The sequence below is a fragment of the Aphidius gifuensis genome, linkage group LG2 (genome assembly GCF_014905175.1).
Source record: "Aphidius gifuensis isolate YNYX2018 linkage group LG2, ASM1490517v1, whole genome shotgun sequence".
Classification (NCBI taxonomy): domain Eukaryota; kingdom Metazoa; phylum Arthropoda; class Insecta; order Hymenoptera; family Braconidae; genus Aphidius; species Aphidius gifuensis.
In genome coordinates this window covers 6,013,154-6,157,332 of record NC_057789.1, presented here as the reverse complement: position 1 = coordinate 6,157,332, position 144,179 = coordinate 6,013,154, and the positions used below count along the sequence as shown (strand labels likewise).

Below are 144,179 nucleotides of genomic sequence, written 5' to 3'. Positions count from 1 at the left end.
AAAAATATATTATATATATATGTGTGTGCCTTGCAATGTATCCTTCATATATACGTGTGTGTATAATGTTTGGGCGCCAGCAGATGCGACTAATCTCTTCAAGCTGACGATACTCGTGTCTCGTCCTCATCGATCCTGTCGTTATACACTATTTTTTCATTTCTCTACCTTCATTTCCATTTCACCATTCAAACCTCGAATTGGTAAAAAATCTACGCAAAAAAAAAAAAAACAAAAAATCAAGCCAAAAATAAAAAATATATTCTCATTTTTTCTGCAGCTCGCTATAAATATATCTATATTTTATTTTTAAAATAAAAGTATATATATATTTACAAATGATATGCTAACAATAAAGCAAAAATCCGCTTTTATCGTTTTATGTTCAAAACGATGGATCCTTGATGTGTCATATCCTGTCGACTTAACATTTTATGTCACGAAATAAAAGTCAAGTCGTTTAAAGATTTTTGCTCTGTATTATAGATATTTTACAGATTTATGAAAAAAAAAAAAAAATAAAAGCAACAAATAATAGAAAAAAACGACATTTATACCATTGATCTTTCAAGCGTGCCTACACAAATTTGTGACTATGGGGCTTTTTTTTTTTTTTTAATTTTATTTTTTCACATCTATTGTTAAATGGGCCCCGACGTCAAATTAGGCGGCACAGGTCAACTGTATAGGTGTCGCCCTTCGATTCACATATACTTATATCCATTGATATTATATACAACGGATGATTTTTTGATGCTTGGCCATGCAGTTATAATAACCTATGAGAATAATAGCAAGGGTATTGTACAAATACACATACTGTCAACTATTCAGTCACTCACTTTCTCCCACTTTATTTTTTTTTTATATATATCCTTAAAATTCATCATTGTGTTTATAACAAAATACTAGGCTACCATCGTTACACTCAAAAATAAATATTAGGTATCTCTTTATATACATACATTTATATTTATTATCATTTTTTTTTTTTTTTTATTATAATTTTTTAAATAATTGTATTCTACATATAGACCTTTTATTTATTTTTTATTTTGCTTTTTATTTTGCCACTCACTCACACCTGTAAATATATTAAATTTATTTGACATTGTGTTTACTATTTAATGAGTTGAAAATTCAAGGCAAGTAGTTAATCATTCTGCAGCAAGTTTTGCATTTATAGAATATTAAAAAAAATAAATTATAACGAAATAAATAAGACGAGAAATTTTAGAAGAAAAAAAAAAAAAAAAACAATGAGTAAGGGGTTGGATGGGGAGAAATAGGGAAAAAAAAAAGTAACCGGGTGGCTGTAATACTGAGATGAGCTTTTTGGCTTTCGGGTGACCCCTCTTGTGACACCGCAACAGTAATCCGTTCATAAGCCACATATGCAGTTGTATTATTTATATTATATTCAAGTGCGTGTATGATGAAAAAAAAAAAAAAAAGGATCACAATCATGGCTCATACCGTGGAGCATATGTGTCAAAACCGATATGGATTTTTATTTGCATTGATATCCATGACCGTATGGTCAATTTATTAATATTACCAAGAAAATATTATTTTTCATTATTTTATTATATTGAAATTAAATTATATTAATTTAAAAACAAAAAAAAAAAAATTTAGTTGATTTATAAATTTTTTTTTCATGATATATTATCTTTTACAATATTAAAAATTTTTAATCCAATGACGATGATCGTAACAGACTGTATAGTGTATATATAAAACTACTGTTAAATTAAGCGAGGAAATTTTTTAAATGAGAAAAAAATATCAAGTAAAAAAAAATTAATAATCATAATGATTGAATGAGATAAAAATGGCAAAGTAAAAGAAAAAAAAAAAAAACTGGGGATGAGCATTTAGCATTAGGTAACTGAGTACTAATTTAATAAGCGTCCCTTTGGACCAACCCTCAAATGTCTCCCTACAATTTTTGTTGGTCTTTTTCTCGCTTCCATTCTGCACAGTGTTGTGTGTGTCACAAACTGCAAATGTGCTTGTGTATATAATATATACATACTGACTTGTATAAATACGCGAATGATATATATTTTAGTCAGTATTATCATCTAGGCAATTTTTTTTTTTTTTTTCATATTATGATTTTATATAAAATATATATACAGATAATTTTTTTTTTTTTTTTTTTCATCGCGCCCTTTTACGACCTGTCGACTGAGCATTAATAATCCGTGCTTTTCTCTGGCAATAATATTTAAGCATTCTCGATAACCCTGCTAAAAAAATAAAAAATAAATATACCAAGTCCTCCCCCTTTTTTTTCCTTTTTTTGATAGGGTAGAGGGGGTTGTCCTTAACAATTTCAAAGAAGGATCAAATATGTTGGATATACACATAAACGAACCACCCATGTTTGTATCCTTCTGTTAATACTACAAACGATCATATTTATCATGTTCGAATCGTAAAAAAAAAAAAATAAATATAAAAAGACATTATCATATATTTTCACTTAATTATTTATTTTATTTTTTTAATTTATTTTTATCAATTTTTCATAACAAGTTGATCTTCGTAAAGCCACGTATAATCATTGTTGAAATTTTTAGATTTAAAAAAACATATATATTGGATAATAAAAAAAGATAATAATGCGGAATAAACAGAGGCAATAAATTTGTGTTATATTGTCATAGCATCAATATGGATCAATGCTTGATACGACAATGGTGTGTTTACTGTTTTGCAAACATTTGCGTCGAGTAAACTGTGCATTTGACTCTCAGCTCGAATACACATTAAATGTATTGGTCTTTTGATAATTAATTAATTTTAATATATCGATTATTTGATTGACATAATTATGGAAAAATAAAAAAAATAAATAATCTGAGTATTATTAAACACAAAATTATTGTTTGATAAATTATATATGATGATCAATTTAAACAATATTTGGTAAATTGAAATTTCATTTAATAATTATTTAATTAAAATTACTGATTAAAATTTTTATTTAAAAATTTATATACAATTTAATTTGAATGAAAATTTTATTTTGATTTAAATTCATGACTTGTTATTTTTTTTATTATATTTTATTTTGTATGAAAAATAAATTTACAAATAAATAAGAAAAATAAAATTTATTCCATTGTTACGAATATATCCATTCTTCGAGTTTTCAAATATTGTTGGAAATATATAATATAAAAATAAAGGGAAAAAAGAGAATTTCACTTGACTTGAATTGCTCATGACGAGAAAAGACTTGTGGTCATGGGGTGAGTGGTATATAAGAGATGGAATAAGATTGAGGACAAATAAAAACATGGTTGTTGTTTTACCAGGGGGGTTGAAGAGACAACTGGTAGCAACGAAGAAGAGACACTGATGTTTGTGTACATACACATAGAAGACTTGTCTTTTACACTTTACCGTGCTTACAGTCTTTCTCTCTCTTGTTTTGTCTAGTAAATCTGATGGCTATAATTGTAGGATTACCAAGATAATTGAATGTTCCGTCATCTCGCATCCGTTATCTCTGTGAGAATGTCGTTGAAATATCGCGAATGTTTTTTAATAAAAATGTAAATATGTATATGTATGTTGTCGCATTGAAATGGCCGCCACAAAGTCCACCGCATGCAAATATATATACAAACTCCATGTTAAATTTTCATTTGTTGTTTTCTAGTTTCAGCTTATTGTTGTTGAAAATATACAAAAAACAAAAAACATAAAAATATATACGTACTATTTTTTTTATGACATTCTATTTATAAGATAAAAAAAAAATCAAAGTATAAATATATATATTTTTTATTTTTATCATTTACTTAAATTTTACCATTCAAAATCATACAAAATGTCATAATAAAAATAGTTGAAAAATATATATACATATTTAGACTAGATAGTAATGCAAAAATAAAGTGAGACAACGTGAAAACGAACAGACTGATTTATGTTTCACTTACAAATTGAGCAAGGAAGAAGTTGCTGCTATATATAGTAGGATTGCCGTGATATTATTCAAGAGTGTCTGTCTCTCATTCTTCCACCACCACCGACCCTCTTATACTAACCCTCATTCTCAAAAGCCATATATATACATTGAGAAATGAGATATTTTAGAGACCAAGAGTTGCAAGAAATGAGCAAGAACATTGTTCGCGAGGTAGTAAAATGCGATGGAAATTTACAGTCACTATTGTTTCTGTTTCTCGCGTGCATGTATACACGTTTGATATTATATAAATGGCAACTCGACAGCATAGAAAAAAATAACGTAGACGGTGTGATGGTGCAGTATCACAACCATATTTATATATATAAAATATATAGTTGTAGAAATTTCATTGTATAAAATAAGTACATACTAATACAAGTACCTTTGTATCAGTATCCAAACCAATTCTCTGTTTCACTCTGCTAGGATGTAATCCAGGATTCAGCACTCAATTTTGTACGTTACACAGCGGTTTGTACGTAGATTATATATGTATGTATATATTGCGAATATATATAGAGTCAAAAAAAAAGGAGGATGGTTGGTTGCTTGGTTGGTTGGTTGGTTGCTGAAGAAAAAAGGAGAAATGAGGGGCAAAGGGGGTCAAGAGAAGAAAAAAAAAAAAAAAAAGAGAAAGAGAGAAATAGAATTATATGAGTAAGTGAGTAAAGTATAGTTGAGTGGGGTAAATGACTTGCTTTACACTCTACACTTGCACACAATACTGTTCCATACACTTTGTTTCCCCTCAATTCGCGTTAAACTTTACCCCGCCCATTCATGAGATCGTGTTCTTCCTATTATACCCTCCTAGCCATCCTCCTCATCTCAAAATGTAGCTCCTCTTTTCGTTTACTCTTTCCACCATATTACCGCACAACCAGAAGACTTCAAAAGCTTCCACTTTTTCTCTTTCTAAACGTCGTTGTAGAGCTTTTTACCCACCATCGTTCTCTCACTCTCCTGTCATTTTCTCTTGTTCTCTATTTCTTCATTTTATCCCATTGGATACCTCATTTTACCCTCTTTCATCCATTTTGTTATCATTTCTCTCTCTTGTACCATCTTTTTATATACCCTTATATACAGCAGCCCGCAAACTAACCCTCTTTCCTCCTCTTTCTCCTACTGCCCCTTATTTTCTGGTATATACTTTTTCTCTACACTTGCTCATTTTAACCTTGTGTTATACTGAATAAATGTATGCATGTATGAGAGTGTACTTGAGTTGGGTGTTACTGAGAATACACATGAAGACCATTTATGCTCGTGCGCGCTTTCTCAGCCCTCTTCGCATTTAAATTAGATTAGATAAGTTAGTCAATGTGGTCGGTATTTGAAATAAAACCTGGGATTTTCTTCCCTATATATAGGTAACTGAACAAATTATTGCTTGAGCCTATATTTTTCATATCAAAAAAATAAAATAAAAAAACACTATTACACATATGCCGCCGAGCGACTCCTTTGATGACATAAATTTATAAAAAAACATATATGATATGACTATACTTGGTATAATCATATGTAAACAGAAACAGTATTTTTATGAATATTATATGATATCATATCTATTTTTTTATTTTAATTTATTTTTCATAATATTGTAGTACAACTATAAAATCCTTGTATAAATACTTGAATTTAATTATAGATAAACGCATTATATGATATAAAAATATTTTATTTTTTTTTTAATTGTTTTTTTATCATTAAAAGGATGATGACGACAATAATGATGATTGAAAAAAAAAATAGTTATAATAGTGTTAAATATTGCTATGATTATTATAATTTTTTATTTTGTTTTTTTTATTTTTTAGGTTGACTGATGATTATGTGCTGCCGTCAGATGGGTTGATGAAAATGTGTCCAGTCAGAAATCGAGTCAGAGTATAAAGCGCATTTGTAGAGTAACGCTATGAAGGGATAATGGAAAGGGTGAGTTTATACAACATATATATATACATGTATAGGTAGATAGAAACTCCAGTTGGATGCCATAAACAAGTGCTTACCGCAATCTAATGCGTCTGTAATGGCTTGAAGCGGCAGTATCTCCCCCAGTAGGTTCCACTTGCTCCCGCGATTTAATTACTATGTAAATGTCGCATTCCCCAACCTGTCCGCCATGCCGAGCATGCTCGAGAGGCCAACATTGTTTTACTCTATCTCTTACTTCTTCATTGTGTCCTTTATTTTCACAATTTTGTATAACAAACCAAACCGCGCGCACACCGCCACCACTATCACCACCGTCTCACGCTGTCGCCTGATGTCCTTAATTACTTTATACATTATTATAACCCTCATCTTGTATTTTATACCCAAAGCAAAAGCAATTGAAAATGACAACAAAGTTATCTTGTTATATCAACAAGAATATAGATATTAAAAAACTCAATCAAATTCGCTATATAATATATGTATATTAAACTGATTTTATATTTCAATTTTATCTCTTGGACATTCAACATTCATCATACATATACATATATACTATTTGCAATTTTATCTCAACTATATATACATTTACCATACTTTACCTATCTCTATACCTATATTAATGTACTACGTATATATACCACTTTGGCATATCTCCAAAATACCAAGACAAAGAATAACCATTCAACTTCCATATGTCAAAAAATTTCTAGTAAAAGACATACTTGAAAAAGAGAAAAAAAAAAAAAATGTAAAATCATTCTTCAAGTATTTTTCACCAAAGTAAATTGAAAACAATTGGCGGGAAATGTGACATTTGTTTTTTTTTTTTTTTTTCACGAGTGTGTCTGGTGTACAAATGGCCAGTAGTCTGTCCACAGTTGTCCGATAATGTCTTTTATTCTGGCTCCAGAACAGTTTCTACTACTACTATATTTTTTTTGTTTTTTCTATTTATTTTATTTATTTTGACTCGCCCTCCTCTTTAACTTGTTTTTTATTGTACTTTATTTTCTTCCTTTTGGACAAGTTAAAGAGAATCGGCGCCACGCGCTGGTCAGTTTGTCAGGCGGCCAATGTGTCCGAGAATGGGAAATAGAAACCGCAAAAACACCGCGTCCCAAGGCGATTTGTCTCGTACAAACATTGTTAGAGTGAGACAATTACTATAGTATATAGAACATTGAAGATAATAGAGAGGATAAACTTATATATAGAAGACTTGACCACATTGGTTTCTAATCGTTGACATTATTTGATGACACACTGGACTCTAATATATTTAAAATATATATATGAAATTGCAAATGCCAATATTTAAAGGAATTTATTGAAAATAAAAACATTTGTTTTTTATTTATTTAAACGAAAAAAATATTTGACTTTAATCTGGTTCAATGATCGTATTGATATAAACATGCGCGCAGAGAGTTTACTGTAAAACGAGACTGTACCACATGAAATTGGTACGAGAGGGCGTGTTACGAATGACAGAGGGAGGTTGATGCTACAGGGGGGGAAATGGAAAATAGCATGGGGATGGAAAACAGCAAGTCCGTAAAGAGGGTGGTATAGTGGGCGATAGAACGAGGGCGTTGTGAGTTATGAGTGCTCTGTGATATCAATGCATCAATTTGGCTAAACGAAGGATTAATTTAATAACAAGTCAGCGGAGAGGGACCAAGGGAGAGAGAGAAGGGAATTTTACTGTGTGTATATATGCACAAAAATATTGAGGAAAAAGGGGAAATTGTCGGGTGATCTATGGAGAAGGGAAGAACTGTAAACGATATGTGTATTGCCAACTAAATTATGCGTGTACAATCATCCACTAGAGTTTCATCATTCAGTGTCAAAAATCATAAAACTATATATAAATACTATATTTAATAAATATTTCATTATATTATAACGTTTTAATTTTTATAACGTTTTTTTTTTTTTCGTTTTATAATTACGAGACTGACAAGCGCGAATAAATAATGCATGGCCCACAATGAAATTTTTTTTTTTGAAAGTAGTTGAAGCTTGACAAATTTAAAAAAAATAAAATCTTGAAAATACAGTTTATTCTATATTGCAAAAAATAATGCTTGTCCCACCACCGGAATTTTTTTGAGAGTAGCCAAAATCAGCCTCTATAATTGTCTGACAATTTTAAAAATTATCTACTGCGATGCATTTACTCATAAAAATTTAAAAAAGTCAATCTAAAAATTAATTTTTACAAAGATAAATATTTAAAATAAAATAACTAATTAAAGTTAATTTTTTAATAATAAATCTAAGTTAAAAAAAAAAAAAAAAGCTAATTTTTTAAACATGCGTTTTACTTGATTAAAACTTATATTTGATAAATCAGTTTATATATACTTAAAAATGTTTGAACAAATGTGGCAACATGAGGCGTGATGCCTAAGAGATGAGTATATACATATATAAAAGGGGAGAACAAATCTCATATCAGTTTCATCGTTGGCGTAATGTAACTAAGCGACAACTTCTCTCGCACCCTCTATCTGTCATGCCAATTAACCGTTCTGATCCCCAAGCTTGAGCCAGCATCAACCTTCCAGTGACACACTATACACCTCTGTTTTTCTCATCCCCATATTATACCATTTAAATTATATACACATATCTAAAAAACCAATATCTATATACACATGTATGCAGTACATATGTATAGTCAAAGTATATATAGTATTGAGGGGGGTAAATGTAGTCCAGATTGCCTTTTCGCTTAAAACATTTTCAACCAAGCGCGCAACTAAGTCACAAATATATATACAGTTGGCCTTATCATGCGCTGCTTTAATACAACTTACTATTTTGTTAAAAATCCTCCCCTTATAAACCCAACACAAGATATCGACGACACTCCGATTTAGTAATGTGATAGAGTACACAATTTAAAAAATAAAAAAAAAAACCTATACTCAAAAGTTTAAAGTATAAAAAAAGAAATGAAAAGAAAAAAAAAAATGTTTTAAAAAAATTGCCAAGGGAGAGATAAATATCAATGCGTATAATATTATTGTTTGGGGTTTTATCTTTTCAGTACGACTTTATATGATCCTTTAAATTTCTATCTGATCTTCACCTCAACGTGTCGAGTCCTTCACGCGAAAACCGGCTAAACCATTGTACATATATATTTTTTATTTATTTCTCATTCGTATATATAAAATATAAATTCATATATAACACACAAACAAATAGTTTATTACATTTGAGGTTTTGTTTGTTGGATGTTTGTATATTCAGAGGGTTTTGTGACTCTCGCATCAGAGTAAACGAATTGATATTGCCTCGCATTGGTATAAACATGACGGGTTTTATTGTTTGACATTTTGTTATCTAATTGGTCGTTACTTGGCCGCCACTACTGCTGCGTTACTGGGCAAAATTCATTTTACTTTTATTTTCCTGATGAGCTCATGCTAAAATTTTCTATCTGTGAAAATACCTACAGCACAAAAACCCATCATTATGATCGTATCATTTTTCAATTTGTGACCATAACGTTATTGTTTTTAAAAAAATTATAATAATAATTCACTTGGAGATATAATTTACTATATTTCACAATCACTATAGATAAACATAATTAAACATAAAATTAAACAATATATCTTATCTACTTTCATAAATTGTTAATTTTTTAAAATGTCAATTTTTTTTTTTTCTATGATATATACACATAAACTATAAAAATGAACGTACAATAAATTATTTAATTCATTTGCCACGAAAAAAAACAAATTGATAAATCAATATACCATTAAAACAAGACAGATTGTTTTTTGTTATTGTAATTAATGTAACGAGATATTTAGGTATTGATATTCATATCTACCCAGGATACACAAATATATGTATAGATGTGAATAAATGGTTTTTGTTTCAATAATTTTTACTCGCGAAAAAAAATGAAACACAAAAAAAAAAAAAAATAATAAATAAATGATGATAAAATACAATACAAATGGATAATTCGATTTCAGGCAATTCACTAATGACCTTTTGGCGTCTGTGTGCCGTTATACAATATGTAACTCTTTCCACGTGACAAATTTAACTTTGTGTGTACCAATCAACATTTCCATTATAGTCTTGGCAATATATCCAAGCCAATTTTCCAATAGTTTTATTTGATATTGTCTCGGTAATTTGTGTGTGTCAACTAGATAAAATAATTGCTTGTTTTTATATACTAAATAATCCACTTGACTGTTAATCTAAATTATTATTATTTTTTTTTTACAAATAATATTATTATTGTTAATATAAATAGAATGAATATGAATAACTTGAATTTTGAGTAAATCTAAATTTTTTTGTAGACGCTTGTATGCTTGTAAGAGAAGGCGCCGTTTCTTTTCTCGTTGTTTTTTTTATTTTATTATTTTTTTTGTACTGACTGTACTCTTGAGGTAGAAAAGCAGTAATATCATAAAGTAAGTTTGTGGTGTGGATGAGTGCCGTGCGCTCCTAATGGACAATAACCACGATATACTGCCTCATCCAGACACAACCCCGTTGAAATAGAAGACTCCCTCTGTTTTCATATACATATGTATAACACACACTCAGCTGACAATCGGGACTTCTTGGCGTTTTGTTATCTCTCATTCTGATTTTTTACTCTCTTATAATAAAATTAAATTGACGCTTTGAATAATATTTCAATTTCATTCAAGATTTATCTCTCATGATATATATATTTGCACAATTTTTTTATAATTATTTTTATGTACTTTATACAGTATACTTGTTATGAATTTATTTTCATTTATTAAAGTGACTAGATAGGATTTTAAAATTTATGCTGAATATTATATATGTACTTATAATTTTTTATTAATTTCTTCTTAGTGATATATTCATCTTGTTTTTGTTTTTTCACGTCTTTCGTTATAACGTTTTATTGAATAACTTTTAAAGTATAGTTGTGCTATTACATAATTGTTGACCTTCTTAACTATCGTATATTATTTTTTAATTAAAAAGCAAGAAAAAACTTGTTATTTATTTTATTATTGCAACTGAATAATATACCCATTGATAATAAGCGAGTTATCACTGATTATAACTTTAGCATTTTTTTTTTTATCATACCACAAAGATTTTGTTTGCGATAAAAAAAATATAATTATTTTTTAAAATTATCTTTGCGAAAATATATTTATGATATTACCTGATCAATCACTTTTTGTAGATTGAAAATACTATTTATATACGTTGAATGAAAAAAATATCAATAGCAAGTTATTTCAACTGCTGCAGATGGGATTATGATAATAGCTAACAAATAAAATATATAGTTGATTTGACTTGATCTTTGAAAAATAAAAACTCGAATCAACTTGGACTGTATAAATTAAAATAGTAATGTTGCAAGTGTTTCTACATTGAAATAGTAATTAAATCGAATTAAAAGAAAAACAAAATAATGCAATCGCACTAATGTTTATGTAAATAATTTATAAATAAAAATAGAAATATTTAGAATCAAACCAGGATGTCACCATAAAAAGATAGAGTAAAGAAGAAAAAAAATGGGTGTAGGGATGAATCGCGTATATAGCAATATTTTACATAGGATTGGGGTTGAACCCGGCGCACATCGACGTTTGATATTTTTATGCGGTGGCGCCACTGGTGCTGGTGATACTACTGCTTTTGCAAGCTCTAGGTATCCTTTGAGATTTACGAGGCAGATATGTGATCACAAAATGGCTGATACTAAATCAAATATGGTGCATCGGAAAACATATCCAGGCATTATTATTGGGACTTTTATTGGATACCATCGATGGCAATAAAGCAAAACGCATGACATAATTTTACCGGCAATGTCATGTATCCATCTTTCTTCTTTTTCTTTTTTTTTTTACATATATCGGAGCAGCTTTCACACTGCGATCATATATACAACCACTATCTAAAAATGTTTTTTTCTTTTAATTTTTTATTTTTGTAGATATACGCATATAAAAAATTTAAAAAAAAAAATGAGGCTTTTTATTCTTTGCAACAGTGATGACCATCAATCAAATGTCAAATAACTTTTTCCAAAATTTTAGTTTATATCTCGTTTTTATACTACTAGTAGACATTAATTTGAATTTTATTATTTTTAAACTCGAGACTTTTTTATTGATTCTTTAAATGATCACTCAAATAATATATTTTATTTTTTTTCATTGCATTATAAATTCAAAAGAAAGAATATATAAATATACAACAATAATATTTAAAAAATAAAATAACACAAATGTTCCTAACGGATTTCTTTTTTTTTTCTTTTTTCTTTACTGTCACATATGCAAGCCAATCGCAATCAATGCCCTACGGAACATATATATCCATATTCTCTGTTTGTACAGTAAACAGAAGTAGATCGTAAAAAATAAAGGGATATAAAAAAATGAAACATACAGAATTTTTTGAAGACAGCAAACGGTATCGGTGTCACCACCAAGAGCGATGCCTACGGGCCCTGTTGTTTAAAACAACACAGTGTATTGCCCCAAAAATATATCATAAGAGTTTCTCAATGAATCTTTGTCTATATGCATCTAAAAATTTTACAGGTGTCTGAGTTCAGAGTTATAACCCCTAAAACTATCTCCAACGAAAAAAAAAAAAAGAAAATAATTTTTTTTTTTTTTCCTCCAACTTTTCTTATTTTCTTTTCTCAACAATAATAGCAGGGAAATACATCCGTATATCCATATGCACACAAAATACAGGATGTACATAAAAAAGTAAAAAAAAATATATCTTTCTAACATCAAGTCTCTTTTTTTAATTTTTTATTTTCATTTATATATAAATATTGGATACAATAATAAAACACAAATATATTTATCATAGCATCATTACAATTTATTGGGCTTTAAAGTTACCGCACCTGACATCTTATATATATTTTTTTGTTATTATCATTTTTTATTTCCATCAGCATCATATTAATCGTCTTCAATAATAAATAAACTTTATATTTTTATTTTTTTTTCCCATGTATATATATTTTTGATACCATTGACTCTTTAGAAGCTTTTATGAATGAAAAAAAAAAAAAAAAAAAAAATTGTCACGGTATAAGGCATCAAATAGGCCTTTCTTAAATGGTCAAAACCATCTACTTAATCCCTCTTTTGTCAAACAAGGTGATTTTATACGTGTGTCTCCACCCCCACTGCAGTAGTACCATTACACGACCGGAAATACTTTCGTCTTTCACAATAATTTACACTCAGCATCATCAGGTATAGACTATTCCCTCTCTTGATTTCTTTCTCTTTTTTTTTTTTTTACTCTTCATACTCAGCTTTTTTTTTTCTTTTTTTATTCTCTTCTTCATATAACGACTCTCACTTTGAAGAGAAAAAAAAACCTCAGACTATGAAAAGAAGTCAAAAATGAGTCTCAGTTGTCGGATGCTACTCACTGGTGAATGAAACACGCACAGTGAAAATAAGTAGGGGAAACGAAGATATATATTCTAAACCGGTCTATAGACGCAATAGAGGGTGCATTATAACAATTTATGGTCCACAAATAAACCCTTGCATTGAGATACTTGCTAATGGTATACAACAACTAATTCTTTTTCATCTTAAAGTCATTGTAAATTAAAGAATGATTCATTGAATATGTATTTTTTTTTTTCTTTTTCTCATCAATGGAAATAAAAATATCATTTTTACACATTGAAAAATAGTTATACAGTGAATAAAGGGGTCCAAGATAAAAGTACCAAATGAATAAAATAGTGAATGAAATTTAAATATAAAAAAAAAAAAAAAAATATCTATATATAAATTAAAAGACAAATGAGAAGATAATTGTTGATGCTTCTGGCAAACGGGTGCCGCTTTTAATAACAATAATAAATGAATGAATAAATGAAAAAAAAAAAAAGTTTTGATAAAATGACATACAGTATCTTGGATCTTTTTTGTTTTTTTTTCTTCTTCGTTTGGTTGTCATTATTCAGGGTCTTTTATCTTTAATAAATATTAAGACGAAAAAATAAAAAGAAGTGAAAAAAAAAAATATATATATATTATAAGATGATGGTATATAACTTGCAATACTTTTAGATTGAAGCACATGCAGTCGTAATGATTAATATCTAGCTGACAGTTTTTGAAGCGAACGGCCAATAAACGGCATAAAAATACTCGTGAAAAATAGCGTGCTCATTAGGGGTACAGTCACATCTGTGACTGCGCACGAGAGTTGACGCGTTAAGGCATTTATATATATATTTATGAAAAAAAAAAAAGAAAATAAAACAAAAAAAAATTGTGATCTTATAGCAGGATTCAAATGATGAAGGTTTATATATTCTACAGTGAAAAGACACAGAGAGAATCATATAATATATATAAGTATATACGCTAGTCAAAAGAATGAGAAAAAAGTAAAACGTTGGAAAGGGGATGAACCAGATTTATGAAAGTAATCACAGATTATTTTAATATTCCGATGGGTGTGCCTGCCATTCGTTCGTTGTCTTGCAAACGTGGCCCCCGTGTGCTCGTTTTCCTCTTTTTTTTTTTCATCCCTTTGTTTTTTATTTTTTATTATCATCATTTTCCATTTCTTTTCATTTCATTTCATTTTTTTTTTTTTTGCATATATAACTATCCGATGAAATTTGTATCCTAGACGACTTGAACGAGATCAGAAATTCAAAGATCTTGCAATTATCAAAAAGTATATTCTTCTTTTACTCCTTTTTCTTTTTTTTTTTTTTAATTCAAAGAAATATGAGGGTGTAATTTCATTATTAACACAAAATGAAAGTTGAATATAAATTATCCTTTTGAAGATTGCTGAGTAATTATTAATTATTATTGTAGAGTGTTAGTGTTGAAACTTGAAATATTGATCATGTTGCGGATGTATTGATATTGCATGCAAGCCCATGGGATGTATGTTGTTAACATTATACAAAGCAATTGTAAATCCTAATCATTTGTAAATTATGCGTGTATTGTAGTAAACATCTCAGTAATACATTTAATAGTTATATATATCACTTATCATGTTATGAAAATTGATAGACAAATTATTCCTGCAGACATTTCATCTAAATGTATTCAGATTTATAGAATGATATTTTTTAAATTTTCTACACATATTAAAATACATTATACACGGATCATTGAAATAGTTAAATGGGATTATTATAGTGTAAACCTCAAGCCAATAGTAGTCAAAAAAAGACTAGCAATCTTCTTCTTCTTTCACTATACTTCTTCTCATGTTATGAATGAACGTAGTAAATGGCAATTTATGAATGAAATGCATATACACTACAGGCGGTTTAACATGCTGGGTTTATTTTTAAATTCTCATACCGACAAAGAAATTGTCACACATAATAATACCAATAGAAATAATAATAATAATAATATATCAATGATGATGATGACAATAATAGTCTTGACTATGGAAAAATTCTTCGGGGGTGGTACACCTGTTTTGAATTCAGCTACCGTTTTTATTATTTATTTATTTATTTATTCAATTTTTTTTTTTTTCATTTTTATTCATTGTAAATATGTGTGTGTGTGCATATGCATTTATACATTCAAAAAACTTGCAAAAGTAAAAAAACGTGTCACACAACACGTCATAGTCACGTCCGGTCATCGTTTGTCCAACAATAGAATTTTCAAATACATCGTAAACGAAAATGAAGAATGACCAAAAATAAAAAAAATCGAAATAAAAATAAAATAAATAAATCGGCTTTCTTTTCTATAACACGTATTATTTATCATAGATTATATTTACATTTAAAATGTCTACGCTTCATTGATACAACTTGAATCATTTGTCTTTACAATTTATTAAAAAAAAAAAAAAAAGAAGAAGCCAAATAAAAGAATGAAATGATAAAAAAAAAAAAAAAGTTTCCCCGGAAGATAAATTGTGTGAATCGCATAAGAACGATGCTGAATAACAAAAGTATCATCCCAAATGATGGCATAAAAGGGTGGGACAGGCAGGATAAGACATGTTTACCAAAAGAATACTGATACTGTTAGCGAGGATCTGGATATCACCACCTGAGACAGACACACATATATACATACAAGTATACAACTATCGTGGCATTGATAATCATGGTTAACATTTTTCATTCCACACTCTTTATGGCTTTTATTATTTTTTCAAAAACACCCCCGTATATAATTTTTGCTTGTTCAACATCATATACAAGTATTAGATTTTTTTTTTTTTTTTTTGCTACTCATTCTTTGTCAATTTTGTTTGAGCTTGTGGTAAATATATCGAGGGTCTATTTACTAGGCTACATTGGCTTGCGAAAAATTGTTGAATGATTCCTTCGACTGAAATCGAGAAAAGTCATTCAAATTATTGTAGAAAAATATAAATAATATTTATATATTAATGTAGTTGATGTGAGGGTTTTTTTTGGATATGGCATATAGGCTGAGGTATATATAAACCGTAAAGTAATAATGTAATATATATATTGGATGATCGATGGGGAGTGATTGAGTCGTAATATTGGTGCCCGCGCATTTACTTCCATATATATAAATATATTGCCACAAAATATATGGTGTGACCATCTGGCTCCACATGTTATTGCATGTATCAAAGTGTATATCATATCAATTCATTATAACCAAGAAAACTGCCTGAGATTTTTACCTCAATTGATTTAACAATTTGTCCAAATTTGTCTATCGAAAACCCTCATCTCCCTTTTCTATTTATTAATTCAACAATACATTATATACATAAATACACAATTTCATAATCTTCTTTTCGAAAAATTCAAACATACTGTGGGTATCTTTTTTTTTTTTCTTTTATTTCTTCTCTATATACACACATATAGTATTATTGGTTGACACGAATAAAATACATTCAGTCATGCTCCATATACCCGTTATTTGCTCATTCACATTTTTTTTTTTTATTCTGAAGTCAATAGAAAAAGCAAACAGCATCGTTGGAGCTTATACATATATATATAAGAATAGTCAAATGTCAAAAGGTCTCTCTACTGTATATACAGTAGCCAAAAAATTGAGCAAAAAAATAAAATAATAATAAAATAGTAGCGGAGAGAGAGAAAGAGAAAAAGAGGATGATGGTTAATGCCCAAGTTTACACTGGTCCATAAGTTTTATACTATGCCAAAGTAAGCAAGAGATAAAAATATAAGTGTAATAGAGTGAGATAAAAATAAAAATGAAAAAATATATATATGGTGAAGCTAATACGTGACCCTCACAATAGTCCTGACTACAGCTGCTTTAACTCGACTGATGTTAAGACCAGTCTGTTATAACTACTTTTGCTTTATATATACATATACACACATCCCTTTTATTTATTTCTTTATATAGGTACAAATTCGTTTGACACTATAAATCGTAATGCGACAATCAGTTGTGCTTTTTCATTTTTATTATCCTCTATGAGGTATAATTAAATTAACGAGTCATCTAAACTATTGTGTATGTGTAGCCATATGAAGTTTGTGAACGATTTTTACTTATTCAATTTACTTGTGTACATAGTAGTAATATAGTATAGACAGATTAATTTATTGATAATATAATGGCTTATTTATTTTGAGATAATAATACTTAAAATTATAATTAATAAGAAAATTTTTATACAAAAAATGATTTATAAATTATTCAAAGAAAATTCGAGGGGTAAATAAGGATTTAATGGATTTTTCAAAAAAGAATTTATATATGCAACATATAATACAAGCCGTTAGATAGGCTTTCATGTTTTGTGGGTATTGCTTTACGAAGGTACGTGGCTTTGCAAAATGTTAATAAATTATAGAGGTAACGGGTAATAATAATGTGGCAAACGACGTTAAATATAGTTGGTTTTGACAGAATTAATAGGGAAGGAGGGACAACTTGTTACTTTTCATTTTATATATAGTATAAAAGGTATATAAAATTATTTACCACTATGGTGTCAATTTTTTTTATTTATTTATTGAAAATATTTTTTTATATATAAGCTTCTTAAAAAAAACTGGCGTGAAAATAAATTTTTTTGATGATGGGAATGAGATGAATTAGGTGTGTCAATCATACCAAGTTTTATTATATTGTCAATGACCTTGTGAATTTAATTTACCAATTAGTTGAAGCTATAATCCATCCATGTTGCTTCCACCAACTGGCATAGTCATAAAATTTCGAATAGTAATTTTCAACTTGTCTGTATTCATATATATTTATGCTGAGGTAAAAAAGACACCCTTCTTTGAAAACCGGCTTCCAATTTCTAAATATCAATGCACATTTTATTATTTTTATTGGCTATTTAAAATCTTGTTTTTTATGTACAATTAAACATATACCATGTAAATTTTTGTGTGTGGTAATAATTATTTGACGATGCAGTATAATATCTTACCCATATACTTGATATTTTTTTTTTTTTTATATTTTAATAATCATGTTTTTAATTTGCATTTGATAAATTCTGTAGTTTATTGTTAAAAAAATATATATGGGTTTTTTATTTTTATCTGTGATTTATTACAAGTTTTTTTATTTTTAAATTCATTATGTTTATTTTGAAAAAAAAAAAAAAGTAGGCTTTGCTTGTTAGAAAATCCATCTACCAGTTGAATTTGAAAGCTTTAGAGTGTAAATATACCAGAAATCTGCTCAACACAAAATTGATAAAATAGATTTCTATTTTGTCGAGATAATAGCCAAATTATAAACAAAACACCCTAACCTATAAATAAGTAAATAAAAACAATTAAACAAATAGTAATTTTACAATAAATAAATATTGTCAAAATGGATAGTATTCAACCTGCTCGACTTATTGATGTTTCTTGTCATATCAATGAAAATATAACGTCATCACATTTAGACTCCAAAACTCCTACTTGTTTCCTTCGAATGACTGTGAGTAAATAAATAATTATATAAACAAAACAAATTAATAAATTAATAAACACGACACAGAGTAATTCAATTTCTATTGTTATTTATTTTTTCATAGTGACTAATTTATGTTGGCAAAATGTTATTATGGACATGATTTACAAAACACTAATGAGTAAAAAAAAAAAAAACTAATTTAAAAAGTGTATATATAAAATGACAATACAGTGGATTATTTGTCGTTAATTGTATTTACAATATAGCTTTAAATTAAATAGTATCTTCAACAAAAATACCATTTGATTTTTTGAAGTCTTTTAACCAACTTGCTGATGCCTCAAATGTAGAATCTTTAATTTTCAATGCAGCACTTTTTGCCCAATCACATATTAATTCATTGGTCAATCTTCTGTCATCACCAATTTGTTTTCGACACTTAACAATAACAATACCATTTATTTCAGATAGCTGGTCTTGTTTGGCAATATCTTCTGGTGACTTTAGTTGACGTTTTTTTGATACTTTTGTTGTTGTCGTCAGAGGTTCATTATTTTCACAGTTTAATTGGTCAAATGATTCTCTTAATTTTGTTGGACGTTTAGATGATCGAGTAGAATGACGTGTGCTTTCAGTTGTTTCATTTATAACATTATTGGTTTTTGAATTGTTGGTCACATTGATATCCATTGGTTCTTCTTTGACAATGACACTATTATCATCAATATCAATACTCATTGAATCATCATCAACAATTGTGATATCATCCTCATGCTCATCTTCATCATCTTCAATAATTTCAATATCATCATCATCATCATTCTCGTTATCACCATCATCATCGTTATTATCATCATCATCATCATCATCACTTACGTGGTCAGCTTCATGTGCCATTTTGCCTTTCATTTTCATCATTTTTTCGTACATATGTACACCAAGTCTTGCTGCTTCACGTGATATATTTTTATTTTTTGTTTGTGAAATATAACCATTTTCTAACAATAAATCAATACAATAATTCATGGCACTATAAAAATCTGTGTTAATTTTATCAATTTCGTTCTCATTTTTTTTATTCACTTGTTTATTTTTATTGCTTTCTTTTAGTATACCTCGTGTTTTTGGCATTTTTAATATTTGCGTCTTTTTCAACGTGAATTCAAGCAGCAACTAAAATTTATCTAAAGCAAATGACAACCAAGTGTATAACCTCACTTTTTCAAGACCTTCTATGGTAAACCTAACTTTATTTATCGGAACATGAGGTATCCGTCAACACGTGTTTATCATCTAATCGAAATTTAGGAGCTTCTGTTTGATGGCAGCACAGTGTTCGAAATCCAGTTTTTACTTTCGTGCTGTTGTTATTATTAATTCATGTTTGAATAGAAATTTTCAGCATTGTCGTCTATTCAATAAAGCAAAATTATTTTTATAATTAGTTATTATTTTTATTTATCATTATTTCAAGTTATTTTATTTTAAAATTATTATTTTCATTTTTATCACCTCTCAATATCACCCATCACGTTATAAATTGAATAAGACAATTGTGCAACCTGGGGAAATGAAAAAAAAAAAAAAAAAAAACACAAATTACTTTTATAATAAAAATGCTGCATTAACTTACATATTTTAATGATTGTCTAGATGGTCGAATAATTTTTCCAGTTTGAAAAACAAATGGCTTAAGTATTTTTATCATCAATATTGCTAAATTTTTTTTTGTTTCATCACGTAATATTATCCAGTTTGATTGTAAAATAAAATACTGTAAACTTTCAAACTACAACAATATAAAAAATTATTTTTTTATCAATAAGAAAAAAAAAATGATTTTTTAATTCAATCAATTTACCTGAATAGTTAAATTGTGTGATACCAAACATGCCATTGTAATTTGTGCTATTGAAATGAAACAAACAGAGGCTAGTATAAAAAATTCAGTTGAAAATAATGGTACACTTGATGTTGTATAGGCAGATGTACAAATTAAAATTGTCGACATTGAATATTGACAAAATATAGTTATTGAAAAAATGTCATTAATAATTTTAGCTAACTTTAAAATATCACAATGATAATCAACAAAATCAGTAATTAATTTTTTTTCAATTTCCTTTAATTCATTGTCATTAATTTCCTCTGCTGAATTATATTTTTCTTCAATTATTTTCATTGTACAATTAAATCTGTGTTTTAACATTTCAATTTGTGCATGAAGTATCATCATTGAAGATGAAAAACATGATGTATATGATAGACCAATAAGATCACCGATAAGAGCAGAAAACACTTGTGTTCCCAGTGTTAGCCAGTAGTATATTGAATTTGATAAATCATAAGGTACCCAAATAATAAATGGAGATACTGGTGGATATGCTGATCTCACCTTTTCAATAAAATAACCAACTACTCCAAAAAAAAGTGGTATCAAATAGATAAATATCTTCATTCTACAAATTAAATTAACATAATTATTTTTTATTTTTTAATTTTCATTTTATCAATAATTCAAATACTACCTGTTGATGCTTTCATACTTGATGATAATATTTTTTTCTTCAACTGTTTCTGGAGCATACGGCTTTTCATTGATAATTCTCGTTACTTGTATAATTCGTTTTCGATATAATTTTAAATTTATAATTTTAATTGTAACCAAAAGTAAATTTATAATTAATGAAAAATTATCAGCAAATATTAATATTCCACCAGTTGATTTTTCAAAGCCCAAAATTAACCATACAATTGATGAACAATAAGATGATATTATCATTAGCGTAAATAAATTATATAAACTAGTTTTCCAAATATTATTATCAAATGATAATGGCTTCCAGACACCTGTTATTTTAAAAATAAAAAAATGAAAATTTAAAAATGACATTCTTGTTTCTTATGCGAAATATTATTTTTATAAAAAAATCCTTCAAGTTTAAGTGTCACGATGGAAAAAGTTGAAGATACTAAATCATTTTATTCAATCAATTCAAGTAGAAAAATTTCTTCCTTGAATAGACAATTGTTTATTTAATAATCTACTGAAAAATAAATCATATTCTACTAGTATGCTATTTCTTAACTTGTTTTTGTCACGGCATCATTATAATCATAATTTATTCATGACATATTTCAATTTTTGGCTTATTTTATAAATAATTATTACTCACGAAAATTTCATAAAACATACTGAAAATAAATTTAGGTCATTTGTAAATTTTAATTCTACTTATAATACTAATTCATTTTTAAAAATATACTATTATTTTTAAATTATATTAAGTTATTGAATATATATTGAATACTCGGTGTCGTGTTTATAGTCATATTATTGAATTTTTATTGACAATTTTATATTATTTTATTTCCGGCTATATTATAGATCGAGGACAATAAAACTATCAGCAACTGTAATATGGAATTACCACTGGCAACTCTAAAAACACTTGTCACAGATTTATCAAAAATACGAGATCAATTATCAAATGTTGCTCGAAAATAATGATAAATAAAATTAATATTTAAAAATTGATTCTTTTTTTTTTTTTTTAACTCTTATGGGATTATAATAGATATTTTTATATACCAATAATTATTTTCAGCAATAACAATTTTATTGTACGTAATTTGCAAAATTAAATAAATAATGACAATGGTGGTACATGGCGATTTGGACGGAAGGGCCCAAAACACTTTTAAATTAGGATTAGATTCATCAAAGTGCGATTGTTTATTAAATATTATTCATGTTTTTTTTTTTTTTTTTAATTATTTTTCAAGTAAAATTCGTTGCAAATAAATAAATAAATTTTTTTTTGTTTCGTTTTATTTTTCTTTGTCAGAATTTCGAGAAATAAATTTTTTTGAATCGAATCTTTGTTTATAAAAAATTTTTCAAAGCATGTCCAGTAATGTTTGATACGCTCCTACATTATAATTTTTTTTTTTTTATATTACAATAATTAACATCGTCACATACAGACTTATTCACTAACGATATGAGCTCCAAACCAGCAGGGCTTTGACAATGACAATTCGTTATATTTATTCCATTCATTTGTTTGAATTTTTAATTTAAAAATTGATAGACATTGATGTTGATTTAATTTTAATTCAGTGGTCATTTTAAAAGTCAATAAGCTTTGTATTGTTATTTATTAATTATTATTTATTCATTTTTCTTTTGATATTTTATTTTTGACGTTCGGTTCTGATGATGACTCGTTGACTCATTGCACATATAGGTGAATACTTTTTTTTTCATTTGATTTTTATGGTTATTTTATTTTTAAATATTATTATTTAATTGAATATAAATTTTTTTTTTTAAATTAAAAAGATAAATAAACAATTTTATGAATCAAAGGGCCAGATTTAGTGACACCATGCTACGAAATGTAAGAGATTCTGTATTTATTTATTTATTAACAAACGTTTCGGTTGAAAATTTAAAATATAGATGGTTGAGGGGATTTCGCTTTATATATTCTCAAATTTTTAGAATTTTCTAGCTTTGCGTTTGCTACATACCTAAATTAAAAAATTGAAAAATAGGCGTCTGTTCCAATGGCTGAATTATTAGAGACTGCATTTATTGTGTGTGGTGTTATTTGGTATAGAATAGTCGCTCAGCTATTTTAATTTTATATTTTTTTTTTCAAATTACTTTCCACTTGTCATATAATAACAAAACATTTTTTTTTAATAATAATTATTGATAAGCGTAATAACGGTGTGTTCATGACAAAATTTTATTTTTATATCCATAAAATGTGTGGATTTGAATATATAATTTTAATTTTTTTGCATCTTCTATAAATAAAATTGATCAATTGATATTTGGTAGCTGTTATTTAATTCATCTGTTTAGAGAAAAGTGAGTGTTAGAAATACAAAATAAAAATAAAAAATATCGCCATACATTTTAACTTTTAATAAAATATCCAAAATATTAACAAATCAATTTTATAATTACAATAATTCTTCTTGATTTTTGAGTATTGCTAAATAGTTCATTGAGTAATTTATTAGTTATTTTTTCAACCGAATTAATTGTTACATTCAATGCGTCTTTAAATAATAATTTTTCTTGCCAATAATTTATTTGAATTTTTTCTACTTTTTTGGAATATCAAGTCGCAATATTTTTGTTTCATTCTTTGTTATTATTATTTTGTTTAAAGAGTATTACTTGGTGTTGGTATTATTGGAAATGCTTGTTTCATATATATTTTTTTTTATTTTTTTTAATATCAAATGAACTCTCAATAACTATACGATTTTTATTTCCTTGAATTTGAATTGTTTTAGCCATTCTATTGCGCATTATACATAAACTACTATATCCCAACAGCATTTATATAGTTTTTTTTTTCTTTTATTTATTTAATTATTCTACTTTTTATTAAATTTAAATAAAGCGGAATGAATTTTTATATTCTTTGTATACTAAAAAACATTTGGAAATATTTTCTATATGTTTCTTCATTTATTATTTTCTATTTTATTTTTTTCGTTAATAATTGCAATGTTATTAATTTTTTTTTTCTATCTAATTGCACATTGTAATATATGAATTCTAAATTTTACAAAGACTGCCATATTTAGTTTTCATACTACGGAAAAATTATTATTAAAAAAAAAATAAAAAAAAAAAAAAATAAACAATTGCTTTTATAACAATAGCTTCGTTTGATTTTTTTTTGTTTATCAATTTATTTAAAAAAAAATTTTTTTTTCCAACAAAGCTGTTTTGTGACATTACAATAAATATTTTTTTTATTGGTATTATGTAAAATTGTAACAGACAATGCTTATACACATCAATTTTATTAATTATTTATTTATTTTTTGCATAACTAATTTATCAAGTAATTGAGTATTTTTTAACTCAAACGATAAATCAGATGAATTTTTAATTATTTACTATATTTTTCATAAATAAGATTTAATTTAATTCATTATAAATATTTTTCTATTATTTTAATTTTTTTATTTTAATAATTATATAAAACAAATTAATTTAAGCAATTTGATAAAATTATTTTTATTCATTATTTATTATCATTATTATTAAAAAAAAATATATTTTATGAAAAATTCTTATTGATTAATTATTTGTGGAAATAGCCAGTTGTTATTTTATCATTTTATTCTTCATTACCCGGGCCAATTTTATTCTTTAACTTTAAAAAATGTCATCATAATATTTTTCAAAATTTAATTTCAAATTTATGTCAATTGTTGTTTGTTGTTGTTGTTGATGTTGTATTTGTATTGTGAAATCGGAAGCGTACACCTTGGCAATAAATAAATAATTAAAAATAAATTTAAAAAAAAAAACAGCATATGACATTGACATGACAGACAAGTGAATGGAAGACCAAGTAATACTAATTATTGATAAAAAATATAAAAGCCAAAAAAATTCCAACGAAAGATATTTTTACAAATATTTATGCGTTAATAAATTAATATTAATAAAAACTAATCATTATCAAATTAAAAATAAATATTTTCTCAAGTCCGATTAAATTGTCCACATCTTCTTGATTGTTGTTTTCTTGATTGATCACATCAACATGTAGATAGTATATGTAAACTCAAAATAATTCATTCAAATAAAGCCAATTCAATGGATATTAATTTCATTTTATTTTTTATTATTATTTCTTTTTTTTTTTAAGCCTCACACAGCCAAAAAATGATAAGCACTTAAAACAGTGCTCAACACTATATAAACAAGTTTTCGATGAATTAATTAAAAATTAATAAAACAGATTCCGATTGGCTAAAATTAGTGTTGGGGGGTTAAGGGGAGGAAAGGGGTATAACCCTCATACAAATTGTTTTTTTTTAAATTAATATTTTTTAAATTTATTTATTTATTATAATAATTAATATTATTATTATTATTATATTATTATTTATTTTGGTAAAGCTTACTAAGTAGCTTATATAGTCGTAATCAAAATTATTCATTTAGATAAGTAACAGTATTTATTTTTACTCTCATAATAATGAATAATTATATATCATTTTCGTTTTTTTTTTTTTCTGTTTTATTTATTCAAAATTTATTATTCAAATTAAGTTATTAATTTTTTTTTTTTTTATTCAGTGTGAGCGATATCTAACATCATTATCATCATCATCATCATCATTATTATACTATATACATATATATATGTACATACCACAATATAGACATATATATTTGATTTATGTATATATCTATATGTGTATAATAAATATACTTATTATTTATAAGTAATACTTATCATTCAATGTGGCTCAAATTATTGAAAAAATTTCAATAATAACAAATTGGTTTTTTTTTTCTTTTTTATGTTGGTTTTTTTATTTTTTTAAATTTTGTTTTGTAATTATTGGATATTTTATTGTATCACTAAATATTATATATATCACTTAAAAAAGCGGTTAGCTCGAGTCACGAGTGGTTGGAGAAATTGTGAAATAACCAATCTCGTTTCTCGTGTGATGCACTATTCCAACATCCCCTATTGCCTCATATTTCATACACAAACAATTTATTATTTTTCGTTTTTACTTCAAAAATTAGTTTTTATTAATTTTTTTTTTTTTTTAAAACACCCTGTATTACCTCACACTTGAGTTTAATCTCAATTTAATAATGATATTTTAATTTTTCGAATAATTTTTAATTTATTATTATTTATTTATTTAATTATTGATTTTATTATTATTATTATTATTATATTATATACGTATTATTGATTTTTTGATATGCCTGTTGATGATTAACAAAACTTTGAATTTAATATGTTGACTTTCTTTTTTTTTTTTTTCATTCTTTTTGCTCCCTTTTATTTAAAACCATTCCAATTTGTTATTATAAATTTTTTGAACAGTTAATATCAGCATTCTTTCATTGCAATAAGGGATGTGCAATGGCACCGGCACTATTTTTTATTTATTTTCCTATATCAGCCTGATTAAAATCTACACTCTGGTTCATTTATCTCATGCGAGTACATATGAATTTTATTTATTTTTTTATTTTTTATTTTTAAGCTAAATTTTATTAATATTTTCCACTATTGTTTAACAGCAGATTTTTATAACGTAACAAAATTATTTTAATTTTTTTTTTTTTTTTTTTTCGGAATGCATTTACTGGTTTCATTACTTCTCGTCGTCATTGTTTGTTTTTTATTTTTGTTTTTCAATATGATAAATCATGAGCGTAATCACTGAGCTGTGTATCGACTGTTATTTTATTAATATTATTATTTATAAACTAATTAAATAATTGCATCAAATTGGCATTTAATTAACATTGAAAAATAAAAAAATAATATATACATATTTTTTTTGTATTATATTGAATATTGATTTAAATTTATATTTATCAGCACTTGGTGCAGCAAAAAAAAATTACAAATAAATAATTATAATTTATATTTAATTCTTTGACTTTTTGATGGTTAAATTATTTTTTCATTTTATCTTGTCCATGTTTGTTGAAATTATTTTTAAAAGTTTTAAAATATCGTGTAAGAGTATTTTTATGTTTTACAATCGGCCCAATAAATTATGGAAGTCCAATGGATTTTCATAGGAGTTTTATCGAAATATTAAATATTCTTGGCGTTGTATTTATTTGTTTATATTGAGAATCAATTTTTTAACTGTAACATATTTTCCTGATTGTTGTTATATCCATTAAAAATCAAATGAAAAAAAAATTATACAATTATACAAGTGCATAATAAAAGTTTTCTTTTTTTTTAAAATAATATTATCTATTGTCACATTGAGGCTAATGATTACTTTTTTTTTTTTCTCTCATTACAATTTTATTTTCCAATTTTTAATTTTTTGATCGTATTTTACTGCTATTTGAACAAAGATAATTCAAAGCTACTCAGCTAAATTTATTTTTTCACTATTTTTTAAAATTTATTTGTTTTTTTTTGGTTAGTAGTTTTAATAATAATAATAACTTGCAGTAATAGTTAAAGTAGTAGTTATAGTTGTAGTAAATTTTATCATCTTTATAGAATTATTATAATTTTATTTTTTTTTTTTCAAGTTAACTAATTCCTTTCGCAATGAAATCATACAATTTCTATTGAACCAGGGAAGCAAAAAAAAACTTTAAATTTATTAATAAAAGCATAAAGATTTCTGTATTTATTATTAATTTTTTTTTCAGCTATTTTTTTCATCTAGATTTATTTTTATTTATTATTCAAGTAATTTTGTTCTCGAATTATTAAAATTATTAATTTTTAAAATTTTTTTTCCTATTAATATTTGAATTTTTTATGGATAAAATTTTATATATTTATCAGTTGTGTTTAAATTCTTCTTCATTTTTTTTTCTTGAGGAGAAAAATCATTCGTGGTCAGTTCTCGTCAAATGTCAGATCTTTTTATTTATTTATAATTTTAATATTGGTGAATCTATTTTATTTAGAACATGATGTAATAATTTTTAAAATTAATAATTTGTATTGGAAATAATTGTAATATTTTTTAAAATAACTGTTGACATCTTGATAAATGTTTATTTTGTGCTATAAAAAATTTCAAATGCATAAGAGTATTTGTGTTTGTGTGTCAATCAACGTGTGACTTGTTGTATATTTTCATGAAATAATTAACAAGTCATTCGGATCTTAGTCTTATTCACAATCTTTCATTTTTACATTTAAATTTTTTTAAATTTATTTGTCTACTATTTAATTATTTAAGCCTGATTATTCAAAATTTATTCCCATTTAGATCAATTAAATTCTAATAAAAAGTATTTTTAATTTTTTTTATTTCATTAAACATAATGGCATTTTCTGATTTTATATTTAATACTTAATTTGAGACAATTTTTTCTTAATTTAATTTATGCCCAAAGAATGTTTAAATAAGAAAAAAAATAAAAAATTTTTTTAGCCTCATTATTTGTGGCTATAATGAAAATTTACATCTAGGGCATTTGCTAACGTTTTATAATAATAATAATAAGATTTCGACTGGAATATATTTTTTTTAAATTGAATAAAAAAAATTTATTTATATTTTTTTTTTATTTCTTTGTCTCAAGCTGAGCTGATTATTATTATTATTATTATTTTAATTTTTTTTTATTATGCTGGGATGGTCAATGGGACGGTAGGAGGTCTCTTGCTTGATTAAAAATTTTCTTATCTCATTTATATTTGAGATAAATTAATTTTATTATTTGGTTGAAGACCTCACCTTTATGTATTTTCAAACTCAACAAAATTACAATTTAAATTGGATTTAACAGGACAAAAGATCCTTTTTTTTTTTATTTTAAAAATTTTAAATCTAAATTATTGTAAAAAAATTAATTTACATATATTGAATAAATTTAATTTGACTCAATAGACCACCTCTCGACCACTGTGTGACGGTAAAATGGATGGAAAATATTTCACAATTTTTCTCGTTTTTAATTCTTTTTTTTTTTTTAAATTTTTATTTTATTAATTATTTTTTTTTCTAACATGGTTGTATTGAAGTATCATTGAATAGGCAGCCATCACCAGAGTTTGCTGGAAGAAAAAAAAAAAAAAAAAAAAAGCGTAATACTTCCAAAAAATTGTTGATTTCAGAAATCGTATATTTGCTTTTTTTTCATTTTTGAATTTTATCTTTTCGTTTACAACTAATAGAATAATTACAATTAAGAGTAGACGTATATGGAATCGGCAGGAAGGATTGGCTACGCAACGCGTTTCAATTCCAAACATCCTTCTGACCATATTTTAACACTTTTACAAAATAAATAAATAAAAACTTTAAATAAAATAACAAAAATTAAAAAAATAAATAACATTTTATTGCCTGTTTTTTTTTTTTAACATTATTTTTGACTAGTCAATTTAATACTTGTGTGCATTTGCTTATTTGAAATAATTATTGTGACAATTATTATATTATAATCTCATTGAACACTAGAGATTAGAAAAAACAAAAAAAAAAAAAATACTTTTTATCATCACAAAACTTTTAAATTAATTTCACGATGTTTTTTTTATTATTCTTTGTTTTTTCCATTTTTTAATTTTTATATTTTACAATAAATTATATCTCACACTAAAATGGAACTGGAACGCGTGCGAGGTAACACTGAGACATGCAGGATGTAGGATGGGATATTGCACAATTACGTACGATTTAATGCAACCTTCGATAGCGTGTGAATTGTATTTATTTTTAAAAATTTTTTTCCTAAATTTTTGTTTACGTTTTTTATTTTTTTTTTTTTTAAATTTATTTTGTGTGTGTTTGGTATTATTAATTATTTATTTCGTCCGTCTCAATTAATACTTAAGTCTTAAAGATATATTATATCCTGCTTAGCTAATTTAATTATTTAATTTTTCACGTTTATTTTTTTAAAATTGAATTTCAAGTTAAAGCTTCGATGCAACGTACGGCGACGCCCGCAGAAATTAAGTCGGTTTATAATATATGTCACTGATTAATTTAGCCAGTTACTATTATTATTTATTATTTTTTTTTTTTTGATAAATTTTTTACATTATTCACCGCGGTATATATCAATCTCGAGCCGCGGTCCCATTGTCTCAGTTGTGCACGCATGTATTCATATACATTAATTTTATCATTGTTTAAAAAAAAATTTTTTTTATTATAATAAAAGCAATAATACACACGTGCACATCCCATTATTATGCATATGAAGAATAATACCTTTTTCATTTATTTGCATACACATAATGATGCAACACTTGTTTTAAAATTCGAAACGCAACAAAGCGTTATTATTTTTATTTATTTATTTATTATTATTTTTTTTTATTTCGTAAAAACAACTGTTAAAAAAATTTTTTTTTTTTTTTGTTTTTTTTTATATTTTTTTTAAGCTTTTTATATTTAAAAATTTTTTACCATCGCAAGGCGCCGCTATGGTCTTTTTATTTAAACTTTTCTTTATTTATTACAATTCGTAAAATGTTTGTTAATTATTTAATTAATTGTTTTTTTTTTTTTTTTATGAATTTAAATGATTAATATTATCTGGCATAATCCCCGCGGCCCGCCGGGGCTCCAATTTTTTGCTCCCACTTTCTTTAGCTTTTTTTACCACAAATTTTTATTATTATTTATTTATTTTTTTTTTTCTATTAACCTTAACATTAATAAATTTGCTAAATTCGCTCCAACTCATCACGATTCTTTACTATAATTATTTATTATTATTATTATAATTATTAATTTATTAATATTATTTTTTTTTTATTATTATTATTAATATTATTATTTTATTTTTTTGCTCTTTTATTTTTAAAAATTTTTATCATTCACGATTTTTATTTTTCTCAGGCTATACATATTTATTTATTTTGTCTTCATGACTGTTTTTTTTTGTCAGTCCTGAAGTTATCTTACTTAGCTTCACTCGTTGGGAAAACGACGCTACGGAAATTCAATTTGAACACTGGAGTCGGTGGTGTGGGGCGCAAAATTAGTCAAGCATATACAAAATGTATATACTGCAGTAGTCCCTATATAAATGATTGCTTTGGTACCAAGTGTCTCTTTTTTTTTTTTTTTATTATTATTATTTTATTAATTTCTTTTTTATTTTGAGCGCACAACTTAAATCTGTTTAAAAAAAAAAAAAAATTCATTTGTTATTATCATGCTTCAGCAATAATCCCAAGAAAAAACAACTATTTTCTTTTTTCTTTTAACTTGTGATTTTGCTTTTTTCAAAGTCATGAAATAATATATGTATATATGAACAAGGTGTTGGGACAAACATGACAATGATACTGGACAGTTGTCGATTGTTGTCATTTGTCGAAGAGAGACTTTTATGTTAGGTACCGCAAGGAACTCGAGCTTTTTAATAATTGATTCAGCAATGGCCGCCACGCTGTCACCGTCTCCTTTACTAAAATATAAAAAAACAATAATAAAATTAAAATTAATATATAAATTTATTAATTTAATTATTTAATTAATAATTACCTAGTAGTCAGACGTCAGTCTCTATGCTCATACATGTTGGATTGATGTTGTTATTGTGACCAGATATACAATTTGGTTTTTTAATAACTTCTTGAGTTAATATAATATGATCCTCCAGTTCAATTATGTCTGACGATGATTCTGACATAGAGTTCTTTTTCATGTGTTGACCTGCATTTAAAATGTTTTTTTTTTTTTTTTTTTTCTCAATTTAATTTATAAAAAAACATACAACATGAAAGAAATAATAAAAATGTTTGAAAAAAAAAAACAAAAAGTATTTATAAGTATTTAAAAATGTCAAGTAGATTTGTTAAAGTACAAATACGTAAATGAAAAAAAGAAAAAAAAAACAGGTGTAATAGAGTTGACAAATCGACTAAAGTCATTTTGTCTTGTGGCTTCGTATAATAAAAGGGATTACTTTTGACCAGAGGCCTTGACCTATACATAACTACCCCTAACTCAAGTCACAATCTTCAAACAATCTTCCTATCAGGCCTATATATTATATGAATAAAAAAACAAAAAAAAAGAGAAATTCTATTTATTATAATATACACATAATGGATATATTTTATTACTTTTATTTATTTTTTATTATTATTACTTTTTACCCTGATGAAAATATATTTTATTTTTTAAGCCACGATATTCTCTCCCCTATGTCAACAATTTCATTTCGTGTATTTAAGTGGTAAACGTGATTGCCTAGAGATTTTTTACTAACGATAAATTTCAAAAGATAAGTACGACAGGGTGAAAAATCCACGATAAAATATAATAATAATATATAAAATATTAACAAGCCTAAATTACATTATAAATCATGCATTTTATTATTAAAATTATCATTGACATTATAAATCTATATTTAATATTTTTTAATTTTTCATTAATTCTATATTTATTGTAAATAAAAATTTTAAAAACGATAAACTAAATTAGAATGAAAAAAAATAGAAAAAAAAAAATTACCTAATGTGCCAGGGAGATACGGACAGCTTGTAACATGATTAAAGTTTTGTGACTGCATCTCTTCCTGGTCAGTCTCACGGTGATAGAAGTAATTGAAATTGGAAACTATAACAGGCACTGGTAAAGCAATTGTCAGGACACCAGCAATCGCGCATAATGAACCAACAATTTTTCCCCAAACGCCAACCGGTCTGTAACAAATCAAAAAGCTTTATTAGTAATCATTTATTATAATGACTTTTTTTTTTTTTTTTTGATATTATTAAATTTATATTAATATATTTTTGTTGTTTTTTTTTTTTTTGTTTAAATATATATTTATTTATTAATATTTATCAAAGACACATTGTTATCGAGCTATGTGCGAGGTGTGGTGTCTATTTCGTGTGCCGTGTCAAGTGTGGCTCTACATTCGGGAGGCTCATCTGCGACAAATATAATAACAAAATAATCAAGTGTAATCATAATTTCAGCTAATTATTTTTAGGCATTTTTTTTTTTTTTTTTATCAATAGTTACTATTAACAATATATATATTTCTTATCATAAATTTATAGCCACAATAATATCAAATTTATTTATTTATTACATTTATAAAAATATGAAGCTTTTTTTTTTTTTTTTCACTTAAATATGGGAAATTTTGGTGAGGATTTTTTTTATTTTCAATTAAATCTACTCTTATAATATATACAATTTTTATTTAGTTATTTTAAAATTGAAGCTAACTAGTTACCTCAAGAAGAATATATTTAAAGGCCAAATTTTATTTTAATATAAATTTAAAGCAATATTTTCAATTAAATACGCATTACTTAAGCCAAAAAATTACCTCTCTTATTTTGATATGATTGATTTTTTGAATTTCTTTTTTTTTAATAATGCCTTGATGATGTTATTATAATATAATTATTATGAATGATTTTATATGATATCAGGTTAATTGTTAATTGTCCGTCAGAGAAAAAAAAAACAAACAAACAAACAAATTGTGTTGATGAAAAAGAAAAAAAAAAAATTACAAAAATAGTTATAGTTTATTAAAAAATCATGTTGTTTTTCCATCCCTCGTAGTAGATCGTACATCATTATTATCGTGTGTAACATGAAAACAGTGAATAATAATAGTCAACAGCATGCCTCTCTCAGCATTCCTGGGTATTGAAATTCGAGGCGCATGCATTAAGTGGTGAGCTCTATGTCCACTCTGGCACTCAAAAGCGGTTTTTCTCGACGGAAAATTCTTTGTTGATACAAGACATGAGTGGACGAGCGTGACAGTCCCTTTATAAATAAATTTCATATACTGTTTGTTAGATGAAAAAAAAAAAAAAATGCCTCAATTAAATTTCACTATTATAGTCAATTTTTTTTTTTTTTTTTTTTCAATTCTTTCATGATAATTTTAAAAAATTTATTCTCTCTACTTGGTAGGCCGAAGCTCGAAATAGACAAAAATAATATAATATCAGAAATATTAATTTTCTGATATATTTATTTTTTTGAATTGCTCAATATTGTAACAATGACGTTGGACGTACTCGAGTATAAATTTTATATTTATTCATTAATTTTTTTAATATAAATATATTTGTTAATTAAAGGTCACAGGATACGAAAAATAATGAGACTATTAAAAATGAATTGTATTTATATATTGCTTCAATCACATACGAGAGAACAAAACCGAGATTATTCCCATGGCGAATTGAATCAATGACGTTCATACATCGTCCACTTTTTTTTAAATTTAAATTTATATATATATTTTTTTCGTTTCAAATATATCATTTCAATATTATGAATAATATATTAAACATAATTTTTGATATAGATGAAATTAAAATGCCAATTGAATTGTTCTCTTGTTACAAATGGTCAGGAACAAAGAATTTTCCCGAATAAAAATCACGACATAATATAAATTAAAAACACAAAAGTGAAGAATAAAATTAAATTATAATTAAAAAACAATAAAACAATATTTTTTTCAACAAAACAACGATAATAAAATAAATGATTAAGAAGCGCCATGATTAAATCATGAATTTTTTGAAATACTTTTCAAGAGAAATGTTGTCAATGATTGTCTTATTGAAATGCGTGTTTGTGTTAGTTTTTTTTTTTTTTTTTTGATATATTTTTATTATTATTAGCAAGATGAAGTTAATTGAAATATTAAAATATCGTGTAAATGCAAAGAGATAATTGACATACGACATAAAATTTTGCCGTGATTGAGAAAGTGTAATTGACATTATATAGATTTAAAAGTATATTTAAAATCAAATATATAACAGAGACAGAAAACAGATAAATATATATAGAAATAGATAAAAATATAAATAAAAAAAAAAAAAAAACATGATTGGGGCTGAAAATAATAGAAGAAGGGGTCAGGTTGGTAGTATGAGAAGATGAAAAAATGAAAATAAAAAGTGTCAGCTGATAGGCAGGATATAATGATAAAAATAAATAAATAATAAAAAAAAAATAAAATTAATGTCACGAAGGTGTTGGATGATACGAGAATATAACAAGTTAATTATATTTAACCAACCATTTAGTGGATATAAAAAATACAAACGACAACTCAAGAGGAGCATACTGTGGCAATAACTAAAATGTTAATGAAAGTGAGTACATCATACGTCATGTCACCATAGCCCACGGTAGTCATCGTGACAACGGCCCACCAGAACGCGTCCGGAATGGACTTGAAGAAAGAATTCTCTGAGCCAGCCTCCGCGAAGTAAACTGCCGAGGAGAATAGCACCACACCTGCAAGACAACGAAGAAAATACGTTCAGATAAATCAAAATTTTAATTATACCTCATGTCTCCATAGCCAACGGTTGTCATCGTGACGACCGCCCACCAGAACGCGGCTGGTATCGATTTGAAGAAGCTGTCCGGTGTTCCAACCTCAGCAAAGTACACCACCGAGCTGAACAGGATGACGCCTGAAACATGACCTCGCAACGCTACTATCTCGATACATATATTTACACAAAGATGCAGCAGCTATACATGCTGATCCTTCCATTCTTTTTTTTTTTTTTTTTTTTAATTTAATTAATTAATTAATTAATTTATTCACATTAATCACATCACATCACTGATAACTTAAATTATTAAATTTAAATAAATATCTTGTTGACTTACCAATAAAGAGGAAAAAGATGAGCAGACCAAGCTCACGCATAGAGGCCTTTAATGTACGTCCAAGTATTTGAAGACCTTTACTATGCCTTGATAATTTAAATATTCGAAATACCCTGACAAGTCGTATGACCCTCAATATTGCAAGGGACATTGCTTGATTAGTGCTTTTATCTTGTGGACTGACCGGTGCTTTTGGCAAATTCATTTCATTTTCTTTGCCGGCAATAACCGTGCCTAATGTTATGAAATACGGAATGATCGCGATGATATCGATGAAATTCATAAGGTCACGGAAGAAATTAAGTTTATTTGGGCAGGCAAGGAAGCGCACCGATAATTCAAACGTAAACCAGATGATACATATTGTTTCAATAAGGAAGAATGGATCAGTTATATCTGGCACTTCATCCTCTTCAATTTTTGTGCCATTTGTTGTTGTATTGAACACTTTGTAATGTTTAAATTCGGGTAATGTTTCCAAACAAAATATTACAATTGATAATAAAATCACGAATACAGATATAATTGCAACGACTCTAGCACCTTGTGAACTTTCTGGATATTCAAATAATAGCCATACTTTTCTTTGTAATTCATGAGTTGGTAATGGCTTTTCTTCCTCCTTGATAAATCCTTCGTCCTCCCTATTATATATAATAAATATTATTATAAATATAAATAAATAAATAATTTATATTTTAGATATATACCTAAATTTATTTGTTGCCAATTCACCCAATTCATAAAATTTAATTTCTTCGGAGAAGACATCGAGGGGTACATTAACAGGTCGTCGTAACCGACCACCACTTTGATAGTAATATAAAATTGCATCGAATGAAGGTCGATTTCTATCAAAGAAATATTCGTTGCGTAATGGATCAAAATAACGTATCCGTCTTGCCGGATCGCCAAGCAATGTGTCCGGAAATTGGTTCAGCGTACGTAGTTGTGTCTCAAACCGTAACCCGCTCACCTAAAAAAAAAAAAACAAACAAAAAAAAAAAAAGAAAATTAACAATAAAAAAAAAAAAACACAAATAAAAAACATGCATCAATTAAAATTTAATTATCTACTTGATATCTTATGTTTATAAATTATTTACTCTAATTAATATTTATATACCAACTATAAAAATTTTAATTATTCATAATTTAAAAAAAAAAAAAAAATTCTAAATTCAACTGTATATAAAGCATTATTTTTATATACAAATTAATAAATAAAAAATACAATTTAATTAATTGTTAATTATAAAAATAATTAATTAAAAATATTTTTTTTTTTAATTTTTGAATATTAAATTCAAGTAGTTGTGTATCTAGCATAATTTGCGCAATGCGGTCATGTCACAATTGAGGATATTTTTACTATTATTTTTTCGATCTCTCTTTTGTCTTGTTATAATTAAATTGCCTTATTCTTTTTACCAAAATATTTAACCTTGATAATATATAGTAAAAAAAAAAAAAACAATTATTAAAGAATGATGACAAAACATATTACGAGTAATATCTAAAATTATTTAAAAAATTGATATAAATCGTGTGCGTGATTTGAAGAAATACATATAACTTATTCTGGTCTTTTACTGAATTATATTGAACCACTTTCGATCTAGTTGATATGTGTCTTTATTTAAGACTGAATTAAGGACAATTTTGTTGATATTATTGTTTTCGTTGGTTGAATAGATTTTGCGTGAGCTTTTGCGATTAAACTTCATGTAAATTCACAATAGAGTTTATGAAAATCGTGGCACAAATTGAAGCAAAGGGCTAAAGAAATGGTTTATATTGTATAGAAGTTTACTGGGGCTTTGTCGGAAGTCAAGAAAGAAAAAGTGCTTTCAAGTGCACTATATATATTCTTTTTTTTTTCTCATTTAATTTTTTTTTTTTGTCAATGTATATAGTAAAAGTACTTTATGCTAACGCCTATTTTTTTTTTGTGTTGTTTTTTTTTTTTTTCTGCTGACAAAGCGTTGGTGGTATACATGGTTCAAGTTTTTCTCCAGAAGCTTGTCACGCGATGTCCAATTGGCGACCGTGCCAAAACGCATTGGCACCTTGGTAAAAAATACTGAATGAAAATAAAGAAAAAGAAAAAAAAAAAACACAAACGAGTGCTTGAGAAAATGATATGTATATACACTGTTCCACTTTGAACTTCATTCATGTGGTTGATACTTTTTTTTTTTACTCAAAGTGTAACTTTTCACTCGGGTTTTTTTATGCGGAATAATATTTTTTTTTTGACACTAATATTATTATAACTTACGTTGATGACGACCCGTTCACAGAAGTCATGATCGTGTGGTATTGGTTCGAAGTGTGTGACGCCTGTGTATTGGCTGTGAGGATTTGGCCCATCCTCGTCCTGGCTGCTGAGTTTCGGCAGCGATCTGTATAATTAATTTTGAAAATTAAATTCCATAATTCAATTTTTTCTTTCACATGATCAATTGGTATATGCAATAATGTATCATTTCAAATATATTTTACTATTGTTTCATGACAATGCAGATATAATGATACATTTAATATTTAAATAAATAAAAAAAATTCTTTTTTTTTTTTTTTTTCAAATTTTGATTTAAATGGTTACTCAAAAAAAAAAGTTGACTTGTTTGATGACGTTGAACTATGACATTTGCTAGATACGTTAAACTTTTACACGATGCAGTCACAGTGACCCACTTCTGAAAATAGTCTATCATGCTTATCAAAACCACGAAGCTACTTCAATGATGAAAACTCGTTCATCTTGCTACCTACACATATGATACTTTATTTATTTTTATTTTATCAAAAGGCTTTTATTTTTATACCTTTATAAAATTTTTTTATAAAAGTTCAAAGTTTTTTAAATATACCGTGCATAAACAATTGAATTTTTGTAAAAAAAAAAAATAGAAAAGTTGCTATTTCCTTTTTTAAAAATAAATTATTATCAGTATTTAAATTTTTTTTTCTTTTAGTTGAAAAATTATTAAAACTATCAATTATATTAATAAATAAATATTTCATTTACAAATGGTAAATGAAAAATTCATAGTTTTTCATCAAAGAAAATCCTTTTAGCTTGTCATGTCATTTTTCACAAAAAAAAAAAAAAACTTTTTCGTCGAGAATGTTAAAATCTCATCGGAACAGAAATGGCTTAGCAAAGAAGCAGAATTGATTTAGCCTGACTGACATAATATTTTTCTACTATTATTATTTTTCAAAAGAAAAAGTATTCATGTATAGCAACTGCTGTTATTTTTTTTTTTATAGAAGAATGACGGTGAAAAAAATCCAAGAGGAAATTGAAACCGTCATTAACTGTCAATCTTTCGAATCGAACGGTTAAAAAAAAAAAATCTTAAAATACTTGTTGAGTTGGAAAAAAAAAGACTCATTTGCAAATGTGAAAAGTAAAAAAATGTAAATGATTTTCAAAAGCATACCAAGTAGTTAATTTTTCATTTTATTTATTATAAATTTATAAAATATATTTAGCTTATTTTATGTCAGTAATTTCATGATAAAATAAATAAAATAATATTTTTTAGTTTTTCCAGAATTTAGGTTACGTGTCTCATGATATTCGTTGAGTTGGTAGACTTTAGAGTGACGTTTACCGAAAAATGAAAAAAAAAAAAAAAATAATAACTTTTTAAAGATCAATAATTTTATATAACTTAAATTTTATACAGAAAAAATGTGAAAAAACAAGATACAAATATAGCTTCATTATAAACCAACAGAGAATACATTCATTCGCGTATTTCAAAACAAAATTTAAATACACTAATGCCAATCTAAATTTCTGCGTAATTAACCACAAAGATTTTCCATTAAATAAATTCATAAACATGTCTATTAATATCCCTGAATTTCAAAATCAATAAGACACAAAAAAAAAAAAAATTAATTTCACAAGTCATTAGGAATTTTATATAAAGACCTTGAAAAGATATATAGACATTTGTATTATTTTTATAACTTTTTTTTTCTCTCTAAATGAAGTCAAGATGTCTTGAAAATTAAACAAAATATTAGTGACCTTGAAATTGAGTGTTAATATAACTGAAACGTCTGTTATGATCATAATGCTTTTAGTATATATCACTAAAAATCAACGGCGCTAAATACACTTATTTACGAATAAAAAAGATAAAATAAATAACACACTATATACTGTATTGTGCGTAAATTTTGATAGCCAATTTAATAATTTCAACAAAACACCAGCTGGCAAAATACGTTGTAATTAATATACCTATATATTTCAAGTGTTTGGGTTGTACGACGTGAGTCACTCGTAAAATCATTCATCAGACCAATAAATTCGTCCGTTCCCATGACTCTTGCCAAAACGTATTACCACAAATAATAATTTCACATAATGTCTAAGTAACTTTAAAGAAAACATAACGACACAAACAGCTTTTTTATTTATTTATTTTTTTTTTACTTATATATAGGTATATATCAAAAGTATAGAAAATATAAAGATAAATTAATTTAACGAAGTCACATGTAAATGGAGAATAAAAAAAGAAGAAGAAAAAAATGATGATAAATAATTTTGATACAAGATAGTTAAACTAGTCACAAGAGAGTTGTAGAAGAGAGTAAAGTTTCAAACGTTAAGGGTGAGCTTGGAACCTAGTTAGCAGTCGTTGAAGCGACTAAGAGTTATCGGAGTTACGCTTCAACGTATGGCCTGATTTGAAATTAAAAAAAAAAAAAAAAATCGAATCGAAGCAAGAGCAATCATTTTATAAGCAATATCCTTTGACTGTCAACGAGCATTAGTGTCTAGAATGTAGAACGAGGGATCATCTGATGTCATGATAAAAAAAAAAAAAAAAATGAAAAAATTTAAAATTTAAAAAAGAAGTAAAGCACTTGTTCAACTTATATTAAAGGGTAAAGTGTATAGGTGAATATTTCTTGTTGAATCTTTGAGGTCGTGATAAAAACTAAAGAAAAAAAAAAAAAAAATGTATAGACGTGATGTTACATATAATTATTAATTCAAAAAACTCGTCAAAAAAAATCTCAGTTATAATCATCTTGCTTGTCAATTTTTTTTCAACTTGTTTTGCGACCTTCATAGCCACCCACTAGAAGCAATTATATACTGACCTGCCATATATATTTTTTTTTCTATAAATTTATCTAGTTCCTTTTTTTATTTTTATTTTTTTTTTCCCCACCTGTCTGTACACAAGACGATAGATTTCATTCAACCAAGATAGCAGCGTGATAGGTCTTGGCATTTACAATTCAAGTGGGTGCTGCCATCTCTGCTGCCCACACCCATATAATTTATTTCTTTTTCGATTTTCCAAAGTCAAATATTAATAGCTTTATTCTGAGATTGAAGAAAAAAAAAATATATATAAAAAATTGAGTGGTAAAGATCACCTGAGGTTGAAACACTTGAACTAGACGTTTAATCCAAGTACCACTCACATCAATGTATCGAGTGGTGAGTCAGTTCATTAGCATTTTGCTCCTCTTGATTTCTCTCGACCTCTTATCAAAGTACGTGCATTATGTTGATAGATTTTTGAGGGGAATACTGGTGACTTTGATGACAATAGCAAAGTGTATATACGCAGTGGGAGACCCACAGAGCTTTCGTTCGATTTAATGGTTATATAGTCAAGATCTCCTCTCACAGCAGCTTATCTTTTTTTTTTTTTTTCTTTTAGTATACCCTTCAAGTCTTAATTTAACAAGCTAAAAACCTTCTTGCATTAATGAAATGTACTTGAAATATTTTTTATATTATTAAATTTAAAATTTTTTTATTATTCAAATTTATTTAAGATCAATATATCAAATTTAATTTTAATCATTATGACATACTTGAAAATTTCTGCTTGCTGTATTTTAAATTTTGACAGTATGTCAAATTGACAGACATTTGAAATACCTTGACCATTATATGGATTTTGATTTAATTTTTTTGTGAAATAAATTAACTTGATATAATCTATATAATTTATTGACATGTTAATAATTATTTTCCCAGCTAATATATTTCATTATTATCAATTTATAATGATTGATTTAATTTAGTTTTATAAAAAAAAAAATACCGTTTAATTTTAATTGTGTGTAGAGAATGTTTTGCTTTGAAATAATTAATTTACTTTAAATAATTTAATAATTGATTGATATATTGTGTTGTTTTGAGTATGTAAACGTTGTTTGCATTCATGATAACTGTACAAATTTAAATGGTAAATTGTTTTGTCATTTATTTGTACAGTTAGTGTCTGACTATTTGAGTATTGTATCACTTGAATTATATTTTTCAATGTTGTCAGAATTCACTGATGAAATAGTTAAATATTTTTAAATTTTATACTTAATTAATTGAACGTTTCTATTAAATTTAGTATGAACTATTAGTAATATTATTGGAAATTGGTTTTAATGATTTTACTAAAAGAGAGCGCCATTGTACAAAAGATAAATAATAAGTGAAGATTAAATTAAATTAAAAGTTGATAAATGTTTAATGTATATAAAAAGAAAAAACTGCAAAGTGTTCAATAATGAACGACAGCATGAAAAATAAATATAGAAAAGATAATCAAAAACTGGAGTAATGATACAGCAAGTTTTATTATAAAAAAAAAAAAATTGAAAAAGAAAAAAAAAGACACATACAAACTATGAAACGTTTTATAAGTTATAACTCTCTGGAGAATGAGCAAATCATCAAAGTGAGAAACAGTAAATGGTAGCCAATCAAAAATTGCCAAACAAGTTTGGATGAAAAAGTTTTTATCGATTTATTTTTTTTACCCAGTAATCTAGGTTACATGTTAAAAGAATAAAATAAAAATAAAATAAAATAAAAAATTCTTTGGTTTTAAAATTCAAAATATTATATTGAATTACCATATATACGGATAGTTGAATACAATTGAAAAATAAAGAAAATAAATATGAAGATAGAGGTAATAGAAATGAAAAAAAAATAAAACAGTGTGGTCGAGAAAATTGCGGCACTACGGCATTGGCTACATGCCATGACCGTTTATACCACCCTCTACTCTCATACTACTTTTGTCCTACTGCCCTTCTATTCTCTGCATGTACATCCTCATAGAATGATATGTCTTGAACAAGACCTACTGGCCCCATGCCTATTTTTGATACAAATCGCTTTATCCATGTTTTTTCTTTGAGTCATTATATGCCTTAATTATACAATGATCAATTTGTTTTTTTTTTCCTATTCATTTATCAGAAATTCATTTTAATATATTATTGTATTTCTTTTTTTTTTTGTCTACCTGTTATTGTCTCCTGGATTCTTGTCCATGATCTTCTAGCCATCGAAAGAAACCCCACACGTGTTTACCCGGTTACAATAAAGTGCTACATGAACTTGGCACCAATGCACTCATGCGCATATGTAAGGTCACTCGATTAATTCTTTCATTATTTTTTTTGCGTGTTTCATGACATTGCTTATTTTTTAAAATTTTTTCATGATATTTTATAGACTTGATTATTATTATTTTAATCAACATATTGATATTTATTTATTTTTTTAGGTGTGTTATTTTTATTCTCAAATGCATCAATAATTTTTAGTATTTTTAAAGATATTTTCAATATAATAAAAGACTGGTATTATTGAATAAAAAAAAAAATAATTTATCACGATTAGCAAGAATATAAATAAAAGAAAAAATTTTTATTCTTGAGATAATAGTTTAAGTAGATTATCTGAATTAAGAAAAATAAAATAAAATAAAATAAATGGTTACTTATTAAGACTGTAGTAAATTAAGTTCGGTTTTATTATAAATTATTCAAGCTGACAGTGCCAAAGAATAAATTGAAAATTGAAATTAGTATATATGTATATTTTTTGTTTTTTCTCAAATATTGAGTCATGGTATTATTTGTAACGAGCCATATTATTTTGCCGCAGTGCGCCGAGCATTCAATTGAAATATCTTCAATGTATGCTTGTTTTTTAAGCTCATCCTCAAGCTTTTTGTTTTTGTTTAGTTTAAAATTTGAAATACAAATATGAATAAAAATAACATATTTTTTTATTAACTATCATTGCAGGTGATGAATAAATATCAATGAAACAAGCCAACAACATCAGTCTGGAATTTTCATCATCAACTGCAGCAAGGGTGAGTTTAAAATTTTTTTTATGTATTTTATATTGGTTTTTAAAAGACCACACTTTTTGTATATCGTTTGGGAACGTTTAAAATCGAGAAAGTCGTAAATCGTCATTAATTTTCACTTGGTTTGACCTCATTAAAAATTTATATATATATTTGATAAGTACACATCCCATAAAATAACAACAATCTAGTTTTCTTTGGGTTAAATTAAAATTCCTTATACTAATGACAATTTATTTTATATAAATTTTATAATGCAAAATTTGACATAAAATTTTTATACATATTATAATGCAGATGTGATTAATTAATTTTTGATATAAATTAAGAATAAAGCAAACAGTAAATATTTGAGAATTTTGATCTGCAATGCGCTATGAACTTTGCGCAAGTCAACAATATATTTGTTGGTCAATTTTTATTTTTTTTTTTGTTCATTATTTATTTTATTTATGATAATGAAAATTAAATTTATGAATGCGGTAAGATGACACCAATGGTACCAGTCACTTACGTGCTGCAGAATAATTTTTTTTTTCCATTTTAAATAGTACTTGTTTTTTTTTTGTTATTAAATTTAAATGAAAAAAAAAAACGACAAAGGTTATATTTAATTTTTGAAAAAATATCAGAGACTTTGTTTATTTAATTAAATTATCAAAATCATCAATTTTATGATCATGAAATTTGTACTTCTGAGAATAAACATAAAAACAAAAGTACAGAAGAAATAATAATAATAAAAAATATATATTTAACATATTAAATTGGTTTGAATTGTATCATGTTCTAAATTTAAAAATTTCTACGAATGAATCGCAGTTAAATAGCTCTTACATTTTAGTAGGTTTTTGTAGAGCATTATAAATACTTAAAAAAATATATAATACAACCACTGATTACACCGATGTAAATATTGATTTTTTCATAAATTAAAATTCAACAATAAATATCAAAGTGCATTTGTACATGTTGATAATTAATTGCTTAAAACAATAAATTTGTATTGATTGTTTAGTCAATTTTTAACGATATATAAAATGAAAAAAATTACAAAAGTTTTATATCAACTCGGAAATAAAACATTTTAACAATATAAAAAATAATTTCCCCGAAAGTTGACATGGTTTTTTTTATATCCAAGTAAAATCAATTTTCTTCACTAAATTATAGAGTATACGTTATTGTTGACTCATTATATTTGAGTAGAAAAGTATAAAAAAAATAGGGGAAAACTGACATACTGACGTGCTTGTGATATTTATTATTTATTTCTTCGAAAAATAATATTTTTTCATATAAGTATATAAAATTCATTTTTATATTAACATAAAAATTCTGTTGTTAATGTCTACTATAGTGTTTTTTTTTTTTTTTTGTGCGTCAAGATGCTATGCGTGCAGTTATTTATATTAATCATATATATTTGTGAATGAGCTTTTTTTTTTGTGCAATTATTTCTTTATATAATTATTTGTGCAGTCATGCTCAACATATTTTAAAGAATGAAACGCGTCAATTGAGATGATACTTGCCATTTAATTTAAGAAAAAAAAATATGCAAATGATTCAACGACATTTCAAGTATGGTTACTATCTACAAAGTCAACTATACTTCTTCATTTTATAATTACATATTATTTAATTATGATCATCATTATTATCATCAACAATGTATGTAATCAATTTTTTTTTTTTCTACATGAAGATCACTCTTTGGCAAAGTGAATAAATTAAAAAAAAAAAATTAGGCGGCAAAGTATACAAACAGGTAAATAAAAAAAAAAAAAAAATTGACATTTCAAAGTACCTCGAGTCGCCTTGTTCCTCCCCACCAATCCGGAGGGGGCATAGGTCCTGCCTCGGTCTGAGGACAGGGGTCAGCCCCCATTTCTCGATGAACTCGATGCGGGAAATCTTGGCGTTTCGCGGCGGTTACGAGAGGGGGCGACTCCCCCTCTCGAGCCCCATGCCCCCGAGCGCCGCACCCCCGCAACCCCCTGCAATCGGTTGATCGCCCCCGCAGCAGCCCGAAGCCACCAAAATGGCTGCTTCTTCTTCCAGGCCTACGATGGTGAATGTTTCTTCACATCAACTTGACACACTGCTGGCACACAATATTAAGTGGTTTAACCACCCCAATCTAATCTTGCATAATCTTTTTCCACTTTTGTAAAAAAACAAAAAAAAAAAAAAAAAGAATTTCTATCTTGGCATTACTGCATTATTAATTTTTTCAAATTTCAATCATTCTCATTTATAAGCATCCCTTTGTTTTATTTTCAATTCTTATCTCACTTTAATTTGCCTATCGCACCTCGTTGCACATTGCCTATATAGCCAAGATGCAAAGTTATTATTAATATGATTTTTATTATCGAGATGAGAAAGGCGGCAGAAGGGGGTGATGGTTAAGCAAAGGGTGCAAACGACGACTACCACCAGGGGCGTGCAATGACAATGATTTCTATCGTTGTCGTCTCGACGTTTTGTCTTCTCGCGCCAACTTGCATCTTTCAAGACACCAATGTGATGCACCAAAATTATAGATCGACACTGATCGGACGGATGATATTAGATACTTTTTTTTTCTTTTAGTATATCAGTCAATTTTTTTTAAATATTTATATTTTCTCAAAAGAAATGTATGAGATGTCTTTTATTGAAGACTTTTTTTTTTTATTTTATTCTTTCTTGAATTTTAGTAATAGTATTATTAAAGTATAAAATTTTTTTCTTTAATTTATCAATGTACCATTCCATTTTAAAAAAACACCTCGTATGCCCCTTTTTTATATAAAATATTTAATTTATATAAACACATTTTCACTGTTATTTAATGATATGCTAACACTTAATATGAAATAATAATATTATTTTTATTTCATACAACATTGTTTCACAATTGTTTCATAATAACGCCAAATATTGACGTATTATAATTCATAATAATCAACGTAGCTGTTAATCTTTCGATGCTCACCATTGTGTCACGTCAAGCACTGGCAATAAAACGAGTATCTATCTTGAGATAACTTGTACAGGTCACGATAAAAATAAGAGGAAAAAGAAAATAATTTAAGATCTATTAGAAGAGATAAAGAGAGAAAGAGAAAGATGGGGATATAGAGAAAATAAAGAGACAGATATATAGGGAGAGAAAAAAAAATATATGTGATAGAATTGTGTGAGTGTTAGACAACACCAGGAGCGTCGCAACTGCAGCCACTGTACCGCAGCAGCAGCGGCATCAGCGTTAGACTCAGGGACCTCCAAAAATTTTCTGTCTGATGCTTACTGACTTTTTCTACTATTTTTTTTTTCTTTTATTTATTTTCTTCGTTGTAGGTATATTGTGAAAAAAGTTTTTCACGACTGAAATTTTTCTCACGCCTCACCCAAAGCCTTGTCTTTTATTCTTTTTCTTTTGTAATTACCCCACCCCGTTTGGCAAGCAAATAAAACCAAAAAAAATTAAATACCGAGTGATATTTTTAAACACTTATCAATCCTTTAGTTTATTAATTTATTCGTCAATATATTTTACACCCTCTAATTCACCTATTCACAGCTTCACGAGTTACAATTTACACATACACAATTTTTATTGATTCGTGCTTTTTTTTTTTTTTTCTCAACTATCTGAACACGTATGAGTATATATATTTAAATATTTTCTTTTGAATAATATTTACTTAAATGTAACTTAAATTTTTTGATAATTTATAAATATGTACATTGACGAATTGTGCGATGTGAACGAACCGATATACACACAATGCTTATTTCAAGTGAGCATAAAGCTCTAAGCTTGATGGTGTTTGCAAGGCCGCGGTAGTGCGGTGCGGTGTGATATCTGCCTGCTTGCCTGTCAGCCTGAGCTGTGCGCAATCCCCCTCCCTCTACAGTGATCCCCTCAATAACCACCCTACCACTCACCTGACATACTATATCATGTTCTCTCTTTATCTCATCTATACTTCTATTTCTATCTCTTTTTTTTTTTTTAATAAAACCCCCTTTACCTCATCCAACTACCTCTCATTTCTATTCTATCGTTCTTTAATTTTTCTTCTCTTTCTAGCTTATTGTTAAATGAACAGACAGTTATTATATGTACTTTAGTATCTCTTATTATTTATTTATTTATTTTTTGATTTTTTTATAAACCTCGTGGTTATGTTTTTTCTTTTATATATACTTTTTATTATCAATCTCTTAATGTTTTATTGCCAACTGACTGACTAACTAACTGATTGACTATTTTTTCCATGTCGATTAAACGCCATCCGATGGCAACACTCGAAAGCTCAATGTGTATGTATGTGTGTGTTGTAACAACAAACTGATTACATCAAAGGGCTATTTTTTTTATGATACTCTGAATTTTTTTAGTTTATTTATTTTATTTTTGTAAGTCATTTTCAAAGGCAAGAAACGATAGGAGAGCTTTTTTTTAGAGCTTTTTTTTTCTGATGTTTTAATTTAGTGTGTTTATGGATTTTAATGAAAAAAAAAATGGGAAATTTTATACATGAGGGTAAAAATGACAAGTAGAAAAAAAAAAATTTATAGATTTGATAGAAACATGATAGACGAAATTGGATAGGAGGTTGTGATAGTTGATGCGGCGTGTGGCAAGTTGCTTGGAGCACTTTGTATCGTGCTGTGTATATTGGTGATTGAGGGGTAAAGAAAGATAGCTAGATGAAATAGAAATAAGAGAAAGAAAGAGAGAGAAAGTCAATGGCAGCATTGATGCTATTACGTAAGTCACGGTTACACAGCATGCGTGAGGAGATATATATGATTGAACCAGAAAAAGCAAGTCGTAAAGATAGAAAAAATTTTTAATTGGCACTTGTCATTTGAGTATAGAGCGCCGAAGCGACCCAAGGGTGGAGTCATTTTGGCAGATGGATTAGTGCTCAATGAGATAAAAAAATAAAATGAATAAAAATTTTTTATAAAAAGTATGTTATATGATAAATTGCAGCAGCAAAACTATGAATTTTATTACATGATGAATACACACACATACACAGATGAACACTCAAATGTTAACCCGAGAATTTCGCCCGAGTAAAATTTTGCCAAATCGATGAACGATAAAATTTTTGTAGTAACGATTTCCCTTAGCCATGACACACCCGCTCAACCATCAATTACTGTACAACCCACGTGATTAAACTCAAGATTCACACCTTTGTTATTATTTAAAAATAAAAAACAAATAATAATAACAAACATACATTTTTTTCTCTACTATAAATAGTAAAAGAATATCATTATTATCATTTGCACATTTTAGTTATAATTAAAAAAAAAAAAATAAAAAAATATATTAATAAAAATATAATAAACACTAAATACCTTTGTAGTAAAACTTAACAAATATATCACGAATTTAATAAAAAAAAAAATAAAATTGAAAATAGGATAAAACTAATTTTTTTGTCTATCGTTGTGATAACGCCGGGCCTTTTGATATTACGATACAACATTGCCATAGAGCGGTACAAGATCGTGAATGTTCGTTGGCATTCGGTCATGCGCTACTCATGACTCGCACACGACTCAAAACTTGTATCTCTCAGCTACGAGTATGAAAAGCAGAAGATAGTAGCGCGCGCGCAACTGCATTGTATGTGCATTAAATAAATATATATTTATGAAAAAAAATACTCACACACATGTACATAGTAAAATACATACATACTTGGAAATACGAAGGGAGAAAAAAACGAAATAAAAATAAAAGAAATAGAAAAACACTGAGGGGATGAAATGGAAAAAAAAAAAATTGTAAGATCTAAGGGAGCGGCAAAAACGGATGTAGATGTATCATGCATATAATATAGCAAGTACGCACGCCTGCCAACAACATGCGACGTAATCAAACCAGGGAACCACCCCTTATAATATTCAAGTTTATATATATTACATATAAATAGAATAGAAAACATTCTTTTAATTTTTTTTTCATTTGAATAATTCAAAGGTAAAATATTTTTCAAATGCAGATGAATAAAAGCTATTTGTAAATTTAAAATTATATAAAGAATTTTTATTTGATAAAATTAAATCAAGATTAAAGAAAATGAGAAAAGAAAAAAAGTTTGGATAGGGATAATCAACATAGTAGTAATATAATAAAAATAAAATAAACAACATTGACATGCTCGTATTGAGAGTGCCGCGGCATTGATTCCAGGGAGGGTCGGCAACACGCGGCGCTTTGTGCGCCAAAAAGGGGTGAGACGAAGGCTAAAAACACAAGGCCGTATGTGGCGCTGATGTTCATCTACCTTGTATTCTCCTTCTCTAAAATGTTACCTGGTTCAATCCCCTCCACTACTTTGAACTCATATATATAACACCGACCACGCGCAATCAATACACCCCTCTTTAAATGTGCCCCTTTCCATTGCTGATACCCTTTTTTCATCCCTCTACAGTACTTTTTTAGCCCTGCGTATAGTCGAGCAATTTTACCGCACCCCACCGAATTCCAGGCCCAATCTCGGTGAAGAAAGACCAGTGCCACGCGCACACTACTTGTCGTTTTTTTTTTTTTTTTTTTTAATTTCTTTTTTTTCCTTCTGTATATCTTTTTGTCAATCCATTCTTATACTGCTATATACTTGATAAAATTTCATCACAAAGCACTATAGTCTCTTTGAATTTTCATCCCCTATTTAATGTTTTTTAAATTTTTTTTTTCTACTCTCAGATTATTTTTGAATAAATTTTTACAATTCTGCATACATGTCGATAATATTCATCATAATGTTCAATACAAAATAATTTTAAAAATTTGATTGAAATTAATGTTTTGCATTCATTAATGCATGTGGAATTTGAAGGGAATACGATGGAATTTATATTTGAAAATTTTAAGATTAATCAAATATTCATTAGCCCATTAATTAATTATTTCAAATATGTAATAAAAATTTAATTTAACCATTTATTGGAATTTGATTTTCATTTTTTAAAACCAAAAAATTAATATTAATATTTATTTATTTTAATATTTATGAATTTTTATTATCGAAAAATATACATAGTTCATTTGTACAGATTAAAAAAAAAAATCATAAAACTATTTCAGTTGTTAAATATAAAAATGACTGAAAAATTTATTATTGATCAGTTTGATATAAAAAAAAAGGAATTAATTAATTCTAAATGTAAATTTGCAATAAGTTTAAATTATTTTTTATAAGATTAAGGAGTTGAAAATAAATAATTGAAATGAATACTGGTTGGTGTCTTGGCAAACATTGACAGAGTGCTTTTGAATTAATAATATCATATTCACTTTAATATCCGTGGCACACAAAATATTATAAAATCTTTTATAATGTTTGCTTTTGTAATCCGAGAATTTTCGTAACGTTTACATGAAGTTGTCAAGTGTTTTAAAGTCAGAATTTTGTTACAAATCCAAGCATGTTTGACTTTGATAATATACCAAGGATAAAATGTTTTTTGGCTCGAATTTCATTTCTCCTTAGACATGTATATGTATGATGCATTGCAGTATAATTCGTCTGAATTTCAAAAAAAAAAATAATTCCTTCTTATACTACATCAATTAATCTAAGCAATCAATAATTTCAAATGAAAAAAAAAAAAAAATAAATAAATTCAACAACAAGAAAAAGTTTAGCTGATAAAATTGAATGGATAATAATAATAATAATGATTGATGATAAAAAAAAAAAAAAAAAAAAATTACGACTTATATCTAAAGTGATCACAAAGATAAAAATTCCTCAAAGATTTTCAGCATGAGATAGTATGAAAGAGGAAAAATAAAATGAAATAAAAGTCATTTCTCCATGATTTGATATGAGAGAAATAGAGAATAGTTTTTCGTCTCGTAGTTACTCAATAAAAATGAAAGAAAAAAAAAAAAATAATATATATATCTCATCAAATAAATAACCAATACTTTTTATTTAAAGCTACAATATAATAATATTTTATTGCTGTAGTAGACAAACGATTGACAATATTTGCTTGGCTAAGACTTTGTTTTCTATATGTAATTTATATGCTACAACAAATTCGGTAATATTAACAAATAAAATAAATTAATAATAGTAAATTTATTATACTATTATTATTAGTATTTGAGGATTTTTAAAATTATAATTTTTTAAAAATTATTAAGTAGTTGAAATATCAATTAAAACCTCAAGCATATTTACCATCAATGTAAAAACAAAAACGTGCTTAAATGGCTTTTGATAAAGTCAAAATAAAAAAGTCATTCATGAAAAAGTTACACAGTGACAAAGAAGCTTTTCGTTTTTCATATAGGCTATACAAAATGATTGATCTTATGAAGAGTTTGCTTGTTTAACGCTTGAACGAGTAACTCTTGTGCCAACATATGAAGAGCAATGAAAGATCAGAGACTAGCTTTAAGTAATATTTGGGTACAATGCCAAAATATACTTTATATATTCATAGATTTTCATCGAGTATGAATTATTGTAACAGTGTTATAATAAAAAAAAAATTACCATCATTTTGTTTATGATATTAATAAATTTAGTCTTAGTATAATTTAATTCTTAGTGAATTATCAGATTAATTCTCAGTCAAATAATTCAGGGCATCAGAAATATTCAAACCATTAATTTGATAAGAAAACGATAAAAAAATATATAAATAAAACAGCAAAAGCTAAAGAAAAGCTCAAATGTCGTAGATAAATAGAAAAAAGTTCAAATGAAAATCAAGTTTTACTGTATACCACTGTAAATCAACATTGCAATCAATAAAATTAAATTGTGCCATCAAATTGCTTCCTCTTGATCGGTAATTTTCAATTAAAAAAAAAATAAATAAAAACAATACTGTTCATTTACAATTATCTATTCTTGAATAATAATAAAAATAATAATAAAAAAAAAAAAAAAAACTTGATATTATTTGTGACACAGTTTTCTATATGACAAATACGATAAAAATAAAAATAAAATTTCATGTGAAGAGAAAAAAAGCGACAATTTTCATGAAATGAGATAAATAATTTTTAAAAATGAAAAAAAGGAAAAATGTAAAGTTATAACAAATGAAAAACAAATAACAAGTCAGTGTGCTATGGTGCTTGCGTCATCGTGTTGAAGGTGGGGTCCATTCACCGGTAAAACACGACTAGAAGGATACGACTATGAATCTAGGTCAGAGCTTCCATATTTCCCCTCTCGCCTCCCTTTGAAAATGCAATGGGTAAAAAAAAAAAAATCTGGTAAATGTTCACTATTTAGTATTTGCACAACTGAATGCACTCTATGGCATCAATGAAATATCAAAAAAAAAAAAATAAGTAAACAAACAAATATAAAATAAATAGAAAAAATAAAAATTTCTTTTATCTTTATGGTTAAATTTTTATGTCACGAAAATATATATGAACAAATTTATCTGGGCCAATGATCAGTTAGCAGGGAACTTTTTCCACGTGGTCATACTAGTAGTATATACGTGTTTTCTAATTTTTTTTTTTTTTTTCCCTTGTCTATTTACCCCATAATATTTAAACCCCTATTATAATGACTTGAGGATTTTTAGAATCGTTAATAATATTAATCCAGATGAACATTTAAATTTTCATATATGATACAACTAACTTTTATTTTATTCGACGTAATATGATGGATAGTTTAACTAAATAAAAAAACATTTGAAAATATACATATATTTCCAGAATAATAAAGCTCCATGTATTTCTTTTTTTTTTTTTTATTTATTTTTTAGAATCGTTAAATTTAAGTTTATGATTCAACTATTATTATACCTATTTGACATAGCACATTGGTTTTTTTTTTTTGCTTTTAGTTTAAGAGGTAATTTTCATAAAAGAAAATACGAATAATAAACAATAAGACATTTAGCTTGAATAAACAAGTCAATGGTTCTGTTATTTGATGTTATATTGTGCACTTTTTATGATAGTAAAATATCAAATATGCAGTTGTGCATATAATCTACTTGATGCAATATTATTGGCGGTTTTTTTTCTTACAACTTTAGAGTCGGTTTTTTTATTTTTGAATATAAAAAAATATATATTCTACATTTTTATTTAATATATTAATTAATTATCTTTTTTTATTTTTATTTTGCAAGGAAATGATCATTTATTAATCAAAGTCAACAAATTAATTGGCATGTTATTTTATTTAAAAAAAAAATACATTTGTCGATGAATGTTCAGTGATAGTATGAAACACATGAGAATAATAAGAGAGTAATTGATCTTTGTCGATTGTTGTTTAACACACATGCTGTCTGCAGATAATCATTATAATAGATTTAATTTAATAATAGATTCACTTGTGGTACGTTGCTTACATTATTGACTTGATTAAACAAATCCAGCATTGTTTATACCTATATTTATTCATGCATCATTGGATGCATATTTTTCTTTTTTCATTTTTCCAAATATACACATTATATGGATGTTTTCACACTTTCCAAAAATTTATTTTTCTTCTGTCATTGTATAATTTAAAATAATAACAATATAAATTTAACGCAAAACCACATTGTAAATAAGTTTGTTTAAATTAAATGTTTATTTTTAATGCATTTTATCACGCATCTATATACGTATAGTATATTTTCGAAATAATAAATATTCAATGTTACAAAATAACCACTGCAGCGTAATTAATAAATTTAAAAAATCAATAATACGTGGTTATGCTTAATATTTAAATTTTAAAACGTGTTAATTATTATGACTGTGAAAAAAAAAAAAACCTATTTTCAAAGTGTAATTAGGAAATTGATTTAAAAAAATTATGCTTGCAGAAAAGTAGACTTTGTTTCATTATGTGCAGGTGGTAAATATTATTCTTAATTTTTTTTTTTTGTCGTTGTTAAATAAATAAAATAAGAAATCTTACTGATCAACAGAAGTAGATGTAAAAAAGCTCTTTATTTTATGAAAATATATTGATTTTAAGCTTTTTGTCCATTTGAGCTTTTTCGGGGATAAAAGCCAAAATGTATGTCGAGAGATGGCGCAGTGTTTAAATACCAACTGTGATATCGACGTTACTGCACCAAATAAATTTTTATGTCTGACTGCATTTCCCCTTTACTACTTGTTTTGTCATATATATATATAACTTGTCCAAGTACCGTCATCATTTTATTATTTCACTCAAAAACAAACTTTTATGAATAATTAAAAAAATTTTTTTTTTCTATTTTCTTTCATCTTGTAGTTTATGACTTTATGACATGATAACTTTTGAAAATCAATTTCATTTATTTACTTAAAAAATATAAGAAAATAATTTATTCATTTTTTTTTTTTTATTGCAGTTATTATAAAGTAATAAGATATTTTTGAAAATTATATGTTATGCATGTGTGATATAATTCATTTGGATTGTGCAATATGAATTTAATTGAACTATAAAATTACAAATTTAATTGATATTTTAAAATTTAATTAGAATCACTACAAATTTGTGATGATTAATTTTCAATAAATATACATATATATTTGTTAATTTTCATTTTTAGAACAGTGTAGTAATTAACTTATTGAAAAAAAAAAAAATTGTATAATTAAATTAAATACTCTCAATGATTTTAAAATCACAGTCATGATAATTCATGTTTTTAGTATTTTAATATTTTAACTTTAAAAAAAATATATAAATCACGAAGAAAATCAATTTTGTTATTCAATTTTATCAATTTTATCATACAGATTAACTAAATTATTTTATTTTCATTATTATCTATGACGTAGTACAACAGAGTATGATGAAATTTCAATTATTTGTAATACCACTGTTTCAATAAAGATTTAATAGGAAAATAATTATTTTGGTAATGAGCTCAAGCCAATCTACTCGAGGTCAGCTCAACAAAATTCACTATGCGTATGTCTAACGAATAAATTAATATGGATATTCTAAAATAAATTCTGCTAAATGATTTTCTCATTTATAAATTAAATTTAATGTTTAATAAAATTTTTTGTTGTTTCATAAATTGTATAACTTTCAAGTTGTTGAAAAAAAAAAAAAAAAAATTTAATCATTAGTTAATAGATCAGATGAGCATTGTCAGGAAAATTTTGTTCGAGTCTTTTCAACATAGAGTTCTAATAATAAATTGAAATATTTTGTTACTCAAGAGTCTCGAGACAATACAATTTTTTTTTTTATTTGTATTATATATTAGAATCTTATTCTACACTTGGGATGACGTACTTAAACTTTATTAATATTGGAAAACCTTCTTCGAAGAATACGCGTTGACACATTGCTCTAGAGATATAACAATCATTCCACACAGGGAGATATATACACACCTGTAACTATTACAATGACCTTTTTATATACTGCACAAAATTTTTATATACATATATACACTATCTTACATAAACCATCGATCGAAAAACTTTCATTGAAACTTTTTTTTATCATTTATTTATTTTTATTTCCTTCTTTATCTCAAATAATGTTATAATATATCACATCGAGTTTACAAATACTTCCCAACAACATTTATTGCAATGATTATTTTTAAATATTTTTCACTCTATAAATATCTTACTAAATATTATTTTTATATATTTTAAAGTCTGCTCAATCTCTACATTCTATTTTTATATTTTTTCATAGTTTCGTCAATTGAATATTTAACTATCAATTAACTTTATTATTCAATCATTGATTTTTTAAAATAATTATATTAAATTAAAGTTTTTTTTTTTTAAATATAAATAAATGAATATGTAATGATTATGTTGACGGTGGGTTTAATGGGTTTGATAATGGTCCAATGTGTTTCATCTATTACTAAGAGCACATTATGAATGCGTTTTCAAAATAGCACCATGAATATTTGCTGATGACAACTGAGAGTAATTCAGCAAAAGATGACAATAGAAAACCTCCAGGCATACTACACTGGTAAATTGCAATGGAATATATATACGTATATTTTTTTTTTTTATTATTCTGCACTGGAATTGTTTATCTTTGTTCATATTGTGTAAGCATTCCTTTTTCTCATGCATGTATATAGTTAAATTCATCATGAATATATGAGTGTAAATTGTTTAACTGATGGTTATACCATCAGATAATTATGCAAAGTATTCAGCCAATAATTCTGATAATTTCTCAACAGTCCATTAAATTAATTAAATACGTTGACAGATGATTTATGATCTAATTAGATAGAGATTTTTTAATTTAATTATATCAACATGTAAAGCTAATTTTCATATATAATAAACTGTGATAAATTATCACAGCACATTGTTATTTTTTTGATAATTAAAAAATTATACTTTTGATTACTTTTGGATATAATAATTATCATGAAAATGGTAATTATTATTTTTGAAAAATAGATTAAAAAAATAACGAGATAAATATCGAAATGAAATACATTTTCAAAAATAATTAATGGGTATATACGAATTAAAGTATTTAATGAAAATTAAAAATATCGATTGCTAAATTTACTCTGTGAAGAATTATTTTTGTATTCAATTATTGTATTCAATTTTATAATTACAATACAAAGTTATTATCAAGGTGACTTTGATTTGAATTGAGAGAGAATCAGATATCAATCATGACATTTGGTATACATGATGATAATAATGAAATTGAGACGATGAGAAATCAATACTACTTTTGTTATCAAACAGTCAATAGTATGTATTCCAGTGACAATTACTATCAATCAGTAAGCATGATAATGATGAGTAAATTTACTATTGTCATTTGATATTCAGTTTGTTAAACCGATAGTCCATTGTTAGAAAATTCATATGATTTTTATACGTATTTTTTCGAAAGATATTGCTTAGTTTATAATTTAAAAAACAATTAAAAGTTACATGCTCATTCCAATCATTTTGATGTTTAGATAATCTCACAAATATTTATCTGATACTCAATTAAAAATTAATTTTAAAATTTTAATAAAAACTACACTCAACTATTAAAGATATATATTTAATATTTTTTTTTTTCAATAAATAATAGTGTAGATTTTTATTAGGTAATAGTTTTTAGTTATTATCAATTTTATAGAGGTATTATAAATCTAAAGATGGTCTTGTGAGAAATATTAAAAGTGATATAATAATACATGTATTTATTGGCCCTGCGCTATGGCATATCATCGATTTTCTCCAATACTATAAGTAATATAAAATTTCAGTAACACTAAATATTATTTTTATCAAGTTAGCCAAGATTTTTTTTAGTCAACCAATAACTCTATATATTATATAATGCGACGTTTCTGTTGAAAATTAAAAATATGGATAATAATGAGGGGGTTTTTCTTCATATATATTCTCAAATTTTCATAATTTTCTAGCTCTACGTTTGTCGTTAAATAAATAAATTAAAAAATGAAAAAATTCGTGTCCGTAAAAAATTTAAGTCATTGATAAAAATATTTCAATATTTTTTTTTCATCATAATACGTGAATCAACCTCGAATTTCCATCGATATTTTTTCAATATATATGAAAATAATAATCACAAAAAAATATATAAACATAATCAAAACCAATGCATATGTGGAGCAGATATGTATATAGACACTGGTTATTGATTACCCCATTGGTCTTGACGAAAAAATTTTCTAGTATATATATTTAGCTTATTATTTGTCTATACACTTGCTATTATTATTTTTATAAGTATTATCATAAAAAAAAAAAAAAATGAATAAACTGACGAAAAATTTTTTTAATTTATTTATTTACACATAAATCACACATAATTCACACGTAATTTTTAGTCTGATAACATCAAGATTGAATGTTTACTGAAAAAGTTGTGCTACCTCAATATGTCAATTTTTAAAAAAAATATAAAAAATATTTAAAAAAATTTTGTTTTTATATTATTTCTTCACACATAAAAAACACATAATTCGCACAAAATTTTGAGCCCAATTGCATTTAGATCCGATGATTATTGAAAAAGTTGTGCTAGCTTAATATGTCAATTTTTTAAAAAAATATAAAAAATATTTAAAAAAATTTTCTTTCAAATTTATTTCTTCACACATAAAAAACACATAATTCGCACAAAATTTTAAGCCTAATTGCATCAAGATCCGATGATTATTGAAAAAGTTGTGCTAGCTTAATATGTCAATTTTTTAAAAAAATATAAAAAATATTTAAAAAAATTTTCTTTCAAATTTATTTCTTCACACATAAAAAACACATAATTCGCACAAAATTTCAAGCCCAATTGCATCGACATTCGATGATTATTGAGAAAGTTGTGCTAGCTTAATATTTGAATTTTTTAAAAAAATGTAAAAAATAAAAAAAAAATTTTCTTTCAAATTTATTTCTTCACACATAAAAAACACATAATTCGCACAAAATTTTAAGCCCAATTGCATCGAGATCCGATAATTATTAAAAAAGTTGTGCTAGCTTAATATGTCAATTTTAAAAAAAAATATAAAAGATATTTAAAAAAATTTTCTTTCAAATTTATTTCTTCACACATAAAAAACACATAATTCGCACAAAATTTCAAGCCCAATTGCATCGACATTCGATGATTATTGAGAAAGTTGTGCTAGCTTAATATTTGAATTTTTTAAAAAAATGTAAAAAATAAAAAAAAAATTTTCTTTCAAATTTATTTCTTCACACATAAAAAACACATAATTCGCACAAAATTTCAAGCCCAATTGCATCGAGATCCGATGATTATTGAGAAAGTTGTGCTAGCTTAATATTTGAATTTTTAAAAAAAATATAAAAAATATTTAAAAAAATTTTCTTTCAAATTTATTTCTTCACATATAAAAAACACATAATTCGCACAAAATTTTAAGCCTAATTGCATCGAGATCCGATGATTATTAAAAAAGTTGTGCTAGCTTAATATGTCAATTTTTAAAAAAAATATTTTAAAAAATTTTCTTTCAAATTTATTTCTTCACACATAAAAAACACATAATTCGCACAAAATTTCAAGCCCAATTGCTTCAAGATCTAATAATTATTAAAAAAGTTGTGCTAGCTTAATATGTCAATTTTAAAAAAAAACATAAAAAATATCAAAAAAAATGTTTGTCCTTTTTATATTAGGAATAACTAATTTTTATTTTCGCTTGATATATATTGTATGTGTTTTTTATAATTGATTATTCATGAATATAGTAATTTTTTCATGTGCCATTATCAAAGGCCAGAATAAATATAAATAAATTTTTGAATATAATTTCTAGACTAGTTGAAATGAAGTTTAAATTGAAATAACTATCAAAAAAAAGTAGAAAAAAAATTTATATTTAATAACTTACGCATTGTTATGACGATGATCGTGGAATGTTCTGTGACGATCTTCTGAAATTCCATAAATGCCCGCTACTGCGGCCATGCCTTACCCAAAACTAATTACAATAACATCGTTGCAATATATTATATATAAAATATAATACAATTGAATTAAATTTTCCATTTAAATTGCAACAAACACTTTGTGGCATTAAAAATATCACTCCATTGGCAATTTGTTTTATTTTTTTTTTTCATCAACTTTTCATTTGCATTTTATCATTAATTAAATAATAATTAAAATATAATTTTATTATTCGTGAAATGTTTTTAACAATTTTCATGAAAACTGATAAATATTAATAAAGCTAAAAATTAATTTGTAAAATATTTGATTGATTAATAATACATCGTATTATAATGTTGATTGAGTCTTGAAATTTTGGCACTTGTATAAACAATATTATTTACAATTGCTCATTTTATTATATGGTAAATAACCAGTTTATGAAAATTCAAATTTAAATACACTTGCATATATTTACTGTGATGATTTATGGACACACGTGTGTGTTGGTGTATACATAAAGATCGATACTTGTGAGATACACTGACACTAATCTGTATATACACACTGAAGAACAAGTAAAGCTTTATTTACTTGAAACTTTCAAACAGGGGTGTTGAAGTAGATACGATGCAAGCACAAATTGTAATTCGCGTGAATGCATTCACGCTAGACCGGACTGCCGAAGTTGCTTGGTCGTTTGTCAACTAAAAAACTATTTACAATTTCAATCTTCACTTCTCTAATTTTTTTTTTTTGTATTATCACCACCACACACTATAAACAAACGAAAAAAAAAAAAAATAAAAACAACAACAATATGTCACACTAATTCCACAAATTTATTTTGTAGATTTTTCAATTTTGTTAGATGATTTAGTTTGAATTTTTTTTACATAGTAAAATAATTAGTTACTACTAAAAAAATGTATATTTTTTAAGCATAGAAATAAATCATGTCCTGACACTTTGAAATCGGAATAACGAATCATGAATGTATACTGATGCATCAGTATAATATTGCGTACTATAATATGCAATATTACAACAAGAGTAATTTATATTTATATTTGTATAGCTATATATTGTAGTGTATTATGTAGCTCACACTGATGACGAGCTTTTATAAAATGCCGTTCGGCCGTTTAAAATTGTAACTCAACCGCAATTTCCACGTAAGCGCGCGTTAACTTCGATCGACAAATGCCTCAACCGTTACCAACTCTATACTTGTTATGTCGACAAAATTCTGCATAAATCTATCTTTTTTTATTCTATAATATAAATTTGTGACTTATTCACTCACTCACTCAATATACTAGTTGCCCCTTTTGTCGGTGAGTATATCGTTGGATATGTATAAAAGCTTTTATGAATTGTCATTGGATTTGAGTTTCAATTGAAAATACAAATCGTGGCAATTTTGTGGTTTGCCGCAAAATACTCGAGAAGATAATAGTTACGATTTAATGATAGTTCACACAAAATTAAAAAAAAAGAAAAATGCCTCGAGGCCACTTGGCTGAGAATACTTCAGATGAACATTGTGATATAAAACTGAGAAAAAAATAAAAAAAATCACTTTTTTGAAGAGAAAAAACATGTTGCTTTTTTGGCTTTTGAAAACTTTTTTTTTTCAATTTTATCAAGTGAAAATATATTTTATTATTTTGTCAGTATTTCAATTGTCCACATGATTTAATTTATCAATTTTTATATTTTTTTTTTTGTTTTTAATTAACAGATGAAAAATATTGCGGAATATAAATTGATTGACAGATGACAGTGACTAGTTGACTTTAAAAAAAATAATAATTTTTCACTTTTAGATCAAAATTTTCTTTTAAAGATAAAAATAAATGTCGTGCGGCCATTTTCATGCAAACGATAGCAAACTTCGATCGGTTGCACGCTTTGCCTCATGCTTCGTGCATAATTATCATGAAAAAAAAAAAACCAAGTTTTTTATTTTTTTTTATTTTACAACAGCATTTAAAAATTTGTGTGACTCACTTTGTGTAATTTTTTTTAACTATTCACATAAACTTTATAATATTAAAAAAAATACAATTATGAAAACTTGATAAATTACATATCACAAATATGTACAAAGTACCTTGATATATTGACAGTTCAATGAATCAAAAAGTTTTATATTAAAGATGGTAAATTCACAAGTTAAGAGACATACTTTGATCAACAAATATCCGGTTGGGATATAGCGTACAAATTCTTTGCACAATATTGTATATCCCATCACCGGTGTTTTTTTTCCCACACACTGTGCTCTTTTATCAGCCATTCTAAACTTTGAAAAACTTTTTTTTTTATCTCTTAAAAAATAAATCAATTTTACCAGCTAATATTGCACAAAACATTGTTCAAAAAAACCAAAACAAAATAAAAGTTTTTTCTACCAATAATCATTGTCATATTTTTCAATCAACATTATCAACATAATTATTTTTATTATTATTAAATAATTATTTCACATAATGTATGATTTATTGTTCCGTGTATTTATAATACCAAAAGCAAATAATAAAATAAACCGAGTTTATAAAAAATAACAGTGATAAAGGTCCGTATGTTGTCAGACACAAGACTGAACAACGAGTATCGAGTGAAGCAAGAAGCAATGTGCTCACTTCACAGTTATATATTCTTTTGATCGTCGATGTGAAGACTGTGTCTATATACTTGGTGTCGTATTAACAACGACAACGATGTTCACTAGTAGCATAAGCACAGTCCTTGGTATGGTCAGCGCGTGTCGTTTTCTTTTACCCCCCATTGTACTCTTTTTTACTATCATTAACTTTTTCACTCTTTTCTACATTTTCCCCTCTTATATTGCACCAACTTTTCCCACTACTCTACGAGATATAATGGTATTAAATTTTAGCAATATATTTTATGGACAAAATAAATATAATATATATTCAATGGTTAATGTTCAACATACTGCCAACACTACTTTTATGGCGGCTCAACTATATACCAAAACATGCATGTTATATACATTTATATATTTATAAAATCATACATGTATATATTTACTAATTCTTCCAACTCTTTCTCTTGTACATTATTTATTTTTTAACCTTCTTTTTTTTTTTTTTTTTATTGCGATACCCTTCTGCTAGTTTTCCCTGTGCTGCTGCGGCATATGAAAGCGTGACAATATTCTCTTATAATGCGCAATTGTATAATGCAACGCGCATAGTTGCACCAACTTCATGCTAAATTACCATTTAACCCCACCATTCATATAATGCTTGTCGCATATTATACAGTATGTATGTATACGTTTATATAATTTGTTGTTTATTAATAAATTTTTTTTAAAAGAATTTTTAATTTGATTATTGATTTTAAAATATTTAAATATATACTGTTTTTTAATTTTATACAAATATTTATTTAAATTATTTATTTTTCATTCATCAAATTTTTGCATTAAAAATATATTGATTATACAATATTTTATTTATATTTACGTATAAATTTTTAATTAATAATATTTTGTTTTTGCTAATTGAATTTTAAAAGAATGTTCAAATTAAATTTCATGATAGTCTGACTTATATATTGAGCGTATATTTAAAAAAAAAAATTATCATGCCATTGTGACATTTGGTTATGCATTGCATATGGTTATAATTATTCAAATTAAATTTCTGACAGTTTAATGTGAGCAAACCACAAGCGTAACTACAAATCTGCCATTATGTTTGTTAATTTTGTTAGCCGTTGAATATTGTAAATAAGAAGAATAATTAGAGTTTCTATATTATATGCATATCACTTGGAAAATTTACAACTTGTTAATGAAAAAAGTCGTGATTATTAAATATACACAACTTTGTTTATTTTTTATTTTTTCAAATCCAAATATTATACAGAATATTTAACTAGTTCATAAAATATCGTTTACATAAAAAACAAATACAAATGAATATGTAGATTTTTATTTTATAATTATTCAACAATTGTTATTGAATATTGTGACATATTTTTCGTGTAAATATATATCATGTTATTTATTTCTAACTCGTTGTATATTCATCATCAATATATTGACCACTTTTAGAACAATATAGATAATGTCAATAAATTGATGATTCAGTTTCTCAGAAGTGGAAAATTTGATCATATTAAAAAATCTTATTATTTTCCAGGTCAGTAAATTATTGATATGTGTATAAAAAATATAAAAGCTGACTTTAATAACAACGATAAATTCAAGTTTTTTGTCTTTCATATAGTAATGTTCCATAAGTAATAAGGTAAAATAGGAATATAAAATTTCATTTTGATTTTAAAACCCTATTAATTTTAAATATATAAATAAATTTTCATAGTCAGTTAGCCTAGCAGTAAGCAAATCAAATTTATCGAAATTTAATAAGCTTGTGTTTATTTGTAAGTGGGCATAAATCATCCCTTATATCTCGTGTATAACAATTTTTTTTAAGGTCATGATCTAGATTATATTAAATAGACCACAAGATGTAGAAAACTTTTAAGTATGTCCAGTAATCTGTCGTTTTAATTTATACACTAAATTTTATTTCTGTAATTTGCATTAAGTCTAAGTCAAGTTTGCTGTTTTTAAAATTTTTAATTCTTCTTCTTTTTTTATACGTGAGATAATATTTTATAATTTGTATTTATTTTTTAATTTTAAATTATTAATTTTTTATTCTATAATAATCCAAGAGAACATTGCATAAATTAATTTTAAATAAAAAAAAAATCAAAAATACAAAGTGTGAAGTCAATTATATCATAAATATCTATTTTCTTATCTTTATTTTTTGTAGATAAATTATATTTAGTACAATAAAAGTTTGGGTATCCGTGAAGCTTTCAGTTGAGTAAAACTGGTTCTCGTTTCCGAATTACTTAATGACCTGAATCTAAACACGACATGTATGAAAATACAGATATATTTGTATATTAACACCCTTTAACACACCTTCGACTGGCTATGTTTTTTTTTTTATTATTATTTGTAAACAAAAATTCAACATCTGGATAAGACAGATAAAGGTATGAAATAAATCATCATCACGCGTGAAACACCGAAAACGATATGTCGAATGTTTAAAATACATGCTGCATTAAATACATATTTGTGTTGACGATGCAAGCTTCATTGGTCATGGAAAAAAAAACAAAAAACATAAATCCTATGATTTTTTTGTTGTAAAAAATAAAACAAAAAAAATTATTATTTTTCAACAATATTATATTGTACAAATACACCTGCCACAATATTTTGTCATGAATATTTATCACCCATACATACACTTATTATTGAATAAAATACTGGGTCGATGAATAAAATGTTTCAAACCATTTTTACAATAGATGTATAAATTTTTTTTCTATTTTTTTTATATATTTAATCCAGCTTTGGAATAAAATTAACCTGCTGTTACACAGATTTTCAATGATTGACATTTTTTATTTTTTTTTACAGTGTCAGCAGTTGCATTATCAACCATGGACTCAAAATGAAAAAAAAAAAAAAAACAAAAAAAAAGATAATTCCTTTCTCTTCATTGTTGGAGCATCAATGAATGAACCAATTGTCGAGAGGATGTCGATAACTAAGGTAAGAAAAAAGAATAATAATAATAAAAAAAAAAGGAAATATTTAAAATTAAAAAAATTAAAAAGTTTTGATAAAAAAAAAAAAAAAAAAAACGGATGTCAGCTGTGCCAAAAACGTTTTATCAATTTAATTTAAAGTACTCAGGGATATTCCGCGGTTTTGGCAGGCTTCGAGAGCCCCAGAGGTATAAGTTTAATTTTTTTTTTTGTCTTCCGGTTTCGACCCATCGAATGCAAATGTTGGTGTGGTATATAGATAGATGATTGAGTGAGCAGAACGTCCGTCAATTTAACACTTGTATGCGACTTTTCAAAGTTTAAATTCGTCAGTCACATAAGGTAAAGTTGGCACGAGTGTTGATTTATTATTCAAACTCACTCAATATCTATACTAAATCCCTGATTTATTTTAAAAAATACATATACAAATTAATAGTTATTGCTGTTTCATTTATTTTAAATTAATTATTCCTGTTTATCGAGGTTACACAGTGAAATATTTTTTTTAAATATATAAATCTCTTTTTTTTTTTTTTTTAATTCAATTATAATCGTTGTTTCGTATGATATAATAATAAATATAAAAGACTAAGCTCTACAATTTTTTTTAGAGTGTGAATGCTTAAAAAACACTTAAAAAATTTTCATATGCGTTGGGTATATGTATTCACTTGAAACGTTTTGACAATTAAATAAAAATTAAATGTTAAAATGAATTAAAGTGATGCTTGGCTAAATATTATAAAATTAAAAAATATTTGAGTGGAATTATTTCAAATGAAGTATGATTATTTTTTTTCCCAAGAAATTATTGTTAAAATATTGCTATTCCTCAGAATAAAAATATTTATTTAATACTTTTTGTGTTTTTCGAAGAACACTCCATGCGATTTCTCAGAAATTTTATACATATCCTCAATTGATTTTCAGAGAAAAAAGAAAAAATTATTTTATCGTAGTTGAAAGAATATAAAAATTGAAAATTGAGGTTTTTTTTTTTCTAAAAAATAAAGAAACTAGTTGTTCCTTGGTATTATCGAATTCACATCATGTTATCTTAGTTTTGAACATATCCTGATTCCTGACGTATATAATATATTAAACTTTTTGATTTTTTTTTTTTATTATTTCCATTATTCATATCGAAGAATATTTGAAATTTGATGCAAAAAAAAAAAAAAAAATAGTTATCCTATTGGGCAGGTTGCCCATGTGTAGCTTATTGTATATCAAATACAGCTCAATAAATTATCAAATTATTACTGGTGAATTTACATCGTTGCCAATGGATTTGATCTTGCTTCACAGTGAGGTTAAATACTGTTCTACTTTCATACTTTTCAGCATCAAAATATATAATTCATTTCATGTCTGATTTTAATTTACATAGTTAAATTCATGATGCATAAATAAAAGAAGAAATTATATAAAAAAAAAAATTAATTATAATCCAAAGAAATATATATAACAAGCATATCATGATATACATTACCAGAATACTTTGTCTTTATTTTTTTTCTGGTTTTAACGCTTGAAAAAATACGTTATTAATTTTAAATGACTTTTTACTTTTGGAAATTTTTATAAATGTTGAAATAAAAATTTTATTAATGGATTGTGTAGATGATGAGTATTATAATTGTGTGGAGATTGTATAGAACATTTTATTAAATTTATTTGGCCTATTTAAGTTTGTGCCAAATGAAGATGTTGATGAGAGTGTGTATTTCTTATCATAGTAAAATTCAGTGAGTGACAAAACATGGGCATCAAGCCAGACATAAAAGCCATCAGACAAAAGAATATGAAGCAAGTAATATTCTGACTGAAGTTTTCTATACATGTTGTGTTGTATAAAAAAAAAAAAGCCAAAAGGCAAGTTAACTTATCAACACAGGCCAACCAAGCTTACTACACATAAATAAAAAAATATATACATAGTACTTTAAGAAAATTGATTTAGAAAAAATTTATTGCTTCAAAGTTTACATAGAGTTTAGATATTTTTTTAAAAAATTCTTTATGATTTAAGTGAATAACAATATTTTAATTAAATATTGGCATGAAGAGAAAATTCATCAAGCTATTTTCTTGAAAGTTTTAAAATGAAAAATAATATATTTTTATTAATTAAATAATTATAATTTTTAGAGGCAATTAATTAATTATTATTTTAGAAATGTTTTGATGATAAATTCATAGAAATATCACACGTTTTATCTAGTCGATAGAGTAGTAGTAATAGTAGCCAGTTGAATACAGATTAAGCTGAATAACTATTTGATAAAATTCAGTTATATTTATTTAAAAGCTTGGAGCAAAAAAATAAAAAATAAATTAAACATACAGTGTCACTCTAAAAGCTGATGTTTATATTATTTTGTCCAACGGTTAATATATTTTTATAAAAATGAAAATTATTGCAATTTATTTTTATTCAATTGTACTTCCATGCTGCGTTTAATTTTTTTTTTTTATTTTTTCTATAAAGCAGAAGATCAAAATAAAATCCTTCAAATAAAATAGGACCTAAAATTTAATTAAAAATGTACTATCTCTGCCACAAGTTTCTGGTATATAATATAGAGAAAAAAAATTTTTTTTTTCTTTTATTGAAAATTTAATTTAATTTTTCATTTTAAATTTTCATCTGAATAGATATAGCTGTCCGTCAATTTTTATAAATAAATGAAATAATCTTAGTAAATGACGTTTTCCTATAATAAATAAGAAAAAAAAAAATAATTTCTTTTTTCTATTTAAATTTGTTTAGATATTCTAAAATAAAAAAAACTACATTAGTCACACGTATTTAGTGAGAACTCTACACTTTTAAAAAACTCATGTATCACTTAATTATTTCAAGCGGTCTATTTATTTCTTTTAACTAACACAAATTTCATGTTAAAATAAATGAGTTTTAGTAGTTGCTAATTTAGACTTTTAAAAGCATAATATCGAAGCTATAGAATTTTTTATTTTTTATTTGGGTCAGTATGAATAAAGTATTTTTCAAGAGACTTGAAATTAATTTATTGAAAATGTAATTTCAATCATAATTAAATGATACTTGTTTTGTTGAATTTTTTTTATTTTATATATATATATATTCAGCATAGCTAACTTTAGTTAGTTAGATTTCAAGGGTTTAATTATATTTAGTATCCAAATGGTAATTTTTATCGTGACCTTAATGGGCTAGCCCATGAAATAAAATGAGTGTATTTCTAATCCACGCGGGAAGATCGATCGAGAAAACTTATTGCTTTAACTCAGGTGTGGCAAATGTTGCCAACATTGAGACAGCTTAACATATTAATTATTTTAACTACAACGATGATTATTTAAGTGAATAATAATGATAAATAAAAATAAAATTTACATTTTCTTATTGACAAAATTCTCTCGTTATTTAAATTAATTAGTGCAGTTAATAATAATTAAATGACATGAAGTTAATAAACACAAAATTTTGCTTATTTAAAAACCCTTCCAGTATAAATTGTGCGTATGAAAATAGATAGAAAAATTATTGTTTTTTAAAACTACTGTCTTATTTATGAGTACATAATTAGCAAGTAATTTGGGTATTTAAAAATTTAGCCATAGAAAATGTCAACATTTTTGTGTTACATTTATACTGAGGTTAAATTTTTTATAAATTCTAAACTTTTACAGCTGTGTTGTTACTAAAGTGTCAACCCACTTAAGTCATTCAGTTTTTTTTTATAAAAAAAAAAAACAAAGTTTCTTGAATGTTTATTGTTTGTATAAGAAAAAAAGAAAACATTTAGCTGTAGTTTGTTGTTTTTTCTTGATATTTTTATCAATTTAAAATAGAAAAACTAATTTACAAATAAATAAATTAAATAGAACAACAAATTATTACTTGGAAACATGATAGTTGTTGAACCAATTGACAAAATTGGAATTTAAAAAAATAAATAAAAAACTAAATATATAAAGAGGAAAAAAAAAAATAGAAAAAAAATTCAACTGACGCTATATGACAATTGGTAGTTTTGTAGAAACATTGTGACACTTTGGTGCAATGTGTGTAGAAGTTTACTCTTGTATAACCAGAGTGTGATGAAAACAGGGAATTTCATTTCTACTTAATAGTTGCTATGTATATACACACAAACTAAAATCGAAAAAACCTTTAGTTTCAACATGCTCATGATGTAAACCTTTGTAGAGTCAAAGTTTTCAATCATGCTTTATATAAATAGAAAAAAATAATTTAAATATACATAAAATAGATCCTTTAAAAAATAGCCTACATTTATTTTTATTTAATTTATTTTTCATTTAAGCTTTTAGAATGGAAAAAATACAATATTAAATTAGTCAAGATAAATTTTCTTTTTATCAGCTTACAAATTTTACATAATTTAAAAAATCCAAAAAAATATGATGACGCAAGTGATATTGTCTTTTATTATTGCTTTTCTTATATTTCGTTGGTTGATGAGCAAAAGTTTATTAGGATCGTAGAATTAAACGACTCTATTACAGGATCATTAGTTTCGTGATAAATAAAAATCGAAAAAGAAAGAAAAAACGATGGAAACTTTGATGAATAAAAAATTTAATAACTCATCGTTGTTGGATCCAGAAAAAAGTTAAAAAAATAATTCTTATGAATTAATAAAAATTAAAAAATTTAATGAAACTAATTATCTTTAATAATAGACACTCCATTTTTTACCAATTTAAATTTGTAAATTTCGTGCATTTTATAAAATCAATTTTAGAAGTTTCAAAAAAAAAACAAGAAACTTTTTTTTACGATTCTTGATAGCATGAACGAGACGTGATAATACATGATTGAAAATATATTTATATATGCATTTATCTATTTGTCAATCATGGATTAGTGGTTATTTTCTTCATTCAACAAATGGTGTTGAAAAAACTCGACCAATAAACTAAAAGAAATCCGATTAAAATTAAATTAAATTTTAAACTTTCTTTATTGTAATTTAACAAATAAAAAGTAACGAAGAAAACCCTGAAAAAAAAAACCATCAGCAGTAGTGGACATCTAGAAAAAGAGTTTAAAGTGACAGAGAAAAAATAAAAAACATCCAACGATTAGTAACACTTTCTTCTCCATTTTTTTTTGCTCAAAAAAAAAAAAAAATAATCTCAATAAAATAAAAAGAATAAAAAAACGGATTAAATCAAGAAAATAAAATGTTTTTGATTTTTTATTTGTCGTCTTGGCTACTTTTCTTCCTTAAGGAAGTTGATTGTATGACAGAAAAAAAAAAAAAAAAAAGTATAAAAAGTCGTGAGCCGAGGGAATTCGCCCAATCGAGATTCAAGACTCACAATATTGAGAAACATAAAAAAGGCCTGGATGACATAACAAGGACGAACGACTAGTCCACTTGTGACATACATTGACTGAATGACAGGTATTTGAAACCCAAGGGATAAAAAAATATATGCATCGTAAATCAAAAGTCAAGAAATACATGAAATTAGACGCAGCTTATTAGCATCAGAAAAATCTATTTTTATAAAAATAAAATTCAAATATAAAAATGAAATAAATAAAATATACAGCAGCAGCAGTAGCATGTAGGTAAAATTTATGTCACATAATGATGCTAATGATAAATGAGAAAATATTATTATGAATATCAGTCAAAGGTCTTGTGATAATGACTGAGTATATATGTGTAGGTCAAACGAACCAAATGAAAAACAAGCGGGAGCAAAGGCATCGGTTAATATGCACGTGGGTTAATGGGTAAGGAAGGTATACACATTCATAATTTTTTATATTTTTTTTTGTTCAGTTTGGTTCATTATATATTTGTAGTTTTTATTGGCAGTAAATATTAAAATAAATATTCACAATTTGCTTCAAAATGATGCGACTGAAAACATCGAACCCAAACTAACACAAGTCGAATTTTTTTTCATGTATGTTGTCAGCTGACAGTGTAAGAAGAGATGAATGAAATGAAAAAAATTAAAAACTACATATCAATGTATCAGAGTCTTGATAAAACACAGCTAAATTTTATAATAAATAATAATTTATATAAAAATATACAATTTGTATAAAAAAAGTAATTTTATTGAATATATATTAACGGTGAAAGGATGGACTCACCCGCCAGCAACCAGGATCATCTGCATGTTGCATGGGGGCGGCTGCTCTTTTTGCTATTTCTTTGATGAAAATAATAGTGTCACTTGACGATCAAAATGATCTAGTGACAATTGACGAATACACAAGTTTATATATATTTTTTTTTTTAAATTTTGGCAGCTGTTGGTGCACGCCAACACGCGTAATCACAATAGAATAAATAAATAAATAAAAAATAGTTTCAAGGAAAATAAAAGACAAGAAAAAAAAATGTATATAAAAAAATTATACTATTAAGATTAGTCATTAAAGAAAATTATATAAAGAAAAAATAATTGCTCATATTGTCAATAATAAATAATTCCAGACCACTGTCAGCATTTTGTTTTCATTTTGTTATTGTACTCTTGAGTATAATCCTTAATATTTCGTTGTTCATTCGATCCTGTCACTTTGTCAATCATTTATAGACACATTCATTCACACACTATTCAATAAATTGCAAATCAATTTCACTGTAAGCTGTCACTATCAATATCCTTGTCATTTGAACATATTCAAACAAACAAGATATATATATCCAAGATTTCAATAACATTTATAGAAATTGGCACATACACACAGACACTAAAATAAATATTATTACTGAGTATTTATATTTTTTTTTTTAAAACATTAATTAAACTGTATATATTTATAAATATTGCATATAACAATATAGTCAATAAATTAAAAAAAAAATCATAAACATTAATAATAATGATAATAGTAATACAGTGCACAAACTTGGCATAGATTTTTAGAAGAGGCGCGAGGCAAGATGACACTGAGATGTGTTTTATGATTAACAGACAGTCAACGTTTCAAGCATGGAAAGCAAGTGGGCACTCAAAAATGTGTAACAAACACCAACCAATGATAAATAGATAGATATATATATATGTAGTAGCATGTATTCTTAAACCCGGCACGATTGTATACACAAAAACGAGACGCGCGACAGCATCGCGAGCGCGCTCGCGGAGCCGGGGAGCTCCCTCGCTAAATAGGTTTGCTGTTGGATAGGTTGAACCTGGGGATAGATAGGTAGGTACAGCTAGTAGAATAGCGGCTGCATAGTACAAACATTTACCACTGCCATCATAACAGTGGCGCTACAAACGCCATGATGGTGGGGAATATTTGTTAGAGAGAAAGAGGTCGAATAATTTTCATGAAAGAGCAACAAAGATAACACGATGAAAAGCTCGATTCTACGGATGGTTGTGGTGGGATTGGGTTGCTATATAGTCATCTGTGAAGGGCGGAAAACGGGTTAGATGATAGTGGGGAAATCGGCGTTGAGTATGAGGTGAAATTGGGAAAAGTAGATAAAAGATATTCAAGAGAGAAAAAATGCTTATCAAGAAATGCGTGGATTGGGCTGTACCGTAATATATATCTAATTTTTATAGTCGATAAAGTATTTTTTTTTTGGAGAATCTTACTTAACCTTACCCTCATCAATGTTATTCTACGACTTTACCCATGATATCATGAATAATATACCTTCTTCGCTTACATTTAACAAATCTTTCATTTTTTATTTTTCATTATAAATAAAATAGATTTATCAAACTGTCAACCCTATTATTTATTTCATATATACTGGATTTTGGAAAGTATTTAGCTTTATATATCCACATCTATATATTAAATGATATATGCGTACCACACGAGTCATAAATCATATGAGTGCTTTTTCATTGATCAGGTCAGACGGTTAATAATGCTGGCATAACCTATCGATAATGTCAGTGGTTTAATAAGGTGTTGCCGGATTATACAACAATGATAACCAATATCATAACCAATTGACACTGCAAGTCAAAATTCTCATTATCCATATACAAGAACCGATAATATCGACCTGTTGAATCAAGAGACTGTGGAATTTTAGTTGAATAAGGAATTTTCTCTGTATATACATGAAATAGTATGAGTTAACTATGTGGAATCGCCAAAGCCAATGATATAATGTCTATAATTATTTTAAACTACAATTACAGTGTTGATTTTCGTATATTATTGTGTGAACTATATTATTATTTTGAATCAACAATAGATTGTTTATCGACAAACTATTTTTTGTTTTTTCAACGTAAAATAAAATTTTAATTGGTATATAGCTATATGTGTAAATAACTGGAATATTTTAATAATTGGCAATATAAAAAAATTTGTCAATTAAAGAATATCAATTGACAATCATTAGTTGAGCAAATAAAATATATATTAATTTATTTTTATAATAATTAAAATGATCAAAGTGAATACAGTCAGATGTAATTGATTGTGATTATACGTCAACAATGCAAACGTGAGTGTAAATCGCAATGCTACTCTTGGTTCGATCAATAGTGTTCTATACTTGAAACCATCAATCTATTCTGTAATACCAAATCCACTATCAATGACGCTTAGCGTGACGGCTACACCATACCCTATACCAACACGATAACCCTGTCCCAATTACCAATATCTCTGAATTGCTGTCAATTGCTTCACTTGTTATCATTTGTGCTTGTTGTCCTTATATAAGTACACATATCCGAGACACTATTACTGCAGTACGAAAAACAATAATCAAATACCGCATTAACTAAAACTGCGACAATTTTCTAAAAAAACACTTATTGTTTAAAGTTTTTTTTTTTTGTTTTTCATTTTAATTTATTGTTTATACGTGTTCAATAAAAAAAAAAAAAAAAATACTTTTTATTTTTTTTAAACAGCTTAAATTTGTTATGTGAACTATTGAAATTACAGTAGAAAAAAATTTGATATATATTGACTTTAATAATAACAGAAAGCAGGTCGTGACTGCAGGAAAAAAAATCAAAAGTATAAAATCAATAGTAATGGGCTAGTCAGAGTTCGTTAAGTATACAGGGTAGGGCCATAATATAGTCACTTGTTTCTGGAAAGCTAAATGAAAATGTACACGTATAATTCAATAGCATAGAATTTTTTTCTAGAAACTAGTGTAGAACAACTCACTTGTTAGTTGTTTTACGTGACAATGGAAAACAATGAAAAATTATTATTCTTGTGTTGTTACTGATAATTATATTATGTACATTTTATTTGATTATAAATAAAAAAAATACATATATACATGTGATAAAGTTCATTCGCTGCTATTTGTGTATATTTTTTAAATTTTATTTCGAATAAATAAAAAATGTTATATAGATAACAGAATGCGGCAGAAAAATATGTATAGTATAATAGAAATGTATATATAAAGAAGGCAGGGTGCGCTAAAGATACCCGGTATGCTGGCCTTTCTTACTTCAATGACCGTGACCGAAATACTTGGACAACATATAGCTATGAATTTCCGTCATAAGGTTTTATCCTGTACTGGCTAAACTACTGAAATTTCTCGAGGACGATGAATACTGTGAGAATAATAGGATTTGTTTCAAGTTTTATATTGTAAATCTAAAAATACTTTCTAAGTACATAGCTAAAAACATTTATAGAGATATTTTTAGACGATAAAAAGATAGCACTGTCCCATGAAAAGTTACAATTTTATTTCATGTCCCGACTTTCTGACTTTATTCAGATGGTTAGAGGATGATCTAGTTATACGTTTTATGAATATTCATTTTTTAATTGAATAAAAGTGATTTCTTTTTGTCATTTTCAAATCATAATATTTTCATGAAAATATTAAACGTGTTAAGAATTAAAAAAAAAAATAATAAATGAAATATGAATAATTGTTAATTAAATATTTGATTTAAAATTAAAATAAATTAAATAATTTTAATGTTTTTAATTTTCAACATTCATTAGTTTCAAGTAAATGTATAGTCAAATGTAATTTAAAGATTCTCTTGAATTTTCTACAGTTGAGTATTTATTTTTAGAAATATTTCTCAAGCAACTTTTCTTAAGGCTCTGCATTGAGAATAGATGAGAAGTGGGATTTTTTCCAATAAAGAAGTAAATCCTATTTTACTAGCGAGTTCACTAGATTATTATAAAATAAAATTATTAAAAGCTTTTACAAGTTTAAATTAAATTACATATTATTTTAGCGTTTAAAAATATTTTTTTTTTATTTTAATTGTTCAATTAATTGGATGGATTTAATTATTCATTAAATTTAGTTTGTTATTTATTATTTTTTTTTTTAATTATAGTCTATTTTCATTCATTAAATTTTTATTTCCATCAAAAATTGACCATGAAAAAATATTATAAATAAATATCAAAGAGTTGAATTTTATTTATTTAAACACTGTATTATATCTGAGATTCGACAAGATCCAGAATATTTTTACACTTTTACCGAAATCACTTTGAGTGGTATAGAGCTTTGAAACGTGTTGAAAATACCAAACCAGATATTTTTTTAAATCAATATTTCATTGCCAGGTTTTACCATATGCAGCGTATCAAACTCAACTTTGATTTGAAGCACAATAATACAGCCAAAATTTAATATAAATGATTTTTTAAAAATTCATTTCAATATAATAAATTATAAATTTTTTTTCTCAAATGATAAATTAATTTTTATAATTTAATTATTTCGCTTTTATTTCATCTATCAGTTATCATTAATTAAAATGGTTTAAATTTTTTTTTTTTCAATTTGTTCAAAGTATTTAAAAATAATATTATTAATGCGGCATTTATATATTAAATTAGTGTGACAATTGTCGCAAGTATGCAATGCGTAAACGCGGAAAACCCAGAATTGGCAACATCCATGTACATGCAGTGTTTCTGGTGTTCTCACGTGCGTTCCGGTCTCTCTATCGATAAGTTCCAGTTTAACGATCACCGAGAATTACGTCACGACCTACTTTTGTGAATGTCTGTGGCGCCGTTGCTATACAGATATATGACACAAGCAATATCCATGTGCTTTCATTCGTAAAAAAACCCTTTTATAAATCACCAATTTAGTCAGACCATTTTTAATAATATTTTTAAAAATAGTTTATGTTCATTAAAAATGACGAAAATAATAGCATGAAAAGTTAAAAAAATTATTTATAATATAGTATTGATATTGTGGAAAAGAATAAGAAAAAAATTGCATTGAAAAAAAATAGTTGAGAGACTCTGACTGTGTCATAATGGGGATGACCTTACAAAAAGTATTGTTACGCCATCTCTCGAATAGGGGTTGATACTTTGTGCAAATTTAAAATACAAGGGGTTGAATTTAATATAAAATAGGGGTTGAATAGACACTTTGATATAGAAGATTCCTCGCCTATGTCGATTGAGTTTATAATGCTAAAATATTTATTCTACGTTACCTACAATTTAAATTTATACCAAATTTGTTTTAAAATTTATTTTAAACAATTAAAAGTTTTTTCTTTTCATTTAATTAATATCTCTAATTGATAATTAAAGTTGTTGATAACCTTGGTGTTAATCAAGAAAAAATATATATTAAAATTTTGTGCTTGAAAAGTTTTAATACTTGAAGTTTTTAAAATGGCAAATCAAGCAACTAATACTCATTGATGAAAGCTTCAACAGATAGTACATTTATATATATAGACTATTTTAAAAAGTTTAAGAAATCCTATGAGAATATAGATCAAGATTTCCCCTGTTGATTCTCAATCAAGTTGTCATTTAAAGTTTCAGACAGACACAAGATTTCAAACTTTGATATATAGTAATTTAGTAAATTTAACAATCAACGTTCTGTGAATCTTGAGTATATGATTTGTGGCCACTTCGATTGTACTATGAACTATAATATTATTATTACTGTATAGCCATATGAATCTTGCGATAAACTACTTGTATATAGCACTCTTCAATTTGCCAAAATAATAGTTGCCAAGCAACACTAAACTCGCATAGTTACCACAAATTCCCATAAACGTAACACGAAGCTGAACCCAAGGGTCATTCTGAAGATTGTAAAAAATTTCAAGCATATAATTACAGATAATTTTTTATTCAAAAGTCATCATAACTTTATGATAGCTTTTTTTTCTTCAACAGAATCGACTTCATTTTAAAAAAATATGAAAAAGCATTCATGTGAAATTTACTTAGTAATTTTTATTACGAGAAATATGATATAATTTTTTCTGAATAAATTATTTTCAAGTACTTTGAAGGAAAAAAAAAAAGAAATGAATAATTCAAAGCTACAAATTTTTATCTAGGTGATAATAAAATTTTTGTAAAATTGTAAATCAATAATGACTAATTAGAGAATATATTTGAACTTACATAAATCCACTGGTAATGAAGACAAATGTCAAGACAATAGAATGTGGAATGCAAAATTCGCAAATACCAATAAAACGTAAAAGAGTATTTGATATGGCAAGTAATATTATAACATCCACAAAGGTATTGCCAACAAAACCCATAGCACTTTATCATTTATTTTGACACATTTTTTCAAAGTGCCCTCATTATACATTAAGAGTTTATATAAAATTTGTTTATTTTGATACTTTGCCAATGACCAACTGCACAAATTTGTTGCGACATTTTTAAAAATTCACATTAAATAACAAACATCATTATTGTTGTTAAAATATTGTGATGAAAAGGTAAAAAAAAAAAAACAATGAAATATGTTTCGTTGACTTGCAAACCTGTTACTGAGTCAGTATGTCGTGGTTTTATTAGCAAGTACACACTTTTGAGACTTCATACAATTTTGAACCAATAGGATAAAAAGCAGTGATAAAAAATAATAAAACCTCATCGATTGTATTAAAGCTTGAAAATATAAAAAAAAAAAAAATTTATGTGCCAACATCTTGACGTCGACGAATAACACTAGTTCTTCAAGTAATACGATTTAAATAAGTATTGATATTCAAAATAATAACATGTTTTGAATATCAATATTTATAATGTTGTGTCAAAACAAGTATATTTTAAAAATAACGTGTTTATCAGTTTATTAAATTATAATTTTTTCAAGAACGTTATATATATAAATTAGGCTTGCGACAAAAAATTGAGTAATATATATACGAAAATAAATTGATGAATAATATTTACAGGGAAATTTTAAAAATACTTTAGTAAATTTATTTATTTTTTTATTTTAATTTATTAATTTAACTACGAATTATTCCAAGTTGATAAGTTAAGCCAGATAAATCTCATCAACTGAAAGCTGGGATTTTATTTTCGTAATGAAGTAATGATTGATCAATAAAAAAATAAATCTGTTGTAATATTGAGATTTATTTTGAATATTTTTTATTTAAAAATACATTTAAAAATTTAAAATAAAATAAATAAATTCTAGAAATTTATTTACGGTATGCCATTACAATAAAGCATTCCATTTTCAAGCATGACCGAGTTTTGTTTCTCAAACTAAGTATAACTTTAATTAAAATTAAATTAATTAAAATCATTGCTTTTAATGTTTTTTAATATAAATATTTGAATTTACAATAAGTAATATAATAAATTGCAAGTGATGGTAAAATATTTAATAATGAAAATTTTACCAATATAACGATGTTGCCATCGAACCAACGAATTTGTTATAACGCCAGCCAAATCACTCATGGATACGATCCAACATCAAACATGGCAAGCAAGCCAGTTATATTCATTGTGCTTTAGCTTGTTGATTTACTGAACAAGCCACGAGAGACAAGTGCATCTTTAAACATCATTGGTGGACAAATACAAAGCCTCTGTGAACATTTTTGTGCATTTTTCATGAGTATAAAGCTGCATTGGCATTTTTATCAAAATTATATATTCAAGAGTTCAATTGACAATGCACAAATTATTTTTCACTCATTAAATAATTACACTGATCAATTTTTAATCAATGCAATTATTTAATTTGTGAAAATACATGAGTCAACCAACTCTTATTAAATAATTAAAATATAATTATGTCATCATGTGCTTTTATTCAGTCAAATAATTTTTAAACTCACCGTCGTTTTTTTGTCCTTCGATAACGACGATAATTACTATTGGTATTACTACCAGTGTGATCATTAACATCAAAATTTTCTCGGCGATGTTTTGATTTAGATGCCATTGTTGATGTTTGATTATCGTTTGTGAAAAATTCTTTATTATTACAATTATAATGATTATTATTAATGATGCCTAAAGTGCCACTGTCTGTAAATGTATTATTGAAGTCAAAATAATCATTGAGTAATGGTGATTCTATATAAAATGATTCAAATGCAGACAAATAATTATTTTGTTCAAGGCAATGACAAGTAGCCAAGCTTGAATCACTGACCCGATCACTGTGGTCAAATTTATGTGACACAGCTTTAAGCTTGTGCTTTGTTTTTCGTATGACACTCGTTCCACCCATTCAACTAGTTTGCTGAACTTTTTTTTTTTTTTATATTTAATTTTGAAAATATAATTAAAAAGTAAAATATAATTATATTTTAATTATATTTAGTACATAATTAAAATTTTTCTAAACACAATGAGTTTGCAACACTGTATGTCATTTAGACAACTGTCATTTTAACGCTTAATAATTTCACTGTTTCTGCCTCGTGATATTGCACTCTACAGACGAAACACTCTATAGCAAACTGTGAGGCACAGCTACATCTACGTATTATATTTTACCTCTATGTATATATCAATGAGATATATATTACTTGCTGATTTTCTATTCGCCCTTGACTATATATATATATTCTCGTGACCCCAACAAATTTAATTTCGTACTATCGTCTTTGCTTTCACCTTTATACTTCTCCAAAAGTATGTCAATTATTTTATTTTATTTGTTTTATATTAATGATTATTTAAATCTTAAATTAATTTTGATAAGCAAATTTTGTATCATTTATTTATTTGTTAGCAAATATTTATTTTGTAATTCTTAAAAATATGAAAATTAATGGAGAAAGTTAAATATATAAATATTTAAAGAAAATAAATAGAAAAGCTAATAATTAATTTATATTATGCTAATAAAGTATATTGTTTTATATTTTAAAAATTTTTTTGAGCTTTATTTTAGCCAAAGTATCACATATTGACCTTGATATATTTTTTTTTATGTTTTTCCGAAGGATGGCGTTGGTGCATTTCCTCCCAAGAGCTTGCATATATAGCTTAAAATGTATGTGGATTCGCTCAATAATGTTTCACGACTATATACCTATACCACCGTCATCTTGGCGGCATGCTGACCCTAACCAGTCTTTATTCAATTTGCTGATATCATCAATAAGTTCACCATCAACTTAAAGGTAATTTTATTTATTTTTAAATATAAAAAAATATCTTGCGTCGAAATTCATTGCACAATAATTATACTAATCGATAAAATAGTAAAATCTTTAACAGTATAAAAACAATGATACATTATTTTTTAATATTTATATATAAACCGACGATTGCACTTGATGCAAAATTGATTGAAAATCCATGTGATAAGAATACTGAATAATTCTCACAGATCTCGTCGATTAGTTTTTAAAATTTTTTAAATTAACAACATGCACACAATTTAGACAGACAATATCATCTCACTTTAAAATAATAAGAAGGTTAGTTGTATTGAAATGACGAACTACATGAACAAATTGTAATGACTGAGTTTAAACAATAAAAATGGGCGTTAGGTAGTTGAGTTTGACCAGTACGTGGATAAAAAAACATTGAGCTTAGTTATTGCACTCTCCCTTGTTCATGTTAAACTAAATTTTTTATTTTTTATTTTTTTTCTCTAGTTGGATTATTGTTGCACAGTCGAACATTCTTTGCGTGTATTATACATACAGTATTAAGTACCAATTTTATAACATGTCCAAGGTAGTTGTACATATTTTTTTTTTTTTTTGTAGTCATGCAAGTTAGCTAGCCATAACTATTAAGCGATTAAATTTGCATGTGTATGATATACCAAGTAGGGAAATGTATATTGTAGTTGGTACTTATTCAATAACAACAAGCTGCTGATACTATTGTTTTTAATTTATATTTGTAATAGTAGGTATATAAGCATACACCATTGGTTTGTATGTATCATGTTGCCCCAATAGAAATCCATATAGTTTCATAAATATATATTTATTAAATATTTATATCACAACACTGAGTATACTACGAGATTGTAGTGAAATTTTTAAATAGTGAAATGTTTTACATTTGTCTACGATATTTTGTGACTGAGTTATTAACGTTTTATGTTGACAATGAGATGAGCGTCGATAATTATTATCAGTATGGCGTCTGAACGTGTATTTGTTTATACGAATAAATAAATTGTTTTTGTTTTAGTGAATTCCAAAATTGGAACGCCAGTTAGAGGCTAAATCGTAAAATTGCTGGATGAATGCGCAGTCATGCATGTCACTCAGGCATACTGAACTCACACTAATTATGACAAAATAATCACTTATAATTTAAAATCACATTTATATTTTTAATCACATTATGATTTATTTTTGATCACATTTTAATTTAAAATACTTTTATATTTTTTTGATCACATTATGTGAATATTCTATCAATGTGATCAATAAATAAATCACATAATGTGATCCAAAAAATATGATCTTTTCTAATTTAAAATCATTTATATTTTTTGATCACATTATGTGATTTATTATTGATCACATTGTTGATAGAATAATCACCAATGGCAGATAAAATCTTTTACAAATCAAAATGATCAGCAAATACATAATGAATAAAAATGTAGACGCAGAATACGCATAAATAACATTTGATAATGGTAATATTGATTTTTGGTAATGATGCAAATGTGCGTCATCAATTTATGATTTAATATGTAATATTCATTCCAAAACAAAAACTGTTATCCATAACGCGTGAGATAAAACGCCAGCAAAGTATCGGCCGGTCACCGTGATAATCAACGCTGGTAACTGAGCAAACAAAAAGCATTTAAAATTTCACGTACAATAAAAGTACTAAAGTGTTCGCCATTATTATTTATTAAATATTTATATCACATGCAACTAATATATTTATTGAGTCAATAGTGACATATGCATTTACTTTTCACATTACATTTACTGATAAATAATTCAGTAGTTTGTAATACAGATATTTTTTTGTAGTTAATAATGCAGTTTAAAGTACATGGGGTAGTTGTTTGTTTGTGTATATTTATACTGAATAAATAAATTGTAAATATTTAGATTGCGAGACACACGCATGTGGAGAAATACAGTTTTCAGATGGAAAATCCATACGGTAAAATAGCTTTTAATGTGTACGTCATCATGTCACCTGCAGGCGATATCTGAACTTCCGACCTGGCTTGTTACAATACTTTCGAGAAAACTTGTCTAGTATACGTATAGGATATGTTACATATTATATTATAATATAATTTCTATTATCATATAGCTTGCAGGCAACTACTTTAACTTTGTTATATTTTAAATTTGCGCAAAATAGTTCACCAATGAGAATATTAAAATTATAAACATTAAAAATAGACGATAAAAAAACTATTAATTTTATATCCATGAAAGTAATTTTTAAAATTAAGTCAGGCTATTTATCAGCACATGGTAAAACTGAAGAAATTTCCAAAAACTTTTGATAGTTCTATCTTCCAGTGATAAGTAGTACAACCTTTTGTTTCGTCAGGCAGAAAAATTTATAAATCTTTTTTAATAAACAAAATAGCCTATTAATACCATAACATAACCGTGTTTTGGAGTATTCTGTGAAGTATATTTTTTTTCAAAAGTTACGTGTATCATTCTAAACTATTTATATAATATGTTTCTGTCTGACCAAATGTGGCTATACTACTTGCCACTGGAAGATAATATTATCTTCCAGTTTTCAAATTTCTTTGGTTTTATCATCCGCCGATAAAAAGCACAGGATAACTGAATATACTATATGTGCTTTAACGTGTATATTTGAGCATGAATAAAAAGCTCTTGTGGCTATTATTATTTTTAAAAAAAGAAAAAGCTCGATCGAGTAGAATTTCGAGCTACTTTTGTTAAGCGTCAGATGGCAGCTGATTTATTTATTAATTTGAATTATATATCTCCACTGTCTGCAGTAAAAACTAAAATAACATTTGACATATTAGAAGCTATAATATTGAGCTCGATTAAAATAAAATAATTTAAAAAAAAATCAAGATAAATTAGTATACAATTTTTGTATCATCACTTGTTGATTTTATAATTTATCAAAATTAAAATATATCACTTTTATATATTTATATTAATTAATTGAAAGGAATTTTTATTTTATTTTTTTGTAAATTTTTTTATATGGACATTACCTGTTCGTACCTTGGCGGTGCAACACGTCGACCAGCATCGACAAATGCACTTCGCATACCAGTATGCATTTTAATTTTATTGCACTAGTCGATATTGTTTTTTATTTTTTAATAATTAACTTTGCAACATTTTGTAAATAAATAGTTTTTTTTTTTTTAATTAAAATTTTTATAAACACCCATATTATTTAAAACAAATATCAATATTTTGTCAAATAACATTACGAAAAAAACCTCACAACGAATTAAATGATTTATATATCTACTGCACTTTTTTGATTAGAGAATATACAAAACACTTTTAATGAGTTTTAATTTTATTATAATTTGAATGAGAAAAAAAGTGAAAAGTTTATTGAGAGCCATACTTGATATCTGTTATTTAAGTAGCAAATTTAAACTAAACTTTATAAAACGATAAACGTATCGTCTATATAAAATTTGGTGGCTTATACTTGTAAGAATTTAAGAGTCACTGACGACGTCTCCCTAAAGTGTTGCCAATTTAAACAAGAACAACTAAAATAGCATCTCTTTAATCTTTGAAAATTATTGAGAATCATTCTCTCAAAGAAAAACGCATTGATCCACATAAGATTATGTTTAATGCTACTTTATTTTTATTTTATTTATTTATTTATTTCGTCAGCATTTATTCTAATATGTGTGGCAATAAGGGAGAGATTTCCGATTATAACTTTACGCCTACTGTATTATTTAAATCGTCAGTGGGTGGAGAAAGAGAATGTATTTTCAAAACGATGTTAATAGCTGACCTGGGAATTAAGTGACCGTCAGACAAAGGCAAAATTTATATTATGAACTTGTCTTTTATATTTTTATTTTTATTTAACAATAAATTTTAAATTAATAATTGCCTCCCAAATTTATATGGAGAGTTTGTATTTAGTTTTTGTTTGCAACGAGTAAAAGAGGGTGCAATGTTATCTGTATGATACATTCCGATAAGAGACATTGCTTAGTTCACGTACCTGTTGGGTACAAGTAAATTTTCAAATAATATTAGGAATGTATTCTCTTTGTCGAGCTCTTTGTCTATCATGTGTTCCTAATACAAATTCTGAAATTTTCGGGGAATATTCCTAGAATTCTTTTCTGCATTTGGTAATGGCGCTGAAATTAGCGTCTAGAAATTTAAAGTACAGGGAACATAGGGGTTTTCTTGGGCCCGGCCCTTAACTTTTATAATCAATTATTATTAAAATAGAGCTATCCTCGAAATTTTTTTTTTATTAAATTGTTTAGGATGTAAGCTAGTTTAGGAAAAAAAATTATAATTTTTGAAATGGTCAAAAGAGGGTAGGGGGTGGATTTTAACTATTTTTAATTTTTTTAAGTATGATAGAGTTGAGCTATCCTCGTAATTTTTTTTTTATTAAATTGTTTGAGATGTAAGCTAGTTTAGGAAAAAAAATTATAATTTTTGAAATGGTCAAAAGAGGGTAGGGGGTGGATTTTAACTATTTTTAATTTTTTTAACTATGATAGAGTTGAGCTATCCTTGTAATTTTTTTTTTATTAAATTGTTTAGAATGTAAGCTGATTTAGAAAAAAAAATTTTAATTTTTGAAATAGTCAAAAGGGGGTAAGAGGTGGATTTTAACTATTTTTTATTTTTTTAACTATGATAGAGCCACCCCCTACCCCCTTTTGACCATTTCAAAAATTCCCATTTTTTTTCCTCGATTAGCTTAGATCCTAAACAATTTAATGAAAAAAAAATTACGAGGATAGCTCAACTCTATCATAGTTAAAAAAATTAAAAACCAGTAGTCGTCGTAGAATCGTATAAATCCACCCTCTACCCCCTTTTGACCATTTCAAAAATTATAATTTTTTTCCCTGAATTAGCTTAGGTCATAGACAATTCAATAAAAAAAAAATTATGTGGATAGCTCAACTCTATCATAGTTGAAAAAATTATTTAGCCAACAACCCCTGAATTTGTTCTCTTTAAACTAATTTTAAAATATTTATTAATAACTTTGATAGTTCTGTCTTTAATGACATCCAAATAATTTGATTATTGGAGACCTGATTTCATTGGATTTTATTTCTCATCCGTGTTGCTTCTAATTATATTGGTTGAGACCTTGATAAATCGAACTAGTGCCAGATCCAAGTAGCTATAGTTCTATCTATAGTGTTACTTAATTGTTTCTACTTAGTTTTATATTTAGGAGAGTGTATTTATAATAAGTAATCAAAATTATTACTCACTCGGATTAAAAAAGGTTTCAAAATCCCTAACAATATTAGTACGATGCATTAGGCGATATAATTACCAATTACACAACTATATATACTTTTTCAATTTACGAAGAAAACTTTTTCTAACATTTCCTTTAATTTTCATCTACTAGTTATATCACAAAACTTTTATATATCGTTACAGTAACTTTTAAAAACTTTGCAAAAACTGATCGTGATGAAAGTAGAAAATAGTTGTGACGATATTCATGAGGTTAACGAAAAATTAAATTTGATTGATTTTTTATTTTATAAAACAAACTTTAGATACTATAAAAAAAAGTGAAATTTTATGGCTTACCGCTATTTCAAAACGCAGGTGATTTAAATGAAACACTTACCTGAAACAGACAAAAAAAAAGAAAAGTTCAATTAAATTTATTTTCAAACATAAAAATTTCATATTATCAGAGTTGACATATATTTCATTAGCCAAATTTCAAAGCTAAATCAACTTGAAAATTTAATAGATATATCCATTTATAATTTTCATTATAACCCATTAGCGCATGCCTATGTATCTGTACATTGAATATGGAGTTGACAGATTAATGATATATTTAAAAAAAATTACATGAAATATTTTGTGCGCAAGCTTCATAGAGTTCACTGAGAGTATCGGTCAGTGGTGGATGGAAAAGCTCGCGTGCAGTAGCAATATATATATAAGAACACGGTACAGCAAGTGGGTATGTCGCAATGCGTCTTGACGTCATCATTGTGGCGGGATAATGTGTGGGAGGTAGTGAACAGTACGCCGGTTATAGTGCATAGGGCCACCGCGATGCGACTCCACCTGACAATGTAACTGCATATACACTGCACCACGTGCTTGCATGCAGCTTTTTAAAATCCGGCAAACATCGTAATTCTTCGTTGATGTATTAACCCCTCTATAAACATTCACTATTTACTACTACACATAACTTGAAACCACCCAGTAACTAAGTATATATGTATTTCTAATTTTCCAAGTTCAGCGACATGCATTTATAAATTTAGTTTTGTTTGTGCTCTAAGCCAGCCTGGTTTAGACACATTTTTTTTTTGTTTTTTTTTTCGTTCGCTCATTATTATAAAAATCACGTACAAAAATTTGTATCTTAAGTTGATTCTTTAACACGTAAATATCATTTATTATTCTCACAACATATTGTCAAGTTTTATGACATATTCAAGTCTTTATTGTATTATTATTTTGTTTTTTTTTTTTTCGTGACAAAAGTTTTTATGATTCAGAATTTCAATTGTATGAGGCCATCATCACCAGATGGCGAAACTAGTATTGCCCGGGTTTTTTTTTTCCTTTTTTTTTTTATTTTTTTACATACACTCGAAATGCTGCAATGTACGAACGTGCCTGAGTATTGAAACTTTTTTTTTATTTTGCCAATTTAATTCTAGTATTATTATTATTATAATAATTTTTAATTTTCATAGTTTGTTTAGTTAAGCAAGAATCGATGGGAAATTTTTTTCGATGAAAATCAACAACAATGAATAAGTTATATATTAAAATCAATATGGCATGTTGCGTATCACGATAAATCAAAATGAATGAGATAGACAGTGTATCGTCAAGAAAAACATGCACATGCACTTTATTTTTCAAAAAAAAAAAAAACAAAAATAATAAGTTAATTTGTTTTTTAAACTAATTGCTAGTCACATGACACGGTTATTGCATGTTATTTTATAAATAAAAACTTTTGTGGTTAAAACAATTGTTATTCTGAATTTTGATGGAATTAAAATGCAATGTGAGATCGAATATTGGATCAAGTGATGTCCGCAGAATGCATGTAGATGAGGATTGTGTTTTCGGGGGATTATACATGTGGAATGCTAAAGTCAGCTATCTCTCTCATGTATAGATGAATGATGAATTTTCATTCACGTGCATATGATGGTATTATTTTCACCTAAAATCTCTGTTGATCGTTTACCCAGGTGTTTTATTGCTATGAAAATGCAAATAATCCATACACTGTTCACGCACGCGATATAACAATAGTTGTCTATTGCATGAATAAATTTTAAGATTCATGCAAACAATATTCTGTTAAACGTATAGAATATTATGGTGTATTGTATTAAAAATATTTAAAAAATCATGAATAACATTTTCCGATAAAATATGTATATTTAATTTTTATCAAAATCATCATTCATCAATCGTCATTAGTAAAAATTTTTCTCTAAAGAGCAATTTCTGAATATTTTTTTTTCATTAATCATACCGAGTATATTTCAAAACGTCCTTTTAAACGTCTCATTACTTTTAATTGGACAGAAAAAAAATGAAGCTTTTATTCATCTTTTATTTCCATCAATTTCAAAGAGATAATAAAAAAAGGAAAAAAAATGTTTCATGTTTCGATTTATATTTAAATAAAATAAGGTTATATATTTTGGGTCATGATGTTTTGAATGGATATTTTTGAAAATCAGATTTCAAGATTTTACAGTCTAACAGATAGTATATTCGTTATTAAAAAATCGATATTCATATATGAATAAACATATCATATATTTGAATGCGCAATATCCTCAATTTACTTGACAATTTGAATTTTTTTTTTTATTCTTTATTACAACATTGTAGATTTATATGAGAGAGATCCATAAAAAATTTTATCCAATATACTATATCTTTGTCAAAGTACCTAATAAAAATAACTAAATTTTTATTTCAATCATAAAACCAGGTTACAAATAAACTGTGCAAAATTTAATTATCAAAATAAAACAAAAAAATGTTTTTTTAATTTTTTGAATAATTATACGTACAAAAAAAATGTCAAGCTAGCCTTGTAAAACACATAAAGGTTTTTTTTATCAAGCATCAATATTTACAGCCCTTCAAGTTTCATTCAATTATCGTCTTATTCTCGCTTTTTATCGTTTAGATATGACTCTAATTAAATTAAAATCATAGTAGTAGTAAACTTCAATTACTTATTCATTAAATATCGAACATTGTTTACTCTTTTTTTTTTTCTTTTCGCTATCAAGAAAATTGTATAAAATATTTATGGACATGAATATGAAATAATTATGAAAAGAAAAATTCTTATGAATAAATAATGTTTAAAAGAAAAAAGTTTTAAAAAACAAACATATAAATATAAAAGTCTTGAGTTTCATTTGCTTGATTATATTTGTATAATTAAAAAAAAGAATAACAATTTTTGCAACTTTTTTATTCGAGTTATTTAAAATTTGATAAAACTTAAAATTTAACAACTAAAATGTATTTGAAACCTTGCCAAAATATATCATAGAAAAAATGAAAACAGCAGCTTGTTTTTTTTTTTTTTTTTTTATAGTCTATAACCGATAAGAAAAGAAACACAAAAAATGCGGATAAACACGCTTAAAGCTTGGGAAAATAGAGTATTGAACACACAAAGAGTTATCGCATGTCAAGGACGTGAAACGGAAATCAATATATTTATTTACGGTCTCATTTGTTGATTTTTCTAAAAGAAGATTAAAAAAAATTAAACCAACAAGATGAAAAATTTTATAAACATTAAAATATATATATAAGCTTTTTATTTTTTTTTCCAACTTATTTCACTTGATTTGTGTTTTATAAAAATAAAATGAAAAATTTAATTTTTAAAAAGTCAACAATATAGTCTTTAAAAAAACAAGGATGTTTTTTTTTTTTTTTAGTTTTAATATACATCAAATTATAATTGACAATCAAAATAGTATTCCCATATAGCAGTTGAAAAAAAAAAAAATATAAATTTTATTTATTTTTAAAATAATCTGCAAATAAAATTGCCAATAATGTCGTATGATGAAAAAAAATAACGTAGGACAGAAATAGCGTCAAATGAGAAAATATAACATAAACTCCAAATGAAAAAAAATATACATGCGGATGTATATAATCCTAGCCGAAGGCAGCTCAAGTTGATAACACTCTAAAACCATTGTGCACTATCGATACAACAATGTATTTAAAAAATTTTTACGAGATCATTTTAATTTTAATCCACGATCAGATACATATAAAAATAATACTAGCTCTATCGATATTTCAATTAAGAACATGTAATTAAAACTTGAAATTGAAAAAGAAAAAAAAAAAAACACGACTACATAGAAATTATTTTTTATTAATATTGAAATTAATTTAAAAGAGATAAAAATTTAATGAAAAAAAAATTTTAAATATAAATTTTCAGCTTTATTTTAATTATAATTAAAAATCTTTGTGTCGTCATGTTGAATAATAACGTTATATAAGCTATCATTGATTTATCCAGCTGTCATGCAATAATAAAATTTTTCATAAAAAATACATGACATTATTTTGTGTAACACATTCAGTACATGTATTTTATGATAAATTTTATCTACTCATTATAAAATAACAAAGTAAAAAAAAAATATACTATTAAAGTATTTAATTTTTGTGCCAAAATGGTTTTCAAAGTGTTGAAACTTGTTAACAAGTTTGCTATGAACTTGCTCCAAAATTGAAGACTGAACTTTGTGTAAAATTTTACTGATTGATATAGAAAATATTTTACGAGTTGTAAAAAGTTTGAATTTGGGCTATATCCAGGATATTTGTGGTGGACAAATCTGGTTAAGTAGACTGACATGAAACAACAATAAGTCAACCAGATGGAGAATTCTTGTTAGTGGTTTGGAGAGTCTTGCCAGATGTTTGTATACAACAGATAAATTACACAAATATCACGTTGAGTAATCACAGTTAAATACAGGTGTCGTATAGCTATGTAATGCCAATGATAAAAACAAGAGAAAGAAAATTAAAAAATAAATACTAATAAAAACAAACGAGTATTATGAAATAATAAACTAACGTATCTATATATATATTTTATCCTATTATGAAAATGAATTTCTCATTTGGTATTTTTTATTTTTCAATTAAATTCTATTTTTAAGTTTGTACTTTTTTGAATTTTTTTTTTGATAAAATACATCAGTAGATAATTTTTAAATTTGTCAGACAATATTTCTTAGAGACAGCTTTAGAATATTTTCAAAAAAATCCCATTAACTGATTGTAACTTCGAGTTACTTGGCTTTTACAAGAAAAATTTCTATATATTCAATTTTGAGTTACTTATTTAATGTTAGAAGCTGTCGATCATATACAAACTTTATAACTTGAAAAATAAATAATCATTATTAAAATAATAATAATAAGAAGAACTGTAGATAACAGTCATTTAAATAAGTTCAAGTAAGAGCCAACTAATATTGAATTGTTATAGGTCAATTTAAAAAAAATACAAATATTTTAACTTTTGAATAATGATCGATTTACTTTGATATATACTAGTGAAACGACAAAATCACTCGACTATGTATTTATACACTTTTAACATTAGGCAATAGTATCCCCAGAGAGCTTTGTATCTTTGTGACATATGAGCATAGAAATCGTTCTCTTTCCACAATGAAACTAATGATACGAAAAAAGACAAATCGATCGATTAATACATTTTTTTTTTTTGAGGTTAATGATGACTGTTGTAAATAACAAATTGGATGTTTCTATTATTTTATATCTATGATAAATTTATAATGACTCTACAACAGTATTAATCCATAATACATATTTATTTTTTTTGTCATTAGAGGTATTTTTTAATTTCATAAATAAAAAGAATGAAAATTCGTTTAAAAAAATATGTGATACATTTATCACACACTAACGAAAAAATAATGTGTTTATTTAAAACTGTTGATTGCTTAATAAATGTGGGGTATTAAACTTTACATATAGCTTTATGTATTTTATGACACGATGTCGTGTAAAATGGCAACAAGTTCCTGATAACAATGCAAACAGTTTTTTAGTTTTTTTTTTTTTTTCTTCTTCAACGACTGGGTTTTAACAATTTTGGAGCAAACAAAGGAAACAAGTAGATGTATATATAGACATCCATGATTGCACAATGAGGTGGTAAAAGTGCTTCGGTAAAAAACACTATTGGATTCAAGTATCTGGGACAAAAAAAATTAAATAAATAAATATATAAAATAGCTTGGGGTTTTATATATAGATAAATATTAATAAATATGATCATTATTCTTTTATTATAATTAATTAGCAAACCGATTATTATTTTATTGTCAAATCAATTTAGATAATAAAAGAATCACATTGACTCTTGTCAAACTGAAAACAATATGACCAATTTCTTTTTTTCTTTTTGCATTATTTTATTTTTAAAGTATTTAATTAAACCAATTTGAACGTATTGATTTTTACTTTACTCATTCATATATGCACTTATTGATTTTTTTTTTTTTTTATTAATTTTATAAAGTTTTCAAGTTGAAAAAAATTTTTTGTATTTGAATTTATAAAGTTTATTATTTATTTTTAGTAAATATTAAAATATTCAAAAGACTAATAAATAACAAGTTAATTAGACTTCATTTGACCAAGTAAATATTTAGAAAAAAAAGTCATTTATCTTCCAAGTAAATATGAATTTGCTTTTATGAAAAAAAATAAATAAATAAATAATATCCTAGCTCTAGTCAACATTGCCGTTAAAAGTACAGATAATTTCAACTTGACGCAGACAAAAGAGATTGATTTTTCGTTATGAAAAAAAAAAAAAATAATATTGAGAATAATAAAATAAAAAATTTACGTTCAACCGACTGAGTTTCAACTACAAGGATTTTCGATTGAATAAGATAAATTTTTCTTTACTTTGACGAATAAAACAACGGTTGACTTGTCCAGTATACGACCTACTTTGTTCGATAAAATTAGTGACAAGTATTTTTAAACGAAAAATCGAATTTTATTTTTTTTTAAAGTGGTAATTTTTTTTTTCTTTTTATTCTGATGAAGATGATAATTTTGAGGTAAAACTCTTTTGTTTTGAGTGACAAATTAATCTCAAAGTGTCTCGAGTTTAGTGTCAATATTAAAAATAAAAATTTCGACATAAAATTTAAACAAATAGCTTTTATCCAATGAAAATTAACAAAATATAAAACATGAGATAAATAAGATATCAAAGCTATAGTTCAAACTACTGATTGGTATATATCCGCAAGTCTCTCGAATGGCTTTTTGAACCGAAAATTTACAACAAAGGATCCAGCCCATAAAACCACCAACACAAGTTAGCAATTGTCCTCAAGCCATTCAAACTTTAAAACAATCAAAAACTTATTATAATTTGATTGATCTTTAGAAATTAATTTTAAACTTGTACAACTGGCGTAGAGTCAAGTTAGTAATCAGCATAATAATAAATAATCTGTACTTGATATTTAAAAAAAAAAATCCATAGATCATTAATTCATAATATACATGTATATTATTATTTTTTAAATATTCAAAGGGTATTTTTTAAAATGCAACTGCATTCACTGCATAAAAATACAAATTTAAAATGTTTTTTGTTGAGAGAATTATTCTCTCAATGATTTGGTCGAAATTTGTTTGGCATTTTTTTCTTCTCTCAAAAAGCTGCTCTCTAACAAATGGCAAAGGATATTTTTTTCAGTCAGCACTGAATTTTCCATAACATTAAAAGTACTTTTTTTTTTTTAAATTATATTTTATTTTTTTTCCACATGAATTGAAGAAACAAACGCTAGCTTGCAGCATCCAAGCGTTGAAAAATTTATAGGGTAAATGTAACGCCCGAAAGACGAGTAAAAGGCAAAAATAAAAAAAAAAAATTAAATTACCCTGACGTCGACAAGTGGACAAACAAAGTGACCTCGAATTTTTTTTTTTTTTTTAAATATAAAAATTTTAAATAACTAGAGCGTGATGTGTAGTTAAAATTTCCTTTTTTTTTGCCTCGTTGAAAAAAATATCTGATGGATGAGCAAATGGTTTTTAAAATTCATTATGTATTTGCCAACTTTGACATAAATAACATGTAAAAATACAAAGAACATGAATTAAAATAAAAAGCATTAAAAACTCGTGTAAAAATTTTAATGTGAACATCGTAGTATTATTGATAAATATTTAAAGTTTTTTTCTTTTTTCAACAAGATTATACAGAAGAAAAAAAAATTCCAATGATCGTAACATTTTACATTGATATAATAATTTATAACAAGAAAAATGTATTCAATTATTTTTTTTTTTTACAAGTCTTGCTCTTTTTCCACACATCGGTCAATATAAGCAACTGCTTCATTCAAGGAATTTTTATTATCCTCTACAATTTTATTGACACATTGTTGGAATAAATTTGCATGGTGTTCATATATGAGTTCCAGCAACAGTAAAGTATTTCCGTCACTTTTTTCTATCGAAACATTCATTGCTTTAGCTGCTTCTATTGGTGATGTTAATCCCTGAATGATTAAAAAAAAAATTATGTGAAAAATTCATTTTTAAAGTAAATAAATAAATAGCTAAATATATTGATATAATTTATTTACCAGTGTGAGATCTTTGATATTTTGCTTAGCATGATGATCATAGCTTTCGAAACAATCGTTTATAAATTTTTCATCACTGTGATAAGCAATGAGAACGTCTCTAGTTGCTTTCATTAAACAACTTTCAGCATTTACCACATTAGGTTCTTCTCTTATGCTTTCAATTTCACGAACAGCCTCATTCTGACTCTGTTTTAAAACTTCTTGAGATTTGAATTCGTCATACCATTTTCGTACTTCAATATCATTTTTAATATAATTTTCAAGCAACGATGGAATCATGCGTGTGAAATTTGCCAAAGTACTATTTGTTTCAGGCACCAAAGTTGAATTTTTTGGTATTTCTTTTGCCTATAATTAATAAAATAATATTAATATAATTTTATTTATTAAATTTAGACATTTTTAATTATTAAAAAATGAGAAATAATAATTTACCTGGACTAAACAAACAGCCAGCAGAACACATGAAACGATAATACGAATCATTTTATATTTAGCACAAATGTAGAGAGTCTTACTTGTTCTGTATGCCGATAACTTTTAATTTTAAAATCTCAGATCTGTCCTTATTTAAAGGACACACTGAGCTGAATTATTAAAAGAGGGAATGATTTATGATTTATTTGAACCACGTGGCAACGAAAAAAATTAAGAAGTGATTATTGATATTTGTATAATTTGCTGACGCAAGACATTGTTTCATCTTAAATAAAATTGTACGGTTCAATGATAATTTTTTTTTTTTGTTTTTACCAAATTTATTGTTAAACATATCTTTGTTGATTCTTCCCAAAACGAATTTACATCGTCAATTTAATTGGTGGCTGTTTAAGAAGATAAGGAAATATGCCTATTCAAAATCGGTTTATGAGATTAAAAAGAACGTTGACATTGGTATTTATTTATGGTTATCTAGTGTTTAGTACGAACGTACGTGTAAAAATCTCATAAAATTCAAACAAATATAATGACAACGGGGAGATAAAAATTTTATTTACTCAAAGTATTTATTAAATTTTTTGTTAGTCATGTCAAGCTGATTGAATTTTATTAATTTAAGCGTTGAATAATTTTTTTAAATATATATTCCACTTGTATCATGTTATTATTATTATCAAAATTCAAAACGAGCTAACTTTTTTTTTTTTAATTTATTTTTAAAATAAAAATATGATGATTTATTTTATATATTTTGTTGTCGATTTCGTCGTTTAATAAATTCATGAAATGATTGAAAAAAATAATTAAATATAACTATTATTTTTAATTTTAATCTGAGTCTAATAAATCATTGAAAATAAAAATTTTTATATATAGAGTTTTTGAAGATTTTATTTATCTTTAAAGATAAATTCAAGGCCATGAGTTGAGAGGAATAAGAAACTAATTATCGCTGTTTATGAGTCAAAATTAATAGCTGATAATGGAAACAAATTCATACGTGTTCATTTTATATTTATTTTTTCTGTTATCAAATATTAATTCTTTTTTTATTTGGACAGATTTTTATTAAAAAATTCTACAGTATATTCGAAGAAATATGGAAGATACATCTTGTAATTAAAAAAATACATTTTATTATTTTAACAATTGCAAAATTATTCAAAGCGAAGTATGCCTTGACTTTGTATTGATAACAAATAATAACAAACGCACCAGAATAAAATACCCAACAGAGTAGAAAATAAAAATATAAAAAAGGAAAAACAATCTATGACACAGTTAACTTTTGCATTTGTCTATTGTTCCAAAAAAAAAATGAGAGTTGAAAGCACTATTCACAGCAAACTTTACAAAATGAAACACAAAAACAAGAATATCAAACTAGCTTGTATTGTATGAAACTTTTCATGTGGAGTGTTGTTTATACAACACCAAATCATTTCAAATTTACTCTTCACAATGAGCTCCAATGAAATTAGAAACTATATCAACAGTATTTCAACTAAAAATATTATTTTTACAGTTGAGTATTAGAAATCAATATTCAAAAATAATCATCTAGTCTTTCAAAAAAAAAAAAAAAATAAGTCCAATATGTTGATGAATTACTATAACACCTGTAGTAAAACCGAGTTTCAAGTTTGACTAATCGACACAAAATATTGGCTTAACTGAATTTCTATGTTACGGTCATTTTATTGATGTTTAATATTGCTAATAAATAATTCATGTCGAAATAAAAATAAATATCGACATACATTTGTCACATAATATTTCCCTGTGTATAATTTTGTTAATTAAAATATACTTTATTATCAATAAAGTTATTTGTTCAACAAGAAAAAAGCAAAACAGTTTTTAATAATTAAAAATATTAAATATTAAAAATTATATAATTTACGCAACAATAAAATGGAAATATAAACAAAATTTAATACATGCACAAATTTGGAAATGTTAAAGAAATTTAGGAAAAATTTAAAAAAGATTTAGAACACTGTAAAAAAATAATTAGTTTACTATAAAAATTATTTTATATTTTCTGAGTATTCGGGGATATTTACGAAAAAACAATAACATGTCCTATGCACATAGTAAAATTTTTATCTAAAGAGTATACTTTACAATGTTTTGTGGAGAAGATACGATGTATCTTTTAAAAATTACTATATTGCATTGTATATACAATTCGTTGAATCTACTATGTACATTTTTAAGATTTAAAATTTCAATGGTACATTCATTATATTCTATTTGTATTTTCGATAAAAAAACAAATTATTTGTTTTATTTAAAAATAACTTTAAATTATTTATAATAATCATTATTATGTTTATACATGTTTTCAACTTGACTATTTCTTGATCTAACTCAGGTTCAAATAAAAATTTCTGGTTGAAATAAATAAGTTTAAAAATTGCCATTCAGGTATAAAACAGTAGAAGAATCGAAAATGTCTATATATATTTATTCTCTTTTATTCCCTTCTTCTTTCATGCTAGAATGATTTTTGAAAAAACTACAGACCTAATAATTTTTACAATTTTGAACATATAGTAACAATACTACGAGTTAAATAGCATATTTTTAAAGTTTCCATAGTACGGTTCATTTTTCCCAAATGTTACCTATACAGTCATAAGTAATTAAAACATAACATTTTACAAAGTAACAAGTTTATGATTTTTTCCTTATCATTTTGTACAGTGTAGAACTATCTATTGAACAAGTAAGCTCTACTAACACCATAATAAAAACCAGTTTTACTTATCAGCCAGAGTACTTTTATATGTTGCTATCGTGAAATTTAAAATGCACATCGTAAAAAAAATTATAAAAAATAATATGTTGAACCATATTTCCGAAAACGTCCCTCAGTACTATAGTAACATAGTAAAACTAATTATTTTTTTTTTACAGTGAACAAATATAAATTAAATTTAGAATATGTTCAAGTTTGGACATACCAAAATTAAACTTTTTCTAAATTTTTTTTTAATTTTTTGTAAATTTTTTTTAAATTTAGTTTATATTTTTTCTAAATTTTTTCTATATATAAAATAAATATATTTCATATTTCCAATAAATATATTTTTTTCACTTGGGTATTAAATATTAAAAATTATATAAATACGCGCAGTTAAAACTAGTGAAAATAACACAAAAAAAAAATACATGCACAAAAAGAAAATAAAGTTTTATTTTTTGTATATATAAAAAAAGTTAAAAAAAAAAAAAACTGCATTGCAGTCGGCTGGGTACAATAAAAAAATGTTTATTTGACCCAATACAATGTATTTCTCGAATTGCGTTGGATATTTACGAGAAAAACATTTTTCATTCCACCAAAGAAGAAGTTTGTCCTAGATTTGAGTTTTTTTTTTATTCATTTTTTACGACAATGCTTGGATACTTTAGAGCTTCAAGTTTAACAAGAAATAATTGATTTTTTTATATGAATATATACTTTTTATATTTTTTCATTGAACACGATTAAACCCTTCATCAGTTTTTAAAAATTTCAACATATGTTACACATTGACTAAAGCTCTGAGCTATAAAAAAAACTTTTTCGATAATAGCGTTTATTTTTACATCAACAATTGAAAAAGTACCATAATGTTACTGGATAAAGAAAATTTAAAAAACAATATTTACAGATTTTTTTTAATATGACAAAAATTTAAGCAGAACGATCAATAAGTTCATAAGAAACTTGACAATTTCAGTTCATCAAAATTCATAAAAATAAAATAATTATTTCATGTTGAAATTAATTTAAAAAAAAAATTAAATAATTTACAAGACTACTGCAATGCCGTAAATTCTGTCAGGCTATAAAACTCATTTTCAGTGTTACAACCGCATTCTATTTTACACGCTGAAAGTTTTGTAACAAGACAAAATTATTTAATATCAAAATTTTTCAATTATAAAAATAATTATATCGAATATAACGAATTAAATATTTTTTATTAAAATGGAATGTCTATTTTTATTTTCTGCTCTTTCATCTTTATTTAATAAGATTAAATATTATATATTTTTTTTCGTCACGAGTACCTTCTTTTCACCTTTTTTTTCTTTCTTTTTGATACACTATGTAAGCTTTAAAGATGTGGCAAGCTTTTTGTCAGAAAAAAATTGAAAAAAAAAAATTTCTAAACTGAAAACTTGGCTTTAGTAAAAAGAGCATCGAAGTGGTTTTATGTCAACGTATATCTTTGACTAACCCAATGTGGTAAGTGTGGTTGTAACGTGATATACACATACATCCATACAAATTATCAATTAAACGTACGTGTAAAATTTAATTTTATTAAAGTTAAATTTAGTTAAAGTAAAAAAATTGAATTAAAACTAGACGTATTGATTTTTATTTTCATCATAATGTCATCTCGTGAATTTCTATTTAATTGTATCTTGTAATTCTCCTCATCTTGTCAACAACAATAATAATTTGGTTTTGATAATTAATCATATGACAATTTTAATTGTGAAATTTCCAGTATAATTTATAGCTGTATAATTTATCGTATGTCAGAACATTTTGCTTTATCTGTATTAGAGTCATTTGAATAAAAAAACAAACACGAATATAATAATGCCCTGAGGCACATTTGCCAAGAGACTATATCTTGTTGGTTCTCTCTGTATCTTTTAGCTTAGACGCAAATACTATTTGTAGACAAGTAAATGCATAACGTATATACATAAAAAATTTTAAGTATATACTGTCTTGTGTATACTTATGCTTTGAAGCAAAATAAAAAAGGAATTTTCTTATTATTATTTATTTTTTTTTTCGGTATTTTCTTGTTGCACTGAGCTTCGAGAATTTCTACTGTTTAAGTTGTCATGCGATCTACAACACAGTTAATAAAATATGCATATTATTCTACATAAATATTTATTTATTATAAATATTTGTTTTTCAATAATTTCCAAGCTTTTTTACCGGATTTAAATTTCATAAATTCATTCTTATAATAAAGCTTTTTGTTTTTTAAAAAAAAATTTAATGTACCTAACTACCTATAGTGCATTTTGTTAAATCCAAAAGAAAAAAAGAATTTTCAAGAAAAGCAATTTATGGCTCTGGAAGTTGAGGACAATAGACAACTTGAAAAAAAGAAAAAAAAAAAAAAAATTCATACTGTTTGGAAGGATTTGTTTGATACAAGTCGGATACCTGATGGGGTTGAGAGTTTTTAAAAGAACACGTATAAGTCTTGTTAAAACAAGTTTAAAAAAAAAAAATTTGTATGGGCGAAAAGTGAATACAGAGATACGGAGTCAATAAATAATTTAGATTTTACTAAATGATAGCAAACAGTGCTATTGCTTTTTTTAAATCTTTATTTTTCATATTAATTTTTTAACCCGGATATCCTGTTATTAATTATTATTATTTTTTTTATTTTTTTCTTATATATTTTTTTTACACTAAAAGATTCACTGGTGTTATTTTATATTTACAAGTGGAAGAAAGAAAAAAAAAAACTACTCTTGACCTCGCCACTCGTAAACCCACTAACAAGCAGTATTCATTACGTACTAATAACTTTAACGAACTTTTTCATTATTTATATTTTTTTCAAATTCAAACACTTCATTTTAGTTTTTGAAATTATCAATTACTGACTTATATATGAAAATTCGATAAAGAAAATATATTGAATTTGAATTTAATTCTATTTGGAAAGTTGAATCTTTCAGAATATATATACTTGACAATGATTATCTTCAGACGATAATTTAACAAAGTAGTGAGCAAAAGACATGGTGCAAAATTTGAATTTCTATATAAAATAATAAATGTGTTCTGTGCTAAATACAATAATTATTCCTAGACATCAAATAGAAGCCATTTTAAAAAATTAAAGACAATTAGAATAAAGAAAAATAAAATGAACTTTGATTATAAACGTGTTCGTGCATTAAAATTTTTTTTTCTCTCGAATTTTAAACATTAACAATAAGTTTCTGCGTTCTTTTTTTTTTTTTTTTTAAAAAACTCATTATCTTGAGACTACTCAACTCAAGAGTTATTGCAAATTACGTTTAAAAAATAAAATAATTTATTATTTATGAAAATATAATGTGTACTGTATTTGAATAAATAAATAAAGAATTTCAAGTTAATATACATGTAAAATCGTAAACTTTAAATTCATGTATAAATACAGACCAATTTTATTAAAGCCCAAACTATTAAGTACCTTTGGAATTTCGCAATTATAGAATTCTAGGTCAGTAATATAAAATTCTCAACTTTTTAGATGAAAACCATTGTACGTAATTGAAAATCGTATTTTCAAAATTGATGCCTTCAGTGAAGTACAAATCAAAAAATATAAATAAAAAGTTGAAGGTTTTTTAGCAGAATAATTGATCACATAATAATATATTCATCAAAAGTTGATACTAGGTATATTGAGTGAAGAAAAAAAAAAAAAAAAAAAAAGAGACAGATGTCCAAGAGTTTAACTTTGTATCGTTTTATTTTATTTTTTTTTCAGTTCAATGTAGACTAATTTTCATTGTCCCAAGGGTGTACTTGTATGTCAGCCACATTGTAATTAATTTAGGCAAATTTTAAATATACCCAATTTACTGTTGCACGTGACGTTATACCAACAAAATACGAATATTACCATTCAGCTGAAATACATCGCATCGTTTGATTATCCAATATTAACCCATACCACAATACAAATCTCAAACTTGTACAGAACTACGCCATGTAAAGGCATTCAAATCAATGCTATTTCTATTATGACAAGAATTGGCATCAACATTATGTTGATATTTTGAATATTAATATTAAAAATAATATGACGATACACTTGCCATATTCTTTGGAAAATTTTTATTTTTATTTTCATTGTAAATTGTAATTTTTTTTTTAATTCAACTTCAAGGAGTCGGATCAAAGGTACTTTTTATCATAAACTTTTGAGGTAAAGATATTTCGACAAGTGAATTTAAAATTAAAAGAAAAAAAAAACCGCATTTATTTTAACACTAATCGATTTTGTCATATAGATACTATATATACTCGTAAAAAAAAGATAGTAAAAAAATTATTTTATGACATGCCTTCGAGAAGATATTACTTGCTTGCGTCAGAAAAAAATGATCGTACTTTTTGCTAGGTAAAATAAATGAGAAATAAAAAATGTAAAGAAACTATATATACGGACAACCCCCGGGGAACATTTATTGCATTTCAACTGAATGCTTCAAAGCTATATTTTCATATTCAATATATCTCAATGCCCATAAATACAAAAAAAATGTCTGAATTTATTTGGCATTATATTCTACACTTTATAAAACGAAAAGTGTTATTATTATTTGACCTGGCTGATTCACATTTATCGAAACTCTACAGGCTTATTTTATATGTATATGAGATTTAATACTCAGGAATTATATGAAAAATATATACTATATATATTATTTGAATCGCTGTACGAAAAATCAAGCCTTGACTGTTTTTGGCAAGAAAATATATTGGATGGTATCCAGACCATTCAATCACGCAGATATAAACACAAAAAAAAAAAAGAACAAATATAGAATAAACTTATCCAAGAACATAATCCAACAGGTATGAAAATCCAGTCAGCAAAGACAACAATAATAATAATAAGAATAATAACATTTACTATTTCTCCAGAGAGAATCAGTGAGATGTTTCAATTCCCCGTGATATTATTGTACAAGAAAATTGTTGCTATCACTTGACTCAAGCCACTAACTCGACAATAAAATGTCTCAACAAAGAAATACATATATAGACTATTTGGTTTAATAAACATAAAGATTATATAGGACAGCAATTTCAATAAATTTCATGTATAGTATCCATAAATGAAAAATAAATAAAGAAAAAAGATAAATATTAAATTATTGACTCACTGATTTAATGCACGATCGTTTGCTCCTGCAACAAGTTGTACCTGTCCAGCAGTTGTTGTACCACCAGAATCGTGATGTCTTCTTTCTTTGTGCACAATACCCATAAGTTTCATCCATGGATTGTTGGCCGCATGGGCACCCATGCCCCCGCTTTGCCACATTGCACTTGCCAGCCTTTTTTGTTACTAAGGAGGCCGTTGATTTGGCCTCCCAAATATATCCAAATTGATAACTAATTATTGAAGCACAATTTAATACACCCGGGAGACTCCGCGGGGTGGTGCGAGGTGCCCTGCACGGCCCCGTAGGCTCCCAAGGCCGCCAATTAAGCACCTCGACCATCTATAATCAATCTGACAGTGTCTTTTTCAACTCCTCCTAATATCTCTCATCACTTTTAGTTCAAACTTATTGATATATATATATTCGTTTTTATTTTTTACGATTCAATTATTCCTTCTTACTTTGCTCACTCGACTTTTTCTTATATTCTTTTACTTTTACACTTTTATCATTTTTCACTGTAATTTTTATTTTATTTTTTTAACTTTACAAAGGTTTTCTTGTTTCATATTGTCTTTTTTTTACTCCCTTCAATAAAAAAAATAACATCTATACTTTTATACCGTTTTTTTTTTTTTATTTATTATGTTACTTCACTCAGAGTTTTATCAGCCATTTTTCACAATTTCAATTTCATCACTGGTATCATATGATTTTTATGTTTTTAGTGATTTCACAGTGTAATTTCAAATTAGACACTGCTTGATTATTAACTCGATGAAATATTTTTAGTTTATCCCCTTGGTGCCTGTGTGCAGAGAGGAAAAAAAATATTTAAAAACTAATGTATAAATTATCGATAATAATAACACTCGTCGCACTCGATCGACAAATTTGCCTGATGGCAATGTAATTTCATTCACAATTTACCCTTAACCTTATCATTCTGTTGAAGGCACATAAAATTCCTTGCTTATTTAAATTTTTATCATAAACATTTATTATACCACCGTGTTATTTATAATAAATAAATAAATAAATGCAAATAAATTCATGATTTAGGCTAACCGGAAGTTTTGAAATAAAAAAAAATATAAATTCTAAACTTGGACTATAAAATTTTACATGTAGAGATACCATGAATATTTTTTTATTTTAAAATTAACAATAAAGTTTTGGGCTACACTTTGAGGTGAAGTTTATTACCAAGACACATTTTAACAAACATTGAGTGACTTGGTTTAAACGCAATGCGGACAACTACTGTATCGAACGTTTTTTATGTTTTTTAATTTTTGCACTTCTTTATATCATATTTTTTTTTTTTTTTTATTTCTTTTCTTTTATATATTTTTCCTTACTCTACTGCGCTTTATAATACTATATAATACTGTCCAGACTAAAAATAGAAAAGAAAAAAATATATTGAGAATACTTTCTTTTTTTTTTTGAAGAAAATATAAATGCATTTATACTTTATAAAATTTATTTCATGGAATAATAATAATAATAATAATAATAATGCAAAATAAAAAATAGATGAAAACTCAGAAAGTGCAGATGGCACTTGTTTGAGTTCATGAAAAACCTAGGAAAATTGAAAAATATATTATAAATTTTGTCAGACATGAAATATACGACTTTTTTTTTTCTCTTCGTTTAAAATTTTTTAATTTTTATATATAGTTTAACTATGAAAAAAAAAAAAAACAAACTCTATTTAATACTGTGAAATAAATTATAAATGAAAAATCAAGAGCTCCCGATTTTAAGAATAAAAGACTACTTAATTTATGAAAAATAAAAAATGTGCACTTGAGTGGTTTTACAGAGACTATTCAATCTAATTAATTTTAAAATGAGGCAATATTAATATTATAAAAATAAAACGGTAGCTAAGATAGGATTTTAGATCCAGTGGCATAAATTTAAACCAGATGTAATCAGAATAAATTTAGGGTATTATCAATTATCACTGAATGCTCTCAAGGCTGAGAGGCTGGGCATGTTAAGGCAAAATGCCAAAAGAATAATAATAGTAAAAAAAAAAAAATATATTTCTACCAATCTAGCAATGACCAAAAAATTGTTAATAAAAACTAGTTGAACATAAAGTCATATGATTGATATTATTCGACCAATAAAACACTATTATGATGATCAAATGAAATACGTCTTTCAATTAAAATCATATTACAGTAATTAATTGAAAGGAAAATGGAAAATTTAAATTTACAATAACAACGATTTTAGGAATATAAAATAGAGGAAGTTTGAACAAATTACTGTGCCTTCAACATTATTAAAAAATGAAAAATAAATTTTTTAAATTTGTGGAAAATATCACATGCATTCTTCACCTAGTGGATAATAGATATCAAATGTATACACGACACTGTTGTGTAAAACCAACGAGGTCACTTGATATCAACGAGTGTACCATCGACCTGGACGCATTTTTCACCCACAAACATTTTTTTATAAAAGTTTTACGTTGAACACACATATGTACGTTAACTCACAAAGTTTATTATTATTATGTTATTTTACTTTATACGTCTTTCACTGTGACTAGCATATATATACACTTTAACGTGTCACTGTGCTTTTATATAAATTTACTTTAAAACGTCTAAATATTCCATTAAAATATGAAACACATTCAACACAAATTTAATACAATAGCTAGAGACTATATTTCGTTGGAATGATCGATGAATAAACTATTTCATTTAATTTCCAAGAATGTAAATAAATAAATAAACAAATGATATAAATTACAAAAAATATAATTCATATTTTCTTTATGATAATGATAATAATAATTTATGAAAATATATAATATCGATGTGAAATGTGGGTTGTTAAAATGCAATATACATATCATCAACTTTTCGAGCTAAAGGGAGCTATGAATTCTTGATTTTTATGAGAATGTTAAGGAAATACATGCAACCCCAACTAAACGTTCCATCAGCCTCATTTTTTAAATCCAACATTCCGCTGTTGACAGGTTAAATTTCCGGGAACAATATAAAAAACCGTTCGCCAAATATATTATTTTTTTTTTATCTTTCTCTCTCAGCTATAGCTATATCTTTCTTCATATAAATGAAATACCAAAAGGGTGATAATTTGTAGATTTAATTAAAGATTGTAATCGATAAGCAGACTTATCAGTATTTCTAATTGAATAAAAATTTAATTAAAATCTATCTGTTGTAGAAATTTATATACTATTATTATTTTATACATAATAAATTGCTAAAAATAATAATATAAAAAATATAAAATTCAAAACGAAAAAAAAATACATTAGATATTTAAAAGCCCTACTACCTAAAAGTCACGACTGTAATAAAAAAATACCCTTAGTACAAAAAAAAAAAAAAAGCTCATTTTTTATTACGATTGTTTTATGATAAGCACAAAGTATACGGATTGACGAAGATAATATTGAAGTTGGCTATATATTTAAAAACACACAAACACAAACTTTTTATGTAAAGTTCAAAGGGTTAAATCAGTAACGTTTAAAAGATATTGCAGGTGACCTCGTATTGTACTTGATATTTAAAATGATAAGTATTTAAAAAATGAAAAACAAAGATAATTCACGATAAATGTTTTAAAAAAAAAAAATAGATAAATAAAAAAATTTTAACAAAGAACCGCATTGCTGACATGAGATATATCGTGTTACTGCTTGAATCTACTGAACCAAAGACGCACGATAATATTACATCTGCAACCCCTCATTGCATGAAACTACCCCTCTTTCTACCCCGCACAATAAACAATATCTTTTATCACAATGTCCGGCATTTTACCTGGATATTCATTAAATAAAAAAATCACGAAAATCCATCAAGTTATAGCTTGGTCACGTAATTCAGTGACCAATCGTGCAGATAATAACTGATCAATGGTTTAGAAAACATGACAAATATTTTATCCTTTGATATTTTAGTCAAACAATGATAAACAATGATAAAAAAAATAAAAATAAAAATGGAAAAACTAATTTACGTGATTTTCACAATGTGTTATCTATTGATAAAACATTGTCAATAATTTTTAACTTTAATCATTCCAATGAAATACTGATTAATTAATAATAAAACACTAAACTATTTGTCAATAAAACTTGAATATAAAAATATATTCATATCAACAAGTAGTAAAATATATATAATTTTAAAACGTAATAAAATAAATAAATATATATATGAAATAATTGCTCACTTATTTTTTTTTTGAAATAATAAACTGGAAATTGGCAAATAATTATGCCGCGTGTAGTATACTATAAGTGTCAACTGAGTTTATAACTTGGTTGTGCACAAAAAGTACAAGCAAACGCAGGAGAGACTCCCGCGCGGAGCCTAACGTATCACCTCACTGCTGGGCTCACTGCAGCCAGTGACGCACCATCCCCTTCTTTCTGGATACCACCACCTACCACCCCTGTGTTAGCCTCCGTTAGTCGTTGCAAATTTCTGTCCTTGTTTTTCCACCTCTTCATATTCTGCAAAATCCGCGCGCAGCCACACCAACTTTCAACAACCCTCTGAGGGCTGTTGTACATCTGTGTGTATATATATTAAATAAATATACATATATATACATGGAAAAAGAGACAAATAGGGTGAGAAGTTTAATACACACCTGCGCCATCCTTTCCAAGTGCACAAATACAATCATCGACGTCCAGTGTCACTGCTGCATCAACTGCTATTGCATCTAAACCATTAATCAAAGATGGTGAAGGTCCACTTGACATTACTATTCATTTGATTTGTCCTATAAAAATATAAAAACATCACATAAATATACTGTTTTAAAAATTAATTATATCTACAAATTTATATCATAATTATTTTGTCTCATTCAGAACTTTTTAACAAAGCAAATGAGCTTTTATTTCACTTTTTAAAATCAAGAAAAAAATAAAAAAGCTACAAGCTTAAAAAGTCAAATTATTTGTTTAAATTAATGCTATTGGTTATTTCATTTTTTTATTTATTCAATATATAAATATTTAAATTGAAAAAGTAAAAAAAAAAAAAAACAAAAAAGTTATCATGCTGAATGCTATGTGGTACTCATTGAAACGTAAAAAACCAAATGAAGTTTGTACTTTCCACTAGATTTACAATGCTCATTCAGTGTGAATGATAAAGACTAAATTTTCACTAACACATAAAAACGACAATACACCAACAGAAATTAATAAATAAATAAATAATATATTTCAGTATATCAACAGTTTCATATATGATGATTGGATTTTTCACGCGAATGCACGAATAAGTATGAAATTATGGTTTGTGAATGAAAATACAACTTATGAGGCAATCGTGTAAATTCAAATATTATACTGTTGAAAATAGGAAAATCTCGAAGGAACGTAAATAGTATATATTTTAAATCTAAAAACATGTGAAAATAGCATGAATAGTTTGAATTTACATTGACTTAAATATTTTAAATTTTTTAAAAAAGATTGTATATATTTTTTTTAATTAATAAACGAGCTTTGAATTGAGTTTTGAATAATGAGATTTATCTAAATTTGATCTTGCTAGAAATGCGAGTCGTGCGGTTGAAAAGCCACTAACTTTATCACGCTTTTTGGCCAGTTGAGCGTTGATTAACGATATACCATTGGTCACCACAAATTTTCAAGTATTTAATCATTCTGATGAAGTTAATAAAATTTAATATACGTGTTTTATTGGTGTCAATAAAACTCGATGAGATTCTTAACTTGATAAATCATAATAAAATGTTCAAGTATAATTGATTGAAATTCAATACGAATGCTTCTTACAATATGTATCAAATTTGTTGGAATGATATATCACACTGAATTGCTCTATAATATTGGAAATATTTTTACAGTGTATTACATTTGATATGGTAGAAATATTAAAGCACAGCTTTTATGAAAATTTATCTTTCTTGAACGTGTAAAGAATTTTTAACACTAAATATAGTATGTATACTAGAATTGGATCGTACTTTTGTCAGGCTATATTATCAAAATTATCACTTTATATATATTCTTCAAGTATTTTTCTATTTTGTTATTTATCAATACTTTTTTAAAATAAAAAAGGAATACTTGTTTAGTAAATTTTTCAAACCTTGAGCGATATAAAAAACAGATCATCATTATTATGGCCTTCATTGATCCAACATGATACTGAAAAATATCCTTTAGCTGATAAATATTTTTTTTTAATATTTGAAAAGACACATTGCATTTTTTCTCTATAAAAAAATAAAAGAAAAATGTGGTGTCAGCAAAACTGATCTGAGCTTTATATACACATAATAAACGAATGACATTTATCTTGTATGAATTGGGATATTTACATATCTTTTCTAAGTACAAGTGCTTTACATATATATATATCAAATCTTACCTTGCAAAGTCAATATACATTGGTGCAACATGAAATGATTCCATCCTAGTTTGTCAAGAAATACTGTCATTCCAGTAAGATGATTCTCTCAACTGAATAACCAACTTGACTTGTATCACCAGGATCTATATAAACAAACAGAATATATATTGTACAATGTTATGCAGGTTTTAAAAATAATTTAATATTTATTTTAAAATAATTTATAGTTTATCAACTACAAAGTGACTGATTGACCCAGTTTTTTAATTTTATTTTGAGTTAATTTATCCTCCAAGTGATTAAAATCTCAGCAGCTTTTATTTATCTTTGATTTTTAAATTACCATTTCACTACTTTTATATTAATTGAAGTTAAAAAATAATTCACTAATGATGAATCAATATTGTTAATAAATTATTTTAAGAAAAAAAAAATAAAAAAGAGTTAAATTCCCAATGGATCCATATATAGATTTATCAATAATTAATAAAAAATATCTGCCTTGCATCATCACCAAATGTAATCATTGAAATTGAAATGTTTTGAGTCCTGACATTTACATTATTTTAGAGCACAAATTACTGAACCAACAGTCTATGAAATTATTTATGAAATTAAATTGAGTAAACCCGAATTAAAAGCAAATTTTCTGTTAATGTAAACTCCAGGATGCATGAAATAATTATTTTATTCTATTCGTACTTTGGCATTGTTAATATAATAATTAACGTTGGCTTAATTAAAATAATTGTAATTTTATTGTTGACACACTTACCAAGCTATTGTTGTTGCTTTCTATTAACACCTGACATAACAATCACCACGTCTAGGTCTAGCACTCTTTTGTTTATTTTTTTTTCTCCTTGTTGTCTCTTGACCTTCGTGTGCGTCTTTACCAAAAATAAAAAAAAAACAAAACAAAATGTCCGTTAGATTTTTTCTTGACTCTTCGTCGGTAACTTACCAGCTATCGCAGAGCAGGGAATTTTATTTTTCACTAGATGGCTCTGATTGGCTCTGTCAATTGCAAATGGCGTCAAACAACAATAATCAATTGTGTGAAAAATAAATAATAGGCATCTCGAATGTTTGTTTATTAACGTTATTTTTCAATAATTATTGAGTGTATTTATTTAATGTGTTTTAAAATTAGTTGGGTTTTAATTTGTGATATTATAACTGAGACTACTTTATACTTGTCACTGCACGAAAACAAAAAAATACTCCAATTTGTTTGATCAACAAATTGTCAAGTATTATTTACAAAAATGATTGTTGATAAGCAAAATTGTTGCTTAACATTTATATTTATTATATTGTGTGGAATTACTCAGTGTTTTGCTAGAGATACATTTGATTTTTCAAAACCACTGTAAATATAATATTTTATTATAATCTTAAAACATTTTCATGTCAATAATCATGTTGTTATGTAAAAAAAATATATGTTATTTATATGTTACAGTAATCATGATGGCTATGTTGATCCACATTCAGTTTATTACAACAAGCATACAAAAACGATACAAGCTAACGAAGAATCAGTTGAACCAGAAAATAAAAAAATGTAAGTATAACTAACTGTTTAAAAATACAAAGACAAAGAGAAATATTAACTTGACTTTTTTTTCTAGCAATACTTTAACAGAACGAAAATGTAGTCAAGTGTTACATGATTGTCTTCATGGAAAAACAAAAGATGTGCCTGATGAAATGTTTTCACGTAGATTAATCAATATGCTTCTTGGACTTGCTGTTTTTGAGGTAATTAATTTTGTTTTAAATAATATTATTTTACATCTAATTATCATATTTATTTTAGGAAAATGATAGTTTTTTTACAAGTAATATTGTTATTGAATTAACAAAAGATGAATTAAAAAAACTCAAAGATTTTGGTCTTGGAAAAGTAACAATAAAAGATATTGATTCAATAGTTACTGATGTATTTAAATCACCAAATACAAATGCATTAACCAGTGCATTATTTATATTTAAAAGTTTTTTTATTCCAACTGCATCTGGTTTTTGGCCATATAAAGAATGGATTGTTGGATCTATTATTTTTTTGTACATGACTTGGACATTGTTGAAATGCCAATGGACTTGTTTTAAAATGATTTTGTTTAGTATTTTCATTATATTTGTTGTGAGTTTTACCATAACTTATTTACAAATGTATGAGGTAATTATTCCATTAAATTAACAATACTTTTTTATTTTTTTATTTATTATTTGAAATGATAATTAATTAAATTTACAGGAGGCTAAAATTAAACTGACAGCGAAACAATTGCGATATACTGAAATTCCTATTCAATGTCAGCCATATAAAATGACATGGTTTGACATAATAACAACATTATTTTCATGTAAATATAAATAAATATAAACAATTATTTTTTACTTATTATATTAAATAATATTTATGTTATTTTTAGCTGATACTCATTGTCAAAAATACCAAGAAGCTATTATGGAAAATCCATTTTTACAAGTAACTCCTGCTCAGGCATTATCACGTATGCTTGCTGTATTTTCATTTGAACCTATAAAAATAGCTGGAAGTACCGTTAGTGAATTTGTTAAGAATAGTATTGGTGAGTTTTTAAATTATGTTAAATATTTAATTATTTATTTTTCATATAAATTATAAATTATGATATTTATTTCAGAAAATATGCCTATCTGGACACAATGGGCTCTTGGACCAATTTTAACAGTGTTAATTATTACTGCAATTATTTTAATAACCATGTTCATCTTATTCATTTCAATAGGAGGCTCACTGAGTCTTGGTCTTGGTCCTTTAAAATTTTTGTCACTTCAAAAGAAAAAAAATACACCTCAAGAAAATTCATCAGTTCGCAGTAAGGAAAAAAGAGAACCTATAGAATTGATAGTCAAAGTTCAAGTAAACATAAAAATGCATTTTTTTTTTTTAAATTTATTTAATTAAATACAATAAGTAACTTGATAATAATTTGTTTGTTTTTTATTTTTATCAGGTCTCGAATGATAACTTGAATCAACAAATTACATCTGAATCTTTAAAAATAAAAGACTCATCAGAAACATCAACAATCAAAAATGAATTGAATGAAAAAATTGAGGAAAAAATAGAAAATATAGATTCAAAAAAACTGGCAGTAGAAAATAATGATTTAAAGTTGCCATTGCCAGGAACATCAGAAAAAAATGAAATAGATGATTATGAAATAATCCAAAATATATCGGGTTTGGAATAATTTTTTTCCAACAGGTATGATTAACTTTAGATATACTCTCGATCTTTTAGAGAGAGATATTTAGTTTAAATATTTTAAAATGATTGAAAAATGTATAGCTGTGATAGGCCAAATTATTACAATCAAAAACATTGATTAAAGTAATTACTTTTTCAGTGTTTTATTTGTTTTTCTTTTAATTTATTAATACTGATAGTTAATAATTTTTAATTATGTATATAAAAAAAAAATTTATAGTTGCCATGCGACATTAAAATTAAGTATTAATAATTTTTGATAACTTTAGGCTAAAAATAATATTAAATTATTTTAATACTCATTTTAATGTTTTTATACATATAGATATTAAATTTTCTATGGAAATTAATTTATACAATTAATAACAATACAATGAATAAAATGAATGAGTTATAAAATAAAAAAATTAATTATTCACGTTTTATTGCTGCACAATATAGCGTTAGTGGGCCAATATGTTTTTTTATTTTTAAATATACGAAATAGCTCCGGGTGATTTGACTGAAGATAATCGATAAACACGATACTTATTATTATTTTTTTTTTTTAAATAATAAATTCTTTTATGTTGCCTACTGATCATAGAAGCTTCAATAAATTTCACAGCGTGTAAAAAAATAAAAAAGATTTATACAAACAGAGAAGAGAACATGTTGCAAAAGGTATATAGACCTGGCACCTATTATACACGTGATCCAACGAGGTTGTTGGGCTATTGCTACCGATATACATAAGGCAGACGTTTAGCTACATTATACGCATGAAATAATCATTTGAAAATTGTAAAAATTGTAGTGGTTAATGCGGTGGCTTTTCTCATTGCTTATCGTATGTATATAATATATGTTCTACACACACTTGCATTTAAACGCGGCTTCTCAAAATACAAAAAGAAAACAGGCCATATGTATAATCGCTTTTACTGTGTATAAACCTTGAGCCACATATTACATGGGCAAAGTGCCTAACTACCCACAACGAGACAAAAACATCTCAACAAGTAAGAGAGAAAGATATAATTGCTGAGGGTAAAAAGGTGGTTTGTTCACTCAAAAGCCCACTCAACTTCCTATGCATATACCAAAACATATATTATTTTAAATTTTTGTTGTGTATATATATATAAAAAACAACCCTCAGAATGTATGTAGACGAGTGCGCCAGTGCGCAACAAGAAGGCTATCAAAATAACGAACCCTCGTCTCATCTTGTAGTGCGTTAATATCGCCTCGTTGCACCTGAAACGAGAAATTCATCCGACCAACACGCAACATGTAGTAAATATAAACATTCACATCTTCTATACACACATACACGATTCATGGTATACGTATAAGGAAAAGATGAAGAAAAAAATATATATATCAATGAAGAAAAATAAGAGGGAAATTTATAAATACAGCTTTTATATACAATCATCACCTGATGAAATGCATCGTGTATATGTATGTATAAATAGTTACACAAAAGCCAACACCACATCTGCCACGATTTTTGAATCCATTGATGTACTTTTACGCGCCGATCCACGCACTCCATTCAATTTAATCAAACTACCGGAAATCATTATTGTGGTGGATCCAGGAAATCTTAAATCCATGGATAAACTCATGAGGGATCAAACATACTGCCAGTCGTTTTTTTTTTTTTTTTTCATTTTTTCTATTAGTAGGTCGAATGGATTTTTTGTTTATGCCACATTTAATCAATTCAATAATGGATATTGCTGATATACCTAGTACTTTGTCAGATATCAGCCGGCATATTTATGTGATGAACCAAAAATAATAAAATGAAATGAAAAAAAAATATATTTATTAAATTTGACAGAATAAAAAAAAAGACAATGTAACATTAAGCTATTTTTTTAGATACAATTTTTATTTGAAAATATTACTTTTTAAATTCGAGTGTTGTATTAAAAAGTCTGCCTATACTGGCACACGAATCCTGCCACTTGGTTTATCTTTCAAGTGTTCAACTACCCCTGGTTATATATGTATATTATGCAGATATACCAGAACAGGATGCTGCTACGATTCATCATGATTCTAAACGAGGCACTCGTCGGTGGTCTATTGAATATTATAAGACCACACCGACAATTTTAAGATGAAAAAATAAAGAATAAATAAAATAAGATTAAGGAATTATTTTTTTGTAGAATTTTGGGTGGAGAATATCCTTGATATTCTGGTTTATACGAAAATTCAAATAAGACGTATGTATATTTTTTTTTTTTGTAAATGAGAATATCGATAAGATATAAAAAGAACCAACGAAGAAAGATTCTCAAGGCTAGTTAAAGTCTTAATTACGAGCTGTGTGTTATCATGACTTGAGTTGTCTTGTTCTCGCATGAGACCAGGTTCTTTCACTTCAACATGCTAACAAGCCACTATCTCAATTATCTAGTTATACTTAGCATGTATGCTAGAGATGCTCGCACGTGGAATAGACCCACACATTTAAAATTAACTTTTGAATTACATTCAAGATCTGTGGATAAATATATTATATATTTTATTTTATTTTTTTTCCATTTCATTTATTTTATTTTTGTGACAATCTCGACATTTAAAATGAAGACAAATAAGTACTGTTTATTTTAAATCGTAAATTAAAAAGATTTTAAAATGACTAGCGTGACAAACAACACTTGAGAATATTTTTTAATGGTGAATCACAAAAATAGACATGATCAGAATGAATAATAAATAAATAATTTAATAGTATAATGATCAAATGCTGAGATTGTGTTTACTGTCACCGTTAATTAAACATATAAAAAAATATTTGATAAAATGTCTTAACTTATGCTCTATTAATCAGTATTCATTTATCAACAAACTTTGTTATTTCGATATAAATCTTATTGAGGAACCGACACAACTGGTTTTTTTTTTTAAATATAAAGAAATACTTAAAAAATTTGATGTAAAAAAAAAAAAACAAATTTATATTCAATACAACATTTTTTTCTCTAAATTACAAATTTAAAATAATTTTATCTTAACAACGCAACTATACCAATAAAGTAAATAACTAAATATAAATAAATAAAAATAGATTTATTTAATGTTGTTAAATTTTAAGATAAAAATTTTTTATTTTCTATTAAATAAATTTTTGATTACGTTGTAATTTTAAAAAATTTATTTAAATTTTTATCTTACAATATTTTTTATTTTCTTTAAAGAAATTCTTTCGAGTATATATTTAAAAATGTTTTAAATGTTTTAATGAGCAATTCATTATGATTGTACATTAATGTGTGCCAAAAATCAATTTAATATAATTGATTTTTAGTATTTAAGGTCAATGATATTATATATTTTAATAACTTGTGTGTAACAATGACACAAAAAAAAAATTTCATCACAAGAAACGCCTGGGGCGGTAGTTTCATGTCAACGTGTCATCAATAATTGATGTATGTGTCGACTAATGACTGTAATTATCTCGACCTAATATCTATCCTGAAATCTCTCTTGTTGATATATCCTTCATACTGTATATACTATTTCCTTTCCCTCATATCTGTCTCTCCTTCATTACAACTGTCCATCGAGATAGGTAGCACCAATGTATGTAGCTCTTTCAAGCAGGTAACTCATATTCACTCTTTTCTCTTTCAAGTGATGTATGTGTATTTTTATCTTGCTTGAAAATTTCAATGAAAGAATGAAGAGTAAAAAAAAAACGAAAATTAATTAACGACCCTCGTGTCGGAGGTGGACTGGTAGAAGGCCGATGTAATTAATAGCAAGAGGTCGCCTGAGGTGAGATTGGATGTGAACTCTCTCTTTCTCTCTCTTGCTCTTGCTCTTTCTCTTGGTCTCAAAAATACCATTCATTGCGTAGATACGGAAATTTTTTTTAACTATATATTAATGACTTAAACCGTAGCAAATTATCTTTATCCATCAAAAACTTTGTCATCAGTTACTTAATCTGTCAGGATTTTTTTTCCTTTCTTTCTTCTTTTGTTATTCAGTAAAATTTATTATGCTTATTCTCATTGTTCTCATTTAAATGTCAACGAAATATAATATAAAATGTATACGGTAATGTAAATATTGAGCAATTTTAAATACAAATGATAAACTTTTAAATCATGACTGACGATTAAATAATGTATATAAATTGAATAATTGATGTGATATTTTAATTTAATCATATAGTAATTATACGAAAAAAATTTCCAACTAAATTTAATTTTAATAAAAAATTCAGACAGCTGATGTGAAACACTACCAATGAAATCAGAGTGTATTCAATAATAATAAGCTTATTATCTGGCAGGATGTACCGTGACCAAAAAGACTTATCACATGAGGTAACGTCATTGGAAGAATAATAAAATTCTCGATAAAATCTTTCATGTATGCTTTTGCCTCATATAAATTTTATAACTTTTTTTTTTTTTTTCAATTTCATTTATTATAAACTCTTGAATTTATAAAAAAACCAATATCTAAATATAGACAGCTCTTTATCAAGAGTTATTTGCCAATTTTCAATTGGTTTTAATAAAATCAATTACTTAATTTTTTTGTTAAATATATTTCACGATTTGAATTGATTTTAAAATTTAAACTTGTTAGCAAAATGGATAATATTGAACAACATGAATTTATATATTTATATGCCCTGGAGAGTAAGCCAGAAAATACATTTATACTTTAGTCTAATGAAGAAGAGATATGACAGAGGGCCTTACGCTCACCAATTTTGTTATTGAATTATTTTGAGACTCAATATTCAATACTTGAAGATAAATGTATATACACTGTAATCTTCAGATTAGAAGTCTACAGATGGAAGAGGCGTGTCTGTATCAAACACTAAAATCCTCTGTTTCCCAAGGCATATTGGGGGATGAAATATCTCCCTTGTATCGCACTCGTAAGATCTTGATGATGCTCTCCTCGTAAATCAAGATACAATTACGACAAAATCTTCTTTTCTCTGTCGCCAATACGTCCAATGTATTTTACGAGGGTGATTTTGTTAAATCATCAAAGAAACTTTCTAAAAAATATTAATTTTTTCAAGGATATAAAACAAAACTCATCAAGTATTTTTTTTTTTTTTTTTGTATATGAATATTTTAAAAATTCAATTAAATTAAAATTATGTAAATTTAAAAATTATAATTTAATTGAGAGTTGAGTAAATTAATTTTTAAAATAGCAAACTATCAATTTATACTCACAAGTACGTACAATTAATTGAACGATAAAATGTGGCTGCACTTTAATGGTCGACAAAAGTGATCTCATGTATTTTTAGTAGCTTCTGATTTATTTTTTTCAATACTCATGAACTCCAAAAAACTTTTTCCTCGATAAGTTCTAAAATAAAACAGAGAAAAAATGCTTTTAATAAATTATTTTTTAAAAGTATTTATTCATTCTTAATAATTAAAATTATTTTTATATTTAATTGAAAAGTTTTTTCATATACCAAATAAACAAATTAAATATTATAATTAAAAAATAATAATAATAATTTATTACATTAATTTATAAAATAAACACGAGAATATTTAATTAAAAGCGGACCACATCTGGTATTTTTCTATTGTATATATTAAATTCTCTCATCAATTTTAAAAATATTATTCATGAAATTTTTGAGCTATGTAAATACAACTATTTGTTGATATGTCGACGTGGAATGATTTTTAAATTTCCTGAAAATTACTTTTCATACACACATAAATGAGTTTTTTGAATATATATATATTTTTTTTTTCATCAATTTTGGGTAGAATGAAGAAATCACTGAATTTGACATACAGCAGTTCGTCAAAATGCGTATGTCAAATATCATGCAAACAGGGGAATTGAAATATGATTGCGTGACGACAGCCAAGAGTGAAAGCATTTGCCTGGCAAAGCTTTGAATCATTAAAATTATATATATATACAAACATACAGAGTAAAATTGGTGTCGTGGTTTCTGGCTCTATTGCTTGATATAATTACAACTGAAAATTTGAGCATCACACACATCAAGTAAAATCCAGTTTTATATTTATGTGCATACACATTAATCATGTGGGGTTGATGTTTGTTACAGTGCGACAATTTATAACAATTTATTTTATTTCTCTCCCTACGTTTATTGCCTTCATTTAGCTAAAGGCTCGTCTACTTATTTCTATTTTTTTTTATTATATACATACTTTGGTTTCTTTTCTATGTTTGTGGTATTTGGTTTTGTATATATTGGGGATAGAGCAAATGGTCATTGGTTGCTGCAGTGTTTTCCACAGAGTAAATCCCTTATTCTTTTTCAAAAAAAAGGCAATGCACACACACGTTCGTCGTAAATGCGCTTGGCCACGAACCACCTACAACAATTTATTATTGAATGTTACATTTAGAAATATATATGAAGAAGGGTGAGAGTTATACAGAATCAAAATGACCCTACTAGTATTTTGTGAGTGTGTAACGCACTGTGAGAGAGGGGTATAAATGTTGCCACCAAGTACCAGGGGAAATCGAGGGGTAGATTGTTGGACTGTTACTTTCAATTAGATAATTGGAAGTACTGGGATTCAGCAATACAACTAACTATTTAACTTTGTATATGTATATATTCTATATACATAACGCTATGCGTTAACAGAAGCGAGTTATTCAGTTTCTATACCACACTCTCCAATGCCACCAGTAATTTCATGAAAGTGCTGTTTACTCGTACACACGAATAGATTGTTTCAAGTGGATCACAACATCAATCTCTATATTTTATACAATTTTTATTTTTAACATATTTTTTATTTTATTTTTTTCAATGTAAATAAATGTTTGTCAATAATATATTTAAATTGAATTTTTTCATTTTGTTAATTTTCTATAAAACTATATATTGAATAGAATAATAAAAAATACCATATGCAAATGAAATTATTGGTTTTTTTTTTTTTAATAAAATTTTTACTTCTAGGAAAACTAAAAATATAATGAAATTGGTGCTATCAAGCATATTTTGTCATTTTAAAATTGAATTATTTTAAGAATTTATTATGTAAGCTCATGGTACTTCTACTACTACTACTACTACTACTACTACTACTCTCTCTGTCGTCATATACTTGTGGCATATTTTTTCTTCTGCACACAACTGTGATGATGTGTTTTTTTTTTTTTATCGTTTTTCAAGTTGTATGCTAAATAAATGTCTCTCGTCATAGTAGAGTTTCAACAGTATGTAAATTCGGTTGAATGAAAAGCGGGAGATTATGAAAATCTCGATGGAGAATTGTTGCTTTTACGAGGGTTAAAATACGGAGGATAATAAAAAAGAAAAGCCCCAAAGATAGAATAAAGTAGAGGCGGAAAAATGTAATCACACATCGACTGATTGTTTTTCCCCCTATTGATGTTAAAAGTCAGGTCAAGGATTGTATAATATTTCTTTTCACAATGAAATTTCAAATGTTCAATTGCTTATAAACCTATATACATATCCATGCATGTATATGTTCACGTAAAGATCATGCAAAATTGATGAAAAAAAAAGAGAAAAGTTGATGAAAAAGTAAAGACTAGAATTCAGCTCAATGAAGAAGAAGAAGCGACTGAAAAATATATATAAAGAAAAAAAAAAGAAAAAGTGGTAAAAGAGTAGTAACACCACAACGAATATGGCTTCTCGTCGTTTTCCTGAAAAAGATATTAAATATTAATCCCACGAAATTACAAGCGCACTGGTAATCTTTCGACTCGTTTTTTTTTGTCGTGTCTCTTCTCTTTACCTTAACATTCACTCGACAACCCTATACAATAATGTTTTTTGTCTCTTTTCTCTTTTACTCTTGCAATCTAACGACTGTATATAGCAGCTATTGATGGACCAAGCTCCAAACACCAGACTTTCAATTGACTTTTTTTTTCCTCCTATTTCTAATATGGTCCATGTCACAATACAAGTCCAACATATACATCTTGGTGCGGTTGTGCCTGTAGCTCTTTCCACTCTAAGCGCAACGCCGAGTAATCTAGGCGCCGGATTAACCCAAGCTCAAGATATCAGTTGGGGATTTAACATGGTACCGCGTACTCTTCATTGTAATCAGTAAAAGAGACAGACTTATACGAAGAACATTCTTCTCTTGTACTATGTATAGTGTTCTTTGAATCATTTTGTCCTTTAAACCATGGTTCACTGAATCTCGAATATCCATTGGTTTTCTTCAACTGATAAAAGATTAAAAAATAAATTTAATTAATTTATAGGTATATATAAAATAAAAATATTGAAAATAAAAAATTAATAATTATATTTATAATATTTATCTGACAAACAAGTCAACAATTATTTGCATAAAATGATAAATTGTTTTTTAATTAATGCCACTCATTATATATACCCATGAGAATTGTTATAGAATTATTATTTGAAGAGTTATATTTACAATGCTCTTGTGGAGTCTTTTGAATTTTGTGTGATGTCTGGCGTGTGTCGACTGTCGAGGCAAATGGCAATGAACGTGGGAAGAATGCGAATTCTATTGGGGTAAACCATTTATACAAAACGAGACAACTAGTTTGAACTATTTTATAACTCATTGATACATATTTCAAATGTCTCATTCATATGTTTCAAATTAGGGGAAAAAGAAATTGACAATTGCCAAGGGACTATTTGTTTATAAAAGAAATCCATGCTTATATAAGAGATAAAATTATTTTTATATATTAGCCAGCATATGCAATTTTTATCTCACTAATTCTAAAAGTAGAGAGATGCAATCATTTTCACCTAGACTTGTGCACCACAGTAATATTATTATTTTTTAAAAATTTTTTATCATGTAATTAATTTACCTTTTTTTCTGCGGGAAATGTTTTCTAAAAAAAAAAAAAAAATCATTTCTTTTTAAAAAATTTAATACTCGGTTTTTTTTGTTTTGTTTTTTTTCATTCACTTAGATAAGCTTTTTAATCATACGTATGAGCTCTTTTAAAAAATTAATGCTTATGTAGATTTTTTTTTTTTTTCATTTATAAAAACATAATTTTTAGACTCATTGTTTATACTACTTGAAAATATGAACAGCATGCAATTCATATTAATTTAATATGCAAGTCATTTTAATTAATAACGGCTAACTCAATTGCTCTCGAAATAAACGAGTATATTTTCAAGTGTGATAGTAATAAAATTTATGATTCAATATTTTTTTTTTCTGGATTATTTTTTTCGGATAAATTGTATGATTGAGAGTATGATGTTGGTAATTTAAGGGGCAATTGATTGCGCATATTTTTAAATTGCTTAGTTTTGTGAAACAATAGAGCAGTAGTAGCACAAAAAGAAAAGAGAAGACCTAACACAAGAAAATTAAAAGTGAAGGATCGATATGACAAATAACTTGATCTTGTCGATGGAGTGTAATAAATATCAGCATAATATTCCTCATCAGAACCAGAAGTCAAACGAGCATAGCATTTCCAATTACCAATGTCGATAATATCACCATCTAAATAATAATAATAAAAAAAAAAAACATTAAAAAAAAAATAAATAACAATGCTGTAATCAATTTTTTTCATCTTACATTGAAATTGAAGACTGCAATTATTTTTGTTTTGTTTGATATTATATTTTGTCAGGTCATTTTGATACAGTCCATTTCCATATGGATTAATCCAACGACAGTAGTCAATTTCTGCTTCAGTATTTGGGAACAAACGACAAAGAAGTTGTGTTGATCCATCAATATTTTTAGCACTTGGAATTAGATAAGAATCTATTCAAAAAATAAATAATAATATTTAGAAAATTATACAATATATTATCGTATATAAATTTTGACGGAGCAGAGTATCTACTAAATCGATAATGAATTTGGAATTTAAAGGAGGAAATATGTGACGTTAAATTTATGAGAAAAGTTTAAAGCATCTAGAATTTATCAGTTGTCTGAGATATATATAGAGAAGGGATACATAGTTTGAAGCAAAATTTATAATATACAAGTTAAATAAATATACAGTAAACAAGTTAAGCAACTACAACGCGAGTCATTAAACCAGCTACATAATTACAAGATCAACGCTCTACTACTCGACTATTTAATTCAATAAGCAACCACCACAGCATATCGGTTTCACAATTAAGCACGAAACATCTAAAGTTTCAGATTCCACTTCTTCTGACGTTACATTGAAGTAGGACATTATCAACTGATTATAAATATATTAATTATATATTTAAAAAATACATTTTATAAAAATGTAAAATATTTAAAAATTAATATATAACATACCTGTGACTGTAACTTGGATTATCGATGTAATTTCTGCACTATAACCACTAACACCTAAATGACAACTCCAACCACCTTGGTGTGTTTTGTCAGCATTTTCAACAATTGCACCACAAACACCAAGAGACAAACCTTTGCCACTGTATTGAAGAGAATTTGTAGAATTTTTATCTTTTGTTACTGAATAAATTGTACCATTGGGACTTAGCATCCAACAGTAGTCCAATTGCGTATCAACACTGCATTTTAACTAAAAAAAAATATTAAATAATAATGAAAAAAAAACAACACAATTAATAAACCATATTGTTTAAAAATTTACAAAACACATGAACATATTGTTACCTCAAAATTATCACCATATTTGACATAAGTAGGTTCCTTTGAAATCTTTAAATAACGTTTGTCAAAACTTTTTTGATTAGCCAATAAATTAACATTAACAAGTGCAGTCAGTGTTTTGTAATTATCAGTCATCACTGAACATTTCCATACTCCATAATCATTTGAATGTGGATTACGAATTGTGAGACCACACTGTGCTTTACGATTAGCATTATTTTCATAACCAATACCATAATACTCATATCTATAATATTAAAATTAAGATAAGATAAAATAAGTATATATATTATTTAAAAAATAAATATTTGTCGTAATAACTTACTTGTTATTTCCAACTGCAGCTGGTAATATTTTAATAGTACCATCAGGTTTTATAAACATACATTGACGAAGTGCTTTTACACCTACTTCACATAGCATGTTAATTGCATTTTCAGTTTTATCATTAATTACAGTGACATTTATACTTTGAGAATCTATAAAATGTCATTAAAAAAAATAAATATATATATCAAATTATAAAGTTTGAAACCATGTAATTCAAGAAGACAATATTGTCCATTATAATTACCCCAAACTTCAATATTGTAGTGTTCCTCAACAAGTTCCATACTGTGCTTTAGACCGTATCGGGCAATCCAAACTCCTGCATGAACAGTAGAAACTATATCCACATTGTAAACACAGTCGGGTATACTCAGTACTATAATATAACCATCTGGTCGTTGCACCTCACAATAAATTCTGTCAGACCTTGATAATAGTCGTAATTTTTCATTGATTGCACCTTGATTCCATTGGTCGTAATACTAAAAAAATATTTTTTCTAAGAAATAAATCATAATTATTAATAAAAGTATGTATTTTAATTATTTTTACCTCTTTTATTTGAGTAGTATGATGATTTTTATTAGAAACTTCTATATTAAATTCTGCTAATAATTTTTTATAATCTGATACACTTGACAGTGACCATTGACCATGTTGTTTATTGTCAATAATGAGCATGCGAACACCACATTTACCATAAAGCTCGATTTTATAATTGTTATTTGGTAAATTTTTTAAGTCATATTCAATTTCCTGTGAAAAAAATTATATGAATCACCAAAATAAATGCTAAATAACAAAAGTTAATTTACCTCTGCCACCATTTTAAGTATACAAGTGCTATTTTGAGATATATTTGTTTCTTCTATGTACAAAGTGACATATTGATCTTCTTCAACGTAGACAGTTGTCGCAGGCAATGCTTTTACGTTCTGTAATATTATTTCAATGATTGTCATAAAATTTTTCCGTCTTAATTTTAAATTTTCTTGTAAATTATTTATCTTTTTACCTGATTTTCATAAACAAAAAAAGTTTCTTCAAAATCTTTTAATATTTCTGCTGATTTGTAGGAAGTCTTTATTGTCCATTTTCCAGAAAGTTCAGCAGAAAATTCAGTTAATGAAAATCCACATGAATCATCCCAACGACCAATATGACTTACATATTTATCTGGATCTGGATAAATTTTATAGACTATGTCTTTTTTTGATCCATGAAATACTGCTTGACAATTAACAAGATCACCAATTATTTTTGTTGGATTTATATCCAATTTTTTTCCGACAACAGCATTTATTTCTTGATTATTTTTTCCTGTAACACACAATCACCATACGTAATATTAACTGACACATAATAATTTAATTTTTTTACATTGTCTATTGTATAGACAAATAAAATAAAATAAAAAATTAAAAAATTGATTGATGTCAATTGTGCTTGTTGCTTGGTTAAATTAATTTTTCAATTGAGAATTGAAAAAAAAAGATGGTCAGATGAGCAAGAGAATGAAGAGAAGGTATAACACCATCAACAGATCCCACAGAGACGTGAACAAGCTACGGGCGTGTATAGCTTGCGACAATGTAATACTGAACGAGTAAAGGGAAGGTAAAACGAAAACCGGAAAAGGTCGCTGGCTCGTCCTTCCGTTTCGAGATTTCAACAACAATTGTTACACTGAAAGGGTGGTGGCACGTAGAGAAAAACTATAAATCTATTCGATTTAAACAGTGAATTTTACCAAATACTGGACGTTCAAATTGAATCACCAAAAGGAGAAACGTAAAAACAAAGAAATGCTTCATGACGCTTTTGTGTTAAAATGGACTATGAAGTCTACAGTATAGATACCGGTTCTTTTATATCGTTGATAGCTTATCAACTGATTACCGATTAAAATAAATCAATAGCCTTTTCTTTGTCCAAATAATTTAAAATTATTTTTTTTAAATTCAATCAATTAATTTTAAATAAAATTATGAAAAAATTGTATTTAAGAAAATACAAAAATCATTGTTATTTAATGATTAAAAAATAAAAATGTTAATATATATTTTTTTCTCTTCGTACAGTCTTATTGATATTAAATCTTTTTTGCTGACTAATAAAACAAATAATTTTAATATCACCTCGTGAATCCACACCCAAATTATCTAATGGTTTTTTGATTTTTATTTTTTTTTCGTTAAATTTTTTTGTAACTAAGTAAGTGCCTTTTAAATTTGATCTTGGCCTATTTAAAAAGAGAAAAAAAAAAAAAAAAAGGAAATAAATAAATAAAAAAATCATTAACACACATTAACGATTACGGCTGTCTTTTATATACTATTATTTCATTCCTCTCTACATGACACGTGATGAAAAAATAAAATAAAATAACGAAATAATAAAAAAAAAAGATAACGATCGATCTGATACGAAATTCGTTTTTAATGCTATTGCTGAATGTATAGTGAATTTTAATGGTTTCGGCACCGAGGGAACTAGTCGTCCCAATTTCATAGTGAAACGTGCAAGAGCACTTTATACATTCAACAGCCAGACTTCATTAATAAAACACTCACTACATGCATCAGAAATTCGTTAAAAGTACAAAGCGTAGTTATCATTGTTTTATTTATACTAGCGTACATGTGTCAATGAAGAAAGTACAGTTGTACTGTAACACACAATCAGTGTCAAAAAAAAAAAATAAAATAAAATAATCATGTATTTGTTTATATTTAAAAATATTATCAATAAAAAAAATTTTATTAAAAAGTAAAGACCGACTACTTGAAATTCCAATATTTATATAGAATCACAATGAACTCGATGTTTTAAAAAAATTTACGATAATAATATTTGTTTGGCATAAAGTATTCTTATCAAATACGTGCCATCTATAACATTTCAAAGCTGATACAACTGATATTAACCTCCATCAATTATTGCATCAATATTATTGATTAAATTCAAAAAATAAAAAAATAAATTAAAACCGATTAATTTAAAAATATATATTTATATTGGGTCAAGTCTTTTTATATTATATTATTTGTATATATAACGAGCTGAGAGATTTTTTTTTCTTTCAGTTTATCTTTTTCAGTTAAATTGCGGCAACAAAATCGATTTGATCAAAACATAACTTTGTGCTTTTGTCGAGGCAAGTAAAATAATAAAAAAACAAATTTATAAATGAAAAAGAAAATTACTCAGGCTGAAGAAAAAATGAGGATTAGTCGTAAATGTATTCCTCGGTGTATTCGTGTACGCGTAATATGCCAAAGGCACAAAGTCCAAAAGGAATTCACATGGGGACAACGTTGTCGCTTAGTGGATAAAGTCCATTCGTGTGTCCCTTGCGTCATCAGGCAATCCCATTTGAGATTAGACGATGGCGTGAATTGTATTACCTCTGAGTTTAAGCGCATCAAAGACAAATTTTTGGTCGAAATACATACGTTCGTAATTGATATGCCTGATGGGGGTTGCCAAGTCGTCTAGTCAATTTCGATTACCATAATCTTGTTGCGGACAGTACTTAGTATCCCTTGATAACAATGATAAATCTTCTTCAAATGTCATTTACATATTCACGTACTCTGAAAGAATTTCAAACTATTTCAATTAAATTTATCATGCAATTAATCAATAAACTCTTTAATTATATTAGTTTTACTTTTCATAATTTATATGACCTTTTTTTTTTTTTTAATTTGATGTAATGTTACTGAAAGCTTCTTTAATCTAAAAAATACAAATAGAATTTAAAAGTTTTTTTTTATCATATAATTTATAATACACCTGAATGAAATTAATGTATTTTTTTTTTTTTTTTTAAATATTATTTCTTTCAATTAAATGACCTAGATTAATAGAATATATATTGGATCTTTCGTAATATAATTAATTTTTTTCTACTCTGCATGAATGAAAATGATAAAAAAAAAAACCTTTCTCTTTTACAATTTTTATGATTAATAAGCGTACTATCTCGGTTGATGTATTTTTTTGCGTTATTGTGATAATTATGGAATCGAGGACAGAGCTATATACAGTATAATATTATTATTTTCTCATTACGCACAACTGAATATAAAAGAGAAAATAAACAAATAAATAAATCAAAAAATAATTAAATAAAAAATAAAATATTCTCATCTCAACAATTCATTGTACTCTCAATATATAAATGAATTTTTTTTTCATATTTTTATCGTTATTCAATTGTGAATTTACATTTTATTTTGTATATAGAAAATAAACTAATAATATTTTTTCTCTTTGTATTATTTTTCATGTATGTATACACGTTGATTGGCCAGCTAATTCGTTGTTTGAAAATATTCATATAAAATAAATTTTTAAAATGAAAAAAAAACATAAATAAATAATCTATGATAATTGCAAAAATGAAAAATAAAAAAAAAAAATTGCATATGTAAAAATGAATTTTATATGGATATAAATAATTCACGAAAATAATTAACAGCATTTTATGCAAGTACTTGTGCGTATCAGACATAAAAATAATAGAGTTGTTATCCCATTATTTTTCGAGCACATATATTGTTATATTACTAAGCGTAGTTTAATGCTTCCACAATTTCACAATAGCATCTAAAATTTAACCAGTAAAATAGTTTGTTTACTATCACAATGGGACAAAACATTTTTCATGTACCGAATATACTTGCGCATCAACCAGTAAAATATGTATATACATATGAATAAAATAAAATGAGCGTTACCAGTGGCATAGACCAAAGGGATTATTGTATCTATCTATGCGTTGCTTCAACTCCACGCATTCAATACATCAATACATTTTGTACATGTTCATTTATTGATTTTTGTATATGATGTATCAGCACTATGAATGTTGTTTCCTTGTTTGCTTGTCTGTCTATTTGTTCATCTACTAAAAAAAATATATTTTTTTTTATTCTATACCTATCTAAAGTCCACTTGAAAGGTTGGAAGGTTGAAAGAAGAGCTCTAATTATGATGAGATGATTATATACAGTTATTGGATATCTAGAGCTTAAGATATAACAAAGTATTTTATTTTTTAAAAAAATAAAATTTAGTTTGTTATATGGATTATGTATTTTTACAAATGGTAAAATATATGAAATAAAAATAAAAGATGATAATGATAAAACAAGGAGCTAAGATACAACTTGTTTCAAGACTTTAGATTAATTTAATGGATTTTTTCTTTTGAGTGTAAAAGCATGTATCAAAATAGACAGTGAAGATGATTGGGATTACTCATGATTATTTTTAAGTTTAAACCAAAAACAACAAATCCTACTTACTGTAAGCTTCAATTTGTATTTAAGTATTTTGTTTCATATGTTTATGGGTGGCAATATGTTGAGGCTTTGTCACATGTCAAATAAAAGAAAAATAATGAGAATTTTTAAAACAAAAAAAATAAAAAGACATTATTGGCAAAAGTGTTGTTATTTATTTAATCATGTGTATTATATTGTGATAATAACATGAATAAAATAAAAAGCAATGCCAGGTGATCCAAATGCTCGAGGCAAAACAGACAAGACTAAACAACAACAGTAAACACATAGAGGTGAGGCAAAGATTAAATGATAAATGAGTAAATAAGTGAGATGTGTGAGGAAGTTATATACGCACCTTGGAATTTCCCTGGGGGCTTGGTGTCATCATGACTGGACGATGTCAGGAAACATGACTTGTCAAATACAATAATAGACAGAGCGCCAAAGGATCAACTGTTATCTTTTTGTGAGCTTCCATCAATGTTGTTTTTTTTTTTTCTTTTTCCTGTAAATGCAATATATTTATCTCAATTATTATAATTTATTGTTATTTTTTATTCTATTTTTATTTACTTTTTTATTTTTATACTCAACATGTAAGTCATCACAACAAATCACTTTGATATCTTTTTATTGGATAGGTTAACGACTGTAAACAAACGAAAAAAATAATAACAATAAATATGGTAATATATGAGTAAAAAAATATTAGAAATTATTTTGGTAATTAACGGTTAATTACTTGAAAAAAGACTGCTCTTTTTTTTATTAATTAAAGAGTGCGCTGAGTGTCCTTGGACTAGTTGTAACTAAATTTACTAGGGACTTTACTTGAATAATGATGGAGCGCCATCTCTTGTCTTTTTCTTCAAATAGTTTTAGTGAATTTTTTTCTAGTTTGTGCAAATCTGTGTTAATTTTTCACGGTTCATTACGGAAAGTCGAGACAAACAGACGCTGAGTCCTGCTGAGCCCAAGCTGTTAAAACTCAGTTGTAAATATAAATAAATCAGGTATATTTTTGTTTATCTTTCACTGTTATTGTTTTCAAATCATTATGTGTCAGTAGTTTGATGTATTTACGTTAAATTTTAGTATTAATTAAACCTTAAAATAATTATTTTACGTGTTGGAAATTTATGGTCGTGAGTGCTCCGAAATTTTTTTTTTTTTTGTTTTTTTAATTTCATTTTTTTTGTATAGTAAATCGTATTGTCATCCGACAAGTTTATTTATATTCTAATTAATATACCTATACAATTAGCTTTTATCAATAATTGATACTTGAAATGTTTATTTAATTTAAGATTTTTTTGCTCATGTTTGGCAAAAAAAAAAAAAAAAAAATTAGCAATCAAAATGGCCGCAAGACTGACCTTGGCTTTTTTTTTTTTTTTTTTTTACGACTCAATTTTGTTGAATCTTATGCTATTTTTTTTTTTTAAATTTTTGAGATATTATTTATCAATAAAATAATTAATAATATGTTTTTTAAATGATTACAGATATTATGTTGATGATGAATGGCCCTTTGAATTGGTGTTGGCTGGTTGGAGAAAAATAAAGTTGAATGCTGAAATGCAGTAACAAAGTGAGAATAAATTCAACATTTTAATTTTATAAATATGACATTCTGCGAATTAAATAATACAAAATATTTTGAGCTTTATAAAGCAGAATATTAGTATTATATTAGTATGATAAAGTTCGTGCGATTGAGTTGTGTTCATTTGTGATAATGTCACATGAGCTTTGAACAGCTTTATCATGACAGATGAGTAATGAATGAGAAACACATCGGAGTTAGGATTCAGCCGGATCATGTCACACGTGTTCATTTAGCATATTTACGTGAAATAATAATAAACAACATTGTAAAACATACAATGAGTGAAACAACAAATACCCGGAGGATTATTTCATTTTCAACTATTATGTTATGCGACAAAGTTTTTCAAATTTTTCACATTTTCCAAATAATCCAACGTTTTTACTCTCTGCGTTTAGATTTTTGTTTTTATTTTTTTTTTTACTTAATATTGCGATAGAGGATTTGAATTATTATTAATTATTTTTCAGGCGATTTTTATGGACATGTTTATTTTATTAAAAAAAAAAAAAAAAAAAAAGATTTTCAATTCAATTTTTTAAATTGAAATCTTTTTATTTTTTTCAACGTCAAATTTTTCACATCATTTTGATGGATAAAATTTTTTAAATACTTGATTCATTCCATCGGATTATTTATTCTGCCAATTCAGTGGATTTGATAAAAAAGAAATTCCATTAGAATTAACAAAAATAAAAAAAAAGATTTATTGTGATTTTATTTTTGTAGACTGATTTTTATTTTTTTGTATTTTAAATTTTATTTATTTTTTGTCAAAACGTTGAAAACGGAAATGAAACCATGTCGAATAAGCGAGCTGTATTTTAAAATGGTTATATAACTTGTTCGCATATACAAGTGTTGAAATATTTACCACTCGGCAGCTCATCCTATTACACAAAACAATTCTATTTGGCACGTGTGTATATGCATGTTAAAATATAAAGTCAATGGTGTTACTGTACACGACTACTATCGACCAAATGTAATTCGGGGTGTACCGCATGCGTTGTTTGGTATGACCTGAAGTACCTGTAGTTATGTGGCATGAAAATCGCCACACTGGGACAGATGAATTCAGTGTGCTCTTGCAAACTTGAAGCCCACTCGTGGGAAATACGTGTTCATACTCACGCTTTGTAAACTTTGTGCACAAAATTCATCTATAAATAAACTCGCTGATAGGTTTTTTCTTTCTTTTTTTTTTGTTATGAACTTTCGACAAATTTATCATCTCAATTTAATTTTTTTTACATTTTTAATAGAGACTTTGTAATATTTAAAAAAATTAATTAATACCTATATCATTTTTTTTTTTTTGCTTGAAATAATTTTACTCCAATTCTTATTGAAAATACTTATATCTTTAGTTTGTTTTTTTTTTTTTTAAATCTCAAAATGGTATTTTTAAGTATTTATATAAAAAAGATTATAGAAAAAGTTCTAAAAACAGAATTAAAATATTACATTATTTAACTCAATATGAAACAAAAAATAAAAAAATTAATTCCATATTAAAAAGAGGGAAAAAATAGAATCTGTTGGAAAATCCGTTTTCATATAAAATTATAATTCGTCTTTTATTTTCTATTTTTTACTTATTTTATAATAATCACCACATTGACTTAAATACTTCCTTTTTATTTATTCACATTTGTAAATGCATCTGTTACCGCAAAGGATTATAAAAATGAAAAAAAAAAAATAATTGTAGAGCTAAATTCCAAATTGGATTCAATCTCTTTTTTTGTCTATCTCTTTCTATATCTAAATTCGTATAACGCAAAAATTGACGATATATAGAAGGGAATACAATATTTAAAGGGGGATCTTGTAGATTATCAGGCTGTGATATGTAGGCTGTGTATGTATCGGACGTACGACACCTCTACCAGAATAAGGGGTAGTAGTAGTATGAGAGGGTTTTTCAAAGTGGGCAAAACAGGCGCTGTAAAGTACTTAATATATATATATATACATATATAAATTAATTGTACCACGTAGTTTTGCTTGATTTGGAATGGGCTATGTATATATACATGGATGCAAGCTTCTCAAGTGGGCTCCTGCGAGATTATGAGGGTTAGTTTTTGTTGGATTTGCACAACAATGCCTTGGATTCAGCACAAACGGCATGTGCTAGCGAATTCGCAATGTATAATATAAAAATTTTTTTATATCTGTATATATATTTAGATATATAAATCTATATAAACATTCAATACTTTATGTAGATGTATAAGTGTATTGTGAGTTTGTGAGTTGGTATCGAACTGAATCACATAAACTCTATGGGTTGTTGCGAGGGATTCTTAATCCCCGATGGCTCTCCAATTTGACACATTTCTATCCACATGTTTTTTTTTTCTTATTTTCATTTTTTTATTATATTTTATTTTTTCCCCTCATCGCGATTTCTTTCCAAGCTGTCACATTGTTATCATATCCCGTGGGGATTTTTGTATATATATACACAACACATGGTGCACATCTACGTCAACGAGTACTCGATTGGATGCTCTTACTATCTGATTTTTTTTTTATTTCTTTACAATAAGTATATATATATATAATATAATTTGTGTCTGATGGCTAACAGATCGATATCGTGAAAAATTTTTAGAGATATTTTATTTAATTATTATTCAATATTAAATGAATAGGGATAAAAATTGATTTTGCTTTAAAAAGCTTTTTATTTGCCTGGAAAAGATTTGATAAATATTTACCGAAATTTTTTATAAGCTAAATTAAATATAAATTTTATTTTTCTATATATAAATGCGGGTTGGAAAAAGTCACAATTGCGGTCACTTGAAATATTTTAATTAAAAATTATCCAAAGTCTGATGGGTTTTTTTTTTATTCTTTTTAAGTGTACATATATTTTTTTTTAAACATTTTTATAGCCAATATATATATATTGCTTCACTTATTCCCAGTGGCGTAAAAAAAAATCCAATACTCTCGTTGAGTTGTAAAAAAAAAAAATGAAATGTTCTAACGTTGTATAGTTGATCGTAAAATAAAAGGTTTATATACCTATGTATATAAATAAAGAAAAAGGAAATTGTGCACAAAAGTTGGTAAAATAATTTTGATCGATCAAGTATAGACTGTGTTTACAACAACGTATATATATGACCAGCAATTTACGAGCAATCAAATTTAAAAGAATGACTAAACTGTTTTTGTCTTGACAAGTAAAAGAAAACAGTTTTGCATTTACCTTCACTGACATTTTTTTAACGTTTTCATTTAAGTTGTCTATACCAGTGAAACAGAAAAAAATATTTAAAGTAATAAAAAACTGTATTTTATTTTCTACAAATATAATATAGTAATTATGAACGAAAAAAAAAAAATATATATACTTATATAATTTTAATTTGAAAAAAATATATTTAAAATTTTTTTTCGTTTTAAATATACCAACTGTTGAATATCATTTATTTTTATTAATGTTTATGCATTGTATAATATACTGGACGTTAAACATTAGCAATAATAATTTTTTATATTTTTTTTATTCATCAAACCAAAAATAACTTTTTATTTTTTAAAATTTTATAATACAATGCATTTATATACACGTATGGCACGCGTTTTGAATTATGCTTCATAAATAACAAGTAAATGGTTAACAGAACTGAGTTTTAAGTGTAAATGAAGGTCTCGTGTGCCGAGGCGTTCAAGTGTGCGTGCAGTGTTAAAACGCGCAAACTCTGATCAATAAAAATTATAGTCACACTGAGAAAAGCTAAGAAATAAAAAGAAAAAAAAAAAAAAAGACACAAATAAATGTATAATATGTGTTATATTCGTATAAAAAAAAAAATAAATTTAAAAATAACAGGCAATTATTTTAGACAGCCAGATAAAAAGGTTCAGGCAAATTTTTTCGCCAAAAAAAAAAAAAAACATTCCATGCCATCACAGATGAAAGACGTAAAGGAACTAATTCGATAGTTACGGATTTTATTATTGATGTAGCTCTATGCGTAACCCTAACTTTTGAGAATAAATATTGCCGCCGTCAACTCTTGCTCTTTCACCGAACGCGTCTATTATTTTAATTGTTGCTAACCTTAGGGTTTTTTTTATTTTTTTTTTGGACCGTACTCCTTAATTACATCTTTCCGCTTTGGGCATATCAGCCAGAACGAATTCTCCTCGCTTTTTGATGATTTCAAATGTTACTTTCACTTTATCACCTTCACAAATATTCAACAAACTTTACATTTTATTAATTCAACTATTTTTTGCAATATATTATTGGTTTTATTTTGTAGTTTATTTTATTTTTATTTATAAATTAATTATTATCTTGTATTTTTTTTTCTTTATTCTTCTTTCACCTTTTGCAATGTATTGTTTGTTTTTATTTTATTGTTGGTATTTTTATTTATTTATTTTCTTCTTCTTTTGTTGTCTTTGTTGATTTTTTTTTTAATTTTTTTGAAAAATACGTTGTTTTATTTAAGTCATCGTACGAAATTGAATTATGCTGTTCGTCGCATTCAATAAATTCTATATCCGAAGGCAAAGCACGATAAAACACCGATTGTTGACAAAAATAATAAATAAATAAATAAAAAAATTGTTGAAACACGTAATTTAATCAAGAGAGCGTGGATATTGAACTTTTGTCTGTTATGTGTGTATGTGTGTGAACATATACAGATGGTTTGAGTAAACAATTTTCATACGCTTCGTCACACCTTACTTTATTTAATTATTCTGGGAGTTTGGTCATTCAGTGTAAATTTTTGTGGGATTTTTGTTTTTTTTCGTATGGACACTTTGATAAATACCTATATACTTCATTCTACATATTTATGTATATGTATAAAAAAAAAATAATTTTTTTCACACTTTATATTCTTTGTTTCACACCGAAAAAGGGTTAACCATGGCGTTATTATTTCCAGACCATGCATTAATTTGCCTGTTGCTCTCAGACAATCTAAATGTTATATTTTAAATTTTTTTTGACCTTTAAATATGATTTTTTAATTTAGTTTTTTTCTTCATTCAAAATTACTTTATGTATATACATATGAATTTTTTTTGGTATTTATTTTTTAAATTCATCTTTTGGACAATCCAATAATACTGGATGGATGGTACAGCCTTTGATGCTTTGATATGTGTGTCATTCGAGCTTGAAATTGATTTCAAAGTCGATTGATGAGAGTAATTCTCTCTCATTCCCTGTTTTAACAATATTTCCAGTGGTCAAAATATAAGCTCAACTATCAAACCGTGAAAAAAAGTAATCATTATATTTGAAAAAAGCTAAATGTCAATGTTTGACATCAAAGATTAAAACAATGAAAAATTATATATGATTTTAAAATTAATATTCACAATATATTTATTATTCTGTGAGCTTTATCGATCTCTCTTTACATTAAAAATTTAATCTTTTTTTTTTTTCGTTTTTTCTTTTTATGTAATGAGAATATAATTATGTAACTATTTTGAAATATTGTCATCAGCATATTCAATTATAATTTACAGTATTATTATAATTTTGTATTCTTGATGGATTGGACGATGAGTTTGTGGTATCATGATTCACTTTTATAGATACATGGATTGTATTGATTGATGATTTGATTGATGATTAGATTGTGATATTCATGATTCACTTTTATAGATGACAGTAGACTGCTTTCACTCATTGTTAGTTTGAAAATTTTGGTATAGAAACTTCATGTCAAGACCGGTCGTTCGGTGACGTGGGTCAACTTCCAAACTGTGTTCCCTACTGTGGTGATGTGTAATTTACTCGGTTATGTTTTCATCGAAAATTTCTCTAACAGTTAATGTACATTTCGTATTTATATATTAATTAGTTTCAAAATTGCAGTAGGAAAATTTATATGTTTACTTTCATACATTATACATAAAACATAATCCATTGAGTATGCATTCGCTCATAAAGCAAAATTCAATACTTTATCATTAAAATTCAAAACTCTCATATATTTTTTATTTATATTCCATTTTTTTTTTCATTCGTTTTCTGTATAGTTAATATGTTTTCGATATCAATGAATTATCAAACCAAACCCCAGGCATTTTGTCGTCTTTCATAAGTTGTTTAGTAAAACCATCAGAGATATCTGACGTTAGTATTTTCAGAGCAATGCTTAAGGCATTTTAAATTCCAAATTACCGTGTGTTTCACATCGCAACATCTGTCAAAAAGTATCTGGCATATATTATCAAGAATTTTATGCAGTATTATGTGCGTTTATAATAAAAAAAATTTTAAAAAAAAGAGAAAATCGCTCGTAAAAGTTTGCTTGTCTGTCAAAACTTGATCAAATTGATCGAGGTTCTTTTATGAAACCTTTTACAATCATTATAAAATTATATATACCATCATCATCATCATCATTATTATCATCATGATCATCATCTGACATTGCAAAGGGAAAAGTCATGCTCAGTGAATTTAATTTTTAGTATAAATTAATTAATCTTTTTTTTTTTCTTTCTTTGTAATTAAATATTTTATTATTATCAAGTTTTTTTTTTTATAATAACGTCCATATTCTTTAAAAATTATATTATTAATATATAATAGAATTATAAATGAATTTATCTTGTCACCAGTAAAAGTTTAATGCATAAATAATATCGTGGAAAATTTAATTTGCAAGGCAAATACATTGTGTTGAGCGGTTTTGAGTGTTTCTGTCATTTAGATTGAGATGAATAAGGGCTTATATATATATATATATTCATTTTGTTATATAAATATATATAATATAAAATAAGAGAATGTTGAGAAATATAAGATAGAGAGAAATGAAACGCCCGCACGTCGATTTGGCGGTTTTCTTCCCTCGAGTGAATCTTGCCTAAAACCGCTTCCAGTCTCTTCAGAATCTTGGGACATGTACAAGGACAAAGAGCCATGGTAAATTTATATATATATATTGCCATATAGAATTATGTTGCGCTACAGGAAATATAAACTCTATCTCTCTTACTCACATGTATATGTTTCTATATAATACCTTGGCTTCAGCAATTCGCCTTGGGTTCACCCTTGGTTAGAATATTCCAGACTCATCAAGGGTTAACCTTAGTACCAGCTTCACTGATGCTCTTAGAAATCGTGTAGTGCACAAATACAAGCTTTAGTATTAATCAACAGTATAATTGAGTTGAATCTATTAGTGAAATATTATCAATCCAATATTTATATATATACACATATTTTCTCTTGATTGTTGCATACATTTAAATAATACCCGGCAATCAATACAATGATCAAATAACTGTATGGCTTTTATTATTGAAATTTTATTTTTGGTCCATGTTTTAGCATCAAATATTCTCTAGGATATATAGCTTAGTGCATTGTTTTGCTGCAGAAAGCTTTGCATGCTTAGGACACTGTCTCATGTAATTTTCTATGCGTTCATGTGAATATAGCTATACATGGCACACTGTTCATATTCGTTTATGAACATCTCCATGTAACTATATAATATATAATCCGTAACATGCAAGGGTGTCTCTTTTTCCCATCGAATGTATGATCTGCTTGATAATAATATATTCCACAAATCCGAAAATACCTAATATATATAGCGTTAATAGGATTTGCAAAGGTATAGCTAGCCCAATTGCTTTTGCAACTAACATTTTACTATATCATACCAAGCATCCTGTATTATATACATTATATTTTTATTTTCATTATAATAATTAAACTGTTCAACTGTTAATTAATCACTGTATCTTTCTATTATCCTTGTGAAAAACAATATACACACACACACAGCTGACATTACATATTTTAAAAATGATGAATGAACAAAAATTTAAAATATAAAACACATGATTGCATTTATAAATATAGCTTTTCATCTTTTACTCATTACAAAACGAGTATACAATTATTAATAACTCATAACGCCAACATACAAAATTACAAGAGATGATGATGATGAATAAAAATAAAAAATAAATAAATCAGATCACGAGAAAAATAAGTTTTTTTTTTTGGTACTACAGATCATTTTAAAGCATGACAAGCAGATCACCCAGATTATGCCCAGCGGGTGATCATGATTATGATCATAATTACCCAGGTAGAAATCGAGTCCCGATTCGGGCTTGTATCAGACTTTTGTCTTGGGGCTCAAGTCTGAGTCAGGCCTGGCAAATGAGCCAAACGCATAAAAAATATTTCCTTAAAAATTCATTAGGACATAGAGATAAAAATTTATCAACTTTAAATTAATTTTTACTATACGTTGTAAATTACTATAGAACAGTATTCTTTTTTATTTTCATTTAAAAGGTCAAACTATGTCACGCAGTAATACTCGAGAATAATAATAATTTTAATGTTATTCTCGTGAAGATATAGTGACATTGTTTTTACGTCTCGATCACACCTAATTGTTTGTCAAAGTAATCGGTTTAGTTTAAAAAAAAAATAAAATAAAAATCTTTATGGGTTTTTCGGGTTTTTTTATTGTTATCTTTTGACGATCACTTAAAAGGTATTTTCCCTTTCAGAATGGTTGACATTAATGGTCCCATGTGTTCTTAAATTCTCATTTATATTTAAAGTGTTGAAATGAGAAAAAAAAAGAAAAAAGAAATACATTTGATTATAGATAGAAAATATATAAATCTATAAAGAAAGTTATTGATAGCTTTTTTTAAATTAGTGTAGAATAAAATAAGTTATAAATATATATATTTTGTTCACTGATTGTTTGATATAGTTAGACATTGTTAGACCTATACAAACAAAGATAAAAGCAATCCAAAATCCACCGGACAATTTCATGTGTATCAGAGCTAATTGTGGCCAGTGACACGTACGACTAATTGCACTTTATCTCGGTAAATTAATCGTCTAGTGGCTTCTCTTGGTTCTGAACCAGTGATTGTACCAGTGTCAACTAAACTGCACACAGACAGACAACTTTCCCCGACCCTCTCTCAGTGTACTTACCAATTACCAATGTTTAGAAAATTTCTCAACTGTCTATATTTATATACATGACAATATCAAAGCATTTTATCAACAATGATGCATATAATCATTTTTATTTTTTGTCATTTAGTTTTATATTTAACGTCAAAAAGTTATGAGTGTTATAATTTATTTTTAATTCAAATTAAATTACAAAATAATTTAAAATATATAAAAATAAAAAAAATGCAAACAGAACAGAGATTTAATCTTAATTGCACTTTAATTCAAGTTGTTCCTTCTACTCGAGGTACGTACTTGATAGAAACCTCGATGACTGAAACCAAGTCTTTTGAATTTATAAGAGCTACTTGAAAATATATATAGTAGTGTACTGGCGGCTTGCTTTTATTATATATTTTTTTTTTTTTTTTTAAATTTATTTCGTATATTTATTTATTTATTTTTTTCAATTTGTTCGATGAATGCCGTTTGAGTCAACGTTTCTATCGTTCAATATAATGTTTAAGGTAGTTTCATGACTTACCATAAAAATTACATATAGACCCTCTGACAATGTTCTGACCCAAACCACAAGGTTGCACATGAGTGTGTGTGTGGTATACTCGGTGGAGTTGTCGACCACTTGCAATGGTAGAAAAAAAAAATTAATAATAATAAAAAATTTATATTAAAAATAAAATATATATATAAGAAAAAAGGATAGGAAATAAAAAATAAAGAAAAAGAAATCCAATTGAACAAAGCACTTGGTAAGATTACTATGGCCTTGTTTTCAGAACAAAACAAAATTAAGAAAATAAAAAAATAAAAAACGATGTGAACGAGTGGCAGGTGGTTTTACTGAACTTTGCTTTAGCTTCAATATACATTATTATTATATTTTAATCAATCACTTGTTATTTATTTGTCAAAATTGATTTTCATTTAATTATTTTGTAGAATTTTATTTTTACAAATCAAGTTATTTAAAACATTTTGGCATTAAAATATTATATGTTAAAAAATGATCTGCTAAATATAAATCGATCAATGTCTTTTTAAGTATTTAATATAGTAATCTTTAAATAAACAATTTTAAAGCAATTTTATTGAGTTTACTTACAAAGAAATAATGTATTTTCAACTTTTCTTAAGTACTTTATTATAGAAATAACTTGTTCTATTTTTGGTGCTGATGTATTGCACTTAAAAATAATTAAAAAATTCCATCAATTAACTACACAGAAATTAACTGTTGTGATTAATTTATTATATTTTTTTTCAATGATTACTTATTCTCATTTTCATTAATTGAATAATGTTAATTATAATTAATGACTACAGAATAAAAATATCAAGATAAATTTAAAGATCTTAATTTAAAAAGTATATTAAATTATATTAAATATATCAAAGTGATTGTATTGTCAGTTTAATATACAAAGTTCAATTAAACAATGAAAAGAACACTGACAGTCTAAGTGAACACTCACATTTATCCGATTATAAATAGAAGCACTCTGATGGTTATTCGATTTCAGTAATTAAATCTATATACTAGGACAGAGACCGATAAAAGGAGAATAGAAGGCAAACGTGAGAATTATATTTTGCGTCAATCATATCGCCCAATGCAGGTCTGCGCTTATTCAATAACTGTATCAAAATGAAAAAGTCATAATTAACTAAAGTATGAAAACAAAATGATGCCAGTTATATCAAAATTAATAAATTTCTTTAAAAAAAAAAATCACTAAATATTGAAAGATTAATTAATAATAAAATCATTGTGAGTTTAAAAAAAAATAAATCGGCCAAAAAATATATAATTAAAAATAGAATGTATAGTTTATTGATAGATACGACTGCAGCTTTATTTGTACGTCATAAAAAAAATGATGACAATACGAATGTGATATTATATTTATAGACAAATCGATGTAATCGTGGTTTCTTTTTTTTTTTTTTTTAATTATTTGTCTTTCGATCGTAACTATGTACTATACAGGAAAATATTACAACGAAACAAGAATAATGGCAATTCGAGATGGCAATTCTCAAGAGGATTTACAGAGATTCACAAGAGAATAGCTCACATATATATACAAGTATACACGAGTAAATTAAAGCAACAAAATTGAGAGAGAGAAAGAAAATATTGAGAGAAAAGTGCCGAGCGGTAAAGGAAAATTTATTAAACGTCAACCATTAAAGATTCCATTTTAACGGTTATTTCCCTACGGCAGTTTAACTATTCGATGTTTCTACACAATTCGCATACGTTTGCATTTTGCGTTATTTAACGATACACATGTGTATGTATATAAAGGGAATGAGAGTTTATCCACATTATATATATAAAATATAAAATATATATATACATGGTAAAATTAGACGAACAGTTAAAATGTTAAACTTGCTGGTGGTTTTGCAGAAAATCAAGAAGGACGTCGACAAGAAGGAATATATAGGGATCAAGAGAAATAGGTATAATCCTGTGCTTCGTGTATTATGAAGATGCAATCAGTTCGGGTATTTCATGGGGATTGCATTCGAGCTCACTATCTGCCAAGCAGTTGTAAACTTATTGCTAGTGAATAGTCGAATAGTTTAAACGACCAATCGTGAGTCAACTCATGGCGCCACAAAATCCTTTTTTCCGTTTTTTTTTTTTCGATATCTCAATCTTTTTATCTCTTCTTCTTTTCATCATAAATATATCCAATAGATATTATACATCAATTGGTATATATAAAAGTTGGATATTTTCAAGAAGAATATATACCCCAATAGCGAATTGTTTTTTAAGATTGAAAATTTTATTTCAAAAGTAATAGAATTGCGAGCCCTTCATTTCATCTCAGATTAAATAGATTAAATATAGATATAGATGTAAACTCATTCATATTTCAATGTATAAATGTGAGACAGACACTGAAATACATCAAGTATATTACAAGGATGTAGACTGTAAATCTCAATGGCAATCACTGAAAGTGGGAAAACTGTTCGATACAAAGTGTGAGAGGTGTAGTGCGACACAATATACAGAATCAGTCTGATAGTAAAAGTCCAAAAAAAAAAAAAAAGATACTTAATGGTACAGAGAAATGGGAATGACATCCAAAAGAAAAATGAGAAAAAGTATATATATATATATGAAAGTGTGAATGAAAGAGAGAAATTGCTTCGAGGATTGAGGGGTACAAGGTTGTACAGTTGAATGAATGAGAACACGGGGTGAGAGGTTAAGGTTGAAGTCTGATTAGTAGGGTGACAAAAGCGTGTGGCCCGTCTAGTCTGTCACTTTGAAAAAGCTATATATATATACGTTTCGATTCGATTTTCAAGCTTCTTTTATTTGTGCCAGTGGGTGCATGATAAGACGATAGATTAGATTGCCACCCTCTCAAAGTTACTCATCTATTTAAATTCACGTAATTATTATTCGCGATTTCATATAGTCGCATTTATTCGATCGACGACAAAATCTCCTCAAGGAGGTCTTTGACGGTCTATTATTTTATCTTATCGTCGGTACAGTCTTTTATCGTTTTTTTTTTTTTTTCATTTTTTATTCTTTAAATTTATTAGGTTTTTATTTTTTTTATTATTGCGTCTTTCTTATTTTATTTTTTGTACTTTTATTTCAAGTTTGCGACTGATGCAATTGAATATATTTGTATTGATGGGAAAAATTCTGTAGGTGGGATTTGTCGATGTGTGGGCTGTCGCTTGTCTACTATACGCCTACATGTAATGTTTGTAGGTATATAACAAGTATAGAAACTTTTTATTTTTTTTTTTTTCATTATTTAACTGTATACAGTACTTTAAAAAGTACACACAATTTTTCATTCATTCTCTTGGTCTTCTTCTTGTTTCCTGGGTGTGTATATGTGTTGTGAAAAATTGAAGACAGATTTATTATTGTAAGATTGTAACAAATTGCTTCTCAGAAAATCGATGCGACA

The 144,179-nt window shown here is 26.1% G+C and overlaps 4 protein-coding genes and 2 long non-coding RNA genes across 14 annotated transcripts; 1 reads left to right on the top strand and 5 right to left on the bottom strand.

Annotated features, from left to right (window-relative positions):
- Window positions 1-26,983: 26,983 nt before the first annotated feature.
- On the bottom strand, window positions 26,984-108,135 carry LOC122848673 (potassium voltage-gated channel protein Shaker). 7 transcript variants are annotated; one of them, XM_044146900.1, is made up of 10 exons: window positions 107,944-108,135; window positions 106,059-106,330; window positions 103,696-104,506; window positions 38,312-38,435; window positions 36,741-37,006; window positions 36,031-36,674; window positions 35,517-35,646; window positions 32,866-33,056; window positions 31,888-32,058; window positions 26,984-31,810 (listed from the first exon to the last, which is right to left on the bottom strand). In XM_044146900.1, exons 3-9 carry the CDS (start codon window positions 103,854-103,856, stop codon window positions 31,895-31,897), a joined length of 1,680 nt encoding a protein of 559 aa, XP_044002835.1. In that variant the 5' UTR covers window positions 103,857-104,506; window positions 106,059-106,330; window positions 107,944-108,135; the 3' UTR covers window positions 26,984-31,810; window positions 31,888-31,894. The 7 variants fall into 7 exon arrangements, with proteins under 7 accessions (XP_044002835.1, XP_044002836.1, XP_044002834.1 ...); XM_044146901.1 differs by lacking the exon at window positions 106,059-106,330; XM_044146899.1 differs by lacking the exons at window positions 35,517-35,646; window positions 106,059-106,330; window positions 107,944-108,135 and adding an exon at window positions 35,699-35,828 and having other exon boundaries at window positions 103,696-104,198.
- LOC122848676 lies at window positions 46,228-49,777 on the bottom strand. The gene is made up of 2 exons (XR_006373478.1): window positions 49,572-49,777; window positions 46,228-47,200 (listed from the first exon to the last, which is right to left on the bottom strand). It is a non-coding gene; the product is annotated as an uncharacterized LOC122848676 (long non-coding RNA).
- LOC122848675 lies at window positions 79,556-81,384 on the bottom strand. The gene is made up of 2 exons (XM_044146908.1): window positions 80,288-81,384; window positions 79,556-80,035 (listed from the first exon to the last, which is right to left on the bottom strand). The coding sequence occupies exons 1-2, from the start codon at window positions 80,683-80,685 to the stop codon at window positions 80,011-80,013; spliced, it is 423 nt and encodes a 140-aa protein (XP_044002843.1). The 5' UTR covers window positions 80,686-81,384; the 3' UTR covers window positions 79,556-80,010.
- Window positions 108,136-111,163: 3,028 nt separating the features above from the next.
- Window positions 111,164-113,783, top strand: LOC122848671. 2 transcript variants are annotated; one of them, XM_044146897.1, is made up of 8 exons: window positions 111,164-111,483; window positions 111,577-111,678; window positions 111,746-111,875; window positions 111,934-112,296; window positions 112,375-112,483; window positions 112,553-112,711; window positions 112,787-113,025; window positions 113,120-113,783. In XM_044146897.1, the coding sequence occupies exons 1-8, from the start codon at window positions 111,380-111,382 to the stop codon at window positions 113,357-113,359; spliced, it is 1,446 nt and encodes a 481-aa protein (XP_044002832.1). In that variant the 5' UTR covers window positions 111,164-111,379; the 3' UTR covers window positions 113,360-113,783. The 2 variants fall into 2 exon arrangements, with proteins under 2 accessions (XP_044002832.1, XP_044002833.1); XM_044146898.1 differs by having other exon boundaries at window positions 111,182-111,483; window positions 112,787-112,981; window positions 113,120-113,235.
- A 4,016-nt stretch (window positions 113,784-117,799) lies between these two features.
- LOC122848672 lies at window positions 117,800-120,198 on the bottom strand. The gene is made up of 3 exons (XR_006373477.1): window positions 119,571-120,198; window positions 118,596-118,734; window positions 117,800-118,411 (listed from the first exon to the last, which is right to left on the bottom strand). It is a non-coding gene; the product is annotated as an uncharacterized LOC122848672 (long non-coding RNA).
- Window positions 120,199-120,770: 572 nt separating this feature from the next.
- LOC122848670 lies at window positions 120,771-126,187 on the bottom strand. 2 transcript variants are annotated; one of them, XR_006373476.1, is made up of 11 exons: window positions 126,091-126,184; window positions 125,356-125,660; window positions 125,156-125,275; window positions 124,893-125,096; window positions 124,585-124,822; window positions 124,336-124,489; window positions 124,014-124,257; window positions 123,669-123,918; window positions 122,958-123,149; window positions 121,152-122,879; window positions 120,771-121,059 (listed from the first exon to the last, which is right to left on the bottom strand). XR_006373476.1 is itself a non-coding variant. In XM_044146896.1 (10 exons), exons 1-10 carry the CDS (start codon window positions 126,152-126,154, stop codon window positions 122,563-122,565), a joined length of 2,088 nt encoding a protein of 695 aa, XP_044002831.1. In that variant the 5' UTR covers window positions 126,155-126,187; the 3' UTR covers window positions 122,252-122,562. The 2 variants fall into 2 exon arrangements, 1 of the variants encoding a protein (XP_044002831.1); XM_044146896.1 differs by lacking the exon at window positions 120,771-121,059 and having other exon boundaries at window positions 122,252-122,879; window positions 126,091-126,187.
- Between the last annotated feature and the right edge of the window lie 17,992 nt (window positions 126,188-144,179).

Bases quoted from the DNA above. Each gene is read 5' to 3' on its own strand.
- LOC122848670 (XM_044146896.1), bottom strand. From the start codon at position 126,154: ATGAAGCATTTCTTTGTTTTTACGTTTCTCCTTTTGGTGATTCAATTT. The intron at 125,276-125,355 runs GTAAAAAGATAA...ATAATATTACAG, and splicing joins TTTTTGTTTATGAAAATCAG to AACGTAAAAGCATTGCCTGC. The intron at 124,823-124,892 runs GTAAAAATAATT...ATATTTTTTTAG, and splicing joins ATACTACTCAAATAAAAGAG to TATTACGACCAATGGAATCA.
- LOC122848675 (XM_044146908.1), bottom strand. From the start codon at position 80,685: ATGGGTGGAACGAGTGTCATACGAAAAACAAAGCACAAGCTTAAAGCT. The intron at 80,036-80,287 runs GTGAGTTTAAAA...AAATGTTCACAG, and splicing joins CGAAGGACAAAAAAACGACG to AGGCTTTGTATTTGTCCACC.
- LOC122848673 (XM_044146900.1), bottom strand. From the start codon at position 103,856: ATGTGGCAAAGCGGGGGCATGGGTGCCCATGCGGCCAACAATCCATGG. The intron at 37,007-38,311 runs GTAAGTTATAAT...TTTTTTTTTTAG, and splicing joins GTGAACGGGTCGTCATCAAC to GTGAGCGGGTTACGGTTTGA. The intron at 32,059-32,865 runs GTAATTTTTTTT...TTTTAAATGCAG, and splicing joins GTATCTCCCTGGCACATTAG to GTCAACACATGAAAAAGAAC.
- LOC122848671 (XM_044146897.1), top strand. From the start codon at position 111,380: ATGATTGTTGATAAGCAAAATTGTTGCTTAACATTTATATTTATTATA. The intron at 112,484-112,552 runs GTAAATATAAAT...TGTTATTTTTAG, and splicing joins AATAACAACATTATTTTCAT to CTGATACTCATTGTCAAAAA. The intron at 112,712-112,786 runs GTGAGTTTTTAA...TATTTATTTCAG, and splicing joins ATTTGTTAAGAATAGTATTG to AAAATATGCCTATCTGGACA.